The sequence below is a fragment of the Astatotilapia calliptera genome, chromosome 16 (assembly GCF_964374335.1).
Source record: "Astatotilapia calliptera chromosome 16, fAstCal68.1, whole genome shotgun sequence".
Taxonomy (NCBI): domain Eukaryota; kingdom Metazoa; phylum Chordata; class Actinopteri; order Cichliformes; family Cichlidae; genus Astatotilapia; species Astatotilapia calliptera.
The window spans coordinates 14,339,460-14,460,344 of NC_137437.1; the positions used below are offsets into that span (position 1 = coordinate 14,339,460).

At 44.6% G+C, this 120,885-nt stretch overlaps 4 protein-coding genes across 7 annotated transcripts; all 4 read left to right on the forward strand.

Annotated features, from left to right (window-relative positions):
- The first annotated feature begins 1,430 nt into the window (after nucleotides 1-1,430).
- On the forward strand, nucleotides 1,431-3,463 carry LOC113008344 (mid1-interacting protein 1-B-like). The gene is made up of 2 exons (XM_026145703.2): nucleotides 1,431-1,591; nucleotides 1,818-3,463. Exon 2 carries the CDS (start codon nucleotides 2,164-2,166, stop codon nucleotides 2,656-2,658), a length of 495 nt encoding a protein of 164 aa, XP_026001488.1. The 5' UTR covers nucleotides 1,431-1,591; nucleotides 1,818-2,163; the 3' UTR covers nucleotides 2,659-3,463.
- Nucleotides 3,464-6,728: 3,265 nt separating this feature from the next.
- Nucleotides 6,729-58,524, forward strand: LOC113007509 (cyclic AMP receptor-like protein A). Of its 2 annotated transcripts, XM_026144142.2 has the most exons (13): nucleotides 6,729-6,909; nucleotides 11,913-11,965; nucleotides 13,452-13,506; nucleotides 14,679-14,735; nucleotides 14,838-14,898; nucleotides 16,728-16,815; nucleotides 19,685-19,774; nucleotides 20,266-20,304; nucleotides 25,760-25,838; nucleotides 28,996-29,043; nucleotides 34,274-34,356; nucleotides 48,978-49,125; nucleotides 57,301-58,524. In XM_026144142.2, exons 1-13 carry the CDS (start codon nucleotides 6,829-6,831, stop codon nucleotides 57,460-57,462), a joined length of 1,044 nt encoding a protein of 347 aa, XP_025999927.1. In that variant the 5' UTR covers nucleotides 6,729-6,828; the 3' UTR covers nucleotides 57,463-58,524. The 2 variants fall into 2 exon arrangements, with proteins under 2 accessions (XP_025999927.1, XP_025999928.1); XM_026144143.2 differs by lacking the exon at nucleotides 48,978-49,125.
- Nucleotides 58,525-68,142: 9,618 nt separating this feature from the next.
- On the forward strand, nucleotides 68,143-100,433 carry bcor (BCL6 corepressor). 3 transcript variants are annotated; one of them, XM_026144033.2, is made up of 14 exons: nucleotides 68,143-68,967; nucleotides 77,720-77,801; nucleotides 77,992-81,138; nucleotides 82,653-82,709; nucleotides 83,276-83,435; nucleotides 84,511-84,849; nucleotides 85,933-86,217; nucleotides 87,499-87,824; nucleotides 89,034-89,318; nucleotides 95,824-95,990; nucleotides 96,729-96,874; nucleotides 98,726-98,803; nucleotides 98,977-99,130; nucleotides 99,216-100,433. In XM_026144033.2, exons 2-14 carry the CDS (start codon nucleotides 77,799-77,801, stop codon nucleotides 99,544-99,546), a joined length of 5,478 nt encoding a protein of 1,825 aa, XP_025999818.1. In that variant the 5' UTR covers nucleotides 68,143-68,967; nucleotides 77,720-77,798; the 3' UTR covers nucleotides 99,547-100,433. The 3 variants fall into 3 exon arrangements, with proteins under 3 accessions (XP_025999818.1, XP_025999816.2, XP_025999817.2); XM_026144031.2 differs by lacking the exon at nucleotides 68,143-68,967 and adding an exon at nucleotides 72,998-73,074; XM_026144032.2 differs by lacking the exons at nucleotides 68,143-68,967; nucleotides 82,653-82,709 and adding an exon at nucleotides 72,998-73,074.
- Nucleotides 100,434-107,402: 6,969 nt separating this feature from the next.
- atp6ap2 (ATPase H+ transporting accessory protein 2) lies at nucleotides 107,403-116,652 on the forward strand. The gene is made up of 11 exons (XM_026145705.2): nucleotides 107,403-107,560; nucleotides 109,938-110,068; nucleotides 110,178-110,306; nucleotides 110,399-110,494; nucleotides 110,588-110,725; nucleotides 112,119-112,172; nucleotides 112,271-112,420; nucleotides 112,511-112,630; nucleotides 112,941-115,315; nucleotides 115,579-115,668; nucleotides 116,023-116,652. The coding sequence occupies exons 1-9, from the start codon at nucleotides 107,485-107,487 to the stop codon at nucleotides 113,133-113,135; spliced, it is 1,089 nt and encodes a 362-aa protein (XP_026001490.1). The 5' UTR covers nucleotides 107,403-107,484; the 3' UTR covers nucleotides 113,136-115,315; nucleotides 115,579-115,668; nucleotides 116,023-116,652.
- The last annotated feature ends 4,233 nt before the right edge of the window (nucleotides 116,653-120,885 follow it).

Sequence of the window (120,885 nt, forward strand, 5' to 3'; positions counted from 1 at the left end):
CCCAGCAAACAGGTTTTTGTCTTCACATTCTCACAATTCTTGCTGAGTGAGACTTCTTGAATGCTGATGCATTTACAAAGAATCTAGAACAAACCGTGCCCGCATACATCATCTCCAAGACACACAGCATGATTCAGGCCACCCCTTTATCCGTGCTTTAACTTCCGACACATCCTAACATCATTCATATGAGCTTATCCCTGTTTTGATTTAACACATTTTGATTTAATGCCTGTCAACATGGTGGAATTTTATTTTTGCTGACGGTGGTATGTGGAAAACATGTGTGTACAGTTTCACCTTGGCCAGAAGTGTTTACCAAAGCTCAGATTTCAGACTCCCACCGGGTGCACCTAGTGTATCAAGTACTAATGCTGGGCTATTTCTGATGCAGGGGCTGTGTGGGAGTTCCCCTGTTTACCAGCAGCTGAAGGGCAGACGAAAATCAGCTACCCACCACCACTGCTGGAAACCGGCTGGTGCAACAGTTCAGATTTTAAGCGTAATCTCACAAACCTTGACAGCGCTGCACCTGGTTTATGGACTAAATTACCCCGAGAGGAGTTCAGCAGGCCTGTTATATTTCTGTTAGTGTGAGACTGGTACTCAGTAACGAGTAAACCTGTACTCTAATCACATTTTTTGTTACTTTAATTGCATTTTTGTTGCCATAGATGCACAGTATCCATGGTATTTCTGCCTATTATGGGTATTTTGTACACAAAATACACCAAAAAAAGAAATTGCTTTATGAAAAAACAAGTTGACAGTATTATAGACTGTAAGCATACTGTATATGATTAGCATAAGAGGACACCAGGCAACTTCCCTGTGCTATTAAACCAAATAAAACCTGATCCACAAAGAGAAAAAGGAATTAAAATTCAAAGATAATTGAGTGATAGATGTTGCAGGACATTACTGCCCCCTCTTTCTTAAAGCATTAATTGTGTAATGACTGTTTGCACTTGACACACCCCAACGTTGAAACACCCAGCTTTATAAAGTATTTAACACAGGCTACACCCCCTCCACCTGCAACAGTAAACACTTATACTAACGTTTAATACAGATAAAGAACCACTGAATACTTCTATTATACTGCTGCTTATAATTTGCTGATGTCACTGCTGTAGACTTGCTGCCTGTGCTTTTTTACTCCAGATCATGAACCCAGTAACTCTACATTAGTACCAGTTCTACCGGAGTGTCTTTCACATACAGAAAACAGGCACTACGTGGTCGAGCTCTCAAGGATTCCAATAACTACACTATAAATATACATCGTTGAAAGGACTTCTTCCACGTGTTGCTTCTGTGCTCTTTGCACGACTACCGTCTCCTCATTGGTCAAACTCGGACTTGTCCCGCCTCCGGGTCATGATTGGTTTGCCTGGAAACCAAAGTGATGGGCTGATGGCTTGGATAATGAATATTCATAATACCGGTCCGCACGCTACAGCCTCACCCTACGTGCCTCAGCTGTGTGCTTCATCGGAACAGAATGTGGGATGTGGTGATGTAATCTCAGCGACTTTTTTTACCGGAAGACAGCGGTACACTGTAGGTTTACAGGACGGCACGTTGCACAGTAAGTGAAGTTTGGGATGAAATTGTTACGCGTAAATACGCACCGTGAAACATCGCGTGTATTGGGCTTTAATTGACGTCTGAACTCGATTTTGAGCTTTTTCTCGAGCTTTGCATCGGTGTTTGAGGTTTACTGTGGAATGTGTTCTAGTCTACCTGTCAACATAAAGCCACGCCTTTTCTAGAGAAAGCGCCAAACCTCTGTTCTCTGCTCTGTGCCATTTCAGGTCATTTGGGTCCGATTACTCTTGGTAGAACTCGACAAACAGGTTGTGGCACCGCCTTGAAACTACCTGTGTGTATATATCCCAGCGCTTTCGACGCGTTTCAGAACGATCGAGAAGAGCAAGCAACTGAGCGATAAAGCTCAAGAACCGAGCACGACTACCAGAGCAAGTCGCATGATTGCTTGAGGGCAGCCAATCTTCGCTGGAGCATTAACAGAAAAGCAGCCTCTGCGTAAAGCCGATCAGCGCGGTATTACAGCTGGGCACACACAGAAGAGAGGAAAGCGAGACAAGACATTCGGATCATTGCTTTCACGTTTGGAGGAAAAAAACAACTACCGCCAAGATGATGATGATGCAGCTGCAAGAAACCACAACTCAGAAAAACTCCCTCTTCAACGCCATGAACAGCTTCATCGGGGCCGTAAAGAACATGGACCAGACCATCCTGTTACCCAGCCTGCTGCGGGATGTCCCGCTGGATGAGGACAGCCAGATGAGCTCTCTGAAATCAGAGGAGGACGAGGGGGACATGTACAGCTACTACCAGCTGCTTAAATCTATCCGCGGGGAGATCGAGTGGGGAGTCAGGCACGGCACCTCCGACGAGACGCGCAAAGAGAGCATGAAAGTCACTCGCTCTCACTCCTCGATGTCGATGTCCTCCCTCTCTTCAGCCTCATCCGAGGAGGAAGACGAGATTGAAGACGAGAATCTGCAGAGCCAGTTCCAGTACCATCTCACCGGGCTGCAAATGGTGCTGTCCAAGCTCACTAACCAGGCTAATTCTCTCACCAAGCGCTACAAGAAGGAGCTTGGCATCGGAGGTTGGGGCCAGTAGAGCCCACATAAACTCTGACGCACAGACTCTTTTCGTTAACTGAATGACAAAAGTGTCTTCTTTGAATAGGCCTTCATGCTGCTGCTGCTGTTACTACTGATGAAATTCATGGACAAACATTTGAATGGTAGAAAAGAAAGCAGCTATTTTTATCTACAGGCCTAAATGGTGTTGGTCTACTTTGTGGTCTTGACTGTAGATGTGTTGATCTTGGAGAAAGCATTTGCGTGCTCATCACACTTGACTATATTTTTGCACTCCAAAGTGTCACACGCAGAATGCTTTCAGTTCAAGTGATCCACAGATGAAACGTATTTAAGCCTTTTATTTAATGTGTAATTTATTACCTCACTCTGTATGTTTAAGAGCCAGATGTTATTTCAAAGTTGGAGAAGAAGTAGTCTGTTGGATCTTAGACTGTTCTTCTGAACCACCTCACTGACAGGGATACTGACAAAAGACTTAGCGTCCTATCTGCGACACTGATGATGTTAGTGTGTTCAGATGAACTGTATTGACTGTTGTTTTAGTCTAATGTGTCTCATGTAAAGTTCTTTGGAAGGAGGCAGATGCTTATTGTAGCTGCCCATGATCGCCTCATGTCCTAAATGGTCAATGAACTGGAAACGATGGATAATTCTTCTGGATGGAGAATAATGAGGTTTTCCATGAGATACATTAGTTATTGTAATTTTACCCTGTTATGTCCATCTGTCAGTTTAAGCCGATGCTTTTGTATGCACCTTATGCCCCATTTTTGTACTTGGTAATATTTGTCTTTAAAATAAACTTTTATAGAAACTTATTGCACTTGTTGTGTTTTGTTTTTTCTTTTTGTAAAATCACTGCAGTTTTACATTTTAGATAAAAAGTGGGAGATTATTATAGCGTATTATTTTGTTTTGTCTCCCTCCCCTCACTCCCAACCTTTGTGGCAGATGGTCACCCTGCCTTGAGCCTGGTTCTGCTCTCAGTTTCTTCCTGTTAAAAGGGAGTTTTTCCTTCCCACTATCGCCAGGCACTTGCTGATTGTGTGATTGTTGTGGTTTCTCTATATTATTGTAGAGTCTTTACCTTACAATCTAAAGTTCCTTGAGTTGACTTTTGTGAACAGATACTATACAAATTGAATAACTATTGAGTAAAGACGGCAAAAAATGGAGTTATTTCTTGATTTTTACTTGGGATTTGCTTTAAAGCTAAACACCTAACACAACTGATCTTTCCTCTTTTGATCACAATGAAAGCCTGTAGGCTATTCTTAAACATTCAGAGTGTTGGTAATGTTAAGAGTTGCCACAAATTATGCATTATAAACTTGAACCATCTTTTTAAAATAATATGCAACATGAACATGCATCCAGAGATGGAAAGAGCCAGGTTATACATTACAAAAGAGAGAGAACGGAAACATCCAGACTTCCTGGTTGCATTCAGCTTCAATCCTTGACTTTTAAAAACGACTGGTTATCTCACAGTGATGATGGTTGTGTAAAGTCATTGATCTGAGCTCTTATCAGCTGGTGACAGATAAAGTATGAGTTTTGTTAGAGTTATTTTATCATAACACCCAAATATTTTGTTGCTCAACTGCACTTTTGTTTTGTTTCTTTTTCTTTTTTGATCATTTGTGTTGTTGTTGGGGGAAAAAAAATAGGTTATGACGCTGTAGCATTGTCTGCATTTTCTAAAGACAATCTCTGGGGAAAGGTGGATCTCAAAACCAGCAAGGGAATTAGCTGATCTTTTTGTATTTGCAGTCAATAGAGTGCCAACATATGCAGCCTGACCCAACAATACTGCAGTTTTGTCCGTGCTATGATAACCTCTCAGGTTAAAAACCAAAAGATTCACAGAAAGGCATTCTGACCTTCAGATTTACCACAATTGCATTCAGCCATTTGGAATTTAAAAACATGTTATAGAGTAGAAGTAGAAGGAATGCTACCTGCCAGTTAAGTTTCGAGTGACAACACCTTAACCCAACTGGGCTCTGTGTGATAAAAGGCTGATAATTATTACATGTATTTGAATGCGTCGAAAAAGACTTGTTACTTCCTTTTCTTAAAATCTCATTGTTTCCTCTGGATATTTCCAACTGACTAAGTGTATGACACAGAAAGAAAATATGTAAAATATTTGAAATTACATTGTTCAATCAGCATTTTCCTGCAGTCTGGGAATACCTGTGGCAGTTAGGTGTGCTCTGTAACTACTTTCATCAAACTAACATTTTACAGTATGTAAGCATTTTGGAATGCATGAAAAGGAGTGCCAAGTCTGTTGTGAATATACACATGTGTTACACATGTGTTACACACTAATGTAACACCCAGAAAACACCCAGAAAACAGATTTCCTTCACTGAGGTAGTGACAACCTCAAAGACCAGCAGGTACAGCTGGAGTTCCAGTGTAACAATAGGGCAACAAAGATGCACACACCCACTTTCCACTTTGATTCTCTGTTTCATTCACACTTGTGTAGAACTGCAGAAAACAAAAAGCCACAATCATCAGCAAATAAGGCAATTTGAAAGGAAAGGTGACATTTGAGGAATGAAGCGCACTTAATACATTCATCTCTGTGATGCAGCCAAGCTCTCTACAGCTAACTGAAATAAAGATTTTTTTTTAACTTTTATTTAACTTGTATATTTAATTATACCCAATGCAATGCATGAACAAAATCTACAATAACTAATAGAAAGCTACTAATGGCTACTACACTGGGTATCTCTGCCTGTTTGATATGGCAGATGCTCTTCCTGATGCAGTCCCAAAAGGAAAAATTGCTCCTACGAATGAACTGGGAATCATTAGGTTGTTAAGTGAATGTGTAAACCACTCCAATATTGAGACACAAAACATGGAATGAAGTGAAAACATTGCTTAATTTTCTCTTGCCTATCTTGTTTCAGAGAAACATAAAATTTACACATCCTTTAAAATGCATATAAACAGAGCCTAGTCCACAAAAATAAAAAAATCTCCAAACATACACACCTTGAAAATACATCTCAGAGGTTTTGCACAAAATCTAAACCCTGCCCATGCGAAGGACAAAGGTAACATGCTTTGCTACATTTATCAGTAGTCTAAATGAGCTGGCAGTTTGTAAAAACATCCGCTGAGATAGTACAATCTTATCTTAATCTCAACCTTAAAATGGCTACCAGAAATGACCAGAAAGGCTTTTGTTGTCAGTCACCAGACAGTAATGCTGCAACATGCTTTAATGGAATCACAAGGTTATGTTTTGTGGGTTGTGCTTGTTTATGTTTGTTTAATTATTTGTGCCCATAATCACGTTAGACATGGGGGACTTTGCGACCTCTTAGTTGCATACTAAAGGTTAACTGGTATGAGATATCTTGCTTAAATAAACATAAGAATGCAAAACTTTGTTCATGTGAACATTCACTAGCTTACTCAGCGTAAAGGTTCTTTTAATTTTGGGGAGATGTTATGCTATAATAAAAACAATCTTGTTATTTCATCATATTTTTATGGCCATATAAACCTTACACATTTCACCATAACACATCAGGACAGGTAATGTTTCTGCTTTATTGTCCCTTTGTTAAACTGGAGAACAGAGGTATGGTATTGTATATTTATTTTGAACATATTGAAATAGTGCAACAACAACAGAGAAAAGAGAGACACAAAAACTGAGCAAAACAAAACGAAAACAAAACAATAATACTTATAAATAGCTTGCATGTTCAAAAGGGAGTAGGAGGAAGCATAAGCTCATTTAATCCCACCCCTTTCCAGTATTTGATAACTAATCGTCAACACTTTTTCTTTCTGTTTATGCCCCATCCATCATAAATTCTTCCTTTGTTGAATGTATTTGCATTTATAACCCCACTAACACACCAAAAGATATACAAATTTACAGATATATACATATATAAACATACATAATAGTGGGTCAGAACACCTGATCAAAATCTTACCTCATCACTGTACTTTTCAAAAACCATATTTTTGTATGGCTTTCAGAAACATGGGCTGCAAAACGTCTGCACTCGATTTTTTCGCAAACAGTGTCTATCAGTTTTGTCCCCTTGCGCACACGGTAGAAACAGGAAGTTAATGGAAAGCTACAGCAAAATAAAAACAAATCGAAGCGAAATTGGCTGAAAATCGCTGCGAATCAAATATGGCCAGTCCAGATCCAAAGTCAATAAGTAACGATTCACGCTGCATATTTTTTAACACTCATTCAGGAGACTATCAATGCGTAAGTAGTTGACGTCAGTTAAACTTCAGCTTTTGGCTAATTAGCTAGTTAGCCGCGAAACGTTTTACCGTTTTTCTCTTCTGGGGGACTCTGCTGATTAAAAGAGAGTAAAAGAAATGTCCCATCCTGTTTTTAGTTAATGATTAGTTGATAAACAAAGACCTAACCCCTGCTTGGTTCCTGCTGCTAAGCTTTGGCACTTCACCCGATTTCATAGGCGTCTCCCATGCTAGCTGCGGCTAATCAACGTTAACGTCATTTCAGAAACCTACTGTGAGGTCCACTGGCTCATTAAACGATAACTGCACTCACCCACACTTAACCAGCCTTACACTGAAACACTACTGTCAATACGTATTGTTAACATATCTTAGTTTATATCTAAGCTGTATGCTTGGAAAGAGTACGTTCATATGTTTGTCTATATAAAAATGATACGTGAGCCAATTTAGTAATTTTAGATGTTAATTAGAATTTAAATTCATTCAACTCAATTAAATGTTCTTTTTTAAATGAGTGCCACCACTCATAGATTTCTGAGGAAGCGCTGGATCGTTCGTGGAGAACCATTTAGGCCTAAATGATGTGTGCTATCATTGGGCTGCTTGTTTACTAAAACAAAGTTTGTTTACTTTACCAAAACTAGAAAAAGTCGATTTTGAAAAATATTCATTAAATAATCCTGACCACCAAGTTAATGTAAGTAAAAGATAGTCATCATTATGCTGAATACTCATTCAAATTCAATGCAAATTCAGACAAGGCTTAATTTATATTAATGTAAGCAACTTTTCAAATTGTCGCACCTTTTATTCTTTCTTTCAGATTTTCACAATGTATACACAAGTCTTTGTTCAAATACATTTTATAATTCAAACTATAAAGAGGCAATAGATTAAACGCTTTTGAGATTTGAGATAAACTATTGTTATTAATTAAAATAATATAACAAGGTTTAAATATACTGAATTTTTAACATTTATTTGCAGTGAGTTTTTTAAATTTTTTTTATTTATGGTAGTGCTAGACCTAGAATTAGCACTTTCTGAGGAAAGAATGCCAGCTAAATGGAGTTACCTAAACAAAGGAAGGAAACTGAAAATAATTTGTCTTGTTTTGGTTATTTTTGTAACGGAGTTGCATTGATTAGAGCGACAGTCTCGATCTGATCAGGACAGAAACACAAAAGACTGACTGACCTTTGTTTTACCCGTGGTGTTCGCACATGATCCGATCATATCACATTCTGTTTGTTGTGTCATATCACTGTTTATTCTCTTCCTTTTAAACGCTAAATAGGTTTTGGTGGCGGGGTTGCACATGGGGTCATGCATAATTACTGTTCTTTAAAATAGGTTGGTGTCAAATAAAATTGTTTAACAATTATAAGAGACATGTATGAAGAAATGAAAGCCACATAAAAATTGTATTTATAACTAATTTTACCTCTTGACATGCAGTTTGGGCATCAAGAAATTGGGACAAGACAACAGGTCATTTTTGGGGTTCTCAAGAGCTATTTTGTATTTTAAATAATATTTTGGAACCACTTTATAAAGCTAACTTTACATTTTGTTGGAGAGCAAGAGTAGTTTACACAGAAAATGCGTGTTTTAGTATTTTGTGCATGGAATATTTTCAAGTTCCTGGGTGGGACCAGAAGTGTCCTTGTAGAATGGCTCAGTAGCTTTTACTCCACAATATTAATTTATTAGCAGCAGCTGTTTATCCTCCTATAAATGAAACTACTCAGTCTGTTTGAAGCAGTTAATGTTTGTACAACATGAAGGTAGTCCTAACATGTTAATACATCAGTAGTAATTATGCAGTGATAGAATAATGTAACAGAGTTTTATGCAGATATTGGCAGCATATCTGCGGTCAGTGATCCAGTTTTATATTCTGAATATCTGATTGTTGTTCATTGCCCTCTCAAAACCCACCACCTCTTTGAATATTATGGTGTTTGTATAGTGTCAAAATGTGTCAGAGAGTTGTGGGTTTTTTTTTGTTTTTTTACTATGGCAACAGCAGTTACTTCAGGAAGAACAGTCTCTTCCTCAGCAGGGGGTTGGCAAAGGGCATCATCTGTCTGAACTGCTGAATCTCCTCTGCCTGCCACCAGTCCTTTGAAGCTAATTAAGAATACTGCTGGTGTTTAACCTCCTCAAATTTCCCCATATCACTTCACATCTTTGTTCCTGTTGCTGGCCCTCTGTTCTTTGCGTAATCTGGATTGAAAGTCTGATGGTAGGCTACCGGTACATAGAAACTGCTCCTCTTATCTCTAATCCAAGGCCAAACCCTGCACTCTGGCGGCTCAAACTCTGTGTCATTCCTCTGCTGCTTTGGGGCTGTAGTGGTGTTGAACTGCCTTATGACATAGACAGAAAGCGCAACTGTTAAAACAGCATCTATCAGCCCTGTGCTAATATTTACAACAAAAAAAAGAGACAGAGAGACATGGCAAACAATCACCTTAAACCCAAAGCGGCTTGAGGGTTCAATCAGCACCTCTCTGCAAATTCAAGTGCCAAACCTGGATACTATAAGGCACTAGACATACAGGTGGTATGGAGTGTGCACTCTTTAAAAGGTCATTGATAAATAAATTTATCAGGCGTAGCTTTCTGCCTAAACCAAAGTTGACATGAGCTTGGGAGATTAGATTGGAAAGACAAAATCAGTACTTTTTCTGGTACACTAAATTTGCTTGTGTGAGAAGGTGTGGGTCTCGTGTGCCAGCAGTATCAGGCTGCAGGTTATCATCAGTTCTTGCAGCAGCTCAGCTGCGCTTGATAAAGTGTGCTGCAGTAGGGCTGTCTTGTGCGGCGCCCAGATCAGTAATGATGCAAAGGTAACTGCAATTTCCGGGGAAATAGCTGACTAACCCACATACAGATGTTCCTCAGTGAAGAAGGTAGCTATCTGAGTTTTTGGACAGTTTTTATTCATCGATTTCTTACTTTATCCTCTCATTATTAAAGATTGTGGGAAAGATGTTAATGCACATGTTTTTGTTGGCTTAGCAACACCTTGACAATGAGCCTTTCAGTTTGTGGAAATGTTTTGTTTTCAGACACATTGGAGGGTTTTCAAGCATGAGCGGCCCATTTGAGGTCATGTGAAATCAGATTTAATTTTAATTCTTTAATTAGGCTATTGCAATTTGATTTTGATTTTTGTTTTTTGTGAGCCATTCATAGGTGGACTTGCTTGTGTGTTTTATGCTTCATTGTCCTGCTGCATAACTTAAGTGCACTTGACCTTCAGGGCCAGACATTCTCCTTCAGGATTTTATGGTAGAGAGCAGAAGTTGTGATTACATCAACATCTGAAGCAGCAAAGCAGCCCCTGACCATCACACGGCCACCACCTGGCATGATTGTTACTTGTGTTGTATTTTGAGATCTTTTAGCCTATTTCACTTAGTTAGATAGATTATATTTAACTGATTTGTCAATTGAGCAGGTCTAGCAGTAATCAAGTCTGGTTGCGGCTTTTTGAAAATAAACAGCCTTTTTCCTCAATAATTCAAGTCATCATTTAATACCAGATCAAGATAAGTGGAAGGAGACATATGGCAACAAATATACACCGACCCTCTGAATGGATTCTGCTACATCGGATGCTTTGCAAAGAATTTGGTGGATTTAACACAGTGTGTGGTTGATTACCTTTAGAGCTGAAATCTTTAAGTATTTAACTGATGGGTTCATCAATTAAAAAATATAATTAGCAATACAGTATAGTTTATACACAATCAAATAAGAAAATTAATAAATACTTTCTTGTTCCAGCTGCTTAATTGTGAGGATTTGTTGGGGGGTTTTTCTGACTCAGCCCCCGTGTCTAACCCTTCATTACATAGTCAAAGTAAACAGCCATATATGTTAAAATAAGGCTGTTTTCACTGAAGGTTCGTTACTTTGTCAGTTTTTAGTAGGAATGAGACTCAGAGGTAAAACTCACAACTATGATATGAGGAGAAAAATAAAAAATAAAAAAATGGAATTATGAGCTTTTGTACCCTGAGTGTTGTTAACATTCCTGCAGTACTACATTGGAAGTCCTTCACATGAAACGAAGACAACAGGAAGGCCACACAGACAAAAAAGAATGTTTGAAAAATATGCCTTTAAATAAATGAAATCTTTCCTATCTTAAAACCTTTGAAAGTCTTAACTTCTAAGTTATGCATTAAAGGAAGACTTAATTTTTTGCAGTAAATTTCCATCTTTTTTTGAAAGGGCTGGATATGACGCAGCATTTGTTTTTTGCGGAAGTGATTATCAGACTGATCGAAGGAGCTCCTTGTTATTGTTGATGTGTCCCTTCCGAGAACACACGTGTTGGATGTGTGCAAAGGGCCAGTGCAGCGATGTTGCATGTTGGATTGTGCGGACATGCCGTTGTCTGTTTTGTATGCAAGGCTTCTGCTGCTGGCTCGTTCATCTACCCAGACTGACAGGACTGACTCACATATAATTCATTCTCATCATTCTTTCGCTTTCTGAGATCAGTTTCAGGTTGCACACAGCTTTTAGCAGAAAATGTAGAGTGTCAGGTTCTAGCTGTGTCTGTGTTTCATTTCCCAAAGCTTCCTCAGAAACCCTTTCTTTATAGTGCATTAAAATAGGTTCATGGACACTGTAGATGTGTCAGGTGCCTCCAGTTTTGATGCCCAGGTTGCCATAAGTGTATGCAAATCCTGTTCTTTTTTTTTAAGCTTGCATGTTTGCATTTATGTACACAAACACAGAGAACACATGCTAGAACAAATGGCAGACGTGTAGCCTGAGCTTATCAGGCACAGCGTTTGTACATCTGATGCTGTACGTGCTTCTAGTGCTTTCCAGTGCTTCCAGTAGATCATACAGAGTACACTACAAGGAGTACGCATAAGTCAGCTGAAGATGTTTATATGATTTATGATTTATATATTTTTATGATTAGTGCACGTGACCTGGACACTAATAAGATTCATTTTTTTTGTTTTGCAGGGGGTGATTTTAACAGTAAAGCGAGCCACAGGAACCTTCTCGTTAGTAGGATGGTGAATATATTTTGACTTATATCTTCCTCAAATTATTCTTTGTGTTCAGGGGTTGATTTTTTCTACATTGCTAAGTATTTAAGATATACAGACTGAGTGATGTGAGAATTTTGAAGACCGTTACCAATATTGGTGTTTGGCAATATAAAAAAGAAATTTTATTTTATTTTTCTCTTTCAGACACAAAAAAAATATTTCTTATGTGTCGTTTATTTACTTGTTTACACCCTGCCTGATTTGCATGGATCAACTGGTAGCTTTGTTTTTGGTGTTCCAAAGGTGTGACAAGGAAGTTGCAGACTGCCCTCTGATGGATAAATTATGCAATGTCAATACTCAAAACATGGTTGAAGGGTGTTTCTCAAATTAAGGATGACAAAAGGATGATGTATGCATCGCATTTGCACTGCTCACACTGATCTAAAATTTGTGCTTTTAACCAGAGCCACAGAGTTGAAGGAGGACTTGATGACTTGATGAAAATTGAAAACAAAAAAGAAAAAGAAAACAAAACAGGCAACACATGGGGCAGATTCCATAACACGAGGGATGACTGCAGTATTTTGAGCTACTTTGACAATGAAAATGAAATTGCAGTGCTTGTGTTCTCAGACTTAGCAAACTTGTAGATCAAACCCAAAAATCACCCTTCTGCATCCTGTTTGCTTGACATTTCTTTAAGAGTATTACTTACTCATCCATGAATAGATAAATTAAGGTAATCAAGTGGCCATCAGTGCATTATGTAGTACAGTCAGTGATATTTTCCAACACAGTATGTAGGTGTTAGTGGTATTTGATGTTGGTGATAATTTGCTTAATAGGTCACTGGCCTTTCCACAGTATTACATATTTGGCTAAGCTGCTAATTAGAATTAGTCATATAACATTTATAGAATATAATTAAGAGTGCTTGAAGATGTGGGTTGTGTTGGGGTGGATGACATTATAACAGCAAAAAATTCAGTCACCTTTTATAGGAATAATACCAATAATGAACACTGTCCATGTAAAGCTTCCAGTGAGCCTTGAGGTTGCTTATGTAGGTAGAAAAAAATAGTTGAAAATAGTAATGAAACTAAATAATTTATATCAAAATTTTCTGAACCCCCAGGCTGGTAGCATTAAGAGTTTAAGTGGACAATTATTTTAGTTAGCAGTTCATATATTGGACTCTAGCATTGATACTGCTTTGACTTTACAACATTTAACCCAGGTGGTCCTTTGTTGACACGGATTAGGCCCGCCACACGACTCTAAGCAAGCCGTAGCGGTTTAGTTTTTATTAATTTCAGCCTAAACAAGCTTTCATGCTTAGTGATCTTACTACAAGCTAAACAGTATTAGCAGTTAAGAGTACAAGAGAGCCCGCAGGGTTACGTGCTGGAGTTGTGATGATGTATAGAGCAGTAATTGGTCTGTAATGCTCAAACCGGTGCCCTTGTAATTAGCCAATCTCACTGATGTTTTTCTTCTCTCTCCTCAGCGTTTTCATGCTGTTTGTAATCTGGCTGCTTCGCAGGTATCACTCTTTGGCGCAGGTAAATTTGTACCTACGGTGTTCAGTATGTGTTTGACACTTCTTTTCCTGTTTGCTTCATTGCCAGCAGAAAGATGTTTAATTAGCCATGGCAAATCTTGGCATAATTGAATCCAATTAAAATGCACCAGATTAATGAAATGTGGAGTTAATTGACTTAATGGTCATTCTGCGATAGTGGTTGCCGTCTTGGGTTTTTTTTTTCTTTATTTGTTTTTTCTCTCTCCAAATGAAGAAGTTTAAATATATATAAAAAATGTTGGCTAGCTTTTTCTCCACTTTTTCATTCGTCGAGTCAAAGGGAGTTTTTCTGCAGTATGCTGCTCTTTCTGTTTTGTGTTTTTGAGACCATGTGGAATTTTTTGTGTTTTTTAAAGCCGGTCCAGCAGGAATGTCAGGTTTAGAAGCAGTGCATATTATCCTCTTAATCTGAAGTAAATGACAGCTTAGTGTTGGGCTCTGATGGATCCTATTACCTCTGGAGCAGGTTGCAGGGAGTGACCTCACATCCCTAATGCTCTTCCTCCTCCTCTTCCTCATCCTCCTCCTCTGCTCCTCTTATGCCACATAAACCTTCTCCTTTAGTCCATCCACTTTCAAAGGTTATCTGTCAGTCAATAGTCTTTAGTGCTCTCAAGGCCCTCCTGCGCTCTTTTCCTGTCTCCACCTCTCTCTGTTCACCCCCATCCTCCCCACCCCTCCTGCTCTGTAGCCTTGGCCGGGTCACTGTGGGACGCAAATTGATAAAATACCCTGTGTGTGTGTGTGTGTGTGTGTGTGTGTGTGTGTGTGTGTGTGTGTGTGTGTGTGTGTGTCTTTTTGTGTGCAGCCACTTCCACACTGTGTTACCACCTTTACAGGCAGAATTTAACTAACATCTGGCGAGCACAACCTTCCCTCCGGAAATTCTGCGGCGTACAGATTATTGATTCATTTCATATAAAATACAATGATTTTGCTCTAAAGCGAGTGGAAATACGAAGACTCTCTCGTATCTGATATTTTCACTGAGTTGTCACCAGGGATCCCAGTCTGTCAGTTACATCAGTGATCATTCGAACAATAATTTGCCCCTTCTCTCTAAGTGAATATAAATACGCAGTCTTTTTTTTCCACCTTGGATGTTATCTTAGAGAATAATCCTTTGTCTTTTTTTTAATTTCCACTGTACAGAAGATGATTCTTAGCCTGACTGTAGCCGCTGCCTTTGACAGCGTAGCATATGTCATGGTGAGTTACTCTTGTGTCTTCCACTAAACACACACGCAGTCTTTTTTTGTTTTCAGCGGTTGTAAAAATGTAAAACCGTGCTGCTTTTCTTTCTCTGCCCAGGGTGAGTCCCAACCAGATGGATCACTTTGTGATTTCCAAGCCTGGTGGCTAACGTATTTTGGTAAGAACAGTTTAATTGAGTGTTTATTGGTGCAGTTTGCATGACAAGCATGTGTAACAATAGACATCAAGCAAAGACATCAGATAAATATAAGGGGAGTTGTTTGTGCATTCAAGTGAGCTTTCCACTGTTGATCAAATAACTGCTACAACCCTGCTTTTCGGTATTAAAATAGATCCTTAAATCAGAAATATTCATTACTTAGAGATGCTTACTCATATGTTGGTAATCAGTGTGTTTTTTCTCAGTCATAATATGAATGGATATGTGCTTTTGTTGCATTTGGCATTGTGATTGTGGCTATTCTGTTTTATGCTATGGATTTAAAATTAATTCAGGGACTGTGTCATAGATAGCCAGATAAAATTCCGTTAATTTCCACCCAGCGCGTCCTACCCTGAGTTCTCCAAAAAAGGCAATGATCATTGTTGCTAACAAAGTGGTTAGGCCGGCTCAGCTTTTACAAGTATTCACACACAAATATGTGCCAAGTATGGGTGTGTAATATTTGCGACTGTGTTTTGTAGTCATTGGCCTGTTGCTACCTTTTTAGTGTACCTCCTTCAAACCAGAGGGCGGTGCATTAAAAAGTGTATGAGGAGACGATTCTCCGCCAATGACAATACAGGACTTCTGATTTCATTTGTGACAACCGGGCACACCTCAAGGTTCTTAGTGTTCATTTGCTTCAGGATTCTCGGGTGTATTTGCTTTGCTTGCATTTGTTGCAATTAGCGTTGATTAGTTTAAAGATTCTTAGTTAGGACTGGCTGTTAATACGACGCTACACCAGGCTCGTTTTATTGGTCTCGCTGGCAGACACTCACCTACACGAACACACACGCGCGCGCAAACACACACTCAGATTGATGCAGGGTAATGGGCGGTGAGTTAGTGCTGCAGGGTTGGTGTGTGTCACCTTGGTTTATCATGAGGATCCTCGCGCTGAGGACAAACGGGCGCACATAAACACCAGCTGAACCGGCACTTTGTTCTGTAGCACAGCGTCGAGTCTGGCGGGAGCCGCAGAGCACAGCTCCGCTTTTAACTCCCACCAATAAAATTTTATGAAATGTGTTTGAAATAGAGGAAGGCGGTATCAGGGGCAGCAGCGGGACAGGAGGTGAAGCCGAGCTGTATGTTGTCCAGCTTGAGAAAACCTTTGGCTGCCTTCTGCTTATGTAAAATGCATTAGCTATTGCAGTGATAGTAATTTATTAAAATAATGACATAAACAGCCATTCTTCTTCTTTCTTGGCAATTGCACAGCAATCCCAAAGGTTCCCTAAATATAAGGGGAGCATGCGTAGTGGAAAATATATTTGTGTAAATGCGAAGCTGTCCTTCTAGACTCTTCCTCGTCTCTGTGTACACCCATTTTCCCGTGCTGCTGACTGTGCCTTCCTTCTCCTTTCTTTATATCTTCTTTTCATTGTTTTAACACTCGCTGTAGTCCACTCCGCCACCTCCACCCCTGATTACCCTGCCCCTCACTTTACTGCTCTTTTTTTCTCCCTCCCTCTCTAGTCTTATCTCCCTTCTGCTTTTCTACAGTTCATCATTATCTCTCTTTGAGCTCCCACCTCTCATCCATCACCCTAAGCTACAGGTTTCCCTCATATTACTGCTGAATGGGCCTTCATTTATCAAAAAGTGGAACACATGCACACACGCGCACACACACACACACACACACTCACTCTCTCGCTCTCGCTCTCTTTCATACATAGGTGTATGTTTGGACACACGTTTGCAGGTGCATGCTGTGTGGCAGCGAGCTGTGTTGTAATTTGACCTTGGTGTTTTTCTGTGTGTGTGTGTGTCTGTAGACTGGAGTGCCTTGGCTTGGGTTTGCCTCATCACACTAAACCTCTACCTCAACCTGGTCGGAGAAATAAGCACCAACAGATATGAAATGTAAGTAGGGAACTACTTGAGGATCTTTTTTTATTTTATTTTATTTGTATAACTTCTTTTGATTTATCGTTTGGTTTGTTGTGTCTTTAAATGTCCTTTTTTCTAACCTGCTTCACAAAATGTAAATGTATTCAAATTGTAGTGTTTCAAGAGAGCAACGACAATTCCTCATATTGGAGAGGATGCAATCACTTGTTTATCACTTATCAAAGATGTCACTGATTGTATTTTTTTCTAATCTTGCCAGTTATTAATAATTTGATCAGTTATTTAAATTTAACATAATCCGTTTATCCCTCGTGTGCATGAACAGTTCTTTTTCTTTCTCTCTGTGTCCACATTTGAATGTTTATTTGTGTCTTGTTTTGGGCTCTTCCTCCTTCGCGTGTGTCTTGTATGTCCATATGCATGTTTGGTCTGCCAGAGCATGTGTCTCCCCACAGAGCATTGACAGACCCCTCCTCCTCCTCCTTTTATGTTCCAGCCAGCCGACACTCTAATTGAAAAGGGAGTGAGTGTCAGCCGTTAAGTGCGTTCTAGTGTGTGTGTGTCTGTGTGTGTGTGTGTGTGGGCGCGCATACCCATCTTCACGCTTTGTGGCTCTATGTCTCTATGTTGCTGTCGCTCAAACTCCCATGAGCACTTTCCATGGCGCAAGTGTGAATTTGCCTGTGTGTGTGTGTGTAATATTTTTGCATTTTTAATGCCTAATGAAAGCTTTGTGAGAGAAATGCACAATCTGAAGGGGGGGAAAAAGACGCAACTATGCGTGCTACGTCAAGCCAAATTGTTAATGGGCGTATCCTGTTGATGTGTCTTGGTGGTCCAGAAAAAAAAGTCCCACCCTTGTGTGCGAGAGGGTGGGCCATTAAGATGTGTACGCCACCCACCACCACCCCCATGGGAATTTTCCTGCATTGATTAGCAATACGCCAGACAATATAATGGTGGTATAACTCAAAAGGTGACGGTTTTATGGGTGCTGGCAAGGGGCAAACTTGGAGGCCAAAATGAGCTTGCTTCAGAGCCTTATCTGCTGCATACCTCTTATAAGTCCTGGGGGAGCAAAGTGGGAGGAGGATATATCTGTATATTTGCGGCTGGTCGCACATGATGTGAAGAGGGGGAAAAACACAGCGCTTTAATAGTAAGAGCGAAGCAAAGACGGCGTGTCAGTGGGGCTCTCGTGTGTTGACTCTGCGGAGAGAAGCTGCATGTGTTTAGGAGGCAGTATGTGGCTTTGCATCCATACGCAATTACGTCTCAGCCCCCTAACCCAACCTCCCACCCTCTCGCTCTCGCACTCACATTCACAGGGACGACACAGCGCGATGGTTTATGAATGAACAAACTGCTAGAGGAGATGGAGAATGGAGGCCGGATGATCTAAGAATGATTGAAGTGGATGCAAGAGAGGATAGGAAGTGTGCACACGCGCTCATGTGTGTGTGTTTGTGTGTGTGTGTATGTGTATGTGTGTGTGAATGTTTATGAGGATTTGAAGTAAGAATTCGCGCAAACCGAATGTGCTGGGCGATAGAAGCTAAAGGGGTGGGGGCGATAGAGGAGTGGTGTGAGGCAGTGAGAAATGAGATTGAGCCTCGAGAGAGATTTCTATATGAGCTCGTGCGTGTGTGTGTCTGCACACGTGTGGGTGTGTATGCAGGTGTGTGAAATGCAGCACGCATAGCAGTCCTGCTGTGCCTCATTAAGCCCATGTTGAGCGCAGCTCCGGACCTCGTCATCTCCCTCTCAAAGCATTGCAAGTGTGTGATGCGTGTGTTGCAGCGTGCATGCTGGTGCATGTGTGTTTGGGAGGGGGTGGGGAGTGAGGGCTCTGTGAGCTCTCAGCATTGATTTCCTGACAAGCCCCCCCACATATGCACCAGTTGTCATGCCATACACTGGCAGCACCGATTTCACCGTTTGTATCCTCCCGCCTTGTCTTTCTTTGTTTTGTTGTTTTCTTTCTGGCCTCTTGCTTGCTTGTTTTCATCTTTCTCACACACTTCCTTCTCATGTTCGATCTAAAGACAAACTCTGTCCATATATTTACTATGTCTCTCTCCCGCCTACTTTTCTGTTCTATTTAAACCAGCAGCCTTTCCTTTCTTCCTGCTCCTCCCACACACTCAGGGCTGTCCATCAGCAAGAGGGTCGGGGAGAGGGGAGCGTACAGTGCGCCCCAGTGAAATAGAGTGATAAAGTGTGTGTGTGTGGGTGTGTGTGTCACACAACTGGAGTGGGATTGAGCGTGTGTCAGCTGTGTCACCACTGCTCGATTGACTGTACTCGGAACAAGTCAGGGCAGGACTTCCACTCTATTGACCAGGCGACGCTGTACGCTCTATGAAGTATCGACTCCCACACAGACGCCGAAGACACTGGCGCACACACCTCGTCTGGCACACACACGCTCAAAAGGCCGTCACCGTCACTGTTATCATTTTTCATCGATAGCCTGTATGAGGCTCTCCAGCCTCCTTAACCTCCTCCCTTTGAAAGCAGACTGTTTTTATAGTGCACAAACATATTTTAGGTACACAGTTACACTTAAATTGTCCATCCACTAGGATCCCCTTGAGTGAGAATCTGCATCCTGCTTGTGGTTTTGATGCAGGGATTTCCACTGAAAATCATCTTTTCCCCAACAGTTAAGCTAATTATGGTTTATATTACCATGAGTAATTGGCTGTCTGGCTGTTATAGACATTCGTCTGGACCTGAAAAATGACCCTAGTGTGAGTGCCAACAAAGGGATGAAGTGAAGAAGAAAAGAATTGATTTATTTATAAGCTTTTTTTTTTCCAGGGAAAAACCTGCCGAACCCTCTGTGCTCATAATGAAATAAATGTGTTCCTTTTATCAGGTTTTACCATCTGATGGCGTGGGGGGTACCTTTGGTCATGGCCTCGCTGCCGCTGTTCAAGGGTTACTATGGCCCCGCAGGAGCCTGGTGGTGAGTAAGCCCCAGCTAGAGTGTAGTTTTTGTGTTTTGTCAGCTAGTGACCGTGTATTTTCCATTAAATGTCTTTTCTTTCAAGGGAGGCCACAGCACTGGCCTCATTCCAACTCTAGATTTGCTTCAACCATTATAGGAGTTTATGTGCTTAAAATTGGCAATTATCAGCACATCTGATCACAGTGCAACACCTCCTCGTGCTCTCCGGTTCTTGTGGTAAATGGGAAAGGCATTATTTGTTTGGAGGGTTGTTAAAGGGGGTGAGGAAAAGTGGAAGAGGCCAAGGAGAGGAGGCGGTGGAATGAGAATTGGGACAGAGCCTTAATCTCCGGGCTCGGCTCTCTCTTTCCACTCTCGGCTTATTAATAGCTACAGCTGCACAGCTTCTCCCCTCTGCAGTCACACAAGTCTCTCTTCCGCTCACGCTCTCCCTTTTCCTTTGTAACCCCCTCATCGCTCTCTCTCTCTCTCTCTCTCTCTTCCCCCAGCTGGATCACAGACGATCACGTAGCCTGGAGATTTGGGATGTAAGTAGACCCTTTCAGCACCGCCATCAAAGCTTCCCCCACTGGGGGAGATGGGGAGGAGGAGGGAGGAGAAGGGCTGTCTCTGCGGGGAAATGTGAAGGGTTGCATGTCAGGGGAGCCTGCAGGGTTTTTTTCCCCCTTGGTGCAAGGCCAAGAAGTAAGTGTGTGTGTGTGTGTGTGTGTGTGTGTGTGTGTGTGTGTGTGTGTGTGTGTGTGTGTGTGTGTGTGTGTGTGTGTGTGTGTGTGTGTGCGTGCGTGCGTGCGTGCGTGCGTGTGTGTGTGGATGTTCCTGTGTCTGCCTCTGCCTTGTCAGATTTAGGGGAGTTGCTACACTGTGTATTTAAGTGTTTAGGACGGCTATGAAGGATTATGCCTGTCTACTGCTTTCTGCAACTGGCCCTAAGTCTGCAAGGGCTCTGCCAATCTGCCGGTGCAGACACGTAAACACACACACACATACACACAACAACACTTTGCTATGAGCCAAGGTAATCGCGTTGCTGCTCGCAGCATCAGCAGGGAATCAATCTTTTTAAACAAATAAGCACACAAACGTATACACACACACAGAGGGAGACTCACTCAGACAAATACACACACGCACACATATATAGAGAACAACACATAGCTATCAGCTGTGCTAAACGAGCCCATGTCTCTTTTATCAGTGCTCCTCTGCTCCCCGGCTCTTTCTAGTTTTCCACGCTGTCGTGGCCCAGGGGGACGAGCCGCTCAGAGGATCAGGGAATCTTCATTAGCCTTAATTACATCAAACCAGACGAGAGATTAGAGGCCAAGGCAGCACCCGTCAACGGACAAAAACACATGCACTCACACACACACACAGCCTGCTGACACCTTGTGGGGGGCAGAGGCTGTACCATTAAAGGTGAAAAGTGGAAAAGACGGGAGGGGTAACATACATAGTCTAGTTGGACGGAGACAGGGAATTATTCAGCACGAGAAGGAAAGAGGATCGGCATTGCAGGACGGGAAGGAGAAGGGAGTCAGAGAAATAGATTGTCCTCGTGTCTGCCCACGCCCTGTAGTGCGTCTTCATCAGAGTTCAGCGAAGCGCACGGGCAGAACAGAGGAGGCAGGGAAGGTTTGATGGAGGAGGGGGTGTGCGAAAGGGAATGAAAAAGGAAGGAGAAAGCAAAGCGGAGGACAGGGCTGTGTGATGAAGGTGCAGAGTTTCAGGGCTTGAGTCAGCAATTGGAAGCACTCGAGCTTAGCTGAGTCAACGCTCTTAGAGGTCCCCCATCGGTGTGTGCCACGGGCCCCACTCAAGCATAAGGCTGAGAAATAACAGTGAAAATAACTTTGCAAGTGGAAGTTAATGGTTATGTGGTTGTTTTAGCTGCATTGCTTTACAGATGTTACAGAAGTCTGTGGATCTGATCAGTACTTTGGTTCAGATTTATGCAAAAATGCGTGCAGATTTTCTTACAAAATGCATTTTTATACCTGTGATCATTGTTATATTCTTTTGCAGCACTGAAGTTCTTCACAGCGGCAATGCAAGACTTTTTTTTATGCTGCCCATGTTTATTTACCATTTTGTCCACACCTGAGAAAGTGTGCATAAGGGCACTAAGAGTTAGCTTGGACTGGACACCTCATTTCTTTGCTTTTGGTCATCATGTGTTTCCAGTTATGTTTTTATTAGACATGCCCCTAAATTTGAACCTAGCCTATGTAGTAATTTCAGTAAATCTCCTATTATTATAAAGTGCTGTCACTGTCGGTTTTATATTGCAGTCTATGAGTTCGGATGTAACATAAGTGGGGGCTTGTCCGGGATTTGACCCATACCCATAGATCTCCTGACTGATTGATCTCCTGGCTCTTTACTTCAGTTCTAACATGAGGCTACCATTTGTGGTTTTAAATAACAACAATTTTAGCACTCACACGTAGATCTTATGCTTACTTCAAGTATGTAAAGGTCCAGGTGGGACAGAGCGATGTTAATTTGATGATCAGTGGGTAAATATGAGGCTCCATTTGAATTCAGTTTGCTGTTGTGTTCACCCAACGCTTGGGTTGCCTTTAAGTCAAAGCACCTCTAGCTAGGCTGTAGATACCTTATGGCTTTTCCATTAGTGCATCAAGTGAGACCCGACCTTCACCCTGAACACACTTCTCCTCCTTCCCTGCTTCTAAGTCTCCACCTCTCTTTCTGTCTGTCAGGCCATCCTTTCTTGCATAAGTGGTTGATCGTGATCTTTCCCTGTGTGCTAGGATCTCCCGGGTCAAAGCTGACGGCTGCAGTTGATCATTAACCTGCATAGACGGGTCTCTACCATGCTCTCGTCTTCTAGCAGGCACTTCAATTAAGACTTCTTTCAACCGAGCCTCATTCTTCACTTCAGAGCCGTACTGGAGGGAAGGCCAGGCTAAGGCCGAGTGATTGAATTTGTGCACATCTGCGATGATCTTTCTTTCTGCCACTTTCAGGCAATCCACTCTTGCTCACTGTTGTCCTCTGAAAACCCCACTGTGGTTATCCGTATTTCTATCCATCTTTCCCTAGTCGATCTATCGGGGGCAACGAATTTCTGCTGTTCCTTTCATTCTCACTGCGACCTTATCCCTCTGCTTGCCTTTTAATCACCCAGAGCTTCTTTCTCATTTCTGCTCTTTCTGGTCCTGAGCCGCAATCCGCAGTCATCTATCCACCTTTGCATCCTCTTCTCTATTCATCTCATCACTTTTATCATCCTCTGCCCACTCTGAATCTTCTCTCCCTCTGCTTTTACTTCTTTCTCTGTCTCTCGCCGTCTCCCTCCTGCTCTGACTCTCTCTCTCCGGGTAGTGCTCAGCTGTAGAGCACAGCGGACTCTAATGGCAGATCATTATCATGCTAATTAGAGCACTTTGTAGCTGCCGCCCGTCATTCTCTCCTCCTCACAGCCCCCCACACTATCGTTAAAAAGGCCATCCCTCCTTTTCCCCTCTCCACCAACCCACCCACCCCCCAAGCTCGTCTTTCCATCATTAACAGGACGTGCGCTGGCGTAATTGGACGCTGTTTATTCCGGAGAGCGGGTTATTAAATCACACCGGGGTGACGCTCGCACAGGTCTCCCCCTGAAACGCTTTCATCAGTGTCCCATGCCGTTATTGAACCTGCACAGATGCACAGATGCAGATGCAGTCATACCAGCTTTCAAAGACAGGCAGTATCCTTTGTCTGCCGATGTTCCCTACAAGACATAAAGGCACATAAAGGAGCCTTTCCCTCAGCCTGTTTCCTGCATTGAAACAAACGCCTACTGTATCGGATTCCTCCTCCAATAAAAAGTTTAATTTAATAATGCTCAGTGAGTTTCTTTCAGTCCTCGGGCATGGAGGACAACCATGGGTGAGCACAAAATAGACAGACGAGTCAGTGTTTCGGTTTGGAGTTGGCGTGTTCGTCCAGTGTCTGCGTGAGTTCTGTCTGAGTAATCTGGCTTCCTCCCACAGTGCAAAAACATACACATTAGGTTAATTTGTGATTCTAAATTGCCCATAGGTGTCATTGTGAGTGTGAATGGTCATCTGTATCTATGTGTTAGAACTGGGATAAATTGCTAGCCTGTCCAGGGTGTACCCTGCCGCTCAGCTGGGGTTGTCTCCAGCCTTTCCACCACACTGAATTCGATAAGCAGAGGAAAATGCATGGATGGGTGAATTATTGGATGTTTGGATTCTGCATTTGCCTATGCCAAGGACTTTGATGATCTCTGTTGGACATTCATCCATTTTATAAGCGTGTGTCTGTAAATTTAAGGGTCTGAGACAGACTCTTTGTTTTAATAGTCAGCTGAACCATTTTGTCTTATCATGAGTGCTATAATTACTCTTGGTGGCCTTGTTCAGTACTGTCCAGTATTTTTTGCCTGTGTCAAGTGCAGGTGCAAGCCAGAAAGTTGTATTGAAAGTTGAATTTGCATGCATAGGACGACACAGGTGGGGGATTGGCCAGTCATATTTCATGTCAGCCCTTGAGACTTCTTTAGATATGAGGTAGGTGACAAACACAACAGTTGTGACTGCTCAGGGTTACCTAGACTGAAAAGACAAGTTGTGACCAGGAACCTGTATATCAAAGTGAGACAAAGACCTGTTTCACAATTACAGGGAGAGGTTGAAACTCCTCTGAGCTTCCCTCCCAAGAGGTTGCATAACATAAGACTGCCATTCCACCAAAAGTAATCACCTTCATTTCCCCTGCTCGTCTTGCTCGCTTTCATCCGCTCTGAAATACCTGACATATTATTCTCCCACACCTCCCCTTTATAAATTGCAACCCTTGTCCCATAGGAATGCCATGCATTTACAGCATTGTGACTTTGCTGGAATGATCTTTTGTTCTTCATCTACCTCTTGACTCAGTATGTAAAACTATATGGAGTGAGGTCCAGAGTTGCCTCGTCAGGTTTTTTTACAGTCTTTGGTGACTGTGTACATACTGTGTGCCCTTTACGCATCAGCTGTTTAGAATAATGCTTTCTAGTGTCAGCCAGCGAAACAGTCTCACCTGAACTGGTTATGGAAAAAGTACTGATAAACTCTAACCTTTAATTTCTTTTTTTTTAGCTTAAGTTTTTACCTGTTAAGTTGATATAATCAGCTTCTTAACAAACAACTGCCTATTTAAATTCCTTCTTATAGGGGCCTACATTATTATAAGAGTAATGTGCCTGTCTGCTTGGTGAATGCATGTCGTATATTCACGGCCCATTTGTTCTTTCTTGGTCGTTTCCCATCCTCTGAGAGAAATAGCTGCCTCCTCAGCTTGTAAATGCTCTTAAGTGTTTACCAGCAAGTCTTTAACTATATTTCCTTTTGGTGCTGAGCAAGTAGCACGCAGTGGACTTCAAGACATTTTTTTCCAAAAATGCAACACTTCTGCAAGTAAAACTGGTGGCCAACAGCTAAAAATTGAACTGCAGAGCTCTGTAAAGCTAAGGAAAGCAGCACAGAGGTGGTCATTTGCTGTAGCTTCTTTCCTCCAAGCGATGTCGTTTACTTTATCATAATGTTTTTACATAGTCATGTCATAAATGTATGTTATATAAATTTGTAAGTTGGTGTATACACTCATATTGATAACGCTGCCTAGAATGAAAAAAATGTATCTGTAGGCAGATCATGAGCAATGATTTTATGCGACACGCCAGCTAAACATAAGCTTTTATTTAAGTCTGGACTAAATCCTATAGCAACAGGACACGTGGCTTGCTTTTGTGTTTTCCTAAGGTGTGAATTCCTTAAGAATGCATAAGAGTATATCACCGTAATCATAACTTTTGATATTGTTCATGTGATTTCATGTCACACTTTCTACAACTGAAGCAAGGAGGCTAAAGAAACAACCTCCACCGACAAAACAGCAAAAATGATCTTTTAATAATGTTTCTCGTTTGAAGTTTTGTTATTGATCTGTTACGCCTGTGCTTTGCAGATGGTACGTGCCTCTTTTCGGCCTCATCTTCCTGATGATCTTCTGCTACGCCAGGATCATCTGCGTGGCCAATAAGAGAGTGAGTACTCAATATACGTCTATTTCAAGACAACTTAGCCGAACGTGACGGCGCTGTGAGCTTTTAAAACCTGGCATTAGTGGAACTGCTCTGTGGGTGTACTGATGGGGTGGGGGTGTAAATGTTCTCACTGAAGTACAGATATAAGAAAAAATTCCCCAAAACACTATGCGCTATGAAACGATCCTATCCTGTTGATCAAAAGTCATGTAAAGGATAAATGTGGTTTGTGGAGATTTGAGAATGTGTGGTATATACTTAGCAAAAGTACATGAATTCAGACAACTAGACACATTTAAACAATTGTGATAATTTCATAGTTTGCTTTCGTTTTCATTTTCGCTTCCAGTGCATTTGGAAAAGGTAATAATGGTTGTTTGAATGTCAAGCAGCTCTTTAAGGAAGAGAAATGACTACAGGTCAAAACTGCTGAGATACAGTTTACAAGAAGCTTGCAATATTGTTTAAAGGTAGCAAGGAATAATCTCATCTAACTTTTTGAGTGAGAAATGTGTTTCGTGATGCATTTCTGGGGACTTTTTTCATACTGGAGTAACGGTGTCATAAAATGTCGTCCTGGTTCTATACTTAAAGTAATTTATCAAGCAAGAATACCTTTCTTTCACTTGGTGCAGCTGCTACATTGTGCCAATTTCTGCTTTTTTATTCATTTTAAATTGGTTTTTAAACTGATGCTTGGACAAAACATAAAATATAATGGCTTTGATTTATTAATTATGCTAACATTTACTTGGTCTAACTACTAGAATATGAGGATTTTATGCTTCTCTAATTTTTGTGTGACTCTAAATTGTCTACTTGGCTAATTGGAATTGATGTTTGGGCAAATAAATTGTCTGAATTGATATAATTGTGGACTTTCAGTTCTTGTGTGATGGGCATTTTTTACCGTATTCAATATTTTGTACTGCAATCCATTAAATTGTGCAGGAAATCAGATAAGTTCATTTACCACTTAGTTGATGTGCTCACCATGGTAGCTTGTAGTTTTGCGTGGCTCTTCATCGTGCTCGGTGCTGTAGGAGCCCAGGGGCAGCATTCCACAAAGTTCGCATAGCTGCCATTCCCCTGATCTGACGACACCCCACACTGCGGCCGCTGGAACAGCGACGGTAGACTTGCGTTGCCACAGTATGCTCGTGAGCGTTTGACGTGAAGGGAGGACGAGGCCAAAGCCTCATCAGACTCACAGTCGTTGTGTTGCTGTTGAATGTTAGCATTCATTGCTTGGGCTGCACAGGGAACGGTGGAGTGAGAGAGATTCTGCAGATAGCCAGGCTGCAGGAAGACGACAACGGAGACAGACAGCAGGTAGCTGAGAGGCAGGGAACGGGAAAGAGACTACACTCTTTATCACGCCTGCGATAAAGAGAATGAATGAATGTCGCTGGTTTCCAACCTGCATCTCATAACTCATTCAGCTCACAGTATTCAGCTATCACTCCCTCTACCTCTTGTCTCTATATCTGTTTCCCACCTTCCTTATTCTGAATCCCTTTTTTGCATTCATTTGTCACTCTCTCTCTCTCTCTCTGTGTTCCCGCTCATTTTCTCTTCCCCCCCCCTTTTCCTTTCCCCCTCCGCGTCTGTCTCCCCCTTTCACTCTGCCGTTTTGCTTTCTCTGTCGTATTTATGAAGAGCTCAAGCCTTATCTCTTTTCAGCTGCAGGCTGTCTCACTTGAAAGAATTTCAAAAGCTTTGAAAGCAGGGTAGGTGGCGACGCTATGGAGAAAGGGATAGAGACGAATAGGCTGAGTGAGGAGAGGTGGGATGTTAGCTGGACGGAGAAGTTTTTCCACCTTCCGATTTCACCGAGGCAGATGGGCGTGGCGAGGGAGGGGGTTCCAAGTCCTTTACACCCAGATTGTTTAAAAAAACAAAACAAAACAAAACAAAAAGAAACAGGACACATTCTGAGTGGCTGTGCGAGCTCATAATAACTGGAGGGATTTGAAGGCTAATGAGTCATTTCGGGCCACACAGAGAGCTCTGGGAGTGTGTTTGTTTTACAGATGCAATTTGTACATGTCCACTCCCTTCCTTCCAGCCCTCACCCCTCAACACGCCACTAGCATAACCGCTTCCCTTTCAGTAGCGTGGCTTAAGAGAGACTGCAACGAAAGCCGGGTATGTGGAGACCTGGCCAAAGCCTAATGATATTGCCACTTATTATCAGCGTTTGTTGATTTTGATGGATAGCGGTGCTCAGCTGGGCAGCAGAGGGCTGCTGTGGAAACAAGTTGAATCTAATGACCAAACGGCTGTCCTTTTTTTTTTTTTTTTATCCCCGCACTGCACAAACACCACGGTCACGCATAGATTTACAATGACAATCACGTCAGCACCGAGAAACCATGGCAACATTGAGTTAATAAATAGCAGAATAGAAGAGCTGTTAGTGCATGTTGTTCATGCTGCCTTTTTGTTCATGCGTATGAAGCTCGCACAGGGCCTCCAGAGATTTGTCTCTGATGTCTTGGGTTACATAAACCTTCTGGCTTCATACAGCCCCCTCCCTCCTATCCCACCATCGCCAATCCCCAGTCCTGTGCATGGTTGTGTGCATGTGTGTTCCTGCGCCTGCCTGTTGACATTTTCCATTCATTCCCCCGAGAGAGGACGCAGAGGAAGAGCGAAAACTATTCCCACGTTCTTTCCAAAGGCCTCGTGTCTGCCATGTTTGCTCCACTTCTTTTTTTTCCCGACACTTTTTTCTAAACAAAATTCTCTTTTTTCGCTCCCCCACGCAACCCCCTCACACACACCCCTACCCTCCGCCTTGTTTTCTTCTTCCTCTGTCAAATTGTGTGCACTGAAGCTGATCAGGGTTTTTTTTTGCAAGATGCTGGGAGCTGTTTAAGAGCTCCCTTCTGCCTCTAAGCTGTGCGCTCGGTTGTGAATTGGGTAATTTTGCTGAGGCGTGTGAGAAGGTGGTGGGATTTTGCATTGATGTGGTAGTCAGTGTGATATTTGTTCAGGTTTCTCACTGCAGGCAATGACCTCTAAGCACAATGTCACTCCTCACTAGGAAAACCCATCTGATTAAAATCGGAAAATCACTGCAATTTTTCTTTTTTTCCCCTGCTTTTTAGCTGCCCTGACCTCTTTCTTCCTATTTTGTGTCTTTTCTGCACAGATGCAGTCATGGCTGGGAACTTTCAACCCAGAGCGAGAGAGGCGCAAGGTAATGGTCTGACCATCAAATTTCTTAGCACATACACGCACATGTACACGTATAAACACAGAATGTGAGGATTAGCGTGTCTGTAGGATTAGCTCTTGCCTTCACGCTGGGTAGGTGTCAAACACAGCAGGGAGCAATTTGACCTCTCAAATCTATTCCTGTGTGAGCTCTTGTGTATGTGTATATAAATGTGTGCATGCACGTAAAGGTGTGTTTAAGCTTCATTTTTAAATGGAGCAGGAGATAGGTGTAAATCAAGACAGATTGAGAAGTGCGACATGAGGAGGAGGAGAAATAAGGGGAATAGAAAAAGGGAAAATTAATTGGGGAGAGGGTTAACCTAGCCTAGTCTGAAGGGGCACTTCACTGATTTTACACATTAGTGCTGGGTTATACGTGAACAGTAATTTTTCCGATCGCAGCAGGACTCAACGTGACTGGAGACATAACTTTATTTAAATGTGTAAACCACTACACAATGGAGCCACTGTTTAAATGTGAGGACAGTCAGTTCTGCAAGCTTCTCATAGTGTTGCCACAAAACACAAAATATTGCAGAAATTAAATAAAGGATGTAGGCAGGAAGGGTTTATGAAATAGCTGGTTGCATGATGGAAATCTAAGATGCTTGACCTGCACTTGAAAATTAAAAGCCTCTTGTCTCCGCTACTTTGATTTTTAACAATTTTCTCATCTCTTGTGAGACACAGAGTTTGGAAAAGCTGAACAAAAGTAGATTTCTTGAAAATCCTGGTATTAGAAAGTGGATCGTTAAACAGGTTTTTGCCACGTCTTTTTACCTGGTTCATTGACTGCTCATGATGCATTGTTCACCAGGAAGACTATAAAGCCTTACTTCTCCCTAACCAGGTGCTATTGAAACAATATGACTAATGCATAGTAGGAAAAACTAGCAGCAGCAATCCCTCGCACTCCCTCCGCCCTCCTCCTTGTTTGGTGTTGCCACTCTGCCCAGCAGGGTGAGGTGTCGGAGGGCAGGTTAGGGTTAAGGTTATGTAGATGCTGCCCCTAAGTGGCAGACATAATTACTGCACGGTGAACTGGCGTAACCTTAAGCGGAGTCGCGTGTGCATGAATGTGTGACCACACACACATAAATGCACACACACACAGTCTTCATGTGGGCTAATTGCTATGTGTAGCACAGAGTGTAAATAAGTCAGCAGTGGTTTTTATCACACTCTCTTTCCTCGTATTTCTCTTTCCCGGTCACTCCGCTCATTTCCATCTGTTTTTTTCCTCTCTCCCTGCCTTTCACTTCACGCTCTCTCTCTCTCTTTTTCTCCCTGTCTTTCTCTTTCTGTCTTTCTCACCCCCTCTCTCGCTGTCTCTCTCACTGTTGTGCTCATACCCAGCATGAATAAAGCAGCAAGCCAGGTTCATGGACATGAATATTTATGAGAGTTTATGCACGCGCTGCGATGCTTTAAAACAACAACAACAGCCTCCCAGATTGTGCTTGCCAAACCAGTGAGCTCCTGCTCATGTGTGTACGAGTGTGTAGCAGCAGGTGTAAACTAGAGAAAGCGATTCCTGCTGGGTGTCTGAAGACCGCTGGCTCTGGTGATTTCCATTCACTCTGCCACGTCTCCCTCCTTCTGTGCCTCACACATTCTCTGTTACTGTCACACGCACACATACACTCAAACCCCTAATGCCCTGTGTCCACACGCATTTCCCAACCCTTTTTTTTTTCCTCCCTGACTCAGCGCAGCATCATCCCCCCTCCCGCTGTCTGAGTGCATGTGCGTCTGCATCTGGCTGGAGTGGTGACGTACGTAACTAGCGCTGGCAGTTATCAGTGCTGTAAGTCACATGTTGTGACCCATCTGTGTGTGTGTGTGTGTATTTCTTGAGCAATTTGTTTGTGTTCATGCATGAGCACACATGATTGCCACAAGGTTTTGAAGCGGCACAGGTCAACGAGAGGATATTCAGATGACGGTTTTTCAGCACCCCTCACACATGCGCGCGTGCGCACGTTTAAATACATTTGCACAACTGCACACACAGCAGCTCAGTCCCGTCGGGTAGCAACAAAACTGGCTGAGCAAACAGCAAGTCGCTTGTTCGTTATCTTCTCAAGATGTTTGTTTACCGATCCACACAAGCTTTGCCTTGAGTAACAATGCAGTGGCCTCTACTTTTATGTCTATACAAGTGTGTGTGTGTGTGTGCGCATGCATGCACAACCTTGCAAACCACTGAGGGTACGCTCTATGCGTGTGTATTCTAATTGGTCTATCAACTTTTTATTTTATTCTTGGCCAGCAAAAGGGAATAGTATGTGGTTTTTCTCTTAAGGGCTCTCAGTAGGACGTTTGACTTTTTGACAAAACACACATGCCTCCTTTTTTTGAGGGATCAGCTGTCCAGCTGTTAAACGATCAGCAGTGATATACAAATATATGGCTGGAACACAATATTACTAAAGCAGTTCTTCCTCTTGTGTTACGTTATCGATGCCCTGCCGCCAGACATCTCTATATTTAAACGCACAGGGTGTCTAAAAGGATTCCCCACCAGCTTCACTTACCAAAGTCGCTATTTAATAAGTCAGGCTTATCAAATTAATGGTAGTAAAATGAATATAAGTGAAATAACTTTCAAAGAAGATGAAGCAGTTCACAGAAGAGGAAAAAAGCAGACAGTGGCACAAGTCAAATTAAAGAGCTAATTAATTTAATTATTTTTAAAATGTATAATAAAGTTCATACATAGATAATGACAGCATGCATACTAATGCATGCTAATCTAACACAGATATCATAATGTATTTTTGACGACTGCCTTGTAATAGCCTAAATATTGCAGAATCACTGTATCGTGATATGTTAGATATGGTGAGCATCATACGTGATGCAGCATGCAAAAGCCGGCCAAAGACACAGGCCGAGAATCCCCACTGTGCTCAAAAGCAGCCAAGCAATGACACAGTCATTAACAACCGGGCTTTCCAACTTCCACTGCTCTATTTTAAATGTTAGTTATCTCAAAAGTATGTCCTGTCTTAAACGTTTTTTTATGCACAAGCTGCAAATAAATGATGCAATATTTTGACCCAAACCCTCATCCAGCAAACCTCTCAGCTGCGAGGGGAAAACCCAGAGCTCAGCACAGCCACACACACACACACACACACACACACACACACACACACACACACACACACACACACACACACACACACACCTGAGGGTTTGAGCTGGCCAGTTCGCCGGCAAAATTTACCGATAGTGATGCTGGTGACTTTTCTGTGTTCAGCCTACAGCGATGAAGCTGTGTGGATTGTAATCAGTCGCCGTTTTCTTGTAAACCTAGCCAAGTTTTTTTTTTTTTTTTATCAGAAGTGTAATCAGTTACGAATGAATGCACAACAAAGGAGTGTCTGTTTGCATCATTACTAAACCACAGTAATTCAAAGAATCGGCAACGTTTGACATCTTCAAGATAAAAATAATCAGCAAAAGAGCACTTTCGGGTCTTCTCAGCCATGTTGGCTTAAAAGTTGTAACTGAAAGTCTGAAATACTGCAGCAGATGCTGCTGCTGCGCCTTATGTGGTACAGCTTTTTAAGGAGAAACATTTTCCATCTATTATGTTATTCAGTTTTAGTTCCTGAATTTTACTCCCAAAAATCCTTTAAAAAGTCCTTGAATTTAATGCTAAAGTGCCCTCAGTAAACCCGATCCTCTTATTTTTAGAGGAAGTTTTTCCTGAGACGAGCGCAAGCCCGGGTGAGTGCTGTGCTTGGTGGTGGAGGGGATGGGTCGCTCCCGATTGCTGTCTGTAATCTAGCGTGTGTCATTAACGTTGGGACCGCTGCGCCCTCTTCACATAATTACGGTTTCATTCCCCCCTCTGCTTCCCAAGCAGCGCAGGGGCCTCTGACACTGGAGGACTGTGATTAAAAACACGAGGCAGCGGAGGCACTTTACCCACACTCTTCCTGTTTCTCTTCAACCCTTCTGCACCCTTTCCTTGGCTCACTGAAATTCCTCAAATGCCTGTTTCTACGCCTCACCGAAATCTGATCTGAGATCACTTGGCTCCAAGCAGTCTTTGAAGTTGTTTTTTTTTCTGGATTTATTTTTTCCCCCCAAAATATACACACACATGCTCACACAGCCACAAATTGCCTTTTGCATGCAGCATCCTTCAGGCTGTCCTTTTCCTCTTCCACGTTGCAAAATTCTTTGCAGTATGCGTACACTCAAGTGCCCAACCATACACACACCATACACACAAGTTAGCAATTGGCAGATCTTGACACGGCCAGTGACGACAGGGCTTCCCGTGATAATAGATGCTAATCGGGCTGAGCTTGGTTTTTGCCTTGGGGTTGTGCTGTTAAAGACAGTGATGTGGAAATACGACTGGTCTCTGTTCAGTAGATCACATACAGCCAGCCTTTCTCACACAGTGAAACACCGCCTCTTGCATTCGGTACCCCCCTCAAGAACACACACGCATATATGCGTAAGATAAAATACCACTGGATTTCATCTGAATTGTTTAAAATGCTTGCGTTAGAGCCTGACTGCCTCAGGGTTTTTCTGGTGAGTAATTAATTTCCTCCATGTGGGGGTAGAGACCAGAGCTTGTGGGCCTGCCTCCTGGCTCCAACTGTGTGTAAGTGTGTGTGTATGAGAGAGGGAGAAAGAAAGAGAAGGAGGCTCTGCGCTGGCTCCGCTGCTGCGACCTAGCCTTGAGGAGGAGGAGGGGGGCGAAAAAACAGCACAGCGCAGAAAATCAATCCAGGGGCCGCGCTTCTCAGCCTCTTCCAGACGCAAGAGTCCTCCTCTCCCGGGAATTAGATAACGGCTTGTAAAAGCTCTCCACCACCAGCCTCTCACCCCCCTCCTCGACTTTTAGCTGCTGCTGCAGCATGTCTCTGTCTTCCTCTCAGCTTGTCCACGAGATATTGAATTCATCCCCTTCACATTTGCTGCAAAGTATTTGCTTCTCGTTTAATTGAAATCCCCGCTTTCTTCTCATAACTGTGTGGATGTTGCGTATTATCAGCAGGTTAATATTTTATTAGGTTTTAATTGGCCTTTGTTTCTCGCCCCTGCGCTCTGATCTTCCAGTGAAGACACTGACGCTGCGCGTGCACGTGTATGTGCGCGACGCAAAGGCGAGACGAGAGCATTAACGTGAGCATTTGAGTTTCTCTACATGGGTGAGCAGCCAATTTTCTCTCATCTAGGTTTCCTTGGCGGAGGAGATCAAGCCGTTGAAGTGGTATCCCTCAGTTTACCTGCTCGTGTCCATCTTTCCCCTCATCAACAGGTAACACACAGACACACACCTGTGCAGCTATAAACTCTGTTGTTTTATTTGCATGGGGGCTTCACTCTGCTATCTTATCTCCTCCCACCCTCCAAGCCCTGATGTGCCTTTCCCATTCTTTAGCTCTCTCTGTTATCTTAACTCTCGGAAAGCACTGCTCTCCCTCTTTCCGTTCGTAGCAGTTGAACGCTAAAGGAGGGCGTGCGTGTGTGTGTGTGAGAGGGAGAGAGAGAGAGAGAGAGAGAGATGGAGGTATAGAGCGTTTTATTGGCTTTTATAAAACCTGAGCTTCGTCGGCTGAGGGTTGGGTGGGAGGAGGCGGGTGGTCCAGTAAATGATAACCCCAGCGCTGTTATTACTCCTTCCCTCCCTTTCCTTTCCCTTCCTTTCCTTACTCCTCATCTCCCTCCCTCTCCTTTTTCATTTATTTGCCCCCCCCCCTCCCCATCTCAACACAGCACTGGTGTGATTGACAGGTCAGGGTTACTAAGTGATTAGCTGCAGCGGCTCTGCTTGTCGCCACGGCGATGTAGGCGGAGACACAGGTCAATTACAGGGTCAACGTCTTTCAAAAGCTCTGCTCAAACACTGCCCATCACCCTTCACCCCCCCCCCCGGCCCTGCTCGCCACCTCACCCTTCCCTTCTCCCCCCATTCACCTCTCCATCCATTCCAGACCCTTTCCTCCCGTGCCCCGGCTGTCGGCTGATGAAGATGACAAACTGCATCCTGCGCTAACGCTGCCCCCCCCCCCCCCCCCCCCCCCCCACCTTACACACACCACCCCCTTTCCCTCCCTTAATGCCACTTTCCCTTCCTCTCGCCTTCTTTTACGCTCAAAAAGTCTTTGTTATTGTCCTCTTATTTTCACTCTTCCTTGCTCAGGCGCTCCATCTTTCTGCTGCTGTGTTTTTATGTCACCCCACTCCACCCCCTCCCTCCCTCCCTTTTTCCTCCTCCTCCACTTTTCCTCTCCTCAGCGACACAAAGCCCCCCTCTCTCTCTCTCTCTCTCCCCTCTCTTGAGCAAATACGCTCTCGCTCAGCTCGGCTCTGCCTTTCTCCAGAGAGCGAACGAGTAGAAAACGGGAATGAATTGCTCTCTCGTCGTCGTCCTCCTCCTCCTCCTCCTCCCCCGTTCAGCAGCGCTGGCTGTATATATCTCCGGCTCCTATTAATTTGTTAGCCCCCCCCCCTCCCCTTCCCCTACTCACTCGCCTCCCTCCCCCTGCCTCATATCCTCCACCTCTTCCTCCTCCTCTCTTTCTCCATCTCTCCCTCCTTCCTTCCCTCCCCTCTGCTGAGTGCTGGAGTGTGTAAAGTGTTTGTCACGGTGTCGTGCCGATGTCGCTGTGCTCTGCTTCCGCACGGCAGACAGCCTTAGTGTGTGTGTTTTGTTGTATATGAGAGCGTGCGTGCGCGTGGGTGGGTGGTTGGTTTCATGTCGAGGCGAATGTGCTGTCTCTGCTTGTTCCCCTGTGTGTGTGTGTGTGTGTGTGTGTGTGTGTGTGTGTGTGTGTGTGTGTGTGTGTGTGTGTGTGTCGGCGTGAATGCGTGCGCACTTGTTTGTCCGCCTCAACCGGAGTGTGTGCTTCTTCGCGTCTGCCCGCGACAGCTCCCATGTGTTTGCGTGCGTGCGTTTTTTATTTTGTGTGTGCATGCCTAGCGCGTGTGTGTGTGTGTGTGTGTGTGTCTGAGTGGGGGATTATTTCTATCTGAGCTCCAAAGCCTCCTAAACAGGGCTTAGAGAGACGGCCCAGGGCAGCAGCTAAAGCCGTCGGGTAGAGCTCTCTCTTTCTCGCTCGCTCTCTGTGCAACCCTCTCTGCTGCTCTCTCTCTCTCTGTGCCATTTCTCCCTGCCCTGATCCATTGCGTTAATACACAGACACTCCCACACACAAACACACTCTTGTTTTGGCCCTCATCTGCTGCTGCCACACACACACAAACACACACACATACACGCACATAGTCACACGCCACACGCAATTTTAATCTGTTCCAAATGCACACTGGTAAATGTGTTAATTCGACACCAGCTGTTGCGAATTGAAATGGGAAAACGCTCCTATTTCGTGTCGCCCGCGCTTGCACACACTCGCACGGACAAGCCATTTTACGTCATTTCGCCGTACACATCCATCTCTCTCACACGCTCGCTCTCTCGCTCTCTCGCACTCACTCATTCGCTTGCCCTCATTTGGCAACACAAAAGTAGCACCAGACACTCGCACCTTCGCACTCATCCCTCCTCCTTCTCCTCCCCTTTCTCCTTCTCCTTCTTTCTCTCGCGCTCTCCCACTTCAGTCTCTCTCGGCTCTTTGTGTGCGTCTGTGTGTGTGTGCGTCTGTGTGCGTGTGTGTGTAAGCACTGCCTGGGCACGACTAGAGTTTTCACAGTCTGCTTCTCACATCGCCTCCCCTGTGTGCTTTATGGTGTGGGTGTGTGTTTGTTTACAAGGCTTGTCTAGATTCCTACTGTGCGCGCTTGTACGCTTGTTTGCATAAATAAGCCCTCTCTTCGGAACCTAGCTGCCGATTTCTGTGGTGCGTCGCAGCTCGATGTGCAAGTGCTCCTCCCGGACAGCCTGCTCGTCTTTTGCCAAGACTTCTTGCTCTCCTCACCCCGATCCCCTTTTAAACACCAAAGCGCACCACCAAATCGGCCTTACCATTCAGTGCTTTTTTTTTTCTCCCCTTCTTTTTCTTTACAGCTTTGTCTTGAAGCTGCAGCTCCAGTTTTCAAAGCCGCTTGGCTTTGAGCAATCAGGGTTACGCGCCTTGTGCAGGGGGGCGCTTCAGCGTGGATAGATTGGCCCTGGCGGCAGGGCTTGAACCGGTGATGTGTCTGTAACCTTGAGTTCACCCTGCCGCTCCAGGAGGTAGCTTGCATCCTCCTAGTTATTCTTGGTTTCACTCAGTGCTGTCTGTGTGGTTTTCGTGGTGTGTGTATAGGCCTATACGGTGCTAGCACAAGATTTTTATTTTTTTATTTATTTATTTTTTTGTATGGGCTCCCTACAGCGCCTAGCCCCCCTACACCCCCACTCGTCTTTCTCTGGAGGAGATCTGATTTCCCTGCTCCAGGCGAGCAGCGAGAACAAGACAGTGTGCGCACGCATCTGTGTGTGCTTCAGTGCGTGTCTGCACTTTTGTGTGTGTGCGCACACGCGCTACCCGGGCCAGGCAGACCTTCCCCATCTCCGCTCTGCGCTTTGAAAAACGAGGGAGGAAATCTCAGAGCAGCAGTTATTATTCATCCCTCAAAGAGAACGGGGAGGAGGCGGGGGAGGAGGAGAGAGGGAGGGAGGGATGGATGGATGGAGGGAGGAAGAAAGAGAGAGCCAAACGGGAGGGATGGAGGGAGGGGCGTGGGGGGGATACATTAACTCTTATCACACTGTATTCGGCATTCTGCATCCCAGGATGCGCTCTTGCTCTCCCTCTCTCTTTCTCACTCCTGCTTTCTCTTCCCTTTCTACAGTCCCCTCCTTCCGTTCCTTGCCTCTACGCTTCTCGGAATATCTTGCATTCAGCGCATATGGACGTGTGTTTGTGACGTACTGTATACCCTTACTATCTTTTGTGGTGTATTTTGTTTACTTGAACAAGTAAGCTGGTGCTGAAAGGCAGTATGTGAGGTTCCAAACTCTCATCTTTCTTTGTCTGCAAGCCTTCTTTATTTATCCATCGCCTCACTTTCAATTTACAGTGTAAGAGTGGCAGCGTTGTCCTGTTTGCTAAAATAAGTTTTGAACTTGATATAACTTGCAGATAAGTGGTGTTTTGTTTTGTTTTTCAGATCTAGAGGCAAAATGAACCATTCTTGTCTTTTTTGGGATGCTTTGATTTGCGGTTTTGCAGGAGTGACATGACAGTCTATAGGGATTTGCCACTAAAGTTGAGATTAGCTTGGTTTAAACTGTAATTGCGCAGAGTGAAAGTTAACATTTTAAGAAAGCACATACTTAAGAGTGAAACCTCTAATCCTTTAATTTTGACATTTTATTTTAACCTATTTACACACAGAGAACATCAATGTTTGCAAATCTGACCTGTCTGTAGCATCAGATGTCATGCTCTTTGAGCAACCCGATTGCCTGTGCGATAGCGTAGCCACAGACAGCTGTTCGACCCACATAATATTTGGTGGTTATGTGACCATGCCTACTGTGCGCGCCTGCATGCGCACACTTGTATTTGCATCACGGGCAGTGATTGGTGTGCAGCTGGAGACGGAGAGCCACACAGCCATTCGTCTCCCATTGAGCAGCAGTGACTCTCCGCTATTCATCCCCATTTAGCGAGACGGCGAGATGGTCTACAGGGCTGTGTGTACTTCACACACACACACACACACACACACACACACACACACACACACACACACACACACACACACACACACACACACACACACACACATAGGGGCCACCCGTATCAAGGCTGGACACACACACACACACACACACACACACACACACACACACACACACACACACACACACACACACACACACACACACACACACACCAAGGCTGAATTTTCAGTTTTGAAGTAGAAACATAGTTGTAACATGTATCTCTTTGCATACATGTAAATGACACCAGCAGAACACACAAACACATTTGCATGACCCCAACACATTGAAATGTACTGACCTGACTGCTCTTACATACATGTAGGTCATGTAGACAAATATCCATATATAGGCATACAGGGTCATTCTGGTGTATATGCACATGAACACATATGCATATGGTATACACATGCAAAACCTAAAGGAGATACTGGATAACCTCCCTCACACTCTGCCGTATGCAAACATAAACACATACACACGCACCCACACATACCCTGTTCCCCCTCCCTCTGCTCTTTCAGGCACGTCTTTAAATATTCATCACTCTGGCTGCTCTGTGAGTGCCGTAAACGCTGCCTCACACTCCAGGGAATAGCTAAAGCCTACTCTATCATCTGCTCTCCCTCCCTCCCTCCTCTCTCTCACAGACACACACACACGCGCACCCACCCCTACACACACGGACACACTTCTAGCCACAGCCGCTCACAAGGACGAACTGACTCGCACAAACACTCTGAGGCACAGCCAGTGGCATCACTGGACGCACAGACACATGCAGGTACATGAATCAGGTGCAGGGAAACACGTATGCTTCGATGCACGAAGAGATTTTGTTTGTGTGTGTGTGTGTGCGTGCGTTTACTGGCTCCCAGCACAGTGCGTTGAGCGGTGTTGTGTTCCAGGAAACAGGATGTCTCTTTGTTTGGGTTTTATTCTGTTGGTGAACGTTAGCCGCTTTAGTCCCTGGGGTCTGTGTATGCCGCTTTGTCTGTTACCGTGTGTGTGCGTGCGTGTGTGTGTGTGTGTGCGCATCCCATGCAGGTGTGCCTGTTTATGTGTTTCAGGATTATTCCAGAAATTTTGGCAAAAATGAACGTGTTTGGACCAAGCATGTGCAGTTGTCTATAATGGGAGCATTTACACCCATATTGACCTTATGCTCAAAGTAGATCATCTTCCAGTTTTCAGTTGTAGCGCACACGCATGCAGACACACTAGCACGACGCACATGCAGACCGTGGTTTCATCTACGTGTCGTTACACCCAGGAGAAAGAAGATAAAGCACACCATCCTCTAGCAGATAGTTCCCAAGCAATAGAGCTGAACACACGTTTGCGCGGTTGATCACATGTTGTCACTGTACAAAGAAAAGCCTGTCCTGGGTTTTTGCTGCCCTAAAGGCCACCACACATGTATCAAAGAGACGCAAGCAACCAACGGATCAACAGGTCAAGCTTTATGTAAATGAATTTCAGGCACTGAGTTTAAAAAACCCAGTGTTGAGTGTTTAAAAAAAATCTTCTTTATTGCTTTGTCTATTGAGATTATTGAGAGGAAAAACCACAAAGATTAGAGTTTTTACGTGTGAAGAATCTGGATTCAACAAGTGGATTCTACCATATTTTGAGTCCTTTAAAAGGCTATCATGGCTCGAAGCACTGTGAAGAATAATTAGACGAAAATAAACTGTGACAATGTCTAGTTCATTTTTCATCCTCTCTGTTTGAGATTAGTGTTTGTCTTTCTAAATGTTTTAGAAATATAGATATAATAGAAACCTTTGAGCTGGATTTAGTTTTAGGGGCTTAAAAGCTAAAATCTTTCTGAAACCTTCAGGAAAGGCAGTAGAATATCATGTGAGCTTGGCATACATTTAAAAAATTATATATAAATCTCCTTCTTTACTGTCCTATACTTGCATTGATTTTGTCCCACCTATAATTTATCTTAGATATCAAATTCAATTTTACAGAATTAGACTTTCTAGTCAAAGAAAAGTTCTGATTCGCTGTCAGCAGCGGCACCGCAGGGAGAATGAGAGCCTTGTTTGGGCACTGCGAAGCATGTGATTTGTCTGGAGGGAAGAAAAAAAAAAAGAAGTAAGGCAGTCAGTCATAGAGCGGAGGAAGTGCAATCGGGTTCAGGATGACTTCTCTGTCTGGCTGCCCTCCACTCTGGGGAAGGAGTTCTCGTCCAAGCTGTTTTAAGTGCGTTTCACCCACAGCTCTGAGGATGTTCGGCACAACAATTAGAGGCAGACAAAAAAAAGAAAAAGAAAAGGTGAACGCTGATAGAAGGAGGAAATGGAAACGGAGGGAAGGAAAGTGGTATAGACTGGCAGGGTGGGATATTGGAGGAGATAGGGAGAGGCAGTAAATGAGGGATTTTGCAGAGAATGCGGAAGGTGAGATAGACGGGTTCAAAGAGTGAGTGACAGCTTGATAGATGGAAGGTCTGAATAAGTGAGCGAGGCTTCGGAGACGCTGCGCGAGTACTAATGATTGACTGCATGCTTACAGGTGGCAGCAGGCTGAGACTTAAGGCTACATGCGCCCGCGAGCGTGAGCGCAGAAGCGTGTCTTCGTGTTTATTGTTGTTGACCATTTGCTCCCGATATTGTGTACACAGCATCATCCCTTTTGTGAGACTTGCTCAACTACGCCGCACACACAAAACCCCGACACGCGCGCACACAGCACCTCAGCCAGGCATCGCCCGCAGCCACACTCTCCTTCTCACCACTGCCTCCCTCATTCATCTTTCATTAGCCTGGCTCACACAGGAGAAACAGCCTACCACCCCCTACCATCCTCCCCCATCCTCCGCACGCCTCCACCAGCCTCTCCATCTCTCCCTTCTCTCTATCTAACCTCCTTGCACCCCCCCCCCCCCCCCCCCCGTGTCTTATCTTGGTTTCTCTCGCACGTAATCTCTTTTGTTTGTCTCACTCATGTCTTGCAATCTGTCTTTTTAGATATCTCTCCTACTCCTCCTCTTCCTCTTTCCCTTCCCTTCTCTCTCTCTGCCTCTTCGGCTTCTTTTTTAGTCTTTTTCATTCAGCCTCGCTCCTTCACCCCTTTGCCCTCTTCCCTGCTCCTCCTCCTCCATCGCTCTCGGCCCCTCGTTCCCCTCCACGGCCTCCTCACTCTTCCACGTTTTCACCTCTTTTATCGTCTTCTCCGTTTTCGCTCCCGCTCTCCCTTCTCTCCTTCCTGTGCAGCGCCGTTTCTCTGACACTCGTCTCTGCCCAGCCTCCCCCCTCCCCCCGCCTTCCTGTCTCCCTTTCTCTCCCCCTCGCCTGCTCTTTTTCTTCCTTTCATTTTGCTCTCCGTCTCTCCCTCGATGGAGGGGAAAGGCTCTTCGCCTCTAATTGCGGCTGTTCCGTTGCCATGGCGCGTGTTGCTCAGCGCTGCGAGGTGCTGTCTGTGTGTGTGTCTGTGTGTGTGCGCACGCATGTGTGTGCGCCTGCATGTGTCTGTGTGTGTGTGTGTGTGTTTGTGTGTGGCAGGCAGATGATTGCTTGCTGCCAGCTCTCGTTTCCCGGACGCCGATCGTGTTTCTTTGCGGCAGCAGGAAAAAAAAAATGAGACGCCAGAAATAGCCCCCCTTCACACAGACCCACTCACTCTCACCGCTGTGCTGTCAGAGAGACACACATACGCAGGCAGGCGCACACACACAGCCGCTCACACAAACACACATCCACTGCATTTCCTCTCCTTCTGACATTCTCGGCGTATGTGACCCAGGTTAGACTGAATGTAGACACCTATTTTGCACACGCACGGGCAGTGATGTGTGTTTATGTGTATCCACATGTGTCCAACTTCCTCTTCGTGCGTGTCCGTGTGTGTGTCTTTGTGTGTGTGTTTCCTGCGTCTCTTAGGAGGTTGTGTGGGGACTCCTGATTTATTTCACCTTTAATGGGAAGTGAAATGAATGTGACTAGCAGCTGGTCTGGTCCTCGGAGATATCGCGGTAGGCTAACCCAGAAAACAGTTCTGAAATGGTCCCTACTCTGACAAGCACCAGGATACGCCACTCTACGCTCCACTGGCTGCACTGTTGGTTTTATTTTAAGCTTCGTTTAGACGTTTAGTCGACACCTTTATCCAGAATTACGGCAGGTAGATTCTTGTTGCCGGTTTATATTCGACCTCTGGCCAACTCAACTTGTGCTTTTCTTTCTGTCACAACTTTTTAAAGGGTTGTTGGAAGGTAAATGGAGACAGATTAATGGCAAATAAACCTTGCAACCTCACGCTGCAAAAGAGGATAAGAGAGGATTATAACCAGATTTGTGGATGAATCTCCATAATCATCTTCTGTGCTTTTCTCCTGCAGTTCTCACTGGGCTTTTAAGGGGAAAAAACAACAGCCTGTTTATGTGCCTGCTTGGTTTTGACAAAGTTTGCGTAACTTAAATCTAAAAGTTTTAGGAGCTGTTTGTAAGACTGCTAAAAAATAAACAAAATGTGCACAAATGACAAGAAAAAATACACTAAAATCTCCTTAATCATCCATCCTTCCATCTGTTCATTCATCCATCCATCCGTTTTTCTACTGCTCTGGATTCCAGATCGTGGGGGTAGCAGTTTAAGCAGAGAAGCCCAGACCTCCTTTTCCTTTCTCCAGCTCATCCGGCGGGAATTAGGTCTTCCTGATAGAACATGCCCAAAACATCTTACCTAGGAGGCATCCAGGAGGCGTCTTAGTCAGATATCTGATCTATTTCAGTTAGTTTTGTTTTATGTGGCAAAGTAGTGGGTCCTGCCAAACGACACAACTCACCCTATCACTAAGAGAACATCTGGCCATCCTTTAGTGGAAACTGATTTCTGCAGCTTGTATTCTCAGTCTCATTCTTTAGGTCACTATCTAGAGCAGGGGTGTCGAACTCCAGGCCTCAAGGGCCAGTGTCCTGCAGGTTTTGGATAACATCCTGGGTCAACACACCGGAATCAAATGATTAGTTCATTACCAGACTTGTGGAGAACTGCAAGGCACGTTGAGGAGGTAATTTAGCAATTTAAATCAGCTGTGTTGGATCAAGGACACATCTAAAACCTGCAGGACACCGGCCCTCGAGGCCTGGAGTTCGACACCTGTGATCTAGAGCTTGTGGTCTTAAAGATGAGGGTGGGAACATAGATTGGCAAGTAAATTGACAGCTTCACTTTCACACTGAGCTCTCTCTTCCCTACAGTACAACATCTCTCCGGTCGCTTTTGGTGACCGTTTATTCCCTGTCAAATGCACCGCTGTTTTAGTTTTTCTTTGACCTGTTGACTTTTGTTACTTGGCACATCGTACCACTGCTATCGCAGCTGGGTTGAGGTACGACCATGATGGTTTTTACTGCCATAATAATGATATAAAAGTTACTGCTCAGACAGAGGGAGATGGTGCAACAGTTTCTGTGAGACTGTGGAAAAAACATCTTCTCTTCCTATATCAATACTGATATGACGGTATGGTTTGAGTGGTGCTACCTATCGTTCAGGAGAATATTAGAAGAAGTCTAACCTCTTGTGAATTGCTTGGAGTTGAGGTGAACCAAGCTCTCTTCCCACGCTTAAGCTTACTGTCACACTGTTTACAATATGCCCTAACCCAGCCCGTGGCATCAGGTGATGCTATACTGTCTGCATTTCCCTCAGTATGCAAGTAAAAATAAAAATGCCTGAATGTGGCAAAAGCATATGGGCACAGTGCCACAAAGGTATATAGATCCTCAAAGCTTAGATGGCGACATGTATCCCTTATATCTTTATGCAGTCTTTTTTTGTTGGGAAACAGTCTGGTTTTCAACCAGTGCCGACTGTTTCATTCACTTGTTAAAAAAAGAGTTCTGTCAGCGCATAATTTAAGCTTTCACTAATTAATTAATACATTTTGTGAGTAATTATTAATTCTCTGAGCAACTCGATGGTAAAGCAGAGGGGAACCCTCAGGACCATTTAGACTTTCTCAGAAGGATTTGTTGCATTTAGCTTCTTTGGTTTAATAATAATAATTCTGTTCTAATTTGAATTTCAGTCTAATTTTCTATCAGGTTTCCTTCATAAAATGGCATAGATACCATCCTTTCTCAGCCGGCTGCAGGTACCATAGCTGGATCGCTCACTGATTAGGACTTCATAATGGGGCCAAAGACCATAGCCGTGTGTGTGTTTGTTTAGAAAGTGACAGGTACATGAAACAGTCGCCTTTCCAAATGGCCAGGCGTACCTTGCTTGTAGCATAGATGGAGTGAAGGCAGGGCATGACGTCTGTAGCCACTACGACTCTTTCCCCTTTTCCTTTTATTTTGGTGTGTGTGGCTAAGTTTTGACAGAGCTGAAGCCTCCGCTCTCATAGTTACGGTCCTCCACTGTGGCATGCCAATTTAAAACATATTTGTAATAACAACCATAAACCACGAGGAGACTGAGTTTCTCTGTCATCCCAACTCAAACAGAGTGAGACACTTTACGCAGTTCTCAATTTCTGCAGTTGCATTTGCCCAAAGAAGCTTAAAATCGAATCCATATTGGCAATTAAAGATCATTTGTTCTTGAATCTGGACCTTCAGTATTTGGGTCAGAAAGGTGCGCCAAACAGATACACAAAGACTCGGGATCAGTATCAAGGCAAAAAATAGAAATAAACACTGAATCGTGCATCCCCGTTTTCTATAACGAAAGATTTTGGCAGACATTGTAGTTGGTTCATTTATACTAGAAAAGGGAATTTGGCATCATTAAACTTCATGGTTTCTGTTAAATTAGCAATGAGCAGACAGCAGTCAAATTCTATGGCGTGTAAAGAATTTAAATTATCAAAAAAAAAAAAGAACTGGACTGTTGTTCAAGCAAAAGATGTTAGTGTATGTAACAGCTGTAAGGAGCCTATGTCTTCATAGCCTCCATACATTTTATGTTGTTAGTGGGGCAGTTTGAACTCTTGCTGGCAGAGCTGGGAGCACATCTGAGGAGGTGGGGAAATCATTTCAGAGAGCCGATTGACCCGCAGCATCTAGCTGTGTGTAAGAGGTAAAATAGTGTTATTTTACTATTTGTGTATCCAATACTGGTGCACATTTTGAGCTACAGCACACTTGTTGCCATGTGCAGTGGTCCGATTGGTCAGATATGCTTATTTGAATCATAAAAATTAAGCTTGATTTGATATTTGCAAATATTATGTTAACGTGTCCAGTGACTGAAGGCCTTTATTGACACATTTAAGGATCAGAGTTTGGTTTCACTTAAACGTTGAGATTATTGAGTGTGGTTACATCAGGAAAAAATAATCATTTATGTATTATTGCTCCAAGAGACCACAATTAAAATGATGGATAGCCTCTGTTGCAAGTTTTATCTTTTTCTTTTCATATTTAAGAGTGGCTTGCAGGTTGGGAATTTATCTGTATGAAAATGAAGCAGAAAGCAGATTTAGCAAAACCGTGTCTGCAAATGCACTACAATAAAAAACATTCACGGTCGTTATTGTAGTATCGGGTTGGAATTTGCTGTAAATAAACACACTGTAATGACACAAAAGTGCGAGTGGCCAGGCTAGGTTAAGTTTAGGAATAACAAATGGATCCGAAAACGTATAACCTTAAAATATTTTGAAAATGCAGGGTTTTTTTGTAATCATATCTCGCTTGGGTAACATAAATCAACGCTGTGTTTTTAGTTGTCACGTTGGCGAGAGCAAGGTGGAGGAAAAAGCTGGCTAATTTGGAAGTTATCAGACGTTAGGAAAAAAGCATGTACAGCGCCTCGTTTATATTTTCATCAAGCAGAAACTCAGGCTCTGCTATCGCTGCTGCTGGTAGTGTAAGAGGCTGCTGTTGACAGCGCACCTGAAGCAGCTGTGTGTACCAAAGAAGCTGCACCAGCTATTAGTTTCATACAGCTGCGACATCCCAACTGGAGCTCCATCTTATCTCCGGGAACAAAATCTTCCCGTCTAAAAATGGGTGGTGCACGCAGCCTTTTTCAAGACCGTGATGCAGAAGCAGAAGAAGTCTACATCCACAAAAGAACTCAAGCACAAAAATGAGCTCAGTAGTTCTTATTTGTTTTTTTTCTGGACATGATGTCCTGACAGACTGGGCAGAAAATTGTGAAATGCCATCTACTACTGAGGCCTGATTTAGACTGAATCGAGCCGACAGTTTGGCCCATGTGCGTGGCTGACGTCGAAGTGTTTATGCTTGTGTTGGTGGACTTGTGTGTTAATTGCTCCATGGTTTTTGTGGGGTAAAACATTTTTGTTGCTCAAGTTTTCCAATTCCTTTTTCTGATAGGCAGAAATTTGCTGAGATCCTTATATTGATGCTTATGATTATCACCCCTCACATTGAGGTGACAAATTTCCTGCTGAAGCATAAATCCCCAGTAAGAAAGAGAGGACTCCTGTTTGGGATATATAGTGTTTTGTTTTTTCTTTTTTTCTTTTTTATGTCTCTAGAAATGTAAGACATTGCATTAACTTTTTAGTCATTTCCAAAAAATAATGACAAATATTAAATATAAATCAATTTGCTCCGATTTTAGTTTATTCTCACGGCAAGTAACAGAGTCGCTCCTCTTCCTGGCACCTGGGTGCTTTTCAATGCTTGCTTTGTATTTAAATGTGTTAAAATGGATTTATCCATTGCCTTTTCAGTGCTTAAACCATCTGCCATCAAATGAAACTCCTCTGAAGGATAACCCTGCCAATGTAAGTTTATGTGTTTCCTATTGGAAATAAATCCTGTTGCAAGCCCTGAACCTACTTTGGACGTCTCCACTACACAAAGCTTTTTGTTTATTTTTGATCTGGCCTTCAGTGTCCTGTTATTGTAAGTAGAAAGTTTCCAGTCTTTTGAGTAGTATTCTCTAAAACATTATCTGCCTCCTGTGCGACTAGAAAGTGACAGTGATGTAATAGCATCACGACATTTAACATTGTTTTTATAAAACACATTTGGTTAGTCACCAGGAGTTATTTTTATTAGCCTGGCTGATGTCACTGCAGCCACGAAGACTCGTCATGTTCATGTGCAGGGTGCAGTGATGGCTCAGTATTTGTGGTGCTATTGTGAAGTGATTGCTACAGAGAGTGATTTAAAGCACAGCGGTGTTAAAATTGCTAAAGATTTCCCCAATATAATTGTCATTTCAAAAACTAATGAAAAAAAATCTCTGTGAGTCAGACAGTCACATAGGAATAGGTGATTGGAGAGTCCCACGTAACTTTGTGCAACCACAATACAAGAGTGGCCCACCCAACCCCCAAGACACAGATGACTTTGGCGACCCTGAGGTCAACCACTGTGGCCACTTAGTTCGTGCTGCACACTAAACCCAAGAACACAACACATGCAGAAAATGCCATGAGCCGCGCGGCGGTTTGATTCTCACGCTAATAGATCAATAAAAGACATTAGTGGCGGGCTAGCCCAGCGAGCAGCGCTAATACAAGGTTAATCCAGGGTTAATGGCTGAGCAGCATCGTTCTCAGAGGCAGCCATTAGTTCTCAGCCGCACCATACAATATCAGGTTCTTCTCCTAGTCGTGCCCCAGGTTTCCAGGCGCGGGGAAGGAAATTGAAAAGAAAGGAATAGCGGCTCACTCTCACGAGTCAAGATGAAAATGAGATATCCAGATAGATGAAACTGAATGCAAAGAAATGGGGGCGATATCTGAGTGAGGCCGAGCAGCGTGCGGGGGAAACGTGCGCGGAATGAAAAAGAAGGGAAAGATGGGATGGCGAAATTGTGGTCAGGAGAAGTAGGAAACTGAGATGAGAGAAAGGGGGTGAGAAGGAGAGGAAGGGAGTTGAGCGCTACACATCTCCCTGTCCTTGTAAAGTGCTGCGTGCTGTCGAAGCGGCAGCCAAGAATGTGTCAGCCCAGCCGTCTCACGCTGCCTAATGGGCTCTTAAACGCTGATATAAAGCTCACTCGCTCTTTCGCCCTCCCCTTTTCCTCTCTCTCTCCTTTTTCTGCCTCTGCCACTTACTTCTCGTTCTCACCCTGTCCCTCACTCTGTCACTCACTTGTCCTCTGCCTCTCTTTCCCTCTCTTTCTGCTGCTCTATCAACCTCTCGCTCTCTGCCGTTCCCCTTTCCCCCGTTGCCGTCTTCTCCCTCTGATTTCTCCCTGAATTACTCCATCGTCACGTCTAAAGCTCTGCTCCTAGTTGTCTCTGTATTTACAACTTTTTTACGGGAGAACTTAAAACTTCTCTGTCTTCTCTTTTTTTCCTCCTCCTCCAGGCTCCATAACGCCTTCTACCCTAAGGCACCGTCCTTCTACCTCACACTTCTGCACGTCCTGTCGGCACCACTCCACGGCTTGGCCAATGCCTTTGTGTTTGGCCTGAATAGGGATTGGTGGAGCCTCCTGAGCCCAACTGGCATGCAGGTAAACTTCACACACACCTGTGAGAACCGCATCGTTATTTAAATCTGGAGGCTATTTATACATAGTGGTTACGCTTGAATAGACACTCAGTCATCTTTCATGTGATTGCATACAGTAGTCTGTTCAAAGACTTGCACTGATGCGAATCAATCCTGGGTGACAAAAAATAAAGGTAAATACATGTCCGTGTCACTTGAAAATATTTAACCCAACACGCGAGGAACCAATCAGGCTGTTGCACTGACACGAGCTCTCAATCGAGGCTTATACTGGTTGAAACTGTGCATTTGGTTAAATGCTTACAGTTCAGCGCTAAGTATGCAAACATGGTCACAATGTGTGCATTTACATGGACAGAGTATCCCAGGTTACCTAAGCTTATCTTGGTTTTAACCATATTCAGGATATGACACTTATATACATTTGATTAGGCATGCAAATAGTTTCTCACAGTTCATCTTCATAGCTACTAAACATAAGCCCAGGTGGCTTTGACCTGACTTGTCTCACTCTACATGTTGAGAAACAGGCATTCTGCAAACTGTCTTCTGTAGACTTGAATGTCTTGCTCCCACCATTATTTGTGTTTCTATGAGGTAACTTGGCTGGAACATTCAGACACCTGGATGTGCTGTATAAGGGTACTTCAACATGTTCAGAAGCATATCCAGGTTTCTTAACACCTAGAACAAAGGCCCATTCAAGTGTCAGAAATAAAGACGCAAAGACAAAAACAGAGTACTTCTAAAAGATTGTCATAACCAGGATACGCATGTAGACACACTCAGCAACCACCCAATATGCAGCTGGTTAGCAGGTATAATTCAGTTTAACTGTAAAGTAATAGACACGTGAATTAAATGGGCAAATTTAAATCTGTGGTGACGGATTAAAAGTCTGGGATCACCAAAGTTTTCCAATACATTTTAGTCCTAAGAAAAAAACATCAGCTTTGCTGTGACATTTAGCAAAAATGATCGCTGGGATTACTCATTTGAATTATGTGAATTTCAGATTGAGCATCATTGTTATTCCTGCTGTTAGCGTGGTTTAAAATCCATTCCTTCAGCAGATCTATTCAGTCGGCAATGTCACAGATTCCACGTCTGAAAGGAGCTTTATAAAGCTCTGAATGCCATCTGTCCTCTGCAGTGTACCTTTGCTTACTCCTTTCAGGGACTCAGGTGGCTGAAGCCCATCCCAGCAAAGACATACGAATTGAAGGGCATCGAAATGAGTGGCTGAATTTTCTGTTTATACCAGTGTTGAAATGCTTACGTAAGGAAGATGTTTAAGTTTAATGATGTGGTAATTCTACAAAAGTCATTTTACTTTTTTTTCCTTCTTTTTTTGCAACATCATCTTAGCCCTCTTCCCAGTGAGAAATAATTGCTTCAGGATTTGTAATTAGGCCATTTAACTTCCCACACTGACTGTTACCATCTGTTACAGGTGTTCACACGCCACCTGTACGGAAAATGCTTGTTGGGTTTTTGGTACAAACCCCCCCCCCCCCCCCCCCTTTTTTTTTAAAGTGTAAAATGGCAAATTCAGGGCTTAGGAACATGTAATGAAGACAAGCTTTTCCAAAAAAATTACGTGTATATATTATATTTAATTTCTCTCTTTTTTTAAATTTGAACCACAAACCTGCGTGGTTGCATTTCAATAAACACCACAATCAATAGGGTTCTCCACAGATTTGTCTCAATCTGCAAACATTGACTGTATCTGCAGATACGAGCCAGAGCAGATATTGAACCGCAAACACAGAAAATTCTTTGTGGTCTTAGCTCACGCGTACACAAACACGCACGCACACACACACACATATTGTCGCCTAGTCAGTACCACCAACCACGCTGATAACGGGTCGTGAGCGCAGTGTGGAAGACTGGAATGTGCAGTGTGACCTTCAGCCCAAATGTCAATGTTGCACTGTGGTGAGCGGAGAGAGAGAGAGACAGAGAAGTGAAACGGAATCTCAATGTGTTCGTAAATCACAGAGAAAACGCTGTTTGCGCGTCTCACGGAGAACGAGAGAGAAGGTGAGAAAGAAGATGACAGAGCGAGAGCGAGTGAAAGAGAGAGAGAGAGAGGCGGCGTGTGTTCGTGCGCTATCGTGACTAACAGCCGGTTGTTATTCATCTTGGCATGCGGCTCCCAGCAGCCCCCACACATCAGGTGTGAGATTGGCGGGGAAGAGAAGGGGGCGCGGGGGGGGGGTTTGGGAGAGAAGGAGGTGGGGGTGGGGGTGGTGTGGAGGGTTTTGCAACAGCGTCAAAACATTCCTCTCTCAAAGCGACGAATCTGCGCTTTCAACCCTACCCCCCACCCCCACCCTGGCCCTCCTAACCCTGTCTCCTCGTGCTCACTCACCAGCGCTCTCTCCCTCTCTGCCTCTGTTGCTGCTTGCCTGCAGTACATTTGCATGATTTAAAGGGTAGGCGCCTTTTTTCCTTCTCCCTAGGCTGTCTTCACTCTGCTCTCTCGTGCCATACGTACTTTGGAAAAGTTGTTGGTGGCTGTTGCTTTGGGTAGGCGGAGAAAATCAGTTTAATTAAAGGTGACCTGTTATGCTCGTTCCCACCTTCATGTTTTTATTCCTGGACTCCGCGATAGTAGTCTTGCGTGATTTACAGCTCATAACGATCCATCATTATTCCGATTCGCTGCTCCTCATAAACAGAGGCTTTAAACAGCAGGTGGATGGGACCTTTGTGCTCACAGGCAGAGCTGTGTGCCTGAGATGACTACATTAGGGACAGCCGCTCTCTTTGACGTCATACAGTACCAGGAGCAAAAATGAAAAACAACACTGTCAGGGTGCCCGTGCTGACCTCTGTCAACCGTCGAAAGCAGCATTAATGGGAACTCGAGCAGTAGAACCGCACCACAGATAAATGGTAGAAGGTGGCCTCGTCTGATAAATCACATTTTCTTTTACATCACGTGGATGGCCAGGTGTGTGTACTTTGCTTATCTGGGGAACACCTGGCACCAAGATGTGGTATAGGAAGAAGGCAAGCCAGTGGAGGCAGTATGACGCTTTGGGCAATGTTCTGCTGGAAAACTTGGGTCGTGCCATCCATGTGGATTTTACTATGATGCTATGATTATTACCACCTACCCTAAGCACTGTTTCCCTGATGGCTCTGGCCTCTCTCAGCAGGATAATGCTTCCTGCCACCAAGCAAAAATGATTCAGGAATGGTTTGAGGAGGACAAGTTTGAGGTGTTGACTTGCCCTCAAAATTCCTGATTGCAATCCAGTCAAACATCTGTGGGATGTGCTTGACAAACAAGTCTGATCCATGGAGCCCCCACCTCCCAGCTTACAGGACTTGAAGGATCTGTTGCTAACATCTTGGCACCAAATACCACAGCTCACCTTCAAGCCACTAGTGGACTCATGCGTCGACTGTAATGTAATGCATTTGCTGTATCTGCATCTGCACCTGTACTTTGGGTAGAGACCTCTTAAAATGTTAGTTCACCCACAGTTTTTAATCTAACTCCACCCCCACGTATTAAAAATAAAATGAGGAAAAAGGGTGAGAAAGGGTGAGGAGAGGGCTGCCCACTCTCTTTTCCAGTCCAGAGAAAATGGAAAGAGACACATGTCTGCCACAGAGGGTTTATTTGAGGTGAAGAAATCCGTAATCAGCTGAAACAGACATTAATGTGGTGGAAGGCCATGCTGGTCCTGACCATCCTGGTCTCGTGCTGCATCAGTTCAAGCCTTTGGCTCCAGCGCGGATACTGCTTAAAGCTTCTGTGTGTCTTTGTCTCTCACTAAAAAGGGGGCATCTTGCCACCTTTATTGCTGAGCTATGTGAGGGTCTGGTGATGCTTTCGCAGCCCTCAAAAGCACAAGTCCAAACCACTGCACCAAAACTGAAAAACCCTAAGTAGAGCGTTTGCAGGAAATGGCAGACATTCATGTAAATGAGTTTCCATCATTCAAGTATGAAACACTAAGGGGTGGGAGGGGTTCTCCCACAGCTGATTTGAGCTGATCTGAGACATGTTGATGAGCCCTAAACAGTCTGACCTGTGGCAGTCTGGCTTTGCAAGGTTTAAAACAGTAGATTGCTTATTGAGCCATTTTCAAACAGTGACATTCAGGTTTTTATTATTTGCAAAGAAATGTCATTACCACCAGCACTGACGTGTTTCATCCCAGTAATAGTGACAGTAATATCATTAAGTTTATAGCTCAATAAACTCAACATTTAAGTGCGGAGTACCTTTTTAATATCCAATATGTTCAGTCATTCAAACATGCCTGGTACTGTGCCATTGGTATTTTTTAAACCTTGATACTGGACTCCAAGATTTTGAATTGTTCTCAGTTTATTAGGTTCCCTTTTGGCTTATGCAGCACATAGCAAAAAGGCATTATTATTGCTTTCCGTGGCCCTGCCAGTTTTGTTCTGCTCAGTGCATAGATAGCACATTAGGATGAGACAGTGCAGATAAAAGCACTTTTGTGAGTTCTAAGAAAGGCTCACGCATTTTATAGGGTATGGCAAAAATGTGCCATTTATTTGTTTCAGTGCTTGCAAATGGCCACTGGAGCAAATTGGCAGCAACGCTGAGTTTGGGCACCACATTTAGATCCCTCAAAACATCCACAATTTGTTCCACTCTCACTATGAAAAGTAGCTGCTTTGATTTGAATGGTGACATGTGAAAGATCGTGATGCAGAGTTTGCTAAAAATAACTAATTTACATGTTTTTTTAAAAACCTTACAAAATAAATGATCTTGGCAGCCATTCGAGCAGCTCCCATGTCAACTAAAAATAAAACTGCAGGATGGAAATGAGATTAAATTTAATGGCATTTCAGGTTGATTATTAGGCTAGCATGCATGATTGTGAATACCACTGGGTTTCCCTGAGTCTAGACTCGTAGTGGACATGGGTCCTCGTCACTAGAGACATAAAAGCACAGCACACGCTGCCTGCACGATGTCTATTGGCCAGTTTCAGTTGAGAGATTGAGCAAAAACACAGGAAGCGCGGTGGCTTTCAGTACACTGTTTACTTTGAGCCATAGAAATTGTAGCTGTTAAATTTTTCAAATAGCCTTTGCTGCATACACCCACACATTTTCACTGCCATTCATTTTTTCCCCCTAAATTTAGTTAGACACTGACCTTTAAGGTGAGTAAGCCTACCTGCCAGTTATGTTTCGTACTGCAGTGCAGAGAATTACAAAGTTAAGTAAAAGACTCGGCACACACCAGATTAAAACTCAAATCATGACACCAAAAAACAAAAAAAGAAATCGGACCAGGTCGTGATTTTAGCAGATATTTCCATTCCTCCTCGCTTCCTCTTGAAGCTAAATTTAAGCGTGAGGAGAGTCGGTCTAACTAAAACTAAAACTAACACACTTTCACTGAGAGGCCTCTTCTGGTTACAGATCTGATTCATGCATTCACACAACCAGGTTATTACTGTGAACAGAAGCGCATTTTTTTGTTTTTTTTTGTTTTTTAAAACCCATTTTCTTCCATTAACCTGCTTCTTTGTCATGGCATCGTTTTCTTTATCTAGTCCTCGGTTTCCCCCACCCTCCTCCTCTTTCGCGGCAGTGAAGCCGCTCTTCTGTTTCTCCCTCTCTCTGCCCATCTCTGCCTCGCCGTACTCTTCTGCTGTCTCCTCTGTTCCCAGTACCCTGTTACAGCATCTCTGGCATTTATCTATCTTACATTATTTTTGCTGCTCTCCAGCATCTCCCTCCCACCTGCGTACTCTCCATCTCGTTCCCTCTTCCTCTCGCTCCTACCCTGATATTGATCTGCATTCTAGCCATACAGCTGAACCGCCCGTGGCTCTGCAATGAGCTCACATCTCACTTCTCCTTCTCTGTGTTTATGAGTGTGCACGCAGGAAAGGAAGCTCTTCCAAAGCCCTACATGTCTCGGTATCGTGGCAATCTTAACGCAAAGCAGGCTGATTTTAAAACACGATTGTTGTTGGGGTTTTGGGGTTTGTTTTTTTTAGTGGAAACACCGCGTGCCCACACGAGCATGGCCCCCTTTTGTCCACCAATAACCGAAACTGCGCATCACAGCTGTCGTGTGTTAAGGAGAGGCAGACAAAGCCTTGTTACGCTGCTGAGGCTCAGCTGGTTAAACCTCTGTTCAGTCCTCCCCCTTGCTCTCTTATAGTGTATGTGTACTGTATTCCCTTCTGGCAGGGCTGCCAGTGAAACCCCAGCAAAATATATATATATATATATAAATAAATAAATCCAAACTGCAGCAGCACATCTGAGGTTCAACCAGCCAAAGACGGCATATGTCACTCTGCGTTTCTTTACTCTTTTCTGGGTATTTCAGCAGAGTAGCCATCAGCACATCTCCCACTTACATGAATAATCCCATGCAGGTTTGTGAGCAGTCCTATTCATATGATCTGCAATGGAACAAGAGTCTTGGTAGCAATGTGGATTTTAAAATCCCAGTCTAAACTGGTCTAAACACCCTTCATCTTTCCATCCTACTGTAGCTCACATTGTCCTTCTGCAATGAAAAACCTGTGAACTGTGAGCTACTCTGGCTTGGCTCGGTAACAGTACTAAAAAACAAAACATCTGCCAGTTGAATAAATGTAAATATAAAACAGCCAAACATCTGATTCGGTTTGCATAATCACACCATTCAAAAAGCATAAAAACAGTTGCTGTGCATTAATCACATTCCCGTTTCACAGTCACTAGCTCATCTGACAGAACCAAAGTCAGTGGAACCCAGAGACGAGATTTGTGCTGTGAATTTTGTAATGTTTGCGAGATTGAAAGGGGACAAAAGTCCCCCCCCCTCTCACCCAAACAAGCTTATGTAATTGTTCACTCTTGAGTTCCATAGGTAATTTTCTTTGTTAGATCGAAAACAGCCCCACACTGAGGGGATTTTCAAGTACCAGTGAAGCAATTAAATGCAATCAAGGAAGGGAAGGGTGGTTTGACTGCATTATGAATGATTTCCAGGGCTTAGCAGAAGCCAAAACACAAGACAAGGTGTTTTGGCAGCTTAAAAGTTAAAATGTGGACCGTTATTCCCACTTTCATTTGGAATGGTGACTGAGATAAACAGGAAAATTCCAGATTTCCAGATCCAGTGTAATCTACTAAACGTTTTCCCGGTTTCAGTATTGTTGGCTAGGGCACTGTGCATCGATATCCCTGCTCACACGTACAAACTCAAATGAGCAGAATCTCATTTGCCTCTCATGAGCCTGACGTTTGTGAGCGTGTTTAGAAGCGTGCATATCATTTACATGCTCAGGCTTGACTGGACAGTTAGGCTATTTTCTCCCGCTACTCGCACACATCAAAGCAGTTCATGCTTAAGTGATGTAGGGCTGCACACTTTCTTCTTCAGATTTAGACGCTCATTAAAGTTTTATTGCACTGCCGTTTATTTTTTTTTTCTTTTTCATATTGTTTGAAGTACGCTGCTTTCATGGAATTTACAAAAGGTGGAATCTAGCGTTGTGCAGGATGACCAAAGATTCTAGCAGAGCCACAGTATGAGTCTTAAAATGAACTCTGCATAAGTGGGCCTTTACAGCGGCTCGTACTTCTCACACTAGTATATAGAATTTTAAGCATTTTGATGTCACCATAACAAAAGTTTTACTGTTGCGTCCCGAGGCAGAACATTCAATGCTTAACGACCTCAGTTGTTCCTCGTGCCATCCTATTCCAGCACACACAGCTTTGAAAAGGCGGGATTTTGTTGGTCACACCACAGCGACCTTCACTTCCCACTCAGTCTGCTCAGCAAATCTCCCTCCGTGCAGTCTCGTCTCTTAGCCAAAATGAAATTGAAGTTGAATGGCCAACGTTTTGACACATTAAAGATTGTAACATGGATGCTTTAAAAAATAGCAGACGGGGTTAAAGCGGTCCAGAGGTGCATGAGAAAATGAACTTGAAGGGGATTATTGGTTCTTATGGCTGGCGACCCACAGCTTCACGATGACGCCTTGGATATGCAAATCTGGGGTTTAATATTTTCATTTTTATCTACCTGGGGCACTGTTTTTAATTTAATGGCCAAAAACGTTTGAGTCTTGAGCTTTAGTGTGAACATCCTTTCTACACCAGTATAAGTGTTGTGTACTAATTCCAAACTGTATGCGTGTCTGTTTTCTAGCTGGCTCTGCAGTCACGGCTCTGTGACAGAACACGGATTGGAGAGTACTACCCCGGGGCGGTGCGCTACACGCAGGCTGACCTGGCCGACCTCAGCGATGACGATGACACCAATGTGCTCTTCTACTCTCCTGACATGACCCTGAAAGACCGAGGGCCCTGAGAGAGCGGGAGGGAGGGAGAGCGAGGGAGACAAAAGAGATGGAGGGAAGGAACACGAAGGAGGGTCAGAGCCAGAGAGAAACGCAGCAGATTAGAAACTGAGAGGGAGGAAAAAGAGGTAGGGAGGGAATGGAAGGGAAGATTGTGGGGGACAGTCAGGCAGATAGGAGCCGGAGATGAGCTGTCAGGTTCCATTATTAATCCCCATCCTTTACTATTTAATATCCTAAAGACACACACACCACACATACTGAACAGAGCTCCAGCTCAGCGCATTACTACAAGAGAAGGGGAAGGACTAGGGCGCTGTAAAGATCCTCTCGATGTTAAACGCATCTGCTTCTTCCCAAAAAGGTCTTGAAACGATTTCCCTCTCTGCATCGTATTCTGTACGTCTGCAGCATTTCGGCATGCCACAACAATAAAATGGAGAAAAAAAGAACCCATAAGGACCGCTGAAAGGCAATCATAACAAGGTGTTCCTTTAGCATTCTCTTTTCACGTCTCTGCAGGAGATTAGTTGAAAAGGAGGCCTTTAAGATGTATCCCGTGTGTCTGACGTGAAAGCATCTGCATCTACCCTGAGATTGATCCTGCTACTGAACAATTTTCTTGCCAACGGGGGGATGTGGGTGCGGAGTTGAACTACAGAAGTGGGAGGGGTTATAAACAGTCAAGATGCCTCAACAGGGCAACTAAATCCCAAAGCACCCATGTCACCTTCCTCACAGTATTTGTTTTCTGCCTGTTTTTTGTTCCTGTTGATGCAACTGCTGCACATGTATTCACTTCTGGAAGGTTATTTTGTATTTTTTTTTTTTAATGAAAAATACTACACTTGTTTGTTATACAATATTTCTAACAGATCAATGTATTGTACATATTTAACTGTACACTCTATTTTTGTACTTTGCCTTGGACCAGATGAGATGAAACTTTTTTTCTTGGTCCAGATCTGCTGCTCGGCGGTGTCCGTCAAGCAGAACCGAATTCAACACACACAGCCTTATGAACAACTACAGAGAGATGCTTTTAGTCAAATAAATCCCCTGGTAGACACACACACGGATACTTTTTTATTTTTTTATTTTTATTTGTTTCTTTAAGGTGCCTCTGCCAGCCTGTTTTGAAGTAAGGAACAGTGTCGCTGATTGTCAGGCTAATAGCGTGAACCACCTGCTATGCTCTGCCACAGCCCATTTGGTTTTTTCTGGTTTCAAGCCTTCGTTACGGTCGGATCTCTCCCAGCCGTCAGCTCCGTCTTTGCCAAACTGAACTACGAAAACCAACTCTTGACCTTTTTGTTTTAAATCTTTTCTGCCGAGTGTCAGCCACACCTGGGTGAAACTTTGGTTTGCAGTTCACAATCACACCACCGTATCACCCACACTGCCCCCCCCCCACCCCGGCACTGTTGCTGGTTTGATTCGGCTGCGCACTCCATCAAATAAATGAGCAGGAGAGACATTTCATAACAAAGCTGAGACTAGGCCTGTTTATTTCATTTTCACATTGATGCCATTCCTCATTCCCACTTGCCTGCCTGCAAAGTGTTTGTCTGTTTATGTGTATGTACATTCAGGCCTGTTTTAGGCGGGGCCTGCTTAAATAATGGATATTAATTATTGGTCGGACTCTACCGGACCCTGCCCATCTCCAAACGTTATTAACTGGATTTTGATTAATGGATCATGGGCAACGTGTCCTCCGGAAAACCAGATCTTTTTCCTCCACGTGCATAGACAACACAGCTTGCCCACAAACGTGTGAACACATCGAGCCCTGCGCCCCCACTTCATATAAAGATCCCGTGAAATAAGCGAATCTCCCTGTCACGCAAGAAGAATTATTATTCCCCCCTCATATCGTCGCATGCGCCGTAATTGGATACAATTTAACACCCGCGGCCCACGGGCATGTCAGCAGGCGCACTGCCTACTATTAGCTCGCCTCGCCTCGCCACCCTATCATTTGTCAGATCAGTGTTTGTGTGCTCCTGGTGCCTTTGTGTGTGTGTGCGTATGTGTGTGTGCGTGCGTGTGGCTCGAGAAACCGGAGCATTTGTTGGAGTCCGGCCATGACCTAGCTGTGACGCACAGAAACAGAGAGGAGAGGAGAAGTGGAGAGAGAGGGGAGAGGCGACAGCGCAGCAGCAGACACTGAAAAACAAGCTGGAGCTCTGTCACCTCTGAGCCAAAGGGAGGCAGGCAGGCAGTCCTGATGGGTGTTTGTGGCTGCTCTGCTCTGCTTCCACAGGGAGCCCTGTCTGCTGTTTTTTTTTTGTTGTTGTTGTTTTTTTTGTTGTTGTTTCTTTAGAGCCCCGGCAGTATTTACAGGCATCGTTGGGGGAGGGTATAACCTCCTAATACCAGCTCACCGGCTGCTTACAGTAAAAAAAAAAAAAAAGGCTGAAGAAGGTTAATGAGGAGATTACAGCATGACTGATCTAAATAATTGAGTGGAAGTTGTTGCAAATGTAGAGAAACCTGTAAACTGGGCTCCTTTTCCCCTATGCCTCTCAATTTGTGGCCTAGTGCAAGACCCCTACCCCCTTCTTCTTATTATTAACCTTTTGCCCAGGTGATCAACCAACAGGTTAATGTGGCCATTTTTTGTGGTCATAAAAACAATACCAAATGCTATAAAAGTTGACTGCAGTGTACAAAAATCTTAAAACTGTCTTTCACGCATGGTCATCAAATCTGGCAAAACCAGAGTAGCAGCTGCAAAAGTTTCTTACTCTGCTGTAACAGTAAGAAACTACTCTGTTTTTGATATCTGTATAGGGGCACAAAAGATGGATTTTAGCCTAGTCTCTTCTTTTAAGGTGTTGGTATTGGTGTTGTTTGAGTGCCTAAATATCTAGAAGAAGAGTGTGCAAAATCCTCAGGTCCTCTTAACGCTGACCTTGGGTCTGTGATCATTTGCTCAGAGCAGATCTGATCAAACTGTAAATACAGAACAAATATCACCAAATACCAAAATTCTATTTTTGGGGAGCACAGCTTTATTAAGATGTGAAAATGCTCTAAGTGTATGTTCCACGTGGTTTTTCCAGGCGTCACCAAAAACGAGACTGATTTGCCCAATCACAGTGCAGTTTGGAACAAAATGATTCAGTGTCTACACAAATGTGAATCCACTTATGTGACAGATACCATCAGGTTCCATTTAGAGTATGAACCAGGATTTCGTAAAAGCTGAAATGATCAATTTCCCCCAGATGCTTCGACTCAGCCGGTTCTCTTCTCAGGGGGTGTTATTTTGACTGCTGGCACGGATCATTAACGCACAGTGTCCTTTGGCTTCTGTGCGTAAAGCGCTGAGATGGTCGCTCGTTCCCAACTCATATTTAACGCACAGGGCTACCAGTTCGAAGGGGAGGGTTTTACACGGAACCACGATCCTTGCCTTAATATAACCAAGTAGTTTTTAGCGCGAAAACCAATCAGGAAAAAAAACGTTAAAAACGCTGGTCTGCAGGAGGACAGGCCTGCCACTAAAAAAATTGGACCCTAATCTCTCTGCCATTGCAGTCACGACTGCTGCGTAGAGATGTCGAAGGTCACCTTCTGCGTAACGGCTTTGACAAAATCACGTCATATTACTAGAAGGCACTGAGGTACCTACGAAGTTCTAGCCGCAGACCAAATTAGTACATTAAGAGAATTTTGAAAACAAAAAAGTTGCATCCACTCGGAATTCAGTATAATGTACTAGAAAATAGTCCAAACGCCCCTCACCATCACGCATATCCCCAAATCCTTATATCTAATATTTGTGTTGCCAACGCAAACACACAAAGCCAGAAGCAGCTTTGCTTCTTTTCTGTCGATCAGTTAATCGACCAGGCGTCATTGTTCCAGCCCTATAATCTAAACATCGCATGCAGTCACTCCTAGTGCTGCCAACAGGCTGCACGATCCTTTCAGGTTTTTCATTTTAACCTCTGAGGATTTGGTCCAAAAATATCAGTATAAGCTGTGCAGAAAACCTGCCTGTGTGTGACTCGAATAATCCCCTGAAATTCGAGAAACACCACCAATGACGTGACCTCGGTGGCCGCGATCTTTCCTATTTATAGCTGTCGCTTGCGAATCGTCTGTTTAACGTCCCTATCTCCCAGCGTGTCGACCGCAGGCCCGCTACTGCTGCTGCCTGAGCACAGTGCAGCAGCGAGCGGCGCTTTAAGCGCTGCGATCCGGCCCCGAAAGAGTTAAATTAATCTCTTTCTCTACCCCCGCTCTCTCTCAACACACACACAGGCTGCCACCGCCCCAGATAACAGAGGGGCGCCTCTCCCCAGCCAGCCAGCCTCCGCTAATCGCAGTGGCAGGAGGGGGGAGTGGAGTGCCGGCGGCCTCTCACAGCGCTGGGCTTTTTATTGACGCTGTCTGCCTGTGTGTCTGTGTGTGTGTGTGTGCATGCTTGTGGGTGCGTGTCAGAGCGAGAGAGAGCTATAAAGAGGTGTGTGCTTGTTTCCGTGCGCGCGCGCGTGTGTGTGTGCGCTCCCAGCCAGCAGCGGAAAGCAGGCAGAGGCGGGGAACTGGGAGGGTGGGTGGCGAGGTTATGAGCGGAACTCGACAGAGGCCGACAGACGAGAGAGAAGGAGGGGAGGATGAGGAGGAGGGAAGGCAGGGGGGGGGAGAGAGATCTTTCTTGTACTGCGCTGCTGAGAGCCGCCACCGCTTCTCCTTCCTCTCAGATAAGGTTCGTTTGAAGGTTTTCATATTCTCCAAAAAAAAAAAAAAGAGCGAGAGAGGGAGACGGGTCTGTTCAGTGTTCTATGCGCGCGCATTTGGAAGCGGGGATTGCCGTTTCTAATCCCCACCACCCCATCCAAGGTCGAAATAAGAAATGCGTGACAGGGATCGCATTTTTTTTATGTCATGAGCCCACTGATTGATCGCATCGATGAATTTAGCAGCCCTATTGATTAGGGCTTAATCTATAGGTTAATGTCTCTCAGCGCTCCAATTATTCTCTCTCTCTCCCTCTCTCGCTCGCTCTGCTTCTCTCGCGAGCAGCAGCATTTTGGCTCGGAGCCACGCTCGCCCTGCCGCGCCAGGCTGTAATTATCCCCGGTGAGGCCGCGCTAACACAGCGTGGCGCGCCTGTGGGGAACCGGTTAGCCCTACAACACCGGGGTGGGGGGGCAGCGGTGCGCGCATGTGCGTGCCAGAGCGTGTGCGCGCGCTCGTGATCGTGCGCTGGTGTGGCACAGAGGGAGAGAGAGAGCGGCTTCTGTGTTGATATTTCGGTAGCCTGTATCAGAGCGCATTTCGAGTCCTCGCACGAACCGCGGAGCTTTGAATTGCAGATTAGACAAAAGTGATTTAAAGCAACTGATGGCGGGGCCTTACACTTAGGAAGGAGAGGAAAAGAAAAAAAAGTCACGATTAGTTATTAGATATGCAAATGAGCCCCCCCCCCCCCAGGTGTCCACGCTTTAGCGCAGTCACCGTTTTTAAGGTGAACTCGAACAAAGCAAAACATCAGTGAGTGTGGACTGTCGTGAACGGCGTGCTGCAAGCGAGCATAGATCTATTGATTGCACACGTGCACATGTCCGGGCTTGTGCGTGCTAGCGAGTGTTCAGGCAAGTTTCTGTGTTTGAGTTGCAGTAAGCGATCCATAACGATCTGCAGGTGGATTGTGCTGATTAGTACCGGCTGCTGTGGACTGAGCTGCGTGCAAAGAGCTTCCTGCAATCTGAGCCCGCCTGCCTAACTGGAGTGTGTGCATTTGTGCGTGCGTGTGTGTTGGCAGTGAGCCCCCTTTAAAAAATGTGTGTCGGCGCTGTGTGGCTTTATGTCTCCGTTTTTAGGCAACTGACAAAACGTGCGCCGAAGGTGCACATGTGAACTCACCATGCGAACTGCGTGTTTTGCCAGGCCGCTGCTGCTTCAGTGTCTGATTGCAACAGCAGATGGCTGGATCGCTGTGACCCCCCAGAGTGCAGCACTTTCCACACCAGGATGCATCTGTGTCTGCGCGCGTGATGCACACGTTACATGCGTGCTTCTCTGACATGACATAAAATGGCAGTGAGAGGAAGGCATCACGATTTAAAGCGGGATGTTTTTGTCACTCTCATCCACTGAGAGGGTTTTCAAAGGCACATGCTGTTCTCGGGGCTGGCTTTTCAAACCGCAAAGTTCACACACAGCCATAAAAGTGAGGCCATTATGAAAAAAGAAAAAAAGGGCTGGACTCGCTCTCCCCAGACCTGTTTATGTGTCTCCCTCAGACTCTCTGTCAGCGAAGGTGTTTTTCTGGAGCTGCAGCTGTGTGTTTTTGTGTCCAGCGCCAGAAATCTGGTTTGGCCTGCGGTTTCTCCCAGCAATATTCATCCTAATCCAGTTTCCCAGTGAGTGATGGAGAGAGCCACTTGCCATCAGGGCCCCTTGAGTCAGAGCTGGAGGGGAGAGAAGAGAGAGGAGGGTGTGTGCAGTGATGTCTGTCTTTCCAAAATACCCTCTGACTTCCTTTTTCCTGACTCTAGACTCTGTCACGTGAGCACTGTAGGTTTTCCATATTTGTAAACGATAGAGAATTCTTGGTGACTTTGTATTAAATGGAGCCTCATAATAAAGCATACTGTCGGGACGGTTGGACAGTTCTGAAAAGTAGCCCGTCGAATCCCTTTATAAGCCAGTATTTACACTAACAGCACAAACAGCCCGTGCTTTGCTAGGAGATCTCAGGGTTGCCAGGTTGGATCCTACCTGCAAAAATCTGGGCAGCAGAAGTAAATGGGACATATGGTGCAATGTGGCTGAACGTGTAGAGCATGACACTCACTTTGCCAAGGCTAAAGATGGTGTTATATGTAGTGGGGGGAAATAAATGTTGGCATATTTCTTTAGCCTGGAAAGAAACATTTTAGCAGAACCAAAATCTGGCTACAGAGCTACGAGGGCAGTTTGTCACATGCCAGCTGCCGCTTGTAACTACATAAATAATACATCTTAACCAGGATAGTCCAGAATGCGTAGTTTAGAGTCTCGGCTTGCTGTGTTTGATGGAATAAAAAGATATTGTGCGTCCTGGGCCTTTTCTTCAAAGTGTTATTGCAATTTCGTTACCTCCCTTAGATCCACAGGAAAAGTGGAGGAGAAAGCAAAACACCAGCAGTGACTGAATGTTAAAGTTTATCTTACAAGTCTCATTCAGCCAAGTTCATTATCTTCTTTTTTTCTTAAGAAAGACTCAAATATTGCCTAATTCTTCTATTCTTGTTTAATGTAATCCATTCATTGTCATGCTCCTAAAACCAACATGAAAAGTCTATTGGATGGTGTGTGTTATGTGTTACACACAGTCCCATCTGTCAGCAGCTCCTGTTCAGCCTCTCCTAAAGTGAGGTATTTGAACGACAAGCTACATCCTCGCCAGCTGGTGAAATAGGAGTGGGCAACAGCTCCTGGGAAACCGTGACGTGAACCTGCTCTGTGGCAGTGAAGCTTTCTGTCATCGTTAACCTTCAAGGTCAAAGGTGCCAAGCATGCGGCCTGTGGGCTCAGAAGTGGTCCGCTAAAAGGTCCAAATCTGTCCAAAGTGTGAAGATTTCTAATGAAAGGCAGAGGAGGATGTCAGGACTTCTCATTGCATTTTTCTTTTTCCTGCACCAGGAAGTGTTGTGTTGCAATCCAAACAAGAGGTCTGAATCATTTTCATTTTTCAAACTTTCCTGCTTACAAAGATAATAACCATGGCCTACCATAGCAGTGGTTACACCATAGGGCCGTGCCCACGTGTTTCACTGGGTCACAATGGTAGTGTTTCATTGTAATGAGAGCAAAGAGCCCATCATACTTCTGTTTCTTAACTGTTTCTTCTGTTCCTTCTTTGTGGAACCAGCTCCCAGTTTGGGTTTAGGAGATAGACACACTCTCTGCTTGTAAGATTAGGCTTAAAACTTTCCTTTTTGATAAAGCTTATAGTTAAGGTTGGATCTGGTGACCCTGAATCCTCCCTTAGTTACACTGCAGTAGGTCTAAGCTGCTGGGGGCTTCCCACGATGCACTGAAAATTTCTTCTTCACCCACCTCTTTTCACTCACTACGTGTTTATACTCCACTTTCTGTGTTTTCAGTGTGTTTTTGTACTGTCTCTCTCCCATCACACCAAACCAGTTGCAGTGGATGGCTGCCCCTCACTGAGCCTGGTTCTGCTACAGGTTTCTTCCTGTTAAAAGGGTTTGTTTTTTTCTTATCACTGTCACCAAGCTCTTGCTCATATGGGGATCATCTGATTGTTAGGATTTTCTCTGTATTATTGTATTATCTATACCTTACAGTGTGAAGTGCCTTTAGACACCTGCGCTTGTGATTTGGCCTTATGCAAACAAAATAAAACTGAAGTGGATAGAGCCCACTCTAGATGAAATTTTAGTTCATGTTCTAAATGTGGCCCGTGAACTTAAATGACAACTTAAATGTCAGAGTATGGCTTAATTTTGCAGTCACATCAGTAGTGATTTGATTGGAGTCTTGTTGCAGCAGCTTTAGAGTTATGTCAACAACAGTGCATGACTCAGTCCCGTGCTACTTTATCTGATAAAAGCTGACTCAGATTTAGATTTCTTTGTCAGACTTTTTCTGCTTCTTTATGAATGTTTTCCTGTCTCTCTTCTCTCACCATCAACTGCTCAAGGCAGACAGCTTTCCCCTCCCCGAGCCTGCTTCTGACAGAGATTTTTTCCTGTTAAAAGGGAGTTTTTCCTTCTCGCTATTGCCAAATGCTTGCTCACAGGGTATCATCTGATTGTTTGGCGCTTTCTCTTTTCTTTTGAAGGTCTTTATCTTACAATATAAACTACCTTGAGACAACTGTTCTTGTGATTTGGTCCTGTACAAATCAATCTACATTGAATTGATTATACTTTTTCAGGTTCTGCAGAGCAACACCTGGTGCGTCAGTGGACAAGCATCATTTAAGTGAAGCAAGGCGTTTCCTTTTTTCACGCTATGCTGAAATTATTCTGAATGCAGCCTTGTTGTACAGCAGCACCAGCATAGACAGTTCACTAACTCAAGCTTTTTCATTTGTCTGAAGACACACAGGCGAAAAAGAAGTGTTAAAAAAAAGTGTGTCTGGTTGTACATATGTGGTCATAAAATGAAGGAAGGAACTGCAGAGAGGTTTAACCAGCTGAGACTGAGCAGAGTAACCCGCCTGCCCCACTTCTTGCCAGATGTTGGCTGAGATGCATGATTTTATAGGTTGTTGACCAAAAAAAAGAGAAATAAAAAGCAATTAAACCATTTTTCCTATTGATTAAACATTTCAACGCGAATGACAATGATTTTAACACCTCGCAAACGGCGCTTTCACATCGAGTTGGTTAAGCGTGAACACGGGGCTCAGCTGTCTTGTGGTTTAGCAGCTGTGGTTGCAGTGGGATAGGTCTCATTTTTGAGAGGTACAGGTGGAGCTGATCAGAGCAAACGTGCCCGGCAGTTCACCCTGAAGTTATTTAGGTTTGGGAGAAGAAAAAAAAATAATAAAAGGATCTTTAAATTGCCTGCAATAGAAACTTGCACCATGGCTTTTTCACCTTGAGTTGTGTCCAGCCTGAAAAAGCACTGCTCTTGTCGCGCACCCAGCTACCTTTTCTTTTCATTTCACAGAAGAAGCTCTTCTCTCAATTCCACGTGCTCTGACGCCAAACTTTTGGCCTTTGCGATGAATTGAGCTTCTAAACGCGTCCATATGTGAGTGCTCTGTGAGCTTTGTTTATTTGTGTGTGACTGTCTGGTTTAACTCCTACTTTCAACAGCTGTGGCAAATGCAGCCAGACCTTCCATTGCCAAGTCTCCCTCTTTTCCTACTCCTACTCTGCTTCTGTCTGTCTGTTTTTCTGTCTGTGTGTCTGTCAGTTGGCTTTCCTCTCTTTCTGCCTGGAGCTCTCTCTCTCTCTCTCTCTCCCCTACACACACACACACACCCATGCAGGCACACGATCCACACACCTCAGGCTTGATATTCATAGCCTCCTCCTCCTTTACTTGACATGGGAGCCTTAACAGATGTGCCCCAGCCTTGAGCAGCTTCCCCCTCTCTCCCCCTCTTCTCTCTGTGTCTCTACTGCCTTGTGCTTCGCTGATTTTACCTTATCTCATCTCAGGGAGAAAACGGACCAAACTGGCATTTAATTTGAAAATAAAACAGTGGAGTCAAAATTAGAACATTCACGAAGAAGTGGATGAAATAAGGAAGCTAAGAAGATGCTGCTGTTAAAAACATAACCCCCCATGTATGTGTGGTTAGGTTAGAGTATCGGGCCATCTTAATTACCTTCACTCAATCAAGAGGCAGAAACAGATTTACATGCATATATGTAACTTTTCGTTATGTCTCTTTATATATTTAAACATAAATGTCCCTGTATCTGTTACCAAACTGCACATTGAGATCTAGAAACCCAAGTTCTTCATTGAACTTTTCCTTTAGTCAAATACCTATTTTCATTTTTCATCACTGAATTATTCTCGGTTAAAACCTCAGCTATTCCTGTTTTGGAGTTTCGGCGACTCTCGTGTGTGTGTGTGTGTGTCGGTGTTTCTGTGTGTGTCTCTCTTTGCGCGTGCGCGCGCAGTGAGTGCCGTGAGCTGGAGGCTTATGGTAATTGCGGTCTCCCGACTGGCCTTCTGGGTAGAGCTGCGCGAGTGGGAGTGGAACGAGCCGCACGGTCTCGGCAGCGCTCATCCATTCTGTGCGGCACTCCCCGTACAGCTCCGTGCGTCCTCGGTGCGAACCGAGGGCTCCGACCGGGCTGTTGTCTACGATCCTCGAAGGAAACGCGCGGGACGGAAAGCTACGCGGAATAACCTTCAGCAAACCCTCTGCGACACAGATTCCGCCGTCGGAGAGGACATGGAGTGACGGAGAGCTGGAGAAAGGGGCTTTTTCCGAGGACGGCGTGCTCCGCTGAAACCCAACATGGCGCTGCTGCGCGGTACGGCCGAGCTGAATTAATTTCTCCGCGATTCCGCCGACCTCGTCACCTGTATCCTTCAGGGGTCCGGGCCATACGGCGCAGTGCTCTACGACTTAAAGGACCTTAACGGATTTTCTTTAGTGGATTTCTCTTTATCCTGCCGTTTGTTTTTGCTCGGCGCAGGATCTTTTTTTGTTTTTGCTTTATGGAAACCCAAGTGACATTTTCAGCAGCAAAAACTCCTCTTGAAACATAGTGGAATGGATGAGAGCTGCTTGTAGACAAAAGAATAAAGACCCAAAGCTTTATATGTAAGACTTGTTTTGTTTTATGACAAGTGAGTAACCTGTTAGGCACTTTTAGTTGTTTTTTTTTCTCCCTCTGGCCGGGATCGTCTGTCTCCAGCGGACAGGACCGTGACCGGGCAAGTCTACGTACGCACGGATCGCTGCCCTTCCAGTTAACTTGGGGGAAAAAAACAGGGGGGGAAAGAAGAAAAGAAAAAATAAGGCGTGAGTCGGGGCGCGCTGAGCACGGTTGGAACTTGCACCAATTAACCAGGTGAGGCAATCAATGGCAAATCAGAACCTATTTTCCTTAACGTGTGTCTTTGATGTGAAATCCCTCGCGTGACGATCGAAACGTGTAGCGCTGTTTTTTAATGGCAGTATAACGTCCAAAGTGTTTTAAATTATCCTGTGTTTTCATGTGGTGTGTTTTTGATTAAAAACAGTCCCCTCGTGGGGCTGAATCTAAGCGCGATCGTCCAGTGTTGTGCGCAGACTGGGGAGAGGATCGGCCACTTCTAAGAATAGCGCATAGGGTGGTCTTTGTGCGTTTCGGCGGGGCAGTGGCATGTGGTTGATAAATAACACACACGCGCGCGCGCACACACACAATTATCCGAGCATGAGTTTGTCCTTTTAACAACTGCCCTGTCAAGCTGATAGAGGTGAGAAGGACATCCCAGAGATTAGCGAACTTGAAAGTGGCGCCGTCCTCGAAGGTGACTATTCAGGCTTTTCGCACCCTGTTGTGTGACGAAGAGCGCGAGTGTGCCTGTGGGGCTGAGGGTAGGTAGTGTGTGTGTACGCGTGTACGTGCGCGCACACGGGAGCTTCTGCGCTAAACAAGGTTACGGAATCCAGCCTCGCCCTGCCAAAGGCGAGCGAGCGCTGCTGCTCCGTTTATGCACAGTTCAGTTCAGTTGGAGGGCATCCCCGCGGTGTGTGTGTGTGTGTGGGCTGTTGGTGTGCCGCGGAGTGTGTGTGTCGCGGGGGAGGTTTGGTTTGGACGGAGTGGACTGATAATCTCTTGTCTCATCAAAGGTATAGCGCTGGGGGAAGAGACGGGACGCGGGGGCTGCACCGCTCACCTTCGTGTCTACTTGATGGAAACCTCTTTGTCTCTCGCTCTCTCCCCACTCACACGCCGAGTCTTGCAGGTGTTTTCGGATATGACTTTGCGTTACACTCATACAGGCACACTTGCTGTATGACTAGGCTTTGCAATGCAGGGGATTATTCTTTGCGCACGGAGACTCGTCGTAGCGCCAGTTTGGATCTCTCCCCCCCTTCCTACCATCTCCACCTCTCCTCCTCCTCCCGGAGCTCCGATACGCGCTGCTCTCTTGCACAGAATGTGTCGCCGGGACGCTTTCACTTAGAAAAAAAAAAACCCAAACACTTAATAATAATAATAATAATAATAAACTTCCCGTAATTATCGGTTTCTTTCTCTCCCCCCCCCCCCTACACACACACACACACACACACTCCACTTCACTGACTTACACTGCGCTAACTTTAAAAATCGTTTTCGCCACCCTCCTCACGCTGTTGTGCGCGACGTCAATCGGCGCGATCCGCTTCTTCCACTATTGCAGTTTAATTGAAAATAAGCGCCGCGAGGCGCGTTGGATGCGTTCCAAACTGAGTCGTCTTTTACCTCGCGATTCTTTGAAGAACCTCTGTGAGCAACGCAGACTGCGTTTCACGCGCGTTTATGCGAAGTGGGGCTTTTTGTTTTTTTCATTTATTAGAAGGTTGATGTTATCGGACCACATTTTCCACCGCAGACAAGACGGTGAGAGAGATTCGTATCTGGGGAGTTTTCCTTCCGTGCTGCCCTGCCTGCTGCCTGTCCTGGAGCCACGCATGCACTAATTAGGGGACGCTCTCTTAGGACGATCGATGTGCCTCATATTGGCTGGCTCCAGCTCATTGACGAGCTGAGTGAGGGAAGCAGCTACTGAAAAGACCACTTCAGCCCCCAGCAGCCAAACCGCGCAGGATAAACGGTCGAAGAAACGCTTGCAATAACGCGAACGGCTGCCGGCAGGCTGCAGGAGCAGGATGGGACACTGTAAATGGGTGGGTGTGTGGGTGGAGGGGTCAGTTTCAGGTGGCTTTGAGTCAGAATAAAAGAGCTGTTTATATATAAATTAAACGTCGGTCTTACTTGGGATGGCAGAGAAAAGCTGGACAACTGGAAGGCATTTATTTGAAGTTAAATGTGACTTTGCGTGACAGTGGGGCTAATTACTTACTGAAAGGGTATTTTTAAGTTTAACTTCTATTATACTTGAAATAACTGTTCAACAACTTTTGCTTGTGTGTTCAGTGACGATCTCAGGTTTAGTCCGACTTGGGGGTTTTTTTTTCTCGGTGTCCAAATAAAAGTTACGCACGGATTTCATTGGGGCCCGTGGAATAAACACTATCTGCACAAACTTGGACGGCTGCTTAGTTTGGTTCGTCTGCAATAGAGTCTGGTTCCCAAGCGCTGCGCGCCGTGGAAGCCTAAAACAAATACTTCGCATTTGTGTGGGCCGAGTTTATTTTTAGCGAAAGCTCGTCGGACTGTTTTGCGCATCATTTTTCCACTGTGCGCCGCGAAGTCAGTGTGGGACTGATCTGTTTTCCAGGTGTCGGAACACAGAAAGGGAGGGCTGCTTTCGCTAGATTGACATACTTGAGTTTTCTCTGTTTCACACGAGAAGACTTCACACTTCTTCCACAAACAGTGTTGTATTGCCAAGGCCCATTAGCTGACAGAGTGCGGTTCAGTGCCACACACCCCCCCCCCCCCACCCCCCTTTAGCAAAACAGGATTGCATCTGGTGCTAATTTTATTAATTAGACATAATTTAGAATCAGAAACGTGCAAAGAAAAGAGGGGGTTTATTAATTACTTTCACCTTTGCCAGCGTCACCTCGCTTGCATACGTGCAGCCAATTCATGTGCAGGTTTTTAATCAGCAGAGGTGGGGAAGTGATGTGTGAAGCATTAAAGACATTTGAGCAGGCAGACGTGGAGAAATCCGCAGTTGTAAAAAGCACAGAGGTCCGTGGGCGCACAGTTCACCTGGAGGCAACAGCAGCCTCGGGGACTGCCGGACTTATTGTCCCGCTGAATGATGTGTGACAGCGTGTCAGCGTATTGCCCCGCGGGGGGGCTGGAGATCTGCTTGCCTTTAAGAGAATAGAAACAACCCTCATCACCTCCATTTTAAACCAATTAACCCCCCCGGTGTTTGTCCGCTTCTAATCCGGAATCAATAGGGAACACGCGGGGAATATTGTGAGCAGAGAGAGCGTGTCATTACAATCACGGGACCCGCTCCTGCTTATCAAACCTTCTGTGCTCTAAATAGTCCGGGGGGGAATTCGTCAAAAGAAATGCCCTGTGTCCCGGTAAACATCCAGACAGAAATATGAAGGCGCTCTTATTCTTGTCGCGCTCCTTTGTGTGTGTCTCTGTGTGTGTGTCTCTCACGCGCATGGATATAAAACAACAGGCTCGTCGCTGCCGGCGCTGCACTCGCTGCTGAGGCGAGATGCGTGTGAACAAAAGCGGGAGGCACGGCAGAGAGCCGAGGAGAGATCGGTTTTCCAGGCGCTGCGCAGCTCCCGGAGGAGACGTCACGGTTTGATTGAAGCTATGCTCCATGCTGGCCTCCCGGGACCTCGCGATGAAACGGGAGAACCCACCCTCCCCTCCGCCTTTTCTCCCCCTTTCCCTCCTCTCCCCTCTCCACCCACCTCTCGCTCTCTCTCTCTCTGAGAGAGAGCTTTTTGTTTCGACGAGGTCTGGAGCTCACGGGTCACTTACCCTCCCACCCCCTCTCTCCACTGCTTTACCCACAGAGAGAGGGGGGGGCACATAGCATTATTCTTTCCTCTAGCAGCTGCTTTCTGGCGCCGATGACCCAGGGATGTTGGTTTAATAGCGATTTTTTTTTTAGACATTTGCTTATTTTACAGCAGCGATCGTTGATAAATGTCATCAGTGGTGGCTTAATGTAACGTGAACGAGTGGGGGGCTGTAATTAAAGTCTAAATCTCACTCTGAATGGATTTAGTTTGCTGACCTCGCTCTGGCCCGCGGTGTGATTGATTTAGCGGCAGAGTGATGATGACACACCTCACCTCCTTCCTCCCTAGTCTCTGCAGGCTCGGTCTTGAAGCTTTTTTTCCCTTCTCTTTTTTAGACCGCGTTGCGCCTCGGGCATCTCTGACGAAATCCCACAGACTCTTGGCAACGCAGCATGTTAATAGCGACAGGAGTTTATTACGCCGACAGTCTTCAAAGCCAGGAATGCGTCATGCGCTGTCTGCACGTAACATCGCACGAGCCTGTGTCGGCCGCGGAGCTTCTGACCTCGAGGTGGGGAAGGTGGTCACGTGGGTCGTACCGTGAGGGTAAACACTTAATTGTTTCAGCAGAGATTGTCTGGCCTAATTTACAGGGCGCAGTTAATTAAGCAGCGCGTATGAAAAGAGGCAAAACATCCTCTTGTCTCCGTCTGCGCGAAACACTTTGGAACTTCAGCCTTTGGAAAGTAGCGAACAAATAGAGGGCACATGAAAGAGGATCATTCCTTCATCATCATGTGCTTTTATCAGAAACACATGAAAGCAATGCCAGCGTTTCCAAAAACCTCCGGTAAACGCGGGCCGGCTCGTGCATGCGCATCTCTGTTACAATCGGGTTCTTTGGTGGCATAAAGAGCCATTTAGTCCTCATTTGGCCTGGGATGAATAGAGCCAGTTCAGCAGCCGCCGCCCGAGCCCTGGTGACAGCACTGGAGGGAGAGCGAGGGGGGAGGGGGGCTCACAATGTCGCCGTTGTTGACGGCCGTGTTGCTGCGGGGGGGAACTGAACCGTGCACCGACTTGCGTGCGGCTGTGCAGCGGCCCGGGAGGACGCGGGGGGCCCTTGTTTACAACTGCGCCGCTAATAATGTGACAGCTGAAGAGGCGCCGCCATCTCTCCTTCCAGCTCCGCGCTCCGGCAGCAGCGCGCCTCTCCTCCGAGTCCCCGCACAACATTTATCTCCTCCATCTCCTGCTCACTCCCCCCCTCCCCTCCCTCCACTTTGCGCTCACAGCTCTGTTAAATCTGAAACTACAGCGTGTCAGCTTTCCATAGATTGCGCAGCCTGCGCTGAGATGATCAATTGGTCCATTTGGCACACGTCGGCTCGATAATCAATAACCATTAAAATTGGGCCGGCGTTCTCTTCCGAGGTTTTTTTTTTCCCCCTTTCCCGGCTCATTACGGTGCTGGGTGTTAATGCCGGGGATCGGGTGACCTGAGGCTGTGGAGTTTGTAGCCAGACTGTAGTTGCTGTTCACGTGTTTTGCCGCAGATGTTCTCCGCCGTGTGCGCAAAAAAATTCCTTTCGTTTCGAGTGCGTGTAAACACACCGCCGTCACGGTGATCCCGTGTGTGTGGTGGTGGGGGTGCGTGTGCGCGCGCGCCCGCATTTAATCCATGTTTATCCCCACCCCACCCCCGTCGCTGCGGAGATTATCCTGCGTCACAGTGCATTTTTTTTCTTTTTTTTTTCAGAGCTGATCGCAGCTCTGCCGCTTCAGAGAGTCTGGCAAAGCTCCAGGGACAAAGAACGAGAGGGCGCCTATGTAGCCTACATTCTCCCCCGGCGCACAGCAGAGACCTGCCACCCGGTTTCCTCGTTCAGTCTGAGAGAAATTCAACAACAGGGTCGCGCGGCGGGCTGATCGTAAAAACGGAACAGCCGTGCTTAATATATGCCCCGAGCTCTTTCACTGAAACGTTTCTAGGCGGTCATTTATCAACTTTTAAAAGGAGATGAGGCCTGTACACGCGCGCGCGTTATTGGTATGCACACAACCACTGCGCTGCGCGGGGAGAGGCCTCAGCCCTGGAGGAAATGATGAGTGGTGCCGGTGTTTGTTCTGGTGCGCCTGCCGCGGGTCACTGAGAGTTCAAGTCGCTGTCATCGGAGACGGGAAACAAAGGAGGGAGAAGCGGGACTGTCTTCTGGCTCTCCTCTCCTCCCTCTCTCCTATTTTTTTTTTTTCATCAGTCTGTCTCTTCGGCTTTGTTTACAGCTGCTCCGTTGAAACGCAGCGCTGAAACCAGGTTCCGCTAAAAAACACCCGGTGGTTTTCAGTTTAATGGTGCGCGTCGGGGCTGCGCTCCAGCGGTCTGGTTTATAAACGCAGCAGCACCGACCGCTGCCCTCCCCCCTTCCCCCCTCCGCCTGCTGCAGGCCAGCGTGATGGATTGGACGGCCGTCGGGAGTTGTTTGTTGCGCAAACTATTCTTAGCCAGTGGGGTTGGGCGTCAACACGCTGCCTTTTCCCTTCTCTCCCACCTCCTGCTTTTCTTTTCATTCTTTTCTTTCCATCTATCCACTTACAGTGAGAAAGTATGTCAGGACTTACTCCCGGAAAATCCTCAAACACCTATTTTACAGGGTTCTAATGACACCTTATCTGCTCGCGTCTTGATAGCCTGTGGGCCCTGATTTAATCTTTTCCTGCCTGCACACGCGATGTGGATGTGAGCTGAGCAGCAGGTTTTAAAGCGTCTAAAACAAACACCAGCCCATTTATCATATTAACATAAACATATGACTATATATCCCACTAATGTAGGAGGCAGAAAGAAAGCTTTAGCGTTTTCGTGCAATTCTGAAGTTATGCGGGAGATAGTCCGCAGACACGCATTCTCCCCCTCAGCGTTTATCAGGTGCCTCATCCTGACTTTTGCCCCGATACAACCTCTTATCTCGGCCCTGTTGCTGCTCATTTCATCTAAAAATAGTCTAGGTAGAGATAGTACTGTCATAAAACGCTCGATCTCCAAGTTGCTGTTTTTTCCTTCCAGAGAAGCTCAGCAGATTTATGTGTTTATGATAGTTTTCTTTCATTTGGACAGAAACGCCGGTAAAGGTTTGAATGAGGGTGTTTTGTGTCCGCTGCTGTTGTAGCTGTTGAGCTCTGGTTGAGCGCAGACTTTTCAGTGCAAGCGCAACACGATCCGCTTTTTGACAGCGGCACGCAGAGAAACGCGCTGAGGAAGGAGCGGTGTGATTTCTGAACAGCGTCCCCGTGCACTGACGAAACTCCTGCAGCTGAACACGTGGTCGTGCACACGTGCGTATACACCGTCTCGCTTGTGCCCACGAACTCTCACACAAGCTACCCGTTTCGCTTCCGACGCGGATGATGTTGACGGTGGACTGGCGGCGGAGCTGTGGCTTAGGGTGGTGGTGGGGGAGGATGGGACAGGGAGAAGCCGTGTCGAGGGGCCCACAGCAGGCTGATTAATGTGCCCCGGGTCACGGCAATAAAAGTGGCGTGCCAGCGAGGCGCAGAGGCGTTTTACTGCAATGATCGAGGGGCCGTGTTTCTCTGCAAAGCTTCATTTCCCCCCTCTTTAAAGCCTCTTCTCTCTCTCACCGTCTCTCACCGCACTCCTGTATGTGCTTGCTTACCACGGCTGCCCTTCAGAAAAAAAATATTTTTAGTTTTTTTTACCGTAATTAGGGATCGAGTCAGAATTCAAAGTAAAATATTTCCCAAATCGTGAAAAGGGGATCAAATTTAAACAGTTTTTTCATCCTTTCATCTGTTTGATGGTTTTATTTCATTTTTAATCTTTTAGGGAAAAGCTGTTAAGATACCACATGACCCGTTAAGGGTCCGAAATACTTTGACATTTGCGCAATTAAAATCTTTGAAACCGTGTGTGTGTGTGTGTGTGTGTGTGTGTGTGTGTGTGTGTGTGTGTGTGTGTGTGTGTGTGTGTGTGAGACATTGTTTTTCAGGGCATTGTGATGTCACTCAGGCAGTAACGAACATGCAGGGTTGACGTCGGTTGCCACTGCTCTTTAAAAAAAAAATCCTAGCTCTTCAGAAAGTTTCTGTACATTTGCTTTCGCAGCAGTTTAATTAAATTAGGCGTGTTTGGTTCTTTTCCCCCTTTTGAAATCGAACTCATCAGCACCCAGCTGAGAAAAGCACAGGTTTAGCAACCAGTTGTTGAATCTGTTGTCTTCAGAATTTGTTGCAGTAATGAATAATTGATAACCATCCTCTTGTAACTTCTCACATTTTCCCTGTCATTACAAAAATACAACAACAACCCTGTTGTACTCTGGTGCTTTAAGAAAATTCTAATCTATACTAAACAGAAGACATTAAAGGACGTTTCACACAAACGGGGGTCTTATGAAGATTTCTTTTTCTTCTTCTTTTTGTCACTACCTCTGGGGTTTAAAAAAAGTTTCCTATTGTCAACTTAATTTTTAAAATTTATGATTTATTTTTCAAATCTATGGTTTATTAAAAATTTTGCACAGTCGTCTCTTTTCTCTTGCTGCCTGATATTCTTTTTGTGTGCTTGTGTGTGTGTGTGTGCGTGTTCTGGTGTGAGTGTTTGTTGATCTGAAGCTCTGTGTTGGCGGGTGGTAAATGGTCTCCCACCGAATTGGTCTGTGATGCATAATCTTCCCTCGCTCTGCTGGCTGAGGCAGCCGAGGGGGCAGGTCAAAGAGGGCATAGAAAAACCAGTGTGTGAGGAACGTGACTGAATAGATGCAGCTTCACAGTGCACGTCTAGCCCAAGGGTGGGCAGGTTGGGGGTAACGGGAGGGGGATATGGGGATGGGGGAGATGTTGACAGATTAGAAGGGGCGGGAGTGGGGAGCCCACACTGTGCTTTCATCTCTAGCAAGCGCTTCAGTGGACAGTGCCATTTTGTTGCTCTTGCCTCGTTTCACTTGCACATCCCTGGACTGCGTTTAATCCCCGTTTAGCAGAGACACATTTGTTTAAGTCTTGGCAAGAATTAAAATGTGTTTCCTCTTTTGAAATTTTATGAATTCGCTTTTTTGTAATTGCTTGTTTGGTTTTTTTGCTTTTGCAGCAGCATTGCAACACAGCTGCGGTGCATGCTTGCATGTGTGTGTGCCTGTTTGTGAGTGTGTGTGACGGAGCCAAGACACTGACAGCTAACTGTTTGCTCATCTCCACAGGGCAACATCTGTTCGTGATGTCGATGCTGAGGCACAAACCAACCTGGAACTAAGACAAGGGAACCATATCGCACGAAACATGGCAAGTCCCCGTGCTCATCCCCATGTACAGATTGTACTCATTTGTCGCATAAGTCACTTTAGCAAAAACAAGCCAAGATTTTCTTTTTCAATCTTTAGTAGTATTTTTTCTTTTGTTTTTGTGCTGATGTCAGGATATATATATATATTTTTTTGTGTGCTAATAGATACTTTTTCCTTTGTTGCTGCAGGTGGATGCAAGGTTGACGCCCCTGGCAGCAATGGGGCTGGACCGAAGCACTCTTTTACACGATGGGCTTCATCTCCATGGTGGGGTTGTGTATCCAGGGATCAGAGCACTTCAGGCAGAGAAGGGCAGAGAGGCGCCTGCACTTCCACTTACTTATAACAGGGATGGACTCCCAGAACTCATCTACAAGCCTGATGGCCCTCTGGACAGTCGTAAGACGGCGAATGGATACCTAGGCCTCTATAAGGGCGCTCATCCAAGTCTCCACAAGCCCGTGTTGGTTCCTGGAGCCGAAGGTCTCGGCTTGGAACGCAGAGTAGGGCCTGGAGAGAAAGCATCTGAACTGGGCTTGGCAAGTGCTGGTGGCAGCTACCTCCGCATGCCATGGCTCAGCCCTTACCCCGAAGCGAGCATGTATCCCTTCATGGACACATCCAAGTATGCAGCTCTAAGCATGTACAAAGCCTCTTTGCTCAGCCAACCCAACCCCTATCTTCCCCAGCACCTGGCCTATCCTTCTCTGTGTGCAGCCCAGGGAGGCAGTGTTACCCCTGCTGCAGCGGTCTCTGCTGCTGACAGGCTCTATTATATGCCTCCCTATCCTGCTTCACCCATCTCTTCACCCCTGGTGGCACCACCTATGAGGATTCCTGCAGTCACCGTGGCCCCAACATCACTGGTACACTGCCAAGACAAGGGGCTTGGTGTTGCACCTCCATTTGCACAGCAGCTTCACCAACCCTCACCTCTTTCTCAGCACCATCAAGCTTCTATAGACAGGGACCGCTCACCTAACAGGAGTATCAGACCGAGCAGACCTCCGTCCAGGAAGGGCTCTAGCAACAATATTAATACAAGTAGTATTATTACTAGTGGTATCAGTAGTCTGCCTACTGATTCCTCTCCTCGTGTTTCTTCTCGCCTGCCACAACCTCCCCTTCCTCCTGCTCTCATCGACAATTCACTGGATTTGCAAAGGCCGGTTGCCAGGATAGGACAACCGGTGTCGTCCACTTCCTCAATATCTGCCTCATCCACATCCGCACAGTCCATTCCTCTTACGTTCTCTGTTAGCAGCATGGCATCAGAGCAGCCCTCTCCTGCCCGACCCAGCCCCCACAAATCAAGGCCAAGAGATGGGGCCCCTGAACCCAGAAATGCAGGAGTTGAGAAAAGACCCAGCAGGTCTCCCTCCAAAGCCAGCTCTGAGAGACCAGCTCACCAACCACAGGCAACCAAAGACCCAGCAGAGAAGCCTTTGGATTTGTCTGGAAGAATGCTAGACTTTGGATTGCCCTCCAATGGATTCCCAGTTAAGATGGACACTTCAGGTCCACGTTATGGACTTCCCCCTAACAGAGAGCTCTTAAAAGAAAACCTTTCCCCTTCTCCCCATCCACATTGTGTGGTCAGCAGCACTTCTTCAAAGGTCTCAGACAGACCAGAGATGATCAGCACTTTACACTCCACCTGGGTCGTACCTAGTCCATCACCTTCTCACGCACAGCACACACCGGGCCTGCCCACCTCTCCGAGACCTAATACAGACCTGGGTCTTTCACAAACTAAAGGCTCTTCACCCTCTGTTATCAAAAATAAAGGTCTGGAGAGAGTACTCCCTCAGCAACGTAGCTCATCCTGTCCAAGGATAGAAGAGCCCAACCACTCCTCGACTCAACCATCTGGCACTTCTGTGGTCAACTCCAGGGCTCTTTCTCCCAAACATAATGGTGAGTGGGTCAAACACAGCCCCAGCCAGTCAGAACCTCCACCAGCTGCGGGTCACCACAGAGAGGGAACAGAGAAGCCCTCCCAGACCAGTAAGAGAGCTGAAACAACCCCAGATGTGCCATCTTACAAGAGGCACTGTGTAGAGAACGGTCATCCTCCTGGCCATCTTTACCTTCCACAGAATGAGGCTTATCTAAACCACAGCTTGGCTTATGCCAACAGATACCTACCTTACCCCATCACAGACAACATGACAATACATTCTGTGCCAATTGGAGGAAAAGGCCCAGTTTACCCTCACCCAGTACTGCTGGGCAGCAACAGCCTTTATCCAACCCACCTGGCAGCAAAACACCCTTTACCATACCACAATCTCCCTGGTCCAGGAGGAGAATATCTCACTTATAACTCACAGGAGATGGCCCATCCTTTGATGCAGACACACTCTGACAACAAGCTGGCAGAAAGGGCAGATGCAACACTGAAGTCCCGGGGACAGGAGAAATCTCGGGGAACTGTTGAAGAAGGTGGAAGCCACAGAGATAACAACAGTGGGAAAGAGATAGGCGAAGGAAACCAAATGAAGCCTGACAGGGAAGCTGGAGCACAAGGACAGTGTGGCAGTCAAAGCAAACACCCCTCTTCCTCTTTAACATCCAGAGAAAAGATTGTCTGCATTGACCTTGTACACTCAGACACAGATATGGAGACTACACCATCAGGCCACAAACAACATTCTGCCGAGACCAGCACCAAGGCTTCCCAAAATGAATGTTATCATAGTAACCAAAATCTCACAAAGACTGAGTATGAACCAAAACACCACCTTTCCCTTCCTTATCCAATCCACTCCAGACAGAGTCCTAACCTTAAGCCCAACCACAGTGACAGACAACCAGAAGCTCCCTTTGGGAGAGCAGAGGTTCCCCAGGACACTGGCTGTGCTGGGGCAACATCTAGCATATCCCCAGCTTCTCCGTGCCTGGTTGCCCAAGCAGAGGAGAGCTGTGAGGAGCAGAGCCCCAGCCCAGACCTTGAAGACCAAGATCAGAGCACCTTGCGCTGTGCTCGAACATCAGGGGAGCGCAGCTCTGGTAGGGACAAAGGGGACAGGGGGGACAGCAGAATTTCTCGCCTTACACAACACTGCACAGATATGGTGAAGAAATCAGACCTGGAAAAAGTCCCCAAGAGAGAGACTGAAAAAGAAGACAGTATTGTTGACCTGGGGGAGTCTCAGGGAGAAGGGGATGAGGAAGAAGACGGTAGCCAGACTTCATCTAAAAACTCTCGTAGATCCAGCCTGGCCAAAAGGATTGCTAACTCCTCAGGCTACGTTGGCGACCGCTTTAAATGTGTCACCACTGAGCTATATGCTGACTCGAGCAAGCTGAGCCGTGAACAGAGAGCTCTGCAGGTAAGGCTGCAAACAACTGTGCACGTTTGTGTATACATGCAATACGTAATGAACTGGGTTTAAGATAATTGATGGGATGGGGAGAGGTTGTTATGAGCAACTTTTCTTATGTGCAGACATTTCAGACATACTTTGATTTCTAACATCCACACAGGAATAAAACCTCAAAGGCCACTCTCAGTTTTCCCCTGCTGCAATATTCAGATCAGCCTATAGAGCACACCTTGCATGGAATTGGCATACTTTGCATACAATATAATTGCTGTCACGCTACTGTCCTGGCCGTAGATTTGATTGTCCCTTTATAGTTTATCATTGTCTTAGGGATCTGGCCAGTCGAGACCCTCCTTAATGGGGTGGCAGTTCAAAGGTTAACCAGAGCTGCTATCTTTGTATGTTGATTAGTGAGCAGCCATTGTAAAGGTTATTTCTGTGCGTGTGTGCGTGTTTGTGTCTCCGTATGTGCTTGTCCTTGTGTGACTGCCTTGGGGCTAAAGCATGTTAGTGCTGAGTGTGCTAAAGAGACATGTACAGTAGTTTGGGAGAATGACTGTGGCACCCTCACAGTTCACACTGCCTTTGGCTACGCTTAACCCCAAGGTTAGGGCCAGTGGAGGGCTTGCAGTGTGCTTAACAACCAACAGCTGCCCTCTTCAGGGTTTCTCTAAGGCTTTCTGCATGCCCCCATCTGCCATTCACTATCCTCACCCAACCCACCTCCCTCCAATGGCCTGTCCTGCCTGGTTGCTGTCTAAGGTCATAATTCTCCTCATCCCCGCTCCCGCCATTGGCTAAAATACCAGCCCTCCTAACAAAGATCACATGACCTCTATAAACATACTATTACAGTAGTATCACCTACATTTAGCTATTATCCACTGTCATTCATACATGCACACTGAGCTATTCATTTCAAACTGTTTATGTCTTTTGGGGTTGCCTTTTGCTCAATGCTGAGCACAGAAACACAAAGACACACTATGCTATATTATCCACTGGCTCAGGGGCAGAAATGTTAATAGGTTGCACATGTCTGTCTATGTTGTGAATGCACCTTAGAAAACTGTGGTTTTTGTCTTTTGTCATGCTTGTCAATCCACAGCTGCAACTCAAAGCTATCAAACACTGGATTTCTGGATGCGTAAAAAAAAATCAGATGTGGTCTGCTTGGATCACCCCCCTGCCGCCAAAAAAAGAAAGCAAGCAAGACAGCTGAAACTGAATTGGTGTCATCAATTATACCTCAAATGCCCGTGTTATTTCCATTCAAATTTTCCAATTTGTCACTGGTGCAGTTCAGAGATTATTTGATGGTTTTGATGCAGTGTTAATTGACCTGTTGATTCACTTTAATTTGATTGTTATTTTTGTTGGGATTGTGGCTACCTGTTCTGTGTAAAAGAAACATGTGGAGAAACGTAACGTAAATTCATTTATTTAAAAAAAAAGAAAAAGAAAAAGATGAAATGCTGGACAGATATATTGAGCCCCCCCCCCCCGTTCTAATTGCTTAGATGGAAGTCATATCACGAGAGGGGAGTAATATAAGTCAACCTGCAGCTAACTGGGAGGTCAGTTCTTTACATTTCTTATCACATCTGCCTCTGACGGGCTCTGTCTCCTTTGTACTGTGTATCGCTGCACACTTCTTTTTTTATTTTTCCCCTCCCCACTCCCTACTTTCCTTCTTCCCTCCTTTTCATCTCCTCTCTCCGCCTCAGGGCTTAGATGTATATGTTTCCAAGCCATGTTTATGTTTCAGGAAGGGAGAAGCCAGGATTTAAGCCCCAGAGCGCATGGACTGACAGTGGCTGCAGTAGTCTAACCTGTGTCTTGACGCCGTGCTTGTGATTTATCTGTCCTCCTTTGTGTCCTGCGTGTATTTGTGTGCGTATGTGTGTTGTGAGTGTGTGTGTGTGTGGGGGGGGGGGGGGGAGTGGGGGGAGGTTAATTCTTTTGGCATATTCTTCTTTTGTTTTTTAAGACGATGTGATTTCTCATGCTTTTTTTTTTTTTTTGCTTGTGTAGCTGTTGAGGCCAGATTTAGGCTTAGAGAGGTGCGTGTGTGTGCGCGGCATGGGCAGATGATGAGTGGTTTTCATGGGTTTTCTCTGCATTTTTGTGTGTGTATGCACAGCGGGCAATGATGCGGTTCTCGGAGCTGGAGCTGAAGGAGAAGGAGGGCAGCGGTGTGTGTATGACTGCCTCGGCAGCAGGACGGGAGCTGGCAGACGGCCAGTGCGGAGAGAGAGTGCTGGAGTACTGCCAACACACCACCAGGCAGGGAGAGAGGGAGGGTGAGTAACCCAGCACCACACACACACACACATATACACAAGGCATGCACACACATACATGCAGACACTCTGCAAATGAACACTCACAAAAAAAAGGGACACGCACGCAAACAATAGGAGCGTACACACTCGCTCTCATGCACTTGCAGCAAATGCTGAGGCAAGACCGGGTCACTCTAAAAAAAGACACTCTTCCACTCACACACAGAGACACAGACACACACACACAAGCGTGTCCGTGTGTGCACGCACTTTTACACAAGCTAGGCAGCGCAAGCCAATGAGCGGGCAAGAGAGACAGCGAGGGGGAGTTTTATTTTCAAGAAGCCTTTTGTGCTTATCTGCGCAGAGAGACGATGGCGAGGGGAGGGCAATGGGGGAGAAGGAGGGGCAGGGAGTGCGTGAGTGAAAGCTGTGGTGGTGGTGGTGGTGGTGGGGGGGAGTTGGTGGGTGAAAGCGGATGGGAGAGCGCAACGGAAAGAGCGGGGTGGGGTGGGGAGCGGGGTAGTTACATTGGCTGGCAGCCCAGCTGTGTGTTGGAGCGAGGCCGCAGCTGACGTGTGAGCCTAATTATGGCATGGAGAGAGACAGAGAGGGAGTCGACGACGAGAGAGGGGAAGGAAAAGGGGGGGGGGGGGGGTAGAGTCACGCTCTGTGTGAGAAGGGCGTGGTGCGGTCATGGAGGGGGGGGCAGGGAGATGACGAAAAGAGGGAGAGGGAAGAGGGATGGGAGTCACCATGCACAACATGTGCGCAGGATGTTTTCGTGCCTCTCTCTGCTGGAAGTGTGCACGGCTGCACTGAACCATCAGGCCGCTGGCTCGGCTCGCATCAGATTAAAAAGTCTTTACCTCATCAAAGTTTTACTGCCTGTCTTTAAAGCAGAATAAAAGCGGGCTGGTGTTTAACTGGCATTCTCGCTCCGTCAACCCCCACCAACCACACCTTGTGTCACCCTGTTTCCCTGCTTGTTTTCTGTCTGAAATCTCTTCCCGTGTGTCTGCACCCTTCCCATCATCTTATGTTTATATTTCCTCTGTTCGCTTCATGTCCCCGTCTTCTCTGCTTTGCTCAGGTGTCCGGCCGGCATACACAAACAACAGAGTTCCAGTCCTTCAGAGGTGTGGAGGGCAGAGGGAGCCTTTATCCCATCCTCATGAAGCCCAAGATGGGGCCAGAGGTCCGGGCCAAGGAGGGCTAAAGGATGGTGTCAGGAAGGGGATGAAAGAGTGCGAGGAAGGTCACTGTATGCCACCCACACTGACGCCATCAAAGGGCTTTCCCGACGAGAGGACTAGCCCTGGCTTTGGGGTCACCAGGAAACGCCCCCTTGGCCTCAAAGCGGAGGACGAGGACACAGAGATGGAGGGAGAAAGGGTGATCCACTTGGAGAAAAGAGCCAAGCTTTGTACGGGTGAGAATTTCACAAACAAGCGTGTATCTCGCATGCCTCAAATAGCATCCCCCTTCTGCTCTTCATCCGCTCTCCATGCATCCTTAGAATTCCGCCCAGTTAGTTTTCCTTCACCGTGTGATGCCGAGCACCGTTTCATCCCTTGTTCTTTTTAAAAAAAATCCCACTTTTATAATCACTACTTCCATCCCAATCAATTCCACCTCACATCCGTTCCATCACAACACGCTCTTCCTCCCCTTTCCTGCTCTCTGTCCTGTGTTTCGCTCTGTGTGGCAGCCAGCTCTGAGAAGTGTTTAATCCTGCCTTTGAGTGGAGTGCGAGAGAAGCGACGAAGAGGGACAGCTATTCCCTCTGTCTCTCTCTCTCTCTCTCTTCTTTCAGCACTGCCGTTCCTTCGCTGTGCTTACCCACCCTCTTCAAAGCTGCTCTTTTCTTCTCTTTTCATCTCCTTTCTTTTTTCCCTCATCTGTTTGGGTTTCCTTTTTATTTCTTTTCTCGCTGGCATGCGGTATCGTGCTTGTTCTCCTCGGCACTGGCAGACGAGTCAAATACCCGTCCCCTGTGAATTTCATGGGGGAGAACCCTCCCTCTGCTTTTCCAGCCTTTATTGCTTTGTTTCTCCACCCGACTCTTGACTTCTCTCCCCTTTCACTCCGCAATCTGTCTGCTCTACATCCTGCTCCCTGCCTCTCTTGCCTGGGTGTGTGTCATATGTAAGGCTTAGATGGGGTTTTACCAGCCATAAGAATGTCCTGATTAATGGCCTTTGTTCTCTGTGCTCTGTAGCTTGCATGTCAATATCTACAGTAGTTCTGCACGTTGCAGACGGTGACAATGACGGCTTTAGAAAGCAGAAAACCTTTTAATCCAAATGTCAACTCAGAGACACTTAGAAGAAATCTTTTAAGTAGCTCATAATGCACTTTTCAGACTACCTAGCGTTTTTTTTTTTTAAATCACCTTTTTATAATAACCGAGGCTCGAGAGCTTGCTCTTCACATCTTTGCATCGAGGTTTAAACGCAAAAACCATCAAACTGTTGCGTTTCAAGCAACATTCTGTGTTTGTGTTCATCTGCAGATGAGCGTGAGAAAGCCAGTGCGGACGACGACGACGACGAGGAGGTGCGGAAGCTTAAGGTCTGCATAGAGCTCAAGGGACTGCGACTCAGCAAGCCCGCCGCGGGCGCTGCTTCACCTGATGGGTCCCAAATCAAGCAAGAGAGGGCATGGCCTCAGCCCCGATTGGTTAGCCCTACCCAGGGCCTGCGCGAGCGCAAGATCAGGCCCGGCGAGCACGAGGACAGAGCCGCGGCGCAGAGAAGCGAGATCAACAGGAAATGGGGCTGCGAGAAGCTGCCTAATGGTAAGAGTGAACCACCAGCCGTACAAACCGCCGAGTTCAGCTAGGGTAACGGAAATCTATCTTTGGCTCACGTTTCACTTTCTTGTTGAGCAGTCTGTCTTTAGGGGATTTCCCAAAAGCTGTCAGGGAGCACGAGGGGGGGGGGAGATTCTTCCTCTTGCCAGGGTAAAGGCTTGAGGAATCAAAAAAAAGGGGGGACGCAGAGAACCACAAGATAAAATGCCTCTCACCACCCTCCCGGTGCGCAAAGATTTAGGCTTTTTCTTTCATGTTCAGCTGATCTACAGCGGGGTCTCTGTGAGGATGATTAAAAAGCAAATGAGGGGAAGTGGCTGGTGGAGGTATGTGTAGGCAGGTGGAGTGTGACTAATGTGTGATCAATGATTTTCTTTTTCTTTCCCCTTTGTTGGGTGTGTGAGGTAGAGGGGTCTTACTAAAGCCAGGGCTTTCCCTTATGAGAAATGCAAAATGGCGTCTCCGAGGCAGAAGAGAGAATAAAAGAGCAGTGGAGAGATTAAAGGAAGTGAATAAAGCAGAAGAGGGTTTGAGTATTTTTCTGTAGAAACCACAGACCATTACTGGGCACTGATTCTTTTTTTTCTTTTTTTAAATAATATACATTTATTTAATTACCTCTCACCTCTCATGACTGTGACAACGGTTGTGTTGATGACTGTGGTTATTCCACTGTGTCTGTGTGTTGTTTTTTTCTTTTTTTTCCCCCTTCAGAAAACCACTAGTCACATGAAATGCATGAATCTGCCTGTTAAGGATATTGCATTGTAAAAAGCTGTTGTCTCTGCAACAAATTGCTGTTATTAAATTGTTATTCTAAAAGTTGTACTGCAGCAGAAATCAGACCTAGACCAGATCGCCAAGTAGATTAAAGCGGGTTTGCAACGATCCTTAGGAGCAAATGTATTTCCAATAAGCTTTTCGACATTGAGGTTTCAAGGGCAGCTTTTTTATTTTTGTGTAAATATGTACTATAAGAGGCTGAAACCAGACAGTGCCACATTTGTTTAAGGAGATTACTCCTAGCCGTGTCCTTGCTGCAGTGAAGAAGTGCACAGGAATCACTATAGCGGTGTTTATGCGAGCTTGCGTGCGAGAGTGTGTGTTTTTTATTTATAATTTTTTTTTCCCTGGGCGAGCAGGCATGCTGCGCTCCCAGACAGCTCTGTGTGCTCATTAATAAACCAACAGAGGGTGAGAGATGGCCTTGCAATACTTTCCTATCCTCGCACTCGCTCACTCTGCCTTCCTCTTTTCCTTCTCCAGGAGTAGCTGCTGCCGTCGCTCCCCTCCCCCCCAGCCAGCTGAAGGACAGAGCGCACCCGCCGAACCCCTTCTCAGGTGACCGTGGCCTCAAGGAGTCCAGGAGGGGCCCCCCCTCTCCGGCCCCAGAACAGTCCGTGGGAGGCACCCCTCCCCTCAAGGTCCGTCGCCATAGTGACACGGACAAACCCAAGGGCAAGCGGCCGTGCAAGACCAAACACACCAGCCAGAGGGAGCGAGAGCGGGAGAGGGAGAAAAGGAAAGAGGCAGCCGCCAGCAGCCCGGGCCAGCGTTGCGGGACTGAGCTGGGAAAAGCTGAGGATGACAAGGTGAGTGCGACCAAGACGCAGGCGTCTGGATGTTTGCAGCGGCAGACTCTGTTTCAGTATGCCTGTTGGCGCCTCTGATTATGCAGCTGGGGACGGGAGGGAGGGACTGAGGAAGGAAGTATGTTTACAATGTTTAGAGGACTGCTGGAGCTTTGACCTCCCCGCGCCCTCAGCGGCTCCCTGCGGAGGGCCCCGCATGCATGTGTTTGTGTCTCTGGCCTTAATTGTCGAACGCGTGTCATCTTTTTGTGTGTGTGTGTGTGTGTAGGTAGGTGAGAGACAGGGGTGCGAGTGTCTGCGTGTTCGCAAGCATTCAAAAACCCTGGAGCAATTATATATCACACTCACTCCTGAACACAAAGCTACACACACGCACACTTTCTCGCACTCGCACAATGAGGAATGTGGCAGCTACGACTGAGCGTTTGAAACGCCGAGTTCAAAAGGAGGAGGGAGGGGGGAGAGCACGGGGGAAAAATTGAGGGGAAAAAAAAAAGAAAAAAGAAGGCGAGTCGTTTTCCGCCCGTGCTGCTCTCCTCCCCTGCTCCTCCTCAGCCTGACAGCTGCTTCGACATGGAATTCCACTGAGAGGGCTCGCAGTGTTCGCACACACTCAGTCAGACACGCACACACTCAAGCAGGCAACTCCCTCTCTCGTGTGTTGTGTTCAGAGGGCTCTGTTGGTTTAGCAGTTAAAGAAAAGTGGCGTGCCAACCTGCACTGTTTTAGGGCGTGAAAGCTTTGTGTGTGAGTGTGTGTGTGTGTTTTCAGCGATGCATAGCGTATCTCCCAGACACAATAGTCATATATAAACACAGATGTTGTTGATAAAAAATCAATCTGAGTGTGTATATATAGAGTAGGTATGCTGTTAAAGAGGTAGTTTGGAAGTCATGTGAGGATAAGTGGGGTGGGGGGGTCTAAACACATGGCTTAAGAACAGATTTGAGCTTCAAATTTCAGTATGAATTTTGGGCCCTGATTTGAATACTTAAACCACCTTTTTAATTGATTCTCCTTTTAACTTATTTAAAAAAGTGGATATCATTTCCTGTGCATGGATGCACATTTTAATTTCCCTCCGTGCGCGTGTGCGTAGTCTCATCCCTGTCCCCTTGGATGCTCGTGCTCGTGTGTGTCTGTCAATGTCCCGTCTGCTTCGTGGCAGGGACTGTAACGCTCTCTCCCCATCTCTCACTCTCTCCTCAGCTGAGTGAGCAGTGCAGCGCTCCGAGGAAGAGAGCCGCTTCTCCTAATCATTATCCCTGCTCTCCAGTCAAGCCCTGCTCCCCCACCGCGCTCTGTCCACCCTCCCTGCAGCTCCAGGCTAATGACAGAGCGGGCGGTGTTCCACCAGAGCCGGCGGGCTTGCACAGAACCCCCCCTGCCGAGCCCTCCGTGGTGCGTCCGATCCCGCCAGAGGCTCGTCGGCTGATTGTGAACAAGAACGCCGGGGAGACGCTCCTTCAGAGAGCAGCGCGACTGGGCTACGAGGTAATAGGCTTCAGTCGAAGTCATCCTCCCTTCTTATCTGCTTTCTCTCTTCGCAATTTACACCCTCAGACTTTGTCTTTTCCAAATCTCTCGCTTTCTCTCTCCCTTCTTAAATTGAGCTCATTTTCTCCACCTACTTTGTTCCTGTCTGTGACTCTGCCAAACGTCGCTTTACTCTTTTTTTTTTTTTTCCCCTTCTCAGAGTTTTTGAGATTCTTCTTTCATCTGTCCTATTCTTCCTCTTCTTCCTTCTTGTATGATTTCCTCCTATTTCGCCCTCACTCGCGATTTCTACTTCACATGCTCCATCTTTTCGGCTCGCCCGCTCTACTCTTTCTCTCTCTCAGGTTTCCGCTCTCTCCCTCCCCCCCTTTCCTCTCAGCGCTCTCTTTCTCTTCCTCTCTTTGTGACTCAGATTGTCGTTGGCACCCCTCCTCTTCCCCACAAGTGCGCACACACACACACACAGCCTCCCCTCTTCTCGCCTCGCTCCGCTCTCACATCTCATTAATTTTCCGTGAGGCGAAGTGTGACACACACCCCGGCGCGCACACACGCACAGAAACGAGCACGCGCAGGCAGCATGAAGGGATCGGTGGGATCATTATGCGCAGACTGATGCTTGCTGCCTCTCCGTAGCATCGGGAGATTTTTTTTTCTTTGCTGCCGATCATTTGCTCCTAAACCAGATCCTCATTCTCCCCACACGCAAGAAAGAATGAGACTTGTGTATATTTTACCGACTCTTTCTCGCTCTCTCGCAACTCCCATTGCTCCGAAAGCTTTTAATTAAAGTTGGATGGCCCGCTCTCTCGTTCTCCCTCATCCCCCGTGTTTCTCTTCGCGAGCCTAAACGTTTCTCCCCCTTGTTGACAGATGTTACAAATTGATTTATTGATCTGAGTAGTTTTAATGCTACTTGAGCTGCGGATTCCTGCTCTCTCAGTGTGTGTGTGTGTGTGTGTGTGTGTGTGTGTGTGTGTGTGTGGGCGCCTGTATGCGTGTCCACTCCTTCGGTATCTCCTTTGATGCCGCCTGTGTGCGTGCGTGATAATTTTTATCACCAGCAGAGGAATCTTCTCAGAAACTGTAAATAGGTGTGGGTTTCTTTTGTTGCTCATTCATGAGTTGCTTTATGGTTGTGTGTGTGTTTGGACACGTTTATGATGATGAGGTACGTGCGCGCGCGCGCGTGTGTGTGTGTGTGTGTCAGTGATTATGTGTGTGAGTCTGAATGGGAGAGAGCGAGAGTGTGAATGAGAGGTAAGCACTGGGAGTATAATCGCGTTCTAATGGCCCTCTAATGTGCCGTGGTGACTGTGGTTAGCAGTGGCGGTGGCTGTTTTTCTCCCTCGCTCGCTCGCTCTCTCTCACTCACACACACACACTCTCACACACACAGATACACGCGCACGAACAGGGTGCAGCGCAGCAGCAGGGTTCAGTCAGCCGTGCTGGAGAGAAGCTGGCTCGTCTCTCTGATTTATGCGTCTCTCTCGAACGTTTTTTTTCCCTCCCTCTCCTTCTTTTTTTTTTTTCATTCCCCCTTCGCATTTTTCCCTTCCTGCGCTCTGCATGTGGAGAGGGAATGAAGGAGGAGGGAGGAGAAAACCTGAGACTACACAAACAAGGCACTGACCGCTGCGCAAACAACCCCCTCTCTCCCACCCTTTCTTTCTTTCTCTCTCTCTCTCTCTCTCTCTCTCTCTCAGGAAGCTCGTCTCTCACTGCCTGTGTGCGATAAGCCTGGGGCAGGCCCCTGGGGCTCCCACACATGCACACACAAGGACGTGCTCAGGAACACACACACCAACTATGCATAAGGCCTAACACACACACACACACACACACTTGCATACAAGCCTGTAGATGCGTACAGCGCTTGTCTCACGCTGGTGTTTAAGCGCCGCGAGCTCTGGGCTTATCACATGCAGGCAGAGAGATATGAGGGCCTGCGAGACGGAGGCACGCACACGAACACAGCTCACATGCCGATTATGAGCATGCGACGGAATACGTGCGCGCACGCACACACGCACGTTCTGACCCAGTAAGCACATGCACAGGCATCCTGACATGTTTCTTCTCCATATGCCACACAGACAAGGCGACTCTCGGCGTTCGCTATCGCACACCCACATAGACCTGAACATGCAAATTCAGTGTCTCCTCATGCACGCACAAGCCACTAAATACACCGCTGCATCTTTTTTGTGTGCGTGTTTGTGTGTAAATCGGCACATGCAGGATGCAGAATCACTTCATGCATGCGATTTTAGCACACATGCACTTCTCCGTGCTGTTCTCGCTGCCCGGGCCGACACTGTGCATATTTCACGTTCATTTAGTTTTGCAATCCGTGCCTCTGCACATGAAAGCCCACTCTCTCTCTCTTCCTTCCTCCCTCACTCCCCTTTTATTCTCTCGCTCTCCGAGCATTTGAAATGGTAATGAGCAGAGATTCTGCGGATGTCTTCATCCCTCTAGTGCTGGGGCTCGGGGCCCCTCAGCTCTCTGCCCATTGAAAGCTCAGATAAAGGTGCAATCTGTCATTTATTCTCCCCATGAATCGCTTCTGATTTTTCTCCTCAAATCCATGTATGATCCAAGCAAAGAGGAAAAAACTGGATTGCATTTTAAGTGCGTAGTTGGACCAGAAAGCGTGATGGAAAAACTTGGAAAATGAAATCACTGTGATCAGTGGTTTTTGTGGTAAAGTACATCCACAGTGACTTAAAGTTCAGCTTTGACCGATGGCAAGCAGTCCCGACAGTGCTGACCTTTGATGGAACTACAGACCAAAAAGTCCAAAATTTAACACGTTATCACACTAACTGTATTGCATTTCATTAAACAGACTAATACTGCACATCTCTTTAACTAAACAATTTTAAGCTGAGGTCGTTAGGGTCGTTAGCTTACTCGTCGCAGGCCAGCTAGCTATGACAACTGCTTTGGCGGGTTCGCACCATCATGTTGTTGGGAAGTAGCAGTATCGCTTGCTAACTAGAGCTAGTTAGCAAAAGATTGCTAACTAGCTTCGGACGTAACATCAACGTTTTTTGCAAACTTACATTTGCACTCTGTCATCTTCTGATCCAACGAAATACCAATAGCTACTAATCTCTGAGTGACAAAGGATTATGCTTTCCGTATCCACAAGCCTGCTTGGGTCCAAGTAATGTAAATTTCATCATCAGACGGTGAGTGTGAAGTTCCGTGGGGGCGTCTGCGTCTACCTGCTTTTGGTGACTGCAAGGAGAATTTACATTACAGTGCAGCAGCTACGCATGCTCACAAAGTGGTGGACTTCAAAGAAGCATAAAGCAGGGGTTATATTTCCGAGTCTGCTTGGGACTTGACGTAAATTTCATCATCAGACGGTTAGCATGAGGGTCTGAGGATTCAGTACAACTCGACTGAAACGAGACGAGTCGCCCCCTGCTGGTTATTAGCAAAACATTTTGGGCCGTCTATGTCTAATATACAGAATATGGTAAACAATAACACAACTGTAAACGGTTATTGCAAGACCATTCGCATACCACAGGGTATGCATGTGCAGCAGGCAACGGCACAACAGGATTGACGAAATTCAAGACAAGGTTTCGTTTTTCCGCCTGGACTACCAACGAGGTGGAAGGTAGAAGCGGCAACAAGAAAACCAAAACAGACTTTGCGGTGTTGCAGAGAAAATGTAAGGACAGTGGCAGGACCATTTTTCATCGTTAGTAAAAGCCACTGGCATTGGCACAAGAAGGACGACCTCAAAAGAAAAGTACGCAAGCTTAGCTGTTATGGTTTGATCAGTGAACGCGGGTGTTGCGTTATCATTGTTTATCCAGATTAAAACAATATCTCATTATTTTCACACAAAGGTTGGGTCAGCAGAGCTTCCATAGGTTTATTTTCGGGGCTCTTAAACCGGCCGAAGATTTTGGACAGCGGATGTGAAAGCAGAAGTTTTAAAATGAAACTGGATTAGTGTGGACGTACCCATTTAAAAGACACCTGTGGAGAAGCTTTAATGTGCAGGTTACTGATGAGAATGGGACATCCTCCTGTTTTTCATTCTTCTTTTTAAATTGGCTTAAATAGCATATGTGTGGCTGAGTGTGAGATGAAGTCTGACTGACATCATGAGTAGTTGCATACTGAGGCTTCCCGTCTCCCTCCAGCGGTGCCATTCTAGGAGGGCCGGGCTTTCACGCACACTTTACACAAGCACTCAATCATCCGCACATTTCACTTTTCTGAGCACGCACAAACTTTGCTGCCTAGACTTCATCATTCAAAGGAAAGCCACTCGTGCATCTGCGCACGTGATTCATCTCGACATGACCACATGTGCTGTATGCGAGGACTCTGCGAGCCGCGAGGGGTTAAATGTCTGAGTGATGCATTGATTGCAGGCGAGCGCAGGGAAGCATTCTAGAGAGGGAGATTAGAGGACGGAGCGAAAGAGCGAGAGGAGGAGGAGGGGAGGGGTGTCTCATTTTACTGCGGAGGAGTGCGTGTGTGTGTCTGTCTGGCGGGAAGCCGGGGCTCTCATGCTAAGCTCCTCGCTCTCTCCCAGCGATATTAAACACGGCTCCGGAGGTTTAGCGCTACGCCTCCTCCACAGCCACACACAAAAAGGCACACAAGCGCACAGACACAGACCGAGGAAAGCTGCATATCAACACTCTCTACCCGTCAGTCTCTCTAACACTTGCTCTCATTCACTCACACACACACACACACACACACACACACACACACACACACACACACACACACACAGCAAGTGGAATCCCCCAGAGGGGAGCTTGAGCACAGTGCTCCTGAATCTCTCTCCAGCAGGCAAACAGAGCGTTGGCAGTGAAAGAAAACCAGTTGGAGCGTCTCTCCACCTTCCCTCATTTCTCTCTCTCCCTCTTTTTATTTTGCACTTCTTCCTTGCCTGCTTTCCTTCTTCCTTCTCTTTCTCCATTATCTCTCCCGCCTCTCTGGCTCGTCCGATCGCTCGCTCTATCACTCCTTTCACCCCTCCCCGTTTTCACACCGCCACCCACCACCCCTTCATCTCTTGTTATTATCAGCTGCAGCCCAGAGGACTGCCCCGGCAGATTTCATCCACAGATTCATTTATCTGTCATCTGTCGGGGTGTTGCCTCTCGTCTGTCCCGTTCCGCGTCCTCTCTAACCCTCTGCTCGTCCCTCTGTCAGTCTGTTTTCTCTCTCCGCTTGCCTTTCCTTCCCTCTTCCTCCCTCCAGCCACCCTGTTCTGAAAGCGCGAGTGAGAGAGAGATAAACACTTGGACTAGATGGCAGCCTAGAATTAGCATAGAAATGGAAGTTTGGAGTCATTTCCCAGGTTCAGATGAGCAGCTCTGCTCCCCTCGGCACAGGACTGTCAGCAGGACAGGGTATGAATGTGTCTGGATATAAGAGTCACGTGTGTGTGTGTGTGTGTGTGTGTGTGTGTGGTTACAGTTGGATCCATAAGTTTAAAAAATCGATATATTTATATATAATTTTGCTTCTATATACCACTACAATTGATATGAAACATAGCAATAAAGATGTAAATGTATGCAGCTTTAATTCAAGGGGTTTTAAGACAAATATTGTGTTAATGTTAACGAGTTCAAGCTATTTTTTTTTCTATATTTCTACGTGACATTTCCATTTTCACAGGCTCAAAAGTGAAAGGACAATTTACTGGTGTCGTGGAGACGGGCCACTCGTGGTCACAAAACTGCTCATTTCATGCGAATTTAAGGACATATTGGATTTCAAAGCTATTTTAACGTCTGGATATATCTATTTGGGTTTACAAATACTAGTAATAGCCAGTGCCACACTAAGTTGCCTATCCAAAAGGGCACAAACTAACAAAAAAAAGCACACTTGTCTGACTCGAACGGGCCCTGTATCGACACACTTTTAGGCTGCTTTCTGTCTCTCTGGCTCGTCTCTGTTTAATGGCAGCAGACGCTGCTCCAGTCCAATAAAAACCAGTCTGACTACTTAGTGCTGGACCTCCAACTGTCACAGCCCTAGACCAGAGAAAACGCTTCCAGCTCTTGAGCGGCGCTATCAAATCTCTTTGTTCCGCTTCCATTATGCTGTGTTCAGAGCCCAGCCATTGTAACTGGCTGCCACAGCAGCGTCCAGGCCCAACCATGCCCCACACACACACACACACACACACACACACACACACGTGCATGAGGAGAATCTGGCAGGCTAAATACAGTTGAGTCACACTTGGTCTCCTCGATGTGTTTGGCGCCAGCTCCAGTATTATGGAGCATTTGTGTGCGAGCGTGTATGTTTGTCCAGCACAGGAAACACACTCAGTTCCTCCTTTCCTTCATTTTTCTCCCTCAGGAACCGTAAAGGGAAGGACTGTTTGCGCATGCATCTGACTTGTGTGGCTGCTCTCGCAGTGTTTGCTTCGCAGATGCTCACACACTAAGCCCTGCTCTCTTTGTTGGCTCTTTTTTTTAATTTTTTTTAGGAGGTTGTGCTGTACTGTCTGGAGAACAGAGTGTGTGAGGTGAATCACAGAGATTACGCCGGTTACTGCGCGCTCCACGAGGCATGCGCCCGCGGCTGGCTCACCATAGTCCAACACCTTCTGGATTACGGGGCTGACATCAACTGCAGCGCTCAGGACGGCACCAGGTAAACGAACTCTTTCATGCACGTGCACACTTGATCACAAACACCAACGGTTACATAAACACCCCTCTTAGGAAAATGCAGAAATGTAGGGATTTTCTTTTTTTGGTTTTACATGAATTCCCGAATAAAGAAAACCAGGGCTTGGCCATCAATAAAGTGACGCGAGCTTTCTCATAACTAAAATTTCTGGGATTTATTTTACATTATTGTACAAGAGCAGTGATTTGGCTGATTAGCTGCACTTTTGGAAAGGGAAGGCTAGTACTTTCATTGCAGTGTTATTAAAATTTACACTGGGGGGTCTGTTCTAAGAAACTGTGCTCAGGTCTTACAGGAGTATTGCCCATGCAGTTTTGCTTTTGAGATTTGCAGCATCTGCAGTAAGAACAACAGTAGTCTTATAAATCTGAATTTCATTTTACTTTATGTCTCGCTACGTCTGAGTTTAGGGAAAATCTAAAAAAGGAAAATATAGATCGTTCTTGTAAGTTTGATCAGAAGTGAATTCCCAAAAATATCCTCCACACCATGTATAAATTTTATCCATAGATTTTGAAGGATATGTGGATCCGAGTTTAAAATATTTTCTGAAGAAGGTAAAGAAGACATTTCCCTCTTATAATTTTAATTTGATATGTATTTGTAAAGATATGATGCAAAATGCAATTTCCCCCCTAATCTCATCCTGGAAAACCACTCCAATAGTTAATCAATGAACTTACTTCCCTGTGTGTGTAGACCGATTCACGATGCCGTGGAGAACGACCACCTGGACGTGGTGAGAGTCCTGCTGTCTTATGGCGCCGACCCCACCTTGGCAACGTATTCTGGCCGTGGCCTTCTCAAGATGACCCACAGCGACAGCATGGAGCGCTTCCTCACTGGTAAATGTGATTTTCTTACATATGAAAGAAAGAAATTGACATTGAGTCCTTGACTTCAGATTCTTCCATTTGAGTCTCATTTTGGCACGTGTGATAGATGGCTTGCAAACAAAGCCTTCTGAGTTAGGCCATCATATGTAGGAATTATCTGCAATATGAAGAAAGACAAAACGGATCTTAACAAAAAAAAGGTTACTTAATACCTAATTTAAGATCCTTATTAAAATCGCAGTGTAGTAAGAGCTAAAGTTGGTAGAATGTTTCTTCTCTCATGCAGACAAAATGAAATGCAAAAGCCACAAAATTTGAATATTAATGTGCCTTTGACCACAGATCATAAAACTCAGCAATGCTAGAAAAGGGAAATAAAAGCCAACGCGAAGCAAGGATTTCTTTTTCAAAAAACACACACGCACACACAAAAAAACAAAAACCAGAAGGCACACCGGAGTGTGGCCATCAAAAGGTGAGGCAAGGGTAAACTGTTAAAGAGATCGGTCACGAGCCCGGTTCCCGAAAGCTCCCATCTTGGCTTGTTTGCTGTTCTTTCAGCGCTCTGACCTCTGTGCAACCTGTTGGTGTGAGGCCCCCTCCGCAAATCCTCCCAACTACAGCTCGACACGTCCGTCGCTGTCATCCCCGTCTCCCCTCCAGCGACCTCCCTACCCCTCCTCTCCCCCTCCCTTCCTCCCTCGACCACCTGTTAGACAGGGAGTCTGAGCCCGCCAGGGTGCGTGCTGCTGCCTCTGAGCTCCTCTATCTGGTTACTTAGCAACGGCAACTGTGTTTGCTCAGCGTACGTGCGGAAATGGGCTTTGCTCTGGCTAGAGACTCTGCTTTTGTACGTGTGCATGTGAGCGCCTGTCTTTTCACAAGGCTGCCACGCTACAGTCTGACGTGTGTGTTGTGAGGGCTTGATGTTTGTACTCGGGTTGAGTCAACACGAATCTGTGCACAGGAGGAGGAGGAGGAAATGAAAGCACACACACACACACACACACAAACAGGCTCACGTTTCCCCTGTAGCCAGCTGCTTGGCATTACCTGAACTAGTTAAAAGCTATTGCCTGAGAGACACTCGGGGGCTCGTAGCGAGCAGGAGAGACGATCGCGGAACGGAGGCGAAAATAAAACAGGTGGCAGGAGGAGGTTTATGCGAGTAGGTAGACGCCTGCGAAAGCTGGTGCTGAATGTTGAAGAGAACGCGGGTGGATGGATCGATGTCGGCAGGGAGATCGAGCACCGGAGAAAATGAGCGAGTGCAAGCGATTGCTGCCCTCCCTCCACCTGGTCCCACTCATCTGGAGGCCGTTAATCCCTCCAAACACACGCCAGACGCCCCACGCCTCAGCACTGGCACAAAGCCCAGCTCTCACTCTGCAAGTGTGTGCGTGCGCGCGCATGTGCTGAATACACACTTTGCTCTCGCTGGGTGTGCTTATCCAGCTCCCTCTGCCTGTTTGTTTCCATCGCTCTGTGTGTGTGTGCGCACTCGGCGACTGTGTGTGGTTCTTGTTTGATTCCTGGCAGCAGTCTGCAGGCCTGCTCTGCACTGAGCCAGCTCTAACCCAGCGGAGACAGCCACTCTCCTCCCCCGTGGTAGAGCCGCTGGCCCCTGACCATCAGCCCTCCCGTCCTCCCCTCCTCCCCCCAAAAACATTTGCTGTTTGTTTCTCTTTTCTCTCTTGACACTCCCCCTCACCCTCCCCCTCCTTCTCTCCTCTTTTTTTTCCTGCGCTCTTTATCCATTTTTCTGCTGTATTCTCCAAGGGCAATTGTATTTGCCTCGTTGCCTGTCCCCAGGGCTTTGGCTCTTGAATAACAGGCTTCGCTCCTCTCCTCTGTCCGTAGATTATTTTGCCGACCTTCAGGGCCGCTCAGATGACGACCCAGGGCTTTATTGGGAATTCTATGGCAGCGCTGTGTGTGGTGAGTACTGATCAGCACTCTGCGTGTGTGTCCTTTAGTGCTTACAAAGTCTTTATTTTTAAACATCATCAGTGTCTGTACGTCGCACTGGCCTCTTTTAGGCAAGGCAGCTTTATGGTAATGTTGACGCTCACTAAAAAACGATCCGTGCTTTTCCTTTTTTCTGTGTCCAGAGTCTACTGAAGAGGGCGGTGTCTATGACATTTTAGCAGACGCCCCAGGTCCAGATGATGAAGATGAGGATGATAAAAGGGAGGTGTTTGAGTTCGAGTTCTCCGACCGACCTCTTTTGCCTTGCTACAACATCCAGGTGTCCCTCTCCCAGGGGTGAGCATTATTCTCAAAAGCAGATTACATTTTCAACTCTGTTTTTTCCTAAATTCCTAAACGTCTGTTAATTATTCTCTTTCAGGCCAAAAAACTGGCTGCTATTCTCCGATGTGCTCCGTCGGCTGCGGATGTCCGCTCGCGGTTTCCGGCAGGCCTTCCCTCACATGGAGGTGGTGACGGTAGCGGAGGCGGAGTTTTACCGGCAAGCATCTCTGTCCCAGCTCTTCTCCTGCCCAGAAGAGCTGGAGGGCTTCCATCCCGACAGCAAGGAGCTGCTGGACCTGGTGGAAGACAGCGCAGAGCTCGCAGCCCTGCTGGGCTCCACGCTGGAGTTTCTGGACGACCGCTGGGATCACCCCGGTGACAAACTCAAGGACAAAATCAAGGCTGTGGAAAAGTTGGGCTCATCCTGACCCTTTGACCCACTGAACCTTGATCATTATCGACTGCAGTTTGCTTTAGAACCGAGCAGGGGTTATGACGATATGCCTTAGCCTGACCTTTAGTTCCTGCGCTTCGGCCCGACTCTGGACCAGCACTGGTGCACTGTACAGATGGACTGACCTACTGGCTGATGGGCTGCTGAAACATTTCCCTCTGTTAACTGAGGATCAATATATTTGTGACTCAATAGACTTAATAATGGTCTTATTTTTATAAATTAATATATGTATAAATAAATATATAGATATATATATATATATATATACATAAATAAATATATAATATCAAGAGATTTTTTTTTTTTGCTCACACGCCCCTCTGAAAGATTTTGTATGGCAACAGAGCGTAAGCGTGTTGTCAGCAACTGGATGCCGTGCATGAGCGCGCGGCACATTGCGCATGTGTGTAGTTGTACAGAATAGTACCGAGGCTGTGCTATTGAATGTGGTATCTGTGTTTATAGGAAGCACATGATGTCCTGTTTTTCTCCCCCCAGCCATCCCCTCCTCAGACTTTAGTGCTCGCTTGAGCCTCAGGGGCTTTTCTGTTGTTGTTGTTTTTTGGGTTTTTTTTCTGGATGTTCAAATGTTGCTTCCTGTTTAGTCTGTAATTTAACATGCAAACTACAAAATTGTATAATAAAGTTTTAAGATAATGTTGATATTCACCCCTTGGCACAGCTTGTACATAACAAGGAGGCTACTGCAGTAAGGTAATTTTTGGTGTGTCCAGTTTTGTTTTGTTTTGGGTTTGTTTGTTCTTTTTGTTCTAACTTTGTAATTAAAATATCTCATAATTTGTATTTATATTTTACAAACGAAGTTGCTTTAAAATAAATATACAAACCGCAAGATGATCTACGCGTCCTGCTCCTCATTAAGTCATTCATGAAGTCATTTGAATTCTGAGAAGTTGAGCGGTGATGGGGGCCCTGTCGATTTCAATCTGTGTGTATAATTACTCCTGTGCCTGATGGAAGTGCGATCCACCACGATCCTCTATTGCCATCTCTTGGAAATTTTAAGTATTGTAGGTTTAGTGCAATTTATTGCTGCAACCCTGAGAGAACAATGTGCCAACTCCCCTTTTGCCGCCTATGTGGTGAACAGCTGCTGGCTTGCAGCGTCCTCTAGTGTATAATTCTGCAAACGCCACCCATTCAATGGGGCTTCAATTCTAAATCCCAACTTTTGTGTGGGTGCCGATGCTTTTTAATGTTAATGGAAATCCAGGAGGTTTTTGACTGCATCAAGGCAGGATTGGAAAACACAATATGTGAGTGTGTGTCATGATTTGATTACTTGATTAGCCAAATTAAAAGTTTTGGGTTTTTTTCAATGGCAATAATCACCTAATGATCTTCTTACTATCAGCAAAATCAGCAATGAAGTTCTCCTTCAAATGAGCAGTATCACTGAGGCTGCGGATCTCTATTCATTTGTGCCACAGAGCTCTACTGTTGTACACAAGTGACTTTAAACTTGGACTCATTGTTGGTGCCAGACAGACTAGTCTGAGAGTTTCAGAAAGTGCTGCTCTACTGGGATTTTCCCACACAAATGCTTAGAATGGCTTGTAAAAGAGAAAATATTAAGTGAGCAGCAGTTCTCTGGGTGAAAATGCCTTGTTGATGCCAGAGGTCAGCTCATACGAAGCCAACAGTTACTCAAATAACCACACACTATAACCAAAGTATGCAGAAGAGCATTTCTGAATGCGCAACAAGTCTATCCTTGACGCAGATGGGCCACAGCAGCAGAAGACCACACCGGCTCCCACTCCTGTCAGCTAAGACCAAGAATCTGAGGCTCCGGTTCACACAGCCTTAACAAAACTGGACAACAAAAGGTTGGAACGGCACTTGGTCTGAAAACATTGTTGCTGACCATGTTCATCCCTTTATGACCACAGTGCACCATCTTCCAGCAGGATAACGCTCCATGTCGCAAAGCTCTGATCACCTTAATCTGTTTTCTTGAACATGACAACTTACTTCAATGGCCTCTATCGTCACCAGGCCAGATTTGAAATGGGAGATTCACATTGTGAATAAGCAGCTTCAAAATCTCCAGAAACTCTGTGATGCCGTCATGTCAATATGTTCGAAATATATTCACTATTTACTATTGTTTGAGAAATGTTTTCTAAATCCACAGTGTCCATCTTCCATAGCACGAAAACGAGAGTGGGAAGCACCACAGGCACGTGCAGTGGGAGTTTGCCAAGAGCACGTATATGTTACTTTATTCACATGTTTAGGTCTTGTAGTGCTGCTGTGTTTCTGTGGCACATAATCCTGGAAATGTATATTTCAGCTAAGCAGTTTGGAGCCAGGTGATAAGGTGAGGTTGTGTTTGATAGTGTTATTTCGTACTGTAAGCCAGCTGTCACTCAGGAGTTACCGTAGCGATAAGCAACACGTGTTTGGCGTCACTGAACAAATAATCCACGGTAACATTTCAGCATATTGTTACTCAAGTGGTCCGGGATGGGACTCAAAATCTCGTCTGGGCTCTGCAGGCTTTTGTTTTTGCTAGACTCGTGCTATTGGAGTTTTAATAGACAACATTTTCTGCCACTGTCTCCTGGAAGATATTTATAATGTTTCACTCCATGTGAAAAGAGACAGAAATGCTGTAAATTTGTTCAAAAACAAAAAGAAGACCACTTCAGACTCTGGCTGCTTTCCAACCCCTGCACAGTTGGCCAATAGCCAGTGAAGGTGGTGAATGTCAAATTGGTAGTTTCAGAAAGTCAGACAGGTGTGGAAAAAGGGGGTTTCCTAAGGCATCTGAGCATTCGGTGAGCATTTCTGACAGACTGCACAGACGCCTTTACGGTATAGGAATAACAGTTGCTATCCAGGGCTGCGGGCAAACTATAAAATATATTAAAAAAACGCAATGCAATTGTCAGCTGTGTGCACTCTACTAGATAAGCAATGATTGCATGCACGTTACAGGGTTTGCTGGACTTGTAGGACTAGCCCACAGCCCCACAGTGAAGCAATCTGCAGTCTGCATCACAACTTCCACATCCCCTAAATGTTTAGATTAACATCGACACATCCGTTCAGGAAATAAATATCTGGATAGACAGACTGCTGTGGATGGAAACAGCAAATTGCAGTACATGAGCATAAACCAAATCAAGTTCTTCAGACAAAGTTAAAGATAAAGACAAACTAATATCATTGTGGGGATATAAGATGATCTTAGGACTTCTTTTTAAGTCCAGCAACATCACTCAGAATGCTCAGTGTGACTGCTTGCTTTTGCTTAGGTGAGGAAAGTCTGAGATGAACTGCTTTCTGCATGCAGGTCGAGAGGAAACGGCCCATTGCAGATATCCTGGTAAAGGTGTCAGACTCGTGTCAGGTGTCAGAGTCTGTCAGACAGCTAATTTAGATGCTGAAGGCGTTAGTTTGTCAGCTGAGACTCTGAAGAGTCATATCCTGAGGCAGAGGTTGCAGGAGGGTCACAACTCAGTGTCAAGAGGATCTCTACTCTGACTAACTTCCCACTTTACTCAACAGCAGGATGTAATTGCAGATAAGGGCTTTGTCTCTGAATATAAACCTCTAATAAGCACTTATTATGGGCACTATTAAGTGGAAAAATTGGGATGACACAGAATACGGCGTGGATATGCTCGTCACCCACGGTGAAGGCTTTGTTTCTTCCTAATTGTCAGTAAAATTCATTAGAATGGAGCCAAGCAGACTGAAAAATGAACGGTTGCGTGCAGCTCGATTTAGTTGGTAATGTCTGAATCTTGGGGTTTTTCTCCATTATTAATGAGCTCCCAGAAATAGTCTGATGATTTAACTGATTTATGGAACTGAAAAATCTCAAGCAAGTGTTGTGATAAAATTTGATCTGCAGTGTCGATAAATCAGCGCTGAAACGTCTTTTAGCCACTGCAACCCTGACAAAGGACAGAAAGAAAAGCTTACCACTCTTACTAAAAGGCAAACCAACCAGGGGGCCATTTCTGAGTGCCACTCTGCATGCATTCTACTTTTCTTTTCCTGTCAAAGTGCATTTGGATGACTTGTTGACATCTACAGGGATGCAAATGGACACACTTCAGCTTGTGCACAATTCTGACACGCTCTTACTTAACCCTCAGTCATTTTTTTTTCTCTATTTGGCACGGCATTCTTATGAAAAGTCATGTTTTCTCTCAGACATTTCTTGGGTTCGATTTTCGAGCTTTGCATGGAACGATTTGTAATCATTTTAGAATTAAGACAGCATAACGGATACCAGATGACTTTTTTCACCGCATCATCATCTCTGGAGATGATGGAGCGGTTATCTTATTTTGACACAATGACTTAGGGATAAAATCACGGCGACTTAACACTGAACGTGTGGAAATACGGAACCGCCTTAGGCCAAGTCAGAAAACAGGCGTGTGCTTTGCTTTGTGCCAGCTTCTAAACAAACCAGTAGGGCCACAATGATAAAGGTCAAATACTGATTGAACATATCCACAACTGGCAAGTTTTGTGTGCTTTGGTTACTACATTGATTTGGACCCTGGTTACACCGCATTCCCAACAATGCTGACAAAGTGCAGCTGTAGAACCATTTCCGTCCCTTTGAACATCTTTCGATGTCATTTCTTCTACCATACATTTTTAAGTGCTGAGCTATCACCAGCTTTTCTGTAGTCTTTTTTTCCCCGATGAAACGCTCTGATCAAGTCATAACTTAAGAATTCAAGGCGTGTAGATGAAAATGAGGAACTGCCAACTGTAGTTAACACACAACTCACACTCATTTTCATATCTTAGTGGGGACATTTAATTGACATAATGCTTTTCCTGGCATCTTACCCTAACCCTAACCATGAAAAATGAATGCCTAACTCTAACCCTCTAAACCTAACCATAACCTAATTGTCACCCTGACACTAAAACCACATTTTGAGTCTCAAACATGCCTTCAAACTCATGGGGATGGGCATTTGGTCCCCATAAGTGACAGTTGGTCCCCACAAGTATAGTAACACACACACACACACACACACACACACACACCTTCTCCCAAACATAAAGACAAAGTGCATTCGATTCCATTTATTCCTGAAAGACTGAATCTCTAACATAATGGAGACCACAACACCTGCACTTTACAGCAAGTTTGCTGCTGGTTTTAAAACGAAAGTAGCATTAAGTAGCGTTTCTATTTTTGTCTCGATTTGCTGCCTTTTATTTTATGTGTCTGTGTGTTTTTGTCTATGCTGTATATTCACGTGTTTTTTATGTGTCTGATTATTGATTATCACTGTTGATTGTCAGCATATAGTGGTGGTCTATGGGTTTATGTCTGTTTACAAACCATATTTCTCCCATGATCATAATAATGTTCAAAGGAACAAAGAGAAAAAAAAACCTGGATGGTTATTTCACTGTTTTGTGTAGCTATAAATATTGTTGGTTTCATCATTTAACTATTAATTTACAGAGGAAATGAAAAATATTATTAATGCCCTCAAATTTACAATTTTATCCACAGTAATTCTAGTTTGCAGATATACGAGTCATTAAAAAATTTTTTTTGTGTACAAGGCCTTTGTTTATACACCAGCAAGACAATTATAGCAGAGTAAATAATCTCATATATCTCACAAAAACTTGTAAGCCCTCCAGGGGATATGTTTTTTAAAGATAGGATAAGAAAGGCTTTATTTAAGGCAAAGGTTGGGGTGGAAAATTCTAGTTTTGACTCATCAAAACAACATAGTTATTAAAAAGTAGCTTTAACTGGGTAGAAAAACAGTATAGCTTAATTACATAAAAATAAAATCCTCCAAAGAGCTCAATTAAATAGAAAAACAAAGCAAAATAGAAACTTATTCTAGTTTCTTGCAAGAGGTCACCACAGCAGATGGATCTGCATGTGTAGTTTAACAAAGATTTTTCCTCTGAATGCCCTCCATGACATAAGATTATTCATCAGCACCACAGTGTTTCCTCTTAGTCTTGAGCTTTCAGGTGTGAAGCAAAATAACAAATAATAATAATTTAAATAAATAATTTACTGCATAATTTAGGAATTCTGTTGTTACAGAAGTTGAAATCATCATCATCATCATCATCATTATTATTATTATTATTATTATTATTATTACAGCTAGGTGGCCAGTTGGTAAAGGGGTTAAAGTGGAATTTGGCTGTAGTGGCTCAGCGTGGGGAAAAGAATGACACCTGAGAATCACAAGTCAAAATTCTGAGAAAAACGTCAAAGTTCTGACCTTAATCTCAGAATTTTGACTTTAATCTCAGAATTCTTACTTTATTTCCTCAGAATTCGTCAAAAGAAAAAAAAAGAAGACATGCCCACTTTTTTTCTTTTCCAATGTTCCTTATCCTCTTCCGTATCCTCCGTACTTGTCAGCTCTAAATTTCCAGTTTATTAAATATCATTGAGCAATCCTTACCTTTAAACATGGCTAAACTGGACACTACAACACAGTGTGGTGTCGCAGAAGTGGCGAAAAGGTGAAGCTGAAACGGTAAGAAAAGAAAATTAAACTAAAAATAAATGCAGCAAAATTTGATAAATGAACATGCAATATGTTAGTTGGGCCTTCAGCTGCAACAGTAGTACCAGCAACAGCTCAGTCTCATAGGCACCGGAAGCTGTTCTTGCTAGCACCATCCATTGAGAAGTGCAGGAGGGAATCCCAACAACAACGTAAGGAAGAGGTGAAATTAGCCTGGTAAAAAATTATATGGAAGGAGATACTTAGGAAGTGAGCGACTCGAGGGTTCCAGTAAAATGAATGCTTACTTTTACTCAAATCCACCATGACACCTCATGTAACATGTAAATTTAAGAATATTTATTTTTTGTTACTTTTTAAACGTTATTTCTGTCTCTAGTGGAGTTTAATTTTATATTGTTCTATCTTTTTAAAAATATATATATCTTATTATATCATATTTTTTAGATGCTGGGTGACTTGTTTTTTCCTCATCGCACTCACTTCATTGTAATGTTGACCCAGTGTTAACCACAGGTGGCTAAAGTGCAGACCTTCCTTGCTTGAGTTGAAGTACAGATACCCGTGTTAAAAGCAAACAAACAGAACAACTTTACTCCAGTAAACCCTGAAGTACTGAAGAAACTTCTTTACTCAATTAAACATGAAAGGTACCGGTGTTGGAGTTAATTCGGCGTTGGTTTTGTGCGCAGAAACATTGGGTAGGATGTTTTTCCAGGTAGGATGGATTCCCAGAATACCTCGGCTCCAAAAATGTACTTAAAGTAAGACAGTAAATATTAGCTCCTTGAAGGACAATTCTTCTAAGCATTTTTGTACAAAGGTAACTGAACCTTGTGCTATATTAGTGTAATAATAAAATGATATTAGTGCATGAAAATACAAATATTATTAAAATATACACTCTATTTCTAATTATTGTAATGAGCTTGAATGGGTGATGCAGAACACATGCAGTGAAAGATAATTTAGGACAATGACTATTTTTGTTGCACCACTAACAATAAAATGAATACAGTCAAGGTTACCGTGGAATTCAGCACGTAGGGGAATCCTAAGAGCTGTGTAGTGGCTCGGTATTGGGAAAAGAATCAAGTGAAGTAGAATAGCGCAATAAAATCCATAAAGCAATATAAAACAAAAATTGCTAACGAAATACAGTAAAACAGAAGCACAGCAAATACTAGATAAGATTAAGGTGTATATAGGGTGTAAAGTTTAGTTGAAGTATAACTACGATGTAATAAAATCTCCTTGGAGAAACATCACAGCGACGTTTGGTCGTCAGCGAGTGTTGTTTCCCCTCCAGTCCAGCAGGCGGCGGTAGCGCACGTGAAGTCCTACAAGAGCGAGACGCAGGTCAGCTGATCGCTGCTGTAGAGGAGAGAGAGATGTCTGTGAAGATCTTGCGAAGGATGGAGTCTGTTTTTACCGTCACTTTGACCTTCTACTGTCTGTTCACAGTCGGTAAGAAATACATAATAATAGTTTTTCATTACTGACGTGTTGGGGTGTTTTCCTCCCCCCACGTATTTACGTGTAATAGTAAAGTATCTTATATGCGCTGAATGGTAGGTCGCTCGCCGAGCCCGGAACATTGTTAGCGTTGCCGTTTAACTCATTGTAATATTTCTGTGGCCAGACTCGTACGACCGTGCTAATATAAACGAGGGAAAGTGGAATAATAACTCTGCGGATGCTGAGAATCATTGTTCGGCTTTGGACTATCATCAAGCGGAAGACCACAGGGTTAGCTTGTTGCTAACGGAGATTATAGCTCAGTCGCTTCTTAAAATCTGCCAGTGACGACGAGGACGTGGTTAATATTCGTAAGGACGAGGTTGACAAATCCGTCCAGGTCATGTAAAAATGAAGAAAGTACTAAATATACGGCTTCCTGGTAGAGGGTTACGATTTTACAGAAGCCTGGGTGGTCACGTGACATGCTCTACGCCACTGGTTCCCCTTTATTCACCATCAGCTCTCTGTCACGAGTTCTTCCTTCATCCACATGAAAGGTGAGGGGCGATAGTTACTGAGCAGGCTGCTGCTTCTTGTGTTTGCTGTAACAGTGAGAAACTGTGCGCCATCCTCCAGCAGCTCAGGGCTGACAGTCAGTAAATGTTATAGTGTTAACGCCTTATCACTGTTTAAATACTTTTAACTGTTTCCTTATTCCTAAGGGATTTGCAGAGATTTTTAAACTGTATGCCGTTCCAGGCCTCCCATTTATCCAGGCTTGGGACTTCCATTGTATCAAAAAGTGATTGTCTGCCAAAAAATTATTGCCCACATTTGAACTGTTGCAAATGACGTGTTGACCTATAATATGTCAAACATATCTCTAATGAATGATATCAAGTCATTTTGAGCCAGAATGAACATTCCTGTCACAAGGTTGAAGACGTAGAAGTTTATATATTCTCTCTTTGTCCATGTAAATTTATCATGTATATTAAAAATGTCTTTTTCAAGAGATATCTGACCAGTAGGGTAGCAGAAATGGCAATCACAGTGGCCAAGAAGGACCGGATTGATTATAATGTAGGAACAGTAAGGCAGAGTCATGCAAAACAGGTAATTTCTTTAATTACGCATATCCAACTAAGCGTCGCCACTATATTGTCATGGTGGACAGGTCTGCAGTCTGTCACAGGGCTAAGGCGCAGACAGACAACTCTCATTCACACCTACAGACACACTAGAGCCTACAGTTAGTGTAAACCTGTGCATGTCGTTTGACTGTAGAAACCATGCAACCATCTGCAAACCCATGCAGACTCCATAGGCTGGATACAAACCAGTGAGGCCACAATGCTGCCCTCTTTGGAAAAACAGCAAAAAAGAAATATGTGTCATTATGAATCACATGTGATATTTATAGATGTAAAACAGTTTACTGCCATGAATGTGTCAGTCTGGTTCTAACACTAACAAATATTGGCCATCTTGGTTTGGTAAGAAAAACTGACATTTACTTGGAGTCATTAACCCTGGTAAACATAATTGGCTTTGATTTTATTGTAATGTCCCACTTTTCATAATTATATTGTAATGTTTTGCTTTCATATGTAGCTAATAGATCTAGAGGATCTAGATTTACTGCTACTGAAGCCTTGAAACAGATACAGATTCGCAATCTGTTGGAGAGCCGCGAGCGTCGCCATACTTGCGCTCTGTGATGTTGTCATTCTTGTGCTCAAAGAGCCGATTCTGAGAACTCACGACTTAATGGTCAATATGTTGATAAAAATCACTCTGTATCTGTGACAGGTAAAAGAAATGGTACAATACAAGAAAGTATTCCTGTGTAACCCGACTGGATCGTCTTACTCACTAAACTAGCCTGAGGGGTGATAGCTAAAGTTCTTGCTAGATGGTAAATATTTTAAGTAATGCTGTATTCACTGAGTCAGTATTCAGTACAGGAGCAAAAGAAGTTTCCGGACAGAATTGGACAAAATTCGTTGTAATTTAATTTTTAAATCATTCACAGAAAAAGTAGTACATGTGCCATTCTTTCAAAAACTTGTGCATGTTGCCATGTGACGCTTCTTTTTGTTCCTTTTGTGGGAATTTGTGATTGCAAAATGGCCACATTTTAAAATACAAAATTGGGCAATGAGTTGGATACAGAAAGTGCACCGGGCAACAGATAGTGACTTCACTGGTTATTTTAGTTTTGTTTGAAGTTTGGTGGTGATTGGGATCAAAAAGAAAGCTAAGCTAATAATTATATTTGTAGGTGGTGATATTTTTTTTTGTCTTACTTTAAAAAACAAAAACAAAACCGTACCCTATTCTTTTCCACTTAGATTTACAGTCATGCTGTTTTTCCCCTCAGGTGTCCATGGAGACAGCTTCACTGTGCTGCAGGCTCCAGAGTTTGTGTCCTTCCAGAAAGGTGACTGGCCGGTTTCTGGAGAGAAGATTCCAGACCTTGTGGCTTTAACCATGGGCTTCTCAGTTCAAGAGGTGATTCGTTACTTCAACTCATGCTCCACAGTTTTATTAGTGTTATAGAAGAAGACTAAGCTCATAATTACGCCAGCTTAAGCTCTACTATGCGTGTCCAATTGCACAGGATCTATTGTGGCCAGGCCTCCAGGCTGGTCCGTTGTTCCAGCGGCCCCGGGCCAACATTCTTGTTGTGGTGAGAGGAGTGGATAGCCTGGCTCTGCCTCAGAGCGTGGCCTCATATCCCCTGGAGAATGTAAGTATGACCGTTTTTGTGCATCAGCTTTTTATCTTGGTATAAATAGAAGTGTAGACCTGTATATGAGGGTGCTATCTTCTTTTCTGCAGCCCGTTCCCTTCACCATGGATAGTGTTGCAGAGACTGTACACTCTTTGTTTGCTGAGGACACCCCTGTAGTCCTCCAGCTGGCCCCCAGTGAGGAGGTAATAAAAGTCTGCTGATGTACTTCTTATCTGAGACATCCCTCTTGAGGCACTGTTAGTTATTTACTTTGACCTGTCTTTCATTTCTTTCAGCGGCTCTATATGCTCGGCAAGGCCAATGCTGTGTTTGAGGACTTACCCGTCACGTTGCAGCAGATCCGGGCCCGTCTGTCCCAGGATGGCTCAGTGCTGTCTTCTCTTCCCCTCAACTCTCTCAGCAGAAATGCAGAGGTCAGTTCTTAGCCACGTTTAAAACCAAAAGACTTAGTTCTTACTAGAGATGGACCGATCCGATATTACGTATCGGTATCGGTCCATACTGACCTAAATTACTGGATCGGATATCGGAGAAAAATAAAAAATGTAATCCGATCCATTAAATATCACGAAAGCACCTCACAAAACTTGCAACGCGCCATAACTCGCCTCAGAACGTTCGCACGTCGGAGCAGTATGCATCACGTGATAGAGCGGCTGTGGCATGCGGGACCTGTCGGTGGTCTGGATAGCATGTGGAGCTTCGCTAGCAACCCGGCATTTCATCTCCGACAAAGTTATCCCCGAGAGAAGTAAAGCAAGTGTGTAAGTCCATCTCTGAATGTTTGTAAAGCATTCCTGCGTTAAGCTTAACAAGCGATATATGGAGCGACTGCCTCCTCTTGCTGCTACTTCAATCATGAAACTGCTTAACGATCAGCTGATCGGCTTTTCTGTCGCGAGTCCGTCTCTCTAGTTTGCTTTTGGCCCACTTTGCACCAGAAAGAGGAAACCAGCGGCTGAACAGCAGCAGCACGTTTAAGCTTGATCAGCTGTTGTTAGAATTTATTTAATATTACTTTCTACACCAGGATCTTTTTCTACGTAGCTGACGGCTGGTAACTGTGCAGGGGCGGATCTAGCAAAGTTTAGCCAGGGGGGCCGATAGGGCATTAACAGGGAAAAGGGGCACAAAGACACACTTTTCTTTATTCTCATTTAAAATGTCTAGCTTTTAATAAATAATTATCCGAATCTTACACCCAAAGTTTTAATTTGATGTAAAAGGAATAGAAGTCCATTACTGTATATAGAAACTATTAAGTCTACGGTAATATATATACCCTAGTAAGCTATAGTACTTTTTCCTTTGGGAAGGTACCATCTGTGCAGTCTGCAATTTTGCTTAAGAAAGATGTTGAATCTATTTAATATTTCTTGAAAAATAATTGATTGGAGTTGGAACCCTATTAGTTAGGTTGCTTAATATTTATGCTAAGTACTCTTTAAAATACCAGAATAGGGAGGATGGTGTAGGTTTAAGTTTATTAGATTGATCAGTATTGCTGAACTATGAAACTTTTTTTTTTTGCATACAGGTATAACAGAATAGCTTTAGTGTAGTTGTTGTTTTAAACTTGAGTATGAACTTATACAAAATTCAGCAAGATATTTAAAAAAAAACAGTTTTGTTGATTAAAAAACACTATATCGGATTCATATCGGTATCGGCAGATATCCAAATTTATGATATCGGTATCGTATCGGACATAAAAAAGTGGTATCGTGCCATCTCTAGTTCTTACTCCTTAGTTAACCAAAATTCCTTCCTTTGCCTTTCTTACCCTTTTATTCTTATTTTTGTTAGGCCGATTTGCTCTTCCTGTCTGAAGTCCAAGTACTGCATGATATCACCGCTCTGGTGAGTTGTTCCCTCGGACTGAAGCAATTCTTTCCACTTACAAAAAAAAAGGAAAAAAGAGTTGTGTTTGACGCAAATCTTTTCTTTCCCTCCTGTAGCTGCAGAGACACAGACATTTGGCTAAGGACCACTCCCCTGACCTGTACTCGTTGGAGCTGTCTGGCTTGGAGGAGCTGAGCCGGCTCTATGGTCCAGACTCCCCTCAGTACCGCGATGCCACGGCCCTTCTCGCTTCTGTCCTTCAGAAGGTTAGAAGAAGATCTGAAGAAGCGATACGCCTCTGCAGCTAACAATTTAACCACATTTTAACCGTGTGCGTTTTTGTTTTTTCATTTCAGTTTGGGCAGGATGTGTATGGTCTCTATGGCAACAGCTCTGTGGTGGAGGTCGTTACAGTGAAGGCCTTTGAAGCTCCTTTAACCAGGAAGTCCCGCTCAATCCTGGAATCCAGACAGATTGTAAGTCTGGGTCAACCTACTTTTTAATATATATATATGCCAGAGGAGATACTTCCTGAACATGACATAAATGTACCAAATTAGAATGGGTTTATTTACATTTCAAGCACATTTTCTGTAACACATGTAGTTTAGAGGTCTGCGTCATGTAGCAGAGAATAGCAGCAAAATTACTTTTCTTTTCGAGAGGCGTTCATTCAGCTGTGTGGTGATTCTGAGTTTGTTTTGTTTCTTAGCTGCGGACACTGACACTTTAAACTAGTTCCAAATAGCTGTTTTAAATTTCTTGACTACTGCAAACATTTTTCAGAGTAACCGAGGCAGCCTCTACAACCTGGCTCACAAGTACGACGTCGAGTACGCCGTGGTCTTCAACATCGTGCTGTGGCTCATGATCGTTCTCGCACTCGCTGTCATCGTCGTCGCTTACAACCTGTGGAACATGGACCCGGGCTACGACAGCATCATCTACAGGATGACCAATCAGAAGATCAGGATGGACTAAGTTCTGCCTGTCAAATCTCCTGTTGTCCCCTTAGAGCCCTCTAGTGAATGTTTGTGTTTTGTGTGAGGTCTCATTTAGTGAATAAACTGTGAGACTCTGATGGGAGGAAGACCATAATACCACTCACGTCTTTGTTTAGAACTCTGGCTGCAGAACCTACAAAAATATTAACATTTCGTTAGCGGCTCCTCAGTTTATCTACAGCGGTATCGTTCTTCATGTCCTGGGAGAACAAACTGAAACTTCCTCTCTATAAACTCACAGCATTGCTTATAAATTTAACCACTCACTATCTGTGTCTCATCTGTTTTTCTTGGTGATTGAAGTTGTTTTTTGTTGTTGTTGTAAAAAATATATTGTAATATGAAAGAAGGAGATTTATCTGGTTTCTCTGTGAAATTGTTGTGCTTTTCTTTCTGTGGGAAACAGTTTTAAGTTAAATGAAATTTTATGTGTATATATTGAATATACAAATGCAACTGTATGAGAAACGGCTGTGCTCTTGTAAAAAGATGTCAAGTAGACTTCAGCGTGCTTCTATTCTAGATTACAGATGTGTTGGGACACAAATACTGGATCTAAATGTTGTTTGTTAGGATTGGATTCGAATAAATGAAGCTCTGTAAATTGCAATATGTGAATGACAATAAATTATTAAATGGATCACCCTGATTTTTATTTACTCCTATATACCACACACTGTGCATAATTATGAAGCTTGATTAAGGTTTTATCTAGTATCTACTAGACAACGCCACTCTCCTGGGTTCTCTGCATTGGCCTCCTGCACATGTTATTTTATTTTAATATTTTACTGGCCACTTAAAAGTCTCCTGGATTTGGCCCCAAGCTGCTAACAGTTATTGACCCCATATGAGCATGAGGCTGTATCCCAATTCAGGGTCTGCAGCCTTAACGTATGCAGCCTTAACGGTCCACAAGGGCCACGTACTCAAAGACCGCTAAGGCCGGAAGTGCGAGGCTTGTGAAATGGGACGGTCTAGCCTCCGTCGCGCTGCCCAGGTTGCCTAGCAACCAAGATACTAACAGCTGGAAACGTTTCATACAGCATTGTTTGACAGAAATGAAGAACATATTTTGTTCATTTGTTTGCTTGTTTCTACATGAGCTTTGATCATTCTCTGTAAGATTAAGGTCAGCTATTGAACGGCGTATATTTTAAAGTAAAGGCTTTAAAACCAAGTTAGTACAAACATCACTAATGTCACATAACTTTGCCGACATGTGGCCAACAGTAATGTTTTAATGTTCTTCGTTATTAAACATTTGCACATAAATAAGTCACATAATATTCAGTACTTACTTAAAGTTTACTCTTCGGGGCCCCTCATCCGCTGTTTTGTTTTTTTTTCAGCAAAATTATCCACACCCACCGCCGCGCTATGCATTCTGGGATATGTTGGGCCACGAAGTCTACACCGCCACGCCCTTAAAATTCAGGGAAATGAAGGACGCATTTGAGGGCCGCATTTCGAGCAGTCTTCGTCGCGTCGCTGTGACGTAATCGGCCTTAAAATGCGGCCTTTAAGGCTGCAGACCCTGAATTGGGATACAGCCTGAATTGTCTTGGATCCACATTCAGAGCACTTACAGCTGTTCCAAAATCAAGAGTTAAACCTAGAGGTGACTACTTTTGCCATCAGGGCTCCTCAACTTTAAAATGATCCACCCGAGGAAATCGCTTCTTAAAGCTCATTTCAATAGACTCGCTTGTATTTGTTTATATTTGTATTCTTTTTGGTGACATCCCTTCAATGCCTGCCTACCCTTTTAGTTTTTTTGAATTTGTAGTTCTATTAAATCTGTAAAATCTGTTTTGAAAGTTGCTGTATAAGTAAAGATTATTATTATTATTATATTTTATTAGATATCCTGTAAATGTTACGTCAACCCCAATTCTGTATAATCATTCTTATGTCACCACTGCACAGGTATTGCTCATCGCACATCGTCTTCATTACATGTTCAGCTTTCGTAACAGCTCAGCCAATCAGAAAGCAGTGTTTCTTGAAGCCCCGCCTCCGGCACAATATGTAGTAGGTTGTGAGCTTTTATAACCATTCGCGGACACAGGAAGCTGTGTGTACCTGTTACGGAGAAGTTTACGAAAAGTACAGATTGACACTGGACAGAAACGATGGTGTGACTGCTAATAAAAGGTAGGAGACTTTTCTGAAATCCCTGTTAAACCGTTTCGCGTCCACGCGGTGTTTACATTTTTTCCACAATAAGATCTACCTATCTATGTGACTGTATATACAGTGTATACATGTGGCTTGACTGTATATTTATATATTATATATTTTATATACACACACGTATAGATAGACAAATATGTACAACAAAACAAAACATTACACAAAGCACACTCATACTCATAGAAAATCGTGTTGTTTTGTTGTGTTGTTGTTTCATATTGCAGCTAGCATCTACGTGGTTAGAAGGATCCGGGCTTCCATCGCTGAAGGAGAGCAACAGGAGAAGCCCATCCTGACACCATGTAGTGCTATAGGTAAGATAATAACCAACTAATGGAAATAAACTGCAAGCAGGAAAAAAGTTCAAACTGTCTATGACTGTGGATGTCGCAGATCTTCGTTAAATGTTAGCTGAACTGTGCCTCTATTTATTATTTTTCCTTCTAATGAGTCATTTTTGTCTTACACTTATGCAAAACATTAATTTAGTAAACAAGCAACACTTATTTTTACCAGTGAACTGCACATATAACATAGTTCTTAAGACATTACATCGTTAAGCATGAGATTAGGGTTATTAGCGGTAAAGACAGTGTGCGTGTAGATTTATGCAGGAGCATTACACTGTAAATATCACTGACTCCCATGTGTTTCTCTTGTCATCTTAGCTGGAAAGAGAGCGGGGCAGGGGTTGAGAGAAAAAGCCTCTGCTGCATCACTGAGCCCAGGATCTGATGAAGGCGTCTTAGAAGCAGCAGGGCCGGGGACGTCATCAGAGACAGCTGTGCAGAAATGTGGCTCCTGACGTTAAAGACTACGCTGGACACTAGGACCATGGACAAGTCAATAAAAATAAATAATCGATTATTTATTTAATTTCATTTTTGGGGGGTTCTCATTCATTTTATACACTAAACAGTTTATGTGTGAAGATCTACATTGTTATTTTTCTTTTACACAAAAGCAAACATCAAACAAACAAGAAATATTATTCCAGCACTGTCCATGTTGTATGTTGTACCCAGTGGTCAAATTTTTATTACTTGAAACATTTTGACTTGCCACACCATGAAGTTAGCATAGCTAATAGAAAATATCATTATAATAACATTACCCAAAATCTGTTTAAAAAAAAGTCTGCATATGTTATCAAGTGTGAGTGGTAGGTCAACATGTTCTCTGTAAGTAAAATCTGAAGTTTATCTGCTGCAGTGTTTGAAGGCCGGCTCACCAACCTCTTTCCAGGGGCTGAGCTGGCCTGATGTTTCTGCAGTTACATCAATAAATTATAAAAATGCTCTTGTGGTCATATTTTCTTATATAAGGAATAAGAATGTACCAGTAAACATGCATTGACAATAATTGTGAAAAATGAAAATATCTATGTAAAAAATGAAATCTTCAATTATTTTATTTTAGTAATAAATGAGTGAGTGGCCGTTCTTTCACTGAGTTAGTTAAGTTAAGTGAGTTTTTTTTTTCTACAGCTTTCAGAAACAATTTTGCTGTTTGATTTCTACATTTTTGAAAATATATTTATTTTTTATTTCAATTATGGCTGAAGGCTGTGGCTGAAGCAAAAACGCAGGTGGGGGAGGAGCTTGGAGAGGTTTTCGGACCGTCTCCAAGAATTTCTGGCAAAATTGTCAGGCAACTCAGGAGGGGGAGCGGTGCTCTACTTGCACTGTGTATAGTGCAGGTAGAGCACTGCTGACTTCGACTGAGGATCTTTTCAGGTTGTGGAAGAGATATTTAAAGGATCACCTTAATCCCAGTGGCGCATCTTCCGTGGAGGAAGTAGAGTCTGGGGACGAGAGGGATGACTTGTCCATCAAGTCCATTGGTATGGGCCATTCGTTCCTTTTACAACTGTTGCAAGTGCTTGGGCCACACACCCGGTAATAAGTGGGACTCTGCCAGGGCTGCCCTTTGTCACCGATTCTGTTCATAATTTTTATAGACAGAATTTCTAGGCATAGCCAAGTGGTGGAAGACTTCCACTTGGGTGGTCTTACAATCTCATCTCTTCTTTTCACAGATGATGTGGTTCTGTTGAATTCATCAGGTGATGGCCTCCAGTTTGCACTGGAGTGGTTCGCAGCAAAGTGTGAAGCGGCAGGAATGAGAATCAGCCCCTCCAATTTTCGGTTGATCTACATCCCTACCCTCACCTAGCACTAGATTGCAGATACAAGCAGCGTAAATGAGCTTTCTCCAAATGTTGGTTGGCCTCTCCCTTAGAGATAGGGTGAGGAGTTCGGCCATTCAGGAGGGAGTAGAGCCACTACTCCTACACATCAAAAGGAGCCACTTGAGGTGGTTCTGACAGGGATGCCACCTGGGTGCCTCATGCCTGAGGTGTTCTGGGTATGTCCTACTGGGAGGAGGCCCTGGGGCAGACCCAGGACACGCTGGAGAAATTATATCTCTCGGCTGGCATGGGAATGGCTTGGTGTTCCCCTGGATAAGTGGAATAAAGTGAATGGATGGATGGAATAATGGTGAAGTGAAAATCCGAGTTTAATCCTTAAAATTACTTTTTTTTTTCGTGCTGGGCCTTTTGACTTTTCCAAGCTGGAAAAGCACAGGATAGAAATGGCAGCATTATTGGCTCCATTCAGGGAATACTATAATGTCCCATGACAGCCATGTTGATGAGAAAGCATGGATTACTGACTGTTGAATGAGTTGTGAATAATTACATCATGGATTTTTCTGCTGTATGTACAGATTTATCCTGAGAGATTTTGTAAAAAATCTTTTTGTGGAAAAAAACTTGATAGATAGGTAGATAATTAAGTTTAAGCACCATATGTGCTGAAACTGTTGTAAAACTTACAGCTGTATTATTGCTGGTCTAACATTGGTATGCTTATTGCCCCTGGTAATTGGTATGCAGTTTAACAAAAAACAAAAAGACTGTAAAAGTGGATGGTATATTTTTTATATATATGAATTTTGGGTCCTGTGGGTGCTGGAGTAGCAGACCAATTAAACTATAAGTTAGTTATTGTTCTGCTGGGATACTTGCTGGGATGCATCTTGAAATTCATCTTCATGTGATAGTGAAACATGTTTCCATGTTTCCACTTGGAAGAAGTGGAAACATGGAAACAGCCATCAGTTTTCCCAGACACAAATCCAATAAAATCAACTACAAGATTTGCTGAAATGAGACGAATCTACCGGCAACATCACAGTATGAGAATTCATAATGAGGGAGAGTTTTTGCAGGGGATCTACACAACTGTTGGCAGTTTTGGTTGTTTTAATTGCTTTATTGACACGTACCAGCCACCTTGGTAGGTATTCTGTGCTAGTACCAAGTTGGACCTCCTTTTTCCTTCAGAGCACAGATGCAACATTTTCTTGGTCCATTTGATGTGATAGCATAAGATAGTTGTTGCACATTTGCTGGCTAAATATTCATGATGGGAATTTTCCTGTTTCACCACATCCCAAAGGTCCTCTATTGGATTATGATCTCGTGACTCTGAGGCCATTTGAGTACAGTGAACTCACTGTCAAGCTAGATTTGAACTTTGTGACTCTGGTGTTTTATCAGAAGATTCATTGTGCACACCAGAGTCATGGTCAGAACACGGTCAGCAACAATAAACAATATTCAGTTAGCACCAAGGAGGGATTTGTAAAACCAGGCAATGTTTTCCAGTCACCCTTTGTCGAACTTTGTGGACCTCATGGAAACTGTTGCCTCTGTTGCCTTTTTTTTAGCTGACAGGAACTGCACCCAATGTGCTCTTTTGCTGATGTAGAAGACCACACCTACTGTACACCTAAGTCTTTGCATTGGGAAAGAATGTTTTTTTTTTCTTATTTCTGATGTTTCCCAGTGCTTTACTGCAACAGTCTTCAGTTGTTTTTTGTTCATTAGTTGTCTTTACCATGGGAAATGCACCTCAACTGAGTTGACTGTCTGACTCTAAAACACCATAATATTGTACTTAAAAATGTTTCCAGTTTTTCTTTGTTCCAGATGCTGTTGACTTAGCCACTGCCAATGTCCTAATATTCCTAAAGTTAAATGTGATGGATCTGTTTTGGCTTTCATCTTAGTGACTGACTGTTTAACTTGGACTTAATGTGTGAATCCTGTGTCCACACATTGTGGATTCACATAAACAACTAGCAGATGTAAATACTATACTTGGAATCAACTCTAGACCTTTTAGAAGACAGTAAAACTTTATTGTCATTGCACAGAAGTACCTGCTTATTTTATGAAGAAATAATGAAGGGATCATACATCTGTTATAACGCTTGAATGAATTGTAGAATAATATTTGAGCCTCTGACAATAGGAGCTACTCATAAAAAGATAAATGTAAATGTAATTCCTCAACTGTGAATGGAATATTTTTGTTCAGCCCCCTCGAATTAAAGCTGACTGTGTACATTTAAACTGTTTCTTGTTTTTTTTTATTTCAAAACTAGACTTCTCCTTTAAATATTAGACAAAAGCTGCTAAGTTTTCCTTTAATTGATGAGCATGATCTAGCTTTTATTGCGTTATTGCAACTGTGGTATGCTATATCTCAGAAGTAGTGGTGAGTTGTAGGGTATGGCTAAAAAAGAGAGAAAGACTAAGCCCACCATGCTATAAAGCCTTTATAATAAACTTAAACCTACACCACCCTCCCCATTCTGGTATTCTAAACGGTCTTTAGCAAAAATATAAAACAACCTAATTTATAATTACATATACCTAACTAACAGGGTTGCCAACTCCCAGCAAAAAAGAAAAAAAAAAAAAAAAAGGGAACCACTCCCCCACCCTCTGTTTCAAGATGCTTAATTGACAAAACTGATTTTAATTTAATGCACGTATCAAACAAATGCACAGAAATCTATTACTTTTCTCCTGTAATCAAATAGATTCAAAATCTTTCTTCAACAGAATTGCAGACTGCACAGATGGTACCTTCCCAAAGGAAAGAATACTATAACTTACTATATACTAGATATTACATACTATTTAATATAGTATACTTAATATTTACTGAATACAATAATGTATTTCTACACATTTTACATCAGATGAAAACTTTGGTTGTAAGATTCAGATAAATATTTATTAAAAACTAGACATTTTAAATGAGAATAAGAAAGAAAAGTATGGATCCTGGTGTTATTTGTCTCTCAGAAACAGTTCATTTCTTCCCTTCAACTCATTCATGTCACCTAAAAGGTAAACCTGTTTCTCCATCACCTGTTCAGCTCTGATGATTCAGTAAGGACATCTTCTGGTTTCATCTTCATGTTTCCCTCTCACCACATATCCAAACCGATATCATGGCCAGCAGCTTTACAGCTGTGGCTCCAGCAAACATCAGCTGATACTAGAAATTAATATTAAATAAATTCTACCGACAGCTGATCAAGCTTAAACGTGCTGCTGTTGTTTAGCGCTACATCTGCTGGTTCCCTCTTTCTGGCGCAGAGAGAAAAGCCGATCAGCTGATCATTGATCAGTTTCATGATTGAATTAGTAACTTTCTAGCTTAAGTAGT

Coding starts and splice junctions, on each gene's coding strand:
- bcor (XM_026144031.2), top strand. CDS start 73,013: ATGCGCTGTCTGCACGTAACATCGCACGAGCCTGTGTCGGCCGCGGAG. Junction 84,850..85,932: donor AAGAGCCAAGCTTTGTACGG/GTGAGAATTTCA, acceptor GTTCATCTGCAG/ATGAGCGTGAGAAAGCCAGT. Junction 96,875..98,725: donor CATGGAGCGCTTCCTCACTG/GTAAATGTGATT, acceptor CTCTGTCCGTAG/ATTATTTTGCCGACCTTCAG.
- LOC113007509 (XM_026144142.2), top strand. CDS start 6,829: ATGGCCAGTCCAGATCCAAAGTCAATAAGTAACGATTCACGCTGCATA. Junction 19,775..20,265: donor GGCCCCGCAGGAGCCTGGTG/GTGAGTAAGCCC, acceptor CTCTTCCCCCAG/CTGGATCACAGACGATCACG. Junction 29,044..34,273: donor CAGAGCGAGAGAGGCGCAAG/GTAATGGTCTGA, acceptor TCTCTCATCTAG/GTTTCCTTGGCGGAGGAGAT.
- atp6ap2 (XM_026145705.2), top strand. CDS start 107,485: ATGTCTGTGAAGATCTTGCGAAGGATGGAGTCTGTTTTTACCGTCACT. Junction 107,561..109,937: donor CTACTGTCTGTTCACAGTCG/GTAAGAAATACA, acceptor TTTTCCCCTCAG/GTGTCCATGGAGACAGCTTC. Junction 112,421..112,510: donor TCGCTTCTGTCCTTCAGAAG/GTTAGAAGAAGA, acceptor TTTTCATTTCAG/TTTGGGCAGGATGTGTATGG.
- LOC113008344 (XM_026145703.2), top strand. CDS start 2,164: ATGATGATGATGCAGCTGCAAGAAACCACAACTCAGAAAAACTCCCTC.